Here is a 115,876-nt window from a genome sequence, read left to right on the forward strand (position 1 = left end):
TTGACAGTAATCATTTGACTGAGGTCATCAAACAACGTGAACACCACAGAAGATGAAACTTTTTTTAATTGATGTAATGCTGCCACCTAGTGGCATGATTTTGTAAACCCCCCCACTTTTTATTTCTATTTTATATATGAATTTGCATCTCTAAAACAAATGCTATATGTTAGGGTTGTATGTTATGGGGTGATGGTCAGCATCAAATTTCGTGAGCAGTGAGTAAATTAAATACACATTTTAAAACAATACAATGTTCTACAAGTTGTTCAATTGGTCCAATAATTAAAACATGTTTTTGATTTTAAGAACGTGAAACAATAATTAAATGTAGCAAACATTTTGTTTGAGGACGTTTTGGTTCTTGAAACCTTCCATAGACTCAACAGGAGTCAAAACAAAAGACAAGAGAAACCAGTCCTTCAAAATAAAGGCTGAATGATATGATGCATCAAAAAAGTCAGACACAAATGCTGACTCAGCACCCCTATCGTCAATCATTGGTATTCCCAGCTGCCTTTGATACTTTTTTGAAATGTTTAAAGCATTTCTCTCTCACATAGGTAGTTAGAAATCAGCTCAAAGGCAGACAAAGTAAATGGAACACATATCAAAGGCAACAGCACAGACTAGTGAATAAAAGGACAGTTCAGTTGTCACAAACTTCTTATCCTGTCATTTATTAACTGTTACGTGTTTTATTTTGGAATCTTTTAGCCGGAACTCTTTTTGTAAACGGCGCCTCCAATCACAGTGGAGTGAAGCTCATAGCTTCGTTAGCTTCGTGAGTGTTTGTAGGATAGTTAACAGTAGTTGTTTGCACATTCGGCTGTTCCCGCCATGGCGTACCAGCTGTACAGGAACACCACTCTGGGAAACAGTCTGCAGGAGAGTCTGGACGAGCTCATACAGGTGACACTCGCCTCAAAAACACCGCGACTGTTGGTCCACAGCTAGTCCACAACAGCGCGCTGCTAACAGCTAGCCACAGCAGGCACTCGGCTAACTCTTGTTAGCTCGCGGCGGGCTAACTGGAGCTCGGTGTCTATGTGGTTTACTTTAGTGCCGTGTTCTTCTACAGATGAATTAAAGTATTTGTATGAACAAGTGGGCAGTGTTGGTGTCGTGACCAATTTCAGTTTTTACGTTTTTGTCCTGTAGGTGAACAGCAACACATCTATGCTGTTATGATTCGCGATCATCCGAATGTGTTCTTGCTGGTTTCTTTATTATCATCACACTCAAACACACTGGGTTTACTGTACCAGTGGGAAATTTATGTTTGACTCAAAAAAGCCAAGATTATAGTCACACAAAGTACATATTCCTTACGTAAATACTATATATATATATATATATATATATATATATAGCCAGAAACCTTATATAAACAAAGTTGCTTATGTTTGGCTATTGTTTAGAATTAGGATTGATGTGGCAATATATTAGGTTTCTTTAGCAAATTATTAGTGTGACCCATTTTATTTAGACGTTTATTGAGCAGAACGGATGTCATGCATAGTTTCTAGCCAAGGCCAATTTGCATCCTCTGTCCCTCCCGGTTAGGTCTTTACTAATGAAACAAACGTTGAAGAGCAAAGTCAAAAACGGTACAAAACGATGAAATACTAAACCGATGAGGTCAGGAAACGGAAATTGTACAATAGTATGTAAAAGTCAGTGTTCACAGGCTTGTTTCAGCCATTGTTTTGCTTGTGTGTTTAAAACCTTAATCTCCGTCAATGTTTTGATTTCCGGTGGTAATGTCTTCCAGAGTTTGGTACCTATTACCGTTCGTTTCGCTGTTCTACAATAACTGTACCAATTCCACCATTTTGTTTGTTTACCAATTGGCAGAGCATTTCTGGAGCAAGGTTGTTCGCACACTTAAAATAAGTTTTAGAAATGAGAAGCCTATTAAACTGTCAAAATATAGTATATTTTTCTTGATAATTTGGCAATAGTGCCACCTAACAGGTTTCTGATCCATTACTTTAGTGCCTGTTTATATAATGACCAAGTGTGTGCAAGTGTTGTTTGGGTTAGCTTGGCCCCAAATGATTATACAATATGATCCATGGGGAAAATACTATGGTATTTATGCACATAGCACTGCGTTGTAATAAGGGCCAACTGAACTGCACTTGCACGTCACCTGCATGTCCTCTGTGTGTGGAACTAGCACAAGACAGTGAGGCAGGACTCTCTCTGTGTTTTTGAGTATAGCAGTGTTGTGTTTGTTTTTTTATCTTGTGTTTCCCTGTGACATTCCCCTGCTGCACACAGGAGGTTATTGACTTTATGTCAAAACAGATGGAGGCAACATCAACATCACCCTAGTCATGTGAGATGGCTGGAAAAAAGCTACAGTATGACCACAAAGAATCCCCCTGGAAATGTTTCACATATACAGTATAGTAAGAATATAGTTGATAGCAAATGGAAGCTGTTGCTTTGTAAACTGCTCAGTATGTGTGTGTGAGACACAAATGGTCGTAGATAGTAGTTGGATAAAGCCTTCTTGAGATAGTGTAGACTTAAGCAGGTGTAGATTTTATCATGCAAACATTTTATGAAGTGGCCACAATCACAATTTCTGGAGTCCTTGCCGGCAGCCATGTTTCCAGTGAGATGATACTTTTCTCATATGGGTTCTGGTCTAGTCAGCAGCATAGACTATGTGTCAGTATCTCGCAAAACCGAACTATTCTTAACCAGAACTATTCTTGTTAGAAAAAAACATTATTATTATTATTATTAATAATAATAATAATAATAATAATAATAATAATAAATATATTCCATTATTGTTTGATAATTAACTCTGTATGAAAACATTTCTGAACTGAAAATGAGCATCTCATACCTGCTGAGTAAAATAATGAAGTCAGACATCTTTGGTGTTTTTAATTAACATGTCTAATAAACAAAAAAAACAGTTCCAACAGAAATCTACTTTTGAAATAACTGCGATGTCATGTGTTGATTAATGAACTTAGGTTTTTGCTGGTTAGATGAACCATTGTGTGTGTGTGAGGATGTTAAACTTGGTCATGCATGTGTGTGCGTGCAGACTCAGCAGATCACCCCTCAGCTGGCTCTTCAGGTTCTCCTCCAGTTCGACAAAGCCATCAACACAGCGCTCGCCAACAGAGTCCGCAACCGAGTCAATTTCAGGGTGAGTTTTTTTTTTCGCCTCTTCTCTCTTATTTGGCTACAGTCATGACTGCACAGCTGGCAGGAAAGGAGACATTTGACATTTTGTATGCATGAAGTTACTTTTGAGTCCACAGGAAGAAAGGAATGGAAGTAAAACTGCTTTGAACCACTTTCTGTCACTACAGACCAGTTTGTTACTCACTGTTTCTGAGCTTGTGTGAAGTCATAGTCATGTGCAGGACATTTTGAACTCTTTCAGAAAACACAGAGTGTTCACATTTTAGCCTTTACACAGGCAAATGGGGTGCAGTAAGGACTCAAATCAGGATTCATTTGGAGAGGTTTATGTTTATATTCAACAGGAAGCTGTGACATGTTTATGTTGTGTCCCACCTCCCCAGGGTTCTCTGAACACCTACAGGTTCTGTGACAACGTGTGGACATTTGTCTTGAACGATGTGGAGTTCAGAGAGGTGACTGACCTTGTAAAGGTTGACAAAGTCAAGATTGTCGCCTGTGACGGAAAGAGTGAGTCAGTCCAGAACAAATCTGACAAATGGTAAGTGTAAAACTAAAATACTTTCACAGTTCACACCCACACACCAGTGTTTTGTTTTTTTTCATTGTTTAACTGAAGAAATATTTATTTGCTTGTTCTCTCTTTTCTTTCTTTTGTTTTGTGCATTTAACACTTTGGTTTTTTTCGCTCTCTTTCTCATTAGACTCTGGCTGACAACTGTCAGTGTTGATGACGGCTGGAGCCACAGATGGACCTGGATTGTACATATAATTTATTACAGCAGAGTGACAGCTGAGTGTATGTGTGTGTGTCTGTTTGTATGTGTGTGTATGTGTGTGTATGTGTGTGTGTCTCAGAGTGGATCAGTCACTGTTTGGTTTTATAATCAATTGCAGGCATTTTTGTTCAGTTTGCTGTTATAATTGAGCTGGATCATCTTTAATAAAAACTTAATTTAAAACACACAGCGTCTCGTTCTGTATGTCGTATGTACAGGCTGACAAAAAAAGAAATTCTGAATGAAATCTTTCACCAAAGCTGGAGTTCAGAAAATATGAAAGTGGTTGTTAATGTGAGTTTCTGTGCTTTGTGCTCTTCCTGTCCCAAGAACCAGCATGAGACAGAGAAAACATAAGGCTCACCTAATTAAATCCATGCCAGCTTAAGTCTATGCTATGCTTATCTGTCTACTGGTTTATCTTTTCCAACTGCAAATGACTTGTGTCGCTTTGTATACTGCTCTCTCACTGCACCCCTACTGTCAAATAAGTTGACATGTGACTTTATCTAAAAGTCTTCTTTGCATTTACACAAGTAGTAAGCTTACACCAACGTCACTTTTCGTAACCGGGAGGAAATTTAAAATTTAATAATGCTAACAGTTTTAGCATTTATAAGTTGCTGGTTTACGGCTGAAACGGTTGTCAACTGTAGTTAAAAGTTGTTCAAAGTTTATTCATGTGAAAATCGTACAGAATCAATCGTCTCGTAAGTGAAGACAAACCCAAACGTTTTCAGCTCATTCCAGTTTATTATAACATCGCGATTTCACATGTATAAAAGAGTGCATCTTAGAAATGATTTGATTACAATGATCAACGTTGAACTTTTGTTGCTCTTAAACGAACATATAAAAAAATTACGTACAGAATTCAATGCAAACAAACGTCTTTCTGCGGCAACAATGACTGATAAAAATCTTCAGGAATCATCACAATTTGATATATGGACCCAGTGTATGTATATATCTGTATGTATACCCCAGGAGCAAGTACATATTATGACGTATATACTCATATTGGTGTGCATTGTGTTAGTTGTGATAAAACTTGACTGTGTGATCAATACTGCATGTGGTTTCATCAGGAGTGGAAATGGCTTTTGCTTCCTAACTATGCAAGTGAAGGGAAATTAATAGATGAAGAGTGATGGATACATGTATGTACAATGTGGGAGACGACTGTTATTGCAAAGTAGGGCTGTAATGAATTGATGAAGGAATCAATTACTAATCAACTGTTTTTTTTTTTTGTGGTTTTAGCATGTTCGTTGCTCCTCTTTTACAGTAAACTTAATATTTTTGGTTTGCGGACAAAACAAGACTTGAGGGAATTTTTTTTTGGGAGTATTTGGAAACAATTGACATTTTTCTTCATTTCATGTTTTATAGAAGCACCAACATGGACATGATGTTTGTGAGACTTAAGCCCACATGCTGACAGGCAAACTCCACTGATATCAACCAAACATACAAAATCAACAAAACGGTTCAACTTGCTGAGTCACTGGTTTGGTGTTCGTCAGGTGCAAAACATCAGAAAGGCCACACCATCATGTGTTCAGTGACAGCTTTGGTGTGAGAGGAGCTGAAGCTGATCCTGAATCAGTTCTTTCCTGATCTAACCGCGCATTACACCACGGCCTCTGTAGCACCAGACGGACACATTAGCACCGAGTTTCTGACCACAACGTTTATTCTACAATCAAACAATATAGACTTGGGCCAGTCCACATTTCTAAGTGGAAATGGACAGCTTGCATTAGCTCTGAGCTCAAATGCTATGGCCTGAAATATTCACACGTTGAGGCAATAAGAATTATTATTTTTGTCTGCGCCATAATTGCTAGAAATGATTCACCAATTGAATTGAATAGGTTATACTAACATCTTCGTGCTAATGGTTAGAATCCTCTTATAGAGCTAGAAGCTCCACTTTTTTCCACATTTCCTCGAAACAAAGTGTAACTAAACCCCAATCTGTCAAGTAGTGAGCTGAGACCTGAGTTAGGGAGAAGAGGAGGGAGGAAGAGTGAGAAATAGAGCAGGAGACGTCGTCTGATAGCGAAATCTGACGTCAAACAAAAAGGGGAGGAGTCTGGGACAGCGAGCCTCACGCTGATTAGACAAGAGGGTGATGGAAGAGTGAACTAGGAAAGCCAATGGCAAAAATTTGAATGCAGTAGCTGGTGTTTGACCAGACAGAGGCAGTATAATTTCAATTTTTCCTACTAAACTGTGAAGATTTGCACCTGGATCTCAAAATAACATTACATTATATATCCAAAGAAAGTGGTTTAGGGGTTTGGTTACACTTATTACACTTATTGGTTATCAGTTGTATGAACTAAGTCACGGTTGCGGCCAAGCGGCTCTCCCTATTAATCCTCTGGCGAATTTATGTTTATGTACAAAAAGAGATATACGCTTATTTCAAGCAAAAGCGGCCACATTGTTGTTGAGTTCATTATCAACACGCACAGTCTCATAAAGTTACGCCACTGTTGAATTTCAAAGGGAGTTGTCACACAAACTGTTGGCTACACTGTACCCCTCAATTTATGGTGGTACTGCTTTAGTTCCTTTGTGCAAGTCAACTGAAATCTCACGGATACAAATAATGTAATAATAATAATACTACAGATATGGACAAGGGGCTCCATCTGTTTGCATATGTATCTAACGTTCTAACATTGAGCATAAATGACACTTATGGCCTTGTGTTAACTAATATACTGAATATCACAAATGTTTATTTTATGGACCATGGTAGCAAAGCAATTCTTCTTCCTCTGATTGAGGCGATTTAACTCCGACCTTCACCCTAAAGGCAATGTAGCCTAGGCTGTATTGGCAAGTGTGGCCATCAATTACCTGTATGCAATAAGAAATTAGCAAACTTGTGTGCTTAGATCTCTGTCAGGACGGTTCGATAAAACAGGCTTTATTTTAATCCTGTAAAATAAAGTAAATTATCAAGTCACATTGATTCAACTGAGAAATATTGACTTTGCTGCAAAATATTAGTAAAACTGGGCCTTTAAAGCCTAAAGTTAAGCAGCTACTCTGCTTAACTTAATTGACGCAGAGGCTGTTTGTAATTTAAGAACACACGAGGAGCGTTGGCCACTCAGCTGCCTCAGGTCAACAGGTGACCAGGTCAAAGGTCACATCATAGCTGCCCCAGATCACTTCATCACAAAAAAGAGCACCGACGGGACAAACGGTTCTGTTAGACGACAGCAGCAGCTATAAACTACACATTCAAAAATGAAAGAGACTTAAAGCAAATGTACAAGTATAAAAACTAATCTAGAGGCAAATTTAGGTATAAAACATCCACCAGGCGAAGCCAAGCTCCTCGCTGACAGTCCCTCTCTGTCCAACTCCACAGTACGACTCCACTTCGTCCATAGTCTGAAGATGGACTGTCCGTCCTCTGTACATTCCCCCCTCAGTGACCAACTCCTCTGCTTGTCCATTTATGTTCATCCTTCCCGTTCAGTCAAGGAAGCGCTGGCAGGCTTTCTTCCAACGACAGGCCGTGCACCACTGATCTCTGTGCTCGATGCCGTAAACCTTCCGACACTTCTTAGCCTCTCCGCGGATCCTCCTGACAAACACACAACACAGAGGACGTTTGAACACGTACAAAACACTTTCTGCGTGCCCTATTTCATTTAGTGATTATTTATGTATATATATATATATATATATATATATATATATACATATATGAATATTGAGTTTGTTTTTTTGGAAGTTCGCTACGTTTAAATCGTATTCCGTTACTGAGAATTTAAAAAATAACATTCTGGCAGTGAACGACTAGGGCAGGTGAATTGGTGCTAATTAAGGTCCCTGAGTGAGTGACCTTTGACCCATTTTGACTGATGCGTTATGTGTTTACATATTTTATTTTGTCAGCACATTAATGTGTAAAGTTTTGCCTTTAATTAAAAACAATTAATGTTAGATTTGTGTCACATTGTCCTTTTTTTGCACAAGAAAAAAACCTTGTTAAAAAAAGTAACTTTTACTCTTATCAAAATAGTGGTAATTTACTTGAGTACATTTCAGTATTCTTTAGAAGTTAGATAATGTTTTATTCATCATAAAACATCATAATACAATGTCATTTTTATGTGGGTGTTGGTGTGAGTACTAACCTGCAGGGGGTGCTGTGGTTCTGCAGCCACTGTTCCCCAACACTGACTGAACGCACTCTGAACGGCAAAGCCTGTGAGGCGAGAGGGAGGGAGAGAGAGAGAGAGAGAGAGAGAGAGAGAGAGAGGGAGGGGGAGAGAGAGAGAGAGAGGCGTGTGAGAGAGTGAGCATGTGTTTAAACCACGGATTTTACGATGTGAAAAACATGCTGTAGTTCTCCCAGGAAGCGTGCAGGTGGCAGCAGAGCACCGTGGGGAAAACTGGTGGAAAATATGACCACAAACCAACTGAGAGGATTTTCCCTTTGAATGAAAACCATCAGGGAGGAGCGCGCACGCGCACACATGTATAAAACCAGTTTGAACAGGCTCCTCTGGCCTCGAGGAGAAGATAAACAATAGGGAGCTGAACAAGCCTCAGACTGGAGAAAACAAGTGAGTGGGAGATTATTTCCCATGAGTCTTTGCTGCAGAAGTTTAAGCTGAGAAATATAAATGTATTTATTGAGTTAGTTAAATGTAGTGCAGGTCCTCATTACTGACTGAGTGGATGAATAATGATCTAGTCAATCGATTGCTTTTTTTAAAGTAGAATTAGTAAAAAAAAACATGTTTTTGTTTTGTCTCTAATAGCCTGGAATGACTGTTTACCTGTTTGTTGAAGCAGGTGGAAGGTGGGGCTGTCCAACGACTGGACGCCGCGATGGAAGCTGCCTCTGTGATGACTTGGCTGGGAGGCGGAGCCTAATGACACAACGCAAACGTTTTGTTAGCGAGCCGCGACATTGTCTTCATTTTACACTAAATGTCAACCGCTGTTGATAAGCTCCTCCCCTACCTGGTAGGAGTGCTCTGACTTGACCTGCCAGAAGCTGCCGGAAGGCGCAGAGGAACTCAGAGTGCTGCAGGTTGGGAACGGGGGAGATGGAGAGGAGGGTGATGAAGGGCTCGCTGGTGAGGCGGGGCAGTTGGACGGCGAGGAGGGGGCAGGGCTACAGGGGGGAGGGTGTGGAGGAGACTGATGCTGGGTGACCTCGGTGTAGTAAAAATCCTCTTCGCTGCGAGAACAGCGCTCATGTTCTCCACCACGGCTGCGAGAGAGTTCAAAAATAAAGGATAAGGAATAAGGACGTGCTCGTATTAGGACAGTTACAGCACGTGTTGGCATCAGAGGACACTTACCACAGGTGTGTTGTTCTGATGTGACGTTTGATTCCCACCACCGTGGTCAGCACCTTTCCACAGGCGGGCCACAGACACCTGTACGCCACCTTCACCGAGTTCTGCGGGGCGAAAAACCCACCGTGTCAGCTCTCACCCTCTGCTTTTATGCGTGCTACTGAGCTGTGAAACTGTGAAACACCAACTCACTCTGCGCTTCCTCGGCGCCGGCTCGTCAGAGATCTCCTGTTCCATCTCCATGTCCAGCCCCTCGTCGGGGACTGCAGTCAGGTTGACGTCATTCTCTAGGATTGGTGGAGACGGGGCCGGGCTTCCGTTGGCCTGGCCGATGCTCCAGTAGCCGCTGCCGCTGCTGCTGCTGTCAGAGAGCTCGCCGCCTACACAGTCCATCACCGGAGCTGAAAGAAGAGGACACCATTTGTTGCCACCTACTGTCTGTTTACTGTTAGATTTTTACTCTTTAAACACCGTTTGTCAGGGGTGGGACAAAAGTTTGACTCTTGAGATCTAAAATATGACTCATTCCTTTGACTAATTTCTTATTGCTTGGCACAATGACTGTCACATGACAAGTTATCTGGCTGAGGGAGAAGCTGACAGGTTTGGTCCTCCATAGAAACCACAGGATCATGTGACGGACAGAGTTACTGATCTTCTGTTGTCTGTGTTCTTGACTGTTGTTTTTATTTAAACCTTGAGTGTCAGTGACTTTTGACCTTGTTGGTCAGGTTTCTCTGTCCGCCTGGGTGAGACATGATCACCTGACGCTGTTACAGTTTAGTTGCTGTTGTCGTACCTGGTGGTTCAGGATTGGTGGGACTGTGCATCAGAGGGCTACAGGACAAACTGCTGAGGACCATCGCCGCCATCAATTCGTCCATGTCCACGTCCCCTGGACTCCTCCGTCTGCAGAAGGAGGGGAAACTCAGAGTTAGTCTGTTTGCTGGTCAGTGTAAAAACGCCGCGCCAAAACAGACATCAGAGATGACATCTGACCTGCTGGGGACGTCGATGCAAGAGGACACGCATCTGCTGTTGGATGGAAGCACTGACGAGGAGGAGGAAGAATGAGATGAAGGCCAAACAGCAGAGATGTCACTCTCCGTGAGATCCAGCTGATCCGCCATTCCTGGAGATTCACCTTTTCCTGCACACTGAAAATACACCTGCAAAAGAGAAACACCACTTTGAAGAACTATGACCTGGATGAATGAGAATCTAAACACACATCTGTGGTTCATTGTGACTGACTGAGTCAATCAAGGGAGACTTATCATAGAAGATCCAATCATTTTAGGAAGACTGATTAATGCTTCCTCCTCACCTTCAGTCCAAGGTGACCCCTGACTCTGGTGATGGCCTGAGGTCCCGCTGCCGTTGCCATGGTGACACCAGTCTTGGCTGTCTCTGGGTTTGCTCCCGCCGTACACGCGGAGCTCACCAGCGCACCGAGTGGTGAACGCTTCCCGAGGCGCGTCTTTGGTAGCATGTCTGTGTTCTGTGTGAGAGATTCAGAGAAGCAAGAAAATAGAGCGTCACCTTCTGCCGATCCTTGTAACTTATGTTAAGCAGAACTTGGAGTTGAATGTGAACGTGCTCATGTTTCAGTGGTTGTGTATGTTCTTGAGGACCTTTAAGTTGGTCTTGGGGATGTTTAGAAGATATAAGGCCATGCACATACATAAGCCAGATTTTGCAAAGGCAGTAAACTGAGACTAGGTCATTTGATTTACATTATGCTGAATATAGTTATTGATCAAGAGCACAATAATTCTACCGATTGTACCTTTAAAGCCAAAGTTATGCTATGTCATTTTATTAGCTTTATGTTCTACATTTCCCTTTAACGACAGCCCTAAATTGGTGGACAACAAGCAGTTGCCAACAGCTGTGTATGAACTCTTCAGAATCACAAATCAACAGGTTAGCAGACATGCCGCAGACTCTATCCAGAGTTGCCAACTCCTGCCGATCAGGATGACATACAATAACGTTCTCTGAGTAATTGTCTAATGAAAAAAATGATTCAGTCATGTGGTCATGCCTTTAATACCAGTCAGTTCAGAGACACGAATCAAATGCCTCTTCAGAGTTTGTTGCAGAAACGTGATTCATCGGACTGAACGCTGCCTCTCCAGACTTTTGCTGCAAACTAAGTCCCAAGAGCCCTCCAATAACATGTAATCTGAGCAGTGGCTGCTGGGAAGTCTTAAACTCTAGATTATGTTTAACTGTCAGATGTGTCCTGTGTTTCACAGATCTGAGAGAAATCAGACTGACTCACAGGCTACAGTGTCATTTACAGTCAGGATGCTATGTGTGTGTGTGTGTGTGTGTGTGTACTTGGATTTGCAAGCCTCCTGGGAATCTCATTTCTGAGGAATTGTCTACGTTGATGGTTAAGGTTAGGGTTAGTCATGAATTGGTTATGGTTACGGTTAAGGACAATGCTTTCTTAAGGCCCTTCAAGTGAATGGAAGCAATGCAGTGTCTGAAGTAGCATAGCTGTGCAAAGTTGTGAGTGTGTGCTCAAGTGTTTGGCCAAAAAGGCAGCGCAGCAGTGATGGACAAGACCTCTGTTGGCTGTGGTATTATCGGTGATGTGTCATGTTCGATAAATGAAATGTATAAAATATTACAACTCTCTATGTATGTGTGTGTGTGTGTGCTCATGGGCAGAGAATTACAAGAACTTTCTCCTGACAATGACTGAAAGGTCTAAATTGATGAACTCTGTGGCTGTGGCAACGTGATGACACACACATGCACAGTTTCACACAGTTTCCAGTTAATCAGTGAGTCAGAATCATGCTTTGCAACACGTACAGTATAACACACGACTGACCTCACTGTGCTAATGCAGCTGAGTCCATCACTGGTGCTTTTTTGTGTGTATGAACCGTGTTGTGTGTCCTTGTTGGGTTTTTCCAGATGTTTGTGCTCCATTATCAGCCGAGCGTCTTCAGAATAAAACACCAGTGAATCCCCCCGAAGTCACTTGACTGCACAGGGAAGTACCGGTACTTTTACTATGGTACAGTCACTGCATGAAGTGTGTTACTGTAAGTGAAAGAAGTACTTTTACAGTAACTACATTAAGTGCTTTTAGCATCGTACTGTAACCAGGTTAACTCAGGTTCTGTAGCTGCATGAAGTAATTTCAGAAGGGGGTGCCGCCAGGGGGAGGGAGGGGTATGTTAAAATGTTGGTAATATTTGACCTGGATGTGCGAAATTATACCAATAATACAGTTGTTCACAAAAAAAAGTGCAGCTTCATTCAGTACATGCTGTACGTGCAACACAATGAACACATACTGTACTGCACATACACAAACACACCCCCTCTGTCTGTGTGCGGCTCTGAGCTTTGGGCCAATCAGATTCCTCCTTTGCAGGGCTCACACCCTCCACAATAAGAGTCGCTCAATGAACACGAAAACAGGCCACAAACAGGACTTTAATTTTCTCCACTACAGTCAGAGTCTGAAACCACTTTACTCGATCTGCACAGTCTGTGGACAAAAAAATAGATAAAAAGACAAAACTCCAGAGTGACTTTCACAGTGTCCACACTGGGTGTCCACACTGTCTTATCAGCCCAACAACATTGGACTCAAAGACAAGCAGCAGGCCCACAGCGGTGATTTGAAATGACCAAATGTGGTGCCATGAAGGTCCTGACAACAGTAGTGAAAAAACAACAACAGTGGATTGATAGAGACACCAAAGACAAAGTTACTAAAGGTCTTTGTGAACTTCAGCATGAGACACAATTATCACTCCACAGTCCACACTTGTCCTTACTTTCCCTGTATCACATTTCACAGTTTGAACCAAGCAGCAGCAGACACATGCAAAAAGTACATCTCTGGACTCTGAAGTCAGAAAAAACAGCCAACAAATAGTGAATAAAAAGAATGAGTGAAATGAAAGCAAAGTGTGTGTATGTGTGTGTGTGTCGTTACATACCTGCACAGTCTGCAGCAGAAGAAAAACCACACTTCAAAAATAGGTTTGGATGTATCCACCACACTACTGTTCCATTTGAGCTCAGTATGTAAGTGTGAGAGTGTTTGAGTGAGCTGCTGCTGCAAGCTGCAGCCAGCGTCGCATAAAACCCGGAACGGATCCGGATGGGCAAACGTGAAAGGACACAAAACGAGAGGCACATTGTGTCACATTGTGTCACATTGTTGCGTGTTGCTGGGGAACTTTTACAGCTCATACGTTTTTATGACGTGTAGCTTCTTGTTTCTTGCAAGTGACAGACCTGTGCATTGTGGGTAAATCTGTCACCACCAACGTTTAAGCTGCGGTAGGCAACATATTGCACTTACCGATCCATAATTCCATATACCAAAAACATTCTTACAGTACCAGTCATAGGCGTCCTTCTGAATGTGGATCAATAAGTACATATGTACAATATGAGACCGTCACAGTCTTTGTATCATATGGAGCAGACTAAGCAGCTGCTTGGGGGGGGGGTTGTCCAATAGTGTGTAAAGAAAAAAGGCCTGGGCTGGCTTTGATATATAGAACCGCTCAAAAACTTCTTCTTTTCTGGCCCGTGTCTGGAGATTTTGATCAATCACAGGTCAGTCTAGAAAGAGACTGAGTAGATTTTAGTTTTAACGTTTAGAGCTTTGCATGGCCAAGCCCCACCTCATATTTCCAATCTCCTTATGCCGTACTCCCACAGCACGCTCCCTGAGGTCATCAGATCAAAGACTCATGACCCCCCCAGTACCTGTTTTAAGACATGCAGAGACTGTTCTTTCCAGGCAGCAGCCCCCTGGTTATGGAACGCACACCCTTTGCACCTACGCTGTATCGACTTTGTATCGACTCTGTTGAAAACTTCACTTTTTAGACAGGTTGGTTGATTTTACTTTGGGTATGATGGTTGTGTGTAGTATGTGCCCTCATTTGTCCTTGCTGTAGTAGTTTATTTATGATTGCACAGCACATAGTATCTGTAAATAATGCTATATAAATAACCTTTACTTACTTACTTAATCTACTGAGCAGCTGTACATTTACATCCCTATAGTGTCAAGGTCTCTATTCCAGCATTTGCAAAGACAACACTGCAGAGAAACCTAAAACAAAGGAGAGTCTAAAAAGAGAATCCGACCATAAATGCAATAAAGCACGTATGTCAACATGGGCGGAGCCTTTCAGAGATGGAGAGGTGGTCTTGGCTCATCTGTCACGTATGAAACAGGTGCTGCAGTCTACCGAAAATCAATACTTCAAATAAAAGTACAAGCATCTCACCAGAAAATGACTTAGTTAAATGTTGAAGTCACTTTTTATAACATTACTTTAGAAAAAGTCATTAAGTATATGATGTAATTAATCATCAAAAGTCATTTTCTGATATAAATTATACTTAAGTTTTAAAAGTAAAAGTATTAAAAAAAAAGTGAGGAGTTAGGATTGAGCCATGGTAGCTCAGTGGTAGGGCAAGTTGTCTTTCAACGGGAAGGTTGTGGGTTCAATTCCTGGCTCTGCTAGTCTATGTCCTTGAGCAACACACTTGAAAAGCTCTAGTTAAGGGAAATGTAATGGAGTAAAAGTTCCAAGACATATAAATAATAAAGTACAGATAGTATTTGTACTTTTTTACATAGCAACACTGTAACACTGTTACAGTTTAGTAATGAGAGCCTCCAAAATGTCCAAATTTATCCCACACCCATAATTATTTAGACCTGACCCTTGACCTTCAGAAGCCTGACGAAATCCAGCAAATGGAGCGACCTGCTGAGAGGTCAGAGGTCAACTCACAGAAGCGTCTTCACTTTGCAGAGTCAACAAACGCTGCCTGCTCCGGGTTTTCCCAGCAGCCTCCACTGTAGCTCCTCAAGTCTGTAGTAAACAAGGGAACCACGTGAGCTGGAGGTGGATGGCGATTGGTGGAAATCAACTGAGCAGGAACACACCCCACAGAGGTCTGTTGTTTACTGACTTGCTGCTGGAACCTCACTCATGTATATATATCATGTCACACATGCACGCACGCACGCACATTCACGCGCTGCTTCCATCTGTAATAATCCGCTCCCAAAATGAGTGTGAGCTGCGCAGGGAAGTTAAAGTACACACACACACATACAGAACATACATGAACACATGATTAACAAACGGAAGCAGCTGTTGCCACTTGACGACTTTTTCTTTTAGATTATTGACAGATTAAAGTTAATCTGAAGTGTGGTTACATTATGGTTAGAAATTAACTGGTTATAATTAAGGACGTACAGGCTTGTGTGTGCGTGTGTAGTTGCAGATTAAACATTAATTTAACAAGTAGCAATGAAAAGGAGAGAGTACCGAGTCAGTACACAGTGTTGTCGTGTGTACTGTGTGTAGTAGTACTGCACTGGCGCGTGCAGGTCTTCTCCGTGCAGTGATAACAAAGAGCAGCCTGTAGTGGGTGGAGAAGAGCCATAAATGATTATGTAACACTTAACTCCTAAAGAGGTAACGCGCGCGCGCGCACACACACACACACACAAATATCTGGTTGGGCGCGTGTGTGCGTGCTCTCGCCGTTCTCTCTCTGTGCTTGTGTGTGTGTGTGTTGGCACGTACCGCACGTATCGTGTGCTACGTGCTAACACTGCCGCGCTGCTGCTGACGAGGGGAACATTTAAAGGAGCAGTCCACATTTTCACTGAGAGAACAACACTCTGATGTGGAATCTGCTGCAAATATTCTGACAGTGACAACGTAACAAAACACTTCCGGATTGAGGATTATAATAATGTCGTTATTCATTCATTCATTCATTCATTTCTGTGTATCAGTTGAGTTACACAGAGGAGACAGGAACTAAATATGACCCAGAACGAATTAGGCCTATAGAAACTATAACTCGATTAATCGATTATTAATCTATTACTAAATTAACCGTCAAATATTTGGATGATTTAGGAATCAGTTTGGGCATTTTTTTCTCACTATTTTCTGCTTTCTTCGCTCCTTATGACAAAGAAACCATTAACACTGAATCAGACAAAACAAGACATTTGATAACATCATCATTTTCAGGTTTAAAAAATCACTGAGCAATATCTTTTCAACATTTTAAGGACCAAGCGACTAAATAATCGACAGATTATTTGATTATTATAAGAATCATTAGTTGCAGCCCTGGAATGAATTACCATTAAGATGTTTTTTTTCAAACATTGAAATAGAGTCTTTGTAGGTGGATGTTGTCTTAAAACAAAATCATAATGATACAGTATAGATGCGGAACTTCAGCTGTCCATTTTCAGCTGCTGTCCTGTCATCCGAGTTTCACCAGCCATCCAAAAAACTTGTGACTCAGTTCATTGCAACAGGATGTTACCAGCACACACACACACACACACACACACACATACACACACACTCTCTCTCTTGTATTTATATCCATTTTAAGACTTTCATTCCCCTCCAGTCATTTGGACAGCCTTCCCAAGGCCATATACCTAATTTTAACCATAACTAGTCAATGCCTAAATCTAACCTTAACCTAACCACAATTCAAATGTTAGCTCTAAATTCAACCACGTCCTCAGAAATAAGGTTTTGGTCAGGACAACTGGTCCTGAAAAGGTCAGTGATTATGCCAGAAAAAGTCCTAAAAAGGTAACAAACACACACACACGCACACACACACACAGTGTGTCTAATGTCACACCAGCAGAATCTCACTGACTCACACTCTGAGAATCATCTGCAGTTCATCTTCACTGTAAGACAAGTCACCTCAGATTAAAACAGTATTCCAGTATTCACAATAAACAACAAGCAAAAGTTCCATCTTGTTAGGAAACAAGGTTTGACCACATGTGCAAATAAAGCAGCAGTCTTGTATAAAGTACCTTAAAGGTCACTTTTTTATATAATATTACTTCAGTAAAAGACTTAAAGTATATGACATTTACTGTACTTAAGTATCAAAAGTGATTTTCTGATATAAAATTTACTAGTGAGGAGTTAGGAGGGAGCAATGGTAGCTCAGTGGTAGGGCGAGTTGTCTTTCAACTGGAAGTTTGTGGGTTCATTTCCTGGCTCTGCTAGTCTACATGTGTCCTTGAGCAAGACACTTAACCCCATGTTGCAGTGTGTGAATGGGTGAATGACAAAAGTATATATAGTGTAAAGCAGCTCATCAAGACTAGAAAATGCTATACAAATACAGCCCAACTCTTCTTCTTCTGATTTGATTTGGTAGTAAAGAGTAACAAACATAGTTAGGGGAAATGTAGTGGAGTAAAAGTAAAAGTAAAAGTTACGTGAATGTTGTACTTACAGTAACAAAGTATTTATTCTAGAGCTGAAACAAATAATTGATCAATCGGTTTTAAGTGTTTTTCATGATTAGAACAAGATTTCCGATTGTTTAAGCTTCTTAAATGTGAGTGTTTTCTTCATTTATTTGCTCTGGATAACAAAGAAATCCTTAAAAGTTAATCATTTTGGTTTGTGGACAAAACAAGACATTTGAGAACATCATCATTTCCAGGTTTCGACGAACACCGATCGACATTTTTTAGGTTTTCTGATATTTTATGGACCAAACGATCAATCGATCAATCAGAGAAAATAATCAACAGATGAATCTATTGTGAAAATAATCGTTAGTTGCAGCTTTAATATGTACTTTGTTACATAACAACACTGTAAAGCAGCATATTCCCCCATTTTTACACATTCAGATCACCCTGAGCCCGTGAAACCACTGTGCAGAAGCATTATGAAAAATACCTTTTTTATTTATTAATTTACAGATGCTTTGGATGATTGTTGTTGTTTTTGATGTCATTTAAACTATTTGTGTTCTTTCTCTTTTTCTTTTATCTCCATGTTGGAATGTGTAGCAATATGTTTTCACTCCACACATTTTAGACGTTATTCCTTCACAATGAGCACCTGAAAATTAGGCATTGGGTAAGTACGAACTGACTGCACATGCTGAAAACTGCTGACTGATAAAATGGATAAACAATTAATCAGGATAACAAATAATGATAATAACAATAATCATAATAATGCTTGCTCATGGCTTCCTTTCAGTGCTGGGCCCCTTGAAACTGTCCACACAATCCATCCCCTTACAGCCACCCTGGATTCTGTATGTGCCTATAATGTATGCTTTGCAGTGAATATGTTTCCTCATTTCAGAAGGAGGTGTAAACCAGCTGCACGTTTGATTGCATTATGGGAAACTTGTGGAGGAAACGTCAGCAGTCATCTCAGCTGCTTTCTTATTCTGAATTTAAGATGGCAGATCAGCGATGGATCTTCCTCTGTATTCCTTTCTTCCAGTTTCATCCCTTTTCCGCTCATTGTTTGTCTTTAATCTCTTTCATCATCCTTTCTCAGTTTGTTGTCCATCTTTTTGCATATTTTGTCTTCCGCGTTGAATCCTTTCACCTCTCGTCTTCTCGTCCTTGTGTTTTTCCCTTCGTTCTCCACCTTCCTTGAGTCTTTCACAGTTCATCCTTTGTCTTTCGTCCATCATCCGTCTATCTCCATCTCCCTGTTGGGCAGTGGTGGTGAAAGCTCCTCCTCTGCCACTTCCTCCACCTGTAGCACCTCAGGCGCATAGGCGGGGGGTGCGGCCTTTCTCTCCTTCCTGCTGATTTGAGCATAAACAGGTTTACTGTCACTGATATCCTCCTCCGCTGTTGCCGCCTCAAACTGAGTGATGCTCTCTCTGCCGTTCCGCTCCGGCTCGTGATTGTTGGTTGTTGGTGTCAGTGCGTTGGTTTGACTCGGCTCATCAATGGTTTGGTAGATGGGATCTGTGCACAGGGAGATACAGGCACGTTTAAAGTGGGTAAGCACCCCATTACGCACTGACACAGGAGAGCTTTTTCCCGTAATAAAAAAAAAAGAAGACTGAAATTGTTCATGTTTATTTCCACAAACAGATAATTAGTGACCTTGTTGCCATCGTGGCCCCAGGTGGCTCCTCCACGCCATGTATGGAACCGGTGTTTCCTCCTCAGTACTTGACTCTAAACACATAAACACACACACACACACAAGGAATGAGGTTTCATCTCCAGTGGCTAAAAGCAATTGAAAGAAATTAAATCTCAAACATGACGCACCACCGGTGGTATTAGAGTGAGCAGGAGTCCTCTCCATCACTGCTGCACTGCCGTTGGGCCAAACACCTGAACACACACACACACACACACACACACACACACACACACACACAAGCAAAAGAGTGAGGTATTTTGTGGCTTTCATTATTTCCTTATTCTGTTCTAGTCATCATCTTTAAAGGAAGTGTTTCATAAACCCTTTTATGGACAAACCATTGTCACCCAAATTTCTGATGCAACTTGTGGCAAGAGCAAATTAACTCCCATTTCGTAACATTTTTTAAAAGGTAAAAACCAGCCACCCTTTCCGAGGTGTAATACAGCAGATATGAGTCTTTTAAAAGTGTGATGGTTCGGTAATGTTTGGGTTTTGGCAGCCTTATGCTTTATGGAGGCCTCACTGTCTTGTGCTGCCACGTTTCTACAGTTAGCCTACATTGACATATGTTTGATGCAAACCTAAGCCCACATGAACCTGAAGTATGAACTAAATAAGAAGAAATGAGGAAACAGAGAAACAGAAAGTTGTGAAAGTGGGTTTACATAGTTTGTTCTGGTGAAAGTCACTGTAGTTTACTCGGGAAAGGGAGGGGCGAGCGAGAGGAGGAGTCCTCCATTTGTTGCATTCTTCAGTTTCACCACTAGATGTCATTCCTATATACATTACATTTAAAGTTTTCAACCTTTTAAAAGGTTTGGGGCAAAAGAAATCTGACATTTTCTGTGACTGCAAAGAACTCTCCAGCGACCCATCTGTGAGTCACAATCCAGGGAAGGGCTGCTCTAAAGTAGGATTCTGATTAGTCAGATGTAATAACTGTGGAACCATGTGAGTTCAACATGCACAGGCAGACCTTGGTTGTGCTGTGGTGCCCTCAGGTGGCTCCTCCAGGGAGTGAGCGCAACTGGGTTCTCCTCCGTTGGAACAAAATCTGCAGACAGAGAACCAACACAAGTCCATATATTATTTTTCTTTCTGCTTAAGAACAGCACTTTAAACTCAAATTAGAAATTTTCTTTTTTTTATTCTACACTTTTCAGTCAGAAAACCCAATAATGAGGGCAGGAGGTGAACGGAAGACACCCACTTACCCTTTTCATCATTTTGGATCTCACCAATCATTGGATTCTCTCTCGCCACCACAGTTTCCTCCAGTTTCACCTTTGAATAAACACAACACTCATCATTCATTCATTCATTCATAAGTCAAAGGCAGAGGTGGAAAGTAATGAATTACATGCTTAACCTTGCATTACTGTAATTGAGTAGCTTTTTGTGTACTTGTACTTTTTAAAATAATTGTTTTTTAATTTGTAAATGTACTTATTATTATTGACTTAGTATGTTTTAGTTTGTGTTTACATCTTTTATTTTGTCAGCAATCTGTAAAGGTTTCCCTTTAATTAAAAACAATGTTAGATTTGTGTCCTCTTTGACACAAGAAACCTTGTTATTAAAGTAACTAAGTAACTTTTACTTTAACTTGAGTACATTTTTGGACTAGTAAGTACTTTTACTTAAGTAAAATCTTATCAAAAATAGTGGTCCTTTTACTTGAGTAGAATATTTTAGTACTCTTTCCACCTCTGGTAAAGGCCTAAACGTAATCCGAGAGGTTAAAGGTCACTTACCACACTGATGAGTGTGGAATGGTTTTTTCCCACATTAGCATCTTGCAGATCAAATGAGCGTCTATAAAAAACCAGAGAGGAAAACAAATAGGACAAATGAGATTATGGTTCAGAAATCAGTATTGATTTTCTTTTGTTTGTTTGTTTTGTCGTTGACACAAACAAAAACCCACAAATGAGAATCCGGTGACCTGTTGCAGTCGCTGCAGAGAGCAGTGAGGAGGACAGAGAGCAGGAGGAGGAGGATGATTGACATGATGACTCCTGATGACAGCAACCATGACCCAGCAACCCCGCTAACTCCGGCGAGTCCGCTGACCCCTGCTCCAACTGCAGCCATGATCACTGAGCGAGAACCCTGAGAGAAAGAAATCACACATCAAGGCGTGTTTTTGCGAGAGCAGGTACAGGGAGTCAGCGGATGGTCAACTTCTGGAATGTACTGTATATTCAGGAATGTATAATGACTGTTGGTGTGGCCAAATCTCCTAAGACACATGTGCACAGAGACACCACACTGACTTTGTTTGCCTGATGCAGCGATGTGTCAGTGCCTCCGGCAAATCCACCCCATAAACAAATACAAGTTAGTCACAGAGAGTGTGCTTTTTTTTTCTCCGTATCATTTAACTGATTTTTTTAATGAATAGTTTTTATGTTAAATAATTTATATTCATGACATACTCCAGGACAAACTTGTAATCACGCACTACTACTATTATGTATTGAAAATGCCTTGAAACTAGTGATTGAGACCAAAAACCCCCACACAAAACTGTTTACTGATGTTATAATTCAAGTGATATCCTTCAAGTCAGTTCATTTTCTCATAAATAGATCATTACCTCGGCCAAAAAGTCAAGTAAAAACAAAGAAAGTTGCTTAAAAACAGTGGGAAAACACTTCAAACGCTTCCACATAAGCTCGTTTCACTATACACTTAACATTCTCTGTGTTATTTAGTGCCATACAGTTATAGTGCATGTATTTAATGCTTTCATGACATCGCGAGATGTGTGGACTGCAGCTTGTGCAGCTGCTGTTTTCAGATGTGGATCCTGCCGAGGATGTTCAACCTGTTTGACAGTGAATGGAAATGAGCTAGAGGCTAATTTCAGTTAATAAATTCAAACTGACGATGAGAAGAAGAAGAAGAATCACTTGATCACTTGATTTTCAGTTAATTGTACTTTCTGTTTTGATTCATTTTATTTTTAACTTTAGGTGATCAATGTTCGTTCTAGTTTAATTTTCTAGTTTATTTCCTCGTGGATCCTGTTTACCTTTGCTTTGTAGTGTTTCTTCCTTGTATGTTACCTGTAGATTACCTGTCTTTTGTATTTATTTATCTTTACCTTTTTTTTCCCTTTGTATAGGATCTTCCACTATTGTAATTTTTTGTGCCTCTTGCCTGACATGCACCTGTGTTTTGACTCCTGTGTACTGTACTGTACTGTACACTGTTTTACTGTTTTTTTTTTATGGCACTTTTTACCAATTATGGTATAACGACCTTTGCACTGAAGAGATGTGTACGTGAAGCAGCCCTGTGATCACACAAAGTGTCATCATATGCCGTGTTTTTCGTTGATAATGGATTCCTTGATCATGCCTAATGATTCCAGGAGGCTAAAGTTCAACGTACACCTCCTCCTGCAGTTGAACTTAACATACTGTACGTACAACTAGGTCAATAACGTTATCACAGTAAAAATGAGCCGATATCGATAATTCTTGCTCCTGAAAGAATGTTAGTTAACTGTAGTTTTAACTTGAACTTCTAACGAGACAGAAAACAAGCACTGTGTCACGAGGCGTCAGATCTGTTAGTGTTTTGTCCTGTTTAGTCAGTTCTTGTGTTAGTTTATGTTGGTGTTGGGTTTGATTTTCACTTCCCCTTTTATTTTGGTAAACGTCCATGTCTTCCTGTCGCGTTGTTTCTCTTGACACATCTTCCCTAATCCCCTCATGCACTTCACCTGGTGATCCTTAAGTAATCACTCGCACCTGCCCTTGATTCCCTCTCCCCCATATAGTGTCCCCAGTTCCTCTGTCATGTGCCAGTGCATCGTTTATGCTTCCAAGAGAACACGTCCAAGTCCAAGCCTGTTTCACCTTTTGTTTAGTAGCTCTATTCCCAAGTATAGTCACGTTTATTTTCTCCTTTTCTCCTTTCTCCTTCTATCTCCTTCTTGTTTTGTCCTTCAAGAGAAAACAATAAATACTCTTGAATCTTGCATCGTGCCTCCTGTCTCGTGCACTTGGATCCAAGCAGTGTATTCACCCTCCTTAACACACTGGGTAAACGCAGCAACATTTCACAATTCAGAGGCAAAACATTCATGGCAAATGTGTGCTATTGCACAGTGTATATCATCATATGTTTTATTAAATTGGGTTGGGGATTTTTTTGGTTTGGTTGGTGGATGTTACATCATTTTGACTATTACAATAATGATTCAGTTTATATCAGTAAAGATTTAGATGTGTGATTTAAGTGTTCCATTGATTCCTTAAATTCTAGTTGAGCAGTGTATACTGAACCTATTTGACACTGACGAAAGTTAGATCTCAAGATATACTGTTGATTTATTGCCCGGCCCCATATACTAAACTAAACTCAAAGGACAAAGTTCAGTGAAATAAGAAAAATCTGAATCAAACTTGGTGACACGTGACCTTTAATGTCAGTTCCCGTTTGTTAGAGAGTGATTTGCATTCTTACCTCGTTGTTTCAGTTCCCACTTAATGAGTCTTGAAGCAGCACTGCAACCATCGTGGCCGAGACCTGTCAGACAAACAGCAATGTTATATCAAACTGCTCCATTTGTATACAAATCTCTCCATGTAAAGGAACAGTTTTCCTTATATGTGTCTTTTTAAAGCTTACAGATACAGACAAAGTAGAGCGTTGCCCCTGGAAATGGTGAACTCAATGAAAAACAACCTCAACCACAACGTCCTTAAGTGTCTCCGCCTTTGATGTCCTCAGTAAGTCGCACCTCTGCCCTCAGGTGAATGTATTACTTAATAACTATGTAAGGACATGTGGAAGGATCTGTTTTTGTTTGTAATGGAAAAATAACAGGCTGACATCGAAACATTAAAATTAGATATTGCTAAGTGAAAGTAAGTAGTTATATTTGTCCTGCACACAGGAAGTCACTTCATCACAACATAGTTTCAGTTCACACATTTTCCCTTGACAGTTGAAACTTTTTAAAAAGGACTTAAAAATAATAATATTTTGTATTATTATTATAATTTACTATTATAATAATGTCATTTAAATCACATGTTAAACATTTGAAACTGCTTAAATACTCATTATTTTACACATATACTGTATGTACCTATACTGAATAGCTACATTTGATTAAAAACATTAATAACAATGATAATGACTATTCACCACTGCTGTTGTTAGTATATTGTGTTCCCTTTCATGAGATATGAGTCATACCACAAATGTTATAAAAACTATAAATCTATATCTAATAAAAATCTATTTAAGCAATTAACTGTTCAAACATATTTCCAGTAGAATTGTATATATTTTAATGCTCCAGTAATCTCCAGATACACGTGTGTATGAACAATACAGTACAGTACTCTGTGTTTGCAGTACAGTTACCGCTTCTATTAACTTGAACTCAATGCGATATTCAAAACTGAAAATTATAATTAAATGAAAGGTCTCAAAGTTTACATTTTTACATGAATGGAAGATTGACTGATATGAGCTATTGATTAATGTCGTACATAGTTAAAATAGAAAATAATAAGTTTGTTGCTGTTACGTACCTGTGTGGAGACAGCTGTGAGTTCAGTTTCACATCTAGGGAGTTGGTCCTGCTGTTTACTCATTGACAGACTGAACAAATACTGAGTTGCTCTGCTGTTTGAGCTGTTTAAAGACACACACACACACACACAGGTTTGCACAGCTATTCTCTTTAGGACACTGCAATGTCTGAATTTTGGCAGCCAAAACAAAGTATTATTTCTAACTTTCTAATCTATTTATAACCCTATAACCTTCAGTTAACCACGATTAAAATTTAACTGTAAAATTCAGTTTCTTAAAAATTAAGTCTTGCCCTATTAGGATCAGGTTTTGGCCCCCTTGAGGACCATTTTTCATAAAAAGGGCTTTGTTTACGCCAGCAAATATCCTACAGGGGTAACATATCCAAGTACACTCGTATACTGTTAAAAAACACAATACACACTCTTTGTTTAAACCTGTAGAGTCAATAAAAAGGTCTTATTTTTCTCCACTTCATTTTGTTGTATTTGCACTTCCTGTTGAAAAGGTGTGTGAGTAAACGCAACCCCTTTATATTTGCCTGATTTCGCAACATTGTGTCAATATTTCAAAACGTATGTGTGAAGTGAATAAAGCACATTTTTGATTTATGTTGCATCAATCACACATTTTTACAAGCTTATGAACATTGTTCAAAGATAATGTGTAGAAAACAGATCAATAAACAACACAACACAACTTATTTTGTGATGTGTATTTTGCAGAGCCTCATATATATATATATAAACACATATATAGTGAGCAAGTGAGCTATACATATATGTGTGTATATATATATATATATATATAGCTCACTTGCTACCTTGTAAAACCTAGCATACTCACTTGCTAACTGGCTAGGTTGCTTGCTAACAGCAGTGTAAGAGGTTTTGTTTTAGAAGTGGTTTAATTTCTGAGTTTGAAAAGATTTGAAAAATGAATGCCCTGTTATAAATTTTGTTTTACTTTTATAGTTAGTTTGTTTCTGTCTTTTAAACATGGCAAAGGGCAGGAGAAGTGTATAGAATGTTCACTTCAAACTGGTGAGTCTGTTTGTTTGTGAAATGTGTTGCGCTAACAGTGTATTTAAATTGATATTGTTGTATGACTACTGTCGCTTGCTATCGAGAGGTTAAATTACAAAGACAAACTGTACGACTTAAATTAAAAACAGGCCTAAATATGTGAGGCATATAAAACATTTTGTGCTCGTTAGCCTCACTGCTAGCTTTGCCAGCACATCAAAATGAACTGATTTGACTGCTGTGTACTGTTAGCTTCTATCAGCTCCTTCATCATTCACTGTGACACTGTGTGTGTTATCTATAATTGCTTTACTGCGTGATTTTATATTTTGTGGTGCCATTTATAAAGGACTTTGAACTTCTTTAACTTTATGAAACATTTCTATGGTATAAAACAGCATGATTAACTAAAACCTTCCTGACAATCCTAGCTCTGTAGAGAATCAACCCTGGGACTTGTCCTTGTGTTAGATTATAGAAAACGGACTCATCCATTTTTCTATAAAATAACATTTAGGGTCCCACAATGGCAACAGTAATAATGACTGTAAAACTGAAACTTTATCTGTGGCTCCACCCAAACTCTGCAACTGACGATTACTTACTGCTTGACTGGTAGAGCGAGGTGTGTAGAGAACTGGGAAAGAGAGATAACAACAACTATGTTTGTTTGTTCTTTTTCCTTGACTGTGCAGTACTGTTAGATACACTTTACTCTTTTCTGATATTTTACATACCAAGTTAATCAATAAGTGAAGAAAAATAGCTGTCAAATGTATTAATAACTAGAAAAAGCACATAGGTATACATCACTACTAAATGTCATCAAATTCCATCCATTACCTTTTGCGTTATGGCACTCACAGACAGACAAATACGGCTAAAAACAGAACCCCCTCTGTAGACGTCATGAATATCTTGTAATCTGCTGCTATTCTGAGGTTTCATATGCAACATTTAGTTTTACAAGATGAAGATGAATATACAGTATGAATCAGAATCAGAATCCTTTTATTGTCATTGCACATGTACAACGAAATTTGTAGCAGCAACCGAGTGTCAAAGTACGTAAAAAAGGTAATTAAAAAAAGGAAGAAGGTGTTCAGTGGAAAAGTAGATAAATAGATAGTATGTACAGTGTTTGTTACAATATATGCACATTGTCCTTGGGTGGTGTGTGTGTGTGTGTGTCAGTCAGTGTGAGTGTGTGTGTGTGTGTGTGTCAGTGTGTGTGTAGAAATGGCTTGTGGGTAAAAACCATCACTTTTTACATACATTGGAAAAAAGTTTAAGGACATTATGACGACCTTTGGATCGGATGAGACATTCACAAGTGTCTTTTTGTAACTATATTATGTTTGTGTTCATAGAGTCTCATGTTCCTCTACTTCCATCTTTGCTCTTTCTGCAGCTGCGCCTTAGCTCGCCACCTCATGGCGATTGCCATCATCACACAGCAAAGCATTAGGCAGAGGAAGGAGGCACAGACCACCAGGAGGTGCTCCTCTCCAAACTCCCTGATCAGCGCCGGCCGCCGCCACAGGAAGTCCTTGAACAGCGCCTCCTGTTGGATGAACATGCTGAAAGACAACATGACGTGGACGATCTGGTGGCTGTGAGCGACAATGTCGCAGTGGCCGGGGTAAAAGAGCTCAGGTACGGGGAAGGAGAAGAAGAAGGCTGACGGAAGAAACAACACCATCTAGCGGAGAGAGGAAAGTTAGTAAAATTATTCGGAACTTGGTTTTTGAACCAGCTGTTTTAAATTTAAACAAGTAGAATGAAAAGTAGAATGTGTTGTGAAACTGTTTGATTTTCATTTTATGGCGAGCGTTTACTCATGCAAAACATGTGGCTCTTTACGGTACTAAGAGAACAATGATTGGGAAGGTTGTGGTTGTCGACTATTGTTATACGACATTATTGCTCTGTGTCCACTGCTTACACAAGGTTCACAATGGATGTGTGTGCTCAACAAAGGAGAGGATAAGAGTTCTTTTGAAAGGCTCTCAAACATTAACGGAACCAAAGGGTCCAACTGGGAATCCCATCTCTAACCTGCAGGAAGTGCAGAGGCAGTGCAGAGTTGCTCTTCCAGCTGTAGGAGATGAGGCGGTGGGCAACAGGGTTGAAGACCACCATGAAGGCCACACCCATTGGGACCACCTGGCAGAGCTTCCTGTGCAGTGGACGGCAGAAATGAAGCGTTGCGTAGCAGCAGGTGGCGCAGGAGAGCCAGGAGAGGACGGCAGAGGCTGGGAGGAAGATCTGCAAACACCCACATCATCAGTACGTCGGAATGCAGTGTGTTCGAGACTGAGGATGGACGTAAAGCGCATTCACAGACCTGTGCTAGCATGCTTTGCTTCCAAGCATCGTCTGAGGTGTACAGATACAGAGCCATGGCACAGCTGTACTGGTAGACAGCCATGCACGCATAGTCCAGGAAGCAGAGTGAGTGATGTTCCATCTCTGAATGGGCCTGCAGGAGGTGAGCTGCAGCGCTGCAACGAGCAACCAATGGCAATTTTCCACTACACAGTTGCAGCACGACTCGACTTGGCACAGCTCAATTCTACTTGTTTTTTTTTTTTGCTTTTCCATTAATGATAGTACCTGGTACCTAGTTCTTTTTCAGTACCTGCTCTGGCAAGGTTCCAAGCGAGAGTGTCGGCATTGGAAGAGTCATGAGCGTGATGTGACGTTCACGTGCTGAAAGCTGGCGATCTTATTTCAGTTCAGTGACTGTGTCAGGCGGAGCCTGTGCTCAGGAAGTACTGAATTTATCTTTTGACTGATTCTGATTCTAATGATTCAGTACATGCTCGTCACTAGTTTGTGTGTTTGTGTCGTATAAAAACAACGCCATGGCAGTTTTGTGCAGCCATGCTATATGACAACCCTGCCCACATTCAGGAGGTACTATGGTAATGGGAAATTACAGGCCTGGTACCCAAACCCCCGAGTAGTGCTAGAGTGGAAAAGTGCCATAAGTAGTGAGTGAGCTGTAGTTTGTGTAGCAGCAGAGTCTGCAAATATCAACACAGACTCAGAAATCCCACAAAACCATAAAAAGCAAAAGAAGGTTTTATCAAGCGAAGTCCATCGGGCCAAACAGGAAAGTGACTGACTGCAAGTGAAGACTAGAGTGTTGCTACAGTCACTTCAAATTCTCCATTCACTGTTCAGAATATTCACGTGCAGTGCATCACGATGAGCCTGCAGTTCTACAAACTACACTTACGTTAACTCCTTTAAACACTGAAACATGGAGATTCTTTGCTGACTCACCTGCAGCTCAGGTATGTGATGGCAGAGAGTACGTAGAGGACCAGAGGCAGCGAGGATGCGTCCACAGAGAAGCCCTGACCTTCAGGACCCTGCAGGCGAAAACCCAGGATCCCCTGAGAGATCAGAGGTCAAAGAGGTCAGACACCTGGCAGTCAATCCGCAGGAGGTTAAGCAAACTGTACAGGACTGCACCAGTACCCCTCCCTGTAGAACGGCGAACACCAGGAACCTCATGGACATGCAGACAGCGGCCAGCAGGTGGCTCCACACATTCAGTGTCTCGTTGTGGATCTGGAAGAGACTGAGGATGTAACAGCGCCTCGAGAGGCCAACAGGCCGATACCCGGACAGGACGAACCGCTTCCGGTAGAGAGGGGGGACGTCCACATCCCGGACCGTCGGGGGGAGTGAGGGAAGGAGGTGCTTCAACGGACGGAGGAGGCTAAGGCATAGTGAGGGAGGGGCGCACGTCACCCGCGGCATGATGGGAGAAGTTTCAGGTGTGTGGGTTACTAGACAGGTGTGTGGTGGGTTACACAGGGGACACAAGAAAGACACCAATAAAGATACAAATTAAGATTAAAAAAGCTCGAAACTATTGCAGCAATGGAAGTTTTGATGACAATAATATAATAACCATAAGTATTATACAGTAAAGAGAAGATGCTTTTTTTTAATCATTCTTTTGCCTCTCCAGGGGTCACCCATGGTGTTTCCTGGTGCAGCACCCCCATTTGTCCCGGTTTGGGACTGACCGGCACTAGCACTGTACACAGGATGATGTGATTAACAGTTTACAATATAAACGCAAATTGAATCTATTAATAAAAAAACACAGAAAAAAATCATAATAACTTGATATTAAGTGGCGAGCCGCATAAAAATGGATTAGGCGCGGCATGTGCCCAACGGCCCACGAGTTTAAGACCTCTGCACTAGGCTATGGGCTGCCCAAGCTTATGAATCACTAAATATTTCCATCCAGCATCAGCTGGTGCCAATCCTAGCTGTATTGTGGGGGTTCCATTGAAAAAAAAAAAAAAAGGAAAGATTTAGAAATGCAACAGGTCACTGCCACCAACAAACTTACCTGAATGTTCTCTCAGCTCGAGGATGTGAACACAGACTCTCAACACTGCAGGAGACGGATGATATTATAATCCAGTCTATTTTCGGTGAAGTGGTGGAAGCTGTTGTGTCCGTCGTAGTTTTGTCCTGTCAGTGACTTGTATGTGGCGCAGTCCTGCAGCAGACCTCGGTCACTGTCACATGCAACCTGACAGACACACACACACACACACTTTTGTTTCCAGCTAATCAAGGCTGTTTTTTAGTCTGAATGAGTATTTTTTACTGCTGAGGATTGCAGATGTCATGGGACTCCACACACACACACACACACACACAGTGCAGCTATTCTTCTTAGGACACTGCATTGACTTCCATTCATTTGGACAGCCTATATAAAGCGTTATCCCAAACTTTAACAATAACCAGTTAATACCTAAAGCCAAGCTTGACCACAGTTCAAATATCATACCTAAATTCATGCCAGAAAAGAGGAAACAAATACACACATTTTCTGACCTATGCTAGTGTTTATCATTTAAAACTTTATTAAAATAACAGTCAAACTTGTATAAAATCACTTCCTTTTTTTTTTATAAATTTAACACAACCATGTTCCATCAGCAGATATGAATTACTGTTTTGGTTCAGTTCTGGCTGGTTTTGGCCAAGACACAGGTACAGCCCACAGACACAGACTGGAACGATGCGGTGTAGCAGCTGCCGCCCCGCTGTCGATGCAGGACCAGGACACTCTGGTAGATGGGAAGTGAGTTCAAGCTGGGCTTGTTTGGACTGGAGCACAAGCTGCTGCTGCACTCGGCCTCCCACAGTGTGGATGGGATCCGGTTCTTCACCGTGGACGACCTGAACGGAAAACAAAAAACACTACTGTCAATTCACAGTAAAAACATGAGTGTTGCTCAGGTGTTTGCGCCCTACACAGGTACGGAGGACCAGAGCAGTCAAAGCATCAGAGCTGCTGACTTTTTGTGTGTATGTTTATTATCTGACCTCCATTTCCACGTACACAGAGACCTGCGGTGAATGTTCCCCCCTCCTTCAGATACGGGGGAGATGTCTGAGGAGAACGCCAACATGGAGTCACATTCAGCTGTTACATTAGAGGAGGTGGAGGACACGACTACCCACAATACACTGCAACACACCTGGAGACAGGAAAGGATGGATGATAACTGTGTGAGCTTGTCTATCTCACCTTGATGACGCCAAAGTGGAGGTGAGTTTAGAAAAGATGTGACATCAGAACCAGAGTACAGTCACTGTGTATAATCAAAGTTTGCAAATCAACCTAAGTTTTGCTTAAAATTTCTTTTAAATCTGCACTTGTAAAAAACACCGACTTCACAGTTTAATTAATTAAATGATAAATGGCTTGTATTTCTATAGCACGTTTCTAGTCTTTATGAGCACACCCATTCAAGATCAACATAGGGTTTAGTGTCTTGCCCAATGACGCATGGGCATGTGGACTAGCTGAGCCAGAATCGAACCCACAAACTTCAAGTTGAAAGACAATTAGCTCTACCACTGCCACTGAGCTACTGAGTCATTAAAGAAGAACTTAGAATATAATAAAGGCATAGTTTATAAAAAGGGGACTCAGCAGTCAGGGTCAGGTGGATGTGAGCTCAGTGAAAACATGGCAACAGGAAAAAAACGATTTGAGCCGCTAAACATAAACGCTCACCAAATAAAATGTATGTCAGGTTAAGCAATCAGTATCTTTATGAATGTTTTCACTGATTTACCTGTGCTGTGAATCAGACATTTCCAACAAGGAACAACGACGCAAAGCAGCACAAATATTCTCAACATGTCAACGTCTTAAACTGACATCAGGTTAAACTATATCAGGTGAGCCTTTTTCTTAAGACGGCTAAATTGAGCATTGATGGAGAAGACGATACTCACCAGCAGTTTGCCGACATGGTGTCTCAGCTTCATGTTGTCAGCGTGGTCCTGTCTGGCTCCTGTGTGTGTGCGTGACTCTCAAATCGGGTTAATTTATGTTCATTTGTGAGATCTAATCATATACTTCGGAGCTGATAACTTAAGGGAGGGACCACAGGGGAGATTCCTGTTATCTCTCATGTCCATCTACTGTTTCACTACAGATTCAGGGGAGAGTCAAATCTGTATATTGTCTGATAACATCTGCTGAAAAAAGAAAAGACTCGGGGCACAAGACTGTTTCCCACACATAGCTTTTTATTTCTAGAGATGCTAAGTCTGCGTTCTAAATGTTAACCTCTCAAAATTCCCTGTCTATCTAAATGTATTGGAGTAGATTTGATGTTTTAATCAGTCAGCAGTTCACTTTCCCAAGCCTCACAAGATTACAGCCCATTTTAAATTCTAAGAATCTTCGGCCACCCACCAAATCACACATTATATATTATCTATTTTATAAACAGGCAGAAAGTTTTTTGTTAATTAAGTGAATTAAAAAAAAGATGATGACAAATGATATGTAATTTAAATCAATCTAACATTTCATTTGCTCAGGATTTACTTTACATTTTACTCTTTTTTTTAAGTGTTGTGTACAAAACAAAGCACTCTATCAATTATCATATATTTTCCAAATAATTTCATACAAATGGAACATAATTTGTTGTGGAACTTTAAAAAAAAACAAAAAGTCAATCCTAGATATCTTATGATTATTTGAAGCTGAATGACACTTAAAAAAAAGTATGGATGCAAACTGCCATTAAACTGTTAGAGCTTCTTCCTTTTCTATCATTATTATTATTATTAGAAACTACGCTATTGAAACTGTACTGTGACTATAATTATGATCAATATTATTCAGTAATTAATAGCAAAATAAGAATTATTTTGATTCCATTTGACAACAGAACAAAAAAACTGTCTTAAGTTAAAATATTTCAGAATAACATGAATGAATGCCAAATATCCTTTTTTTAAAAAGCTGAAGTATGTAACTTTTAAATCTAAATATACGTCTGTTATATCCAAACTATTGCCAAATGAGTTCACACAATGCCAGTTCAGCTCCACGAGATAATCACTTTTGTTCTGTTTTCATGCTACACATAGTGAGCAGCACTTTGTTTGAAAACAAAAAGCTAATGCTAAAAATATACCCAGCAGATCGCGATCATACGGTAATATTTCCTCCCACAGTCCAAACTCACTCAAACTAGATTAAGAGATTGACCCTAGATTTAAATGTGAGAGAGAGTGGTTGTTTGTGTGTACGTTAGCCCTGTAATGGACTGGTTACCCGTCCAGGTGTGCAATCGCTGTCAATCACAGTTGCTGCTGTTTCCTTCACTGTGCAGCTCCAATTAAGTTTCCCAGACACAGTCTGGACAAGTAACGCTGCATTCAAAGACACATTTACGACACATTACCACAGAAACACACATCACAAGACACCACTTTTTTTTCTTCTCTTTTTCATTGTGTGTGTGTTTACATGCAATGTAAATGTAAACACATACATGTGTTTACATTTAGTTAAGATGTGAATGTTTTTCATTCATATTATGCTCTATATTGTTTTTGTAGGAAAAAAGATGATACTACTGTGGAGCAGTAATAATAACATTTCAAAATAAAAAGAGGTTTATTATGAATTAAAGCAGAAGCACAAATGCTAGCAATAGCTGACATAATATGACATTATATCATTATATCATAAAATAAACATATTTTATTTTATGTTTTTTCCCCAATGTATTGTTTTATGTATTCAGTTTGATCATTTTGAGGTTCTTTGAATATCCTTGAATATCACAAATGTCCAGCTTCCAAATTTATTTTATTAATTACTAAACTCTATTTTCTAATTTAAATTGCAGTTAAATTAATGATATCATTTCAAAGGGGTTTTTACAGGATTTACAGAATTCAAGTTCAAGTTTCAGTTCGGCAAACTGATATTTACACTTTGGTTTTTACTGCAACAGTACGTTCATTTGTACACTTTTAGAAAAATGCTTTCTATCATTGCAAACAAATTCTCAGCTTTGCTGCTCCCTTGTGGTCGTTACAGAATCTGTGATTAACAGTTTTTTTTACAGAGACTAATTCAGTTAAATTTAACAAAAATGTAAAAACTAAATAAAAATAATAAATGTAATAGTTTCAGGCTGTCAGTCATCATCTACCGCTTTATCCTCCGCCAGAGGGTCGCGGGGGGTGCTGTGCCAATCTCAGCTACATCGGGCGATAGGCGGGGTACACCCTGGACAGTTCGCCAGTCCATCGCAGGGCTAGTTTCAGGCTGAAAAATATTTATTCACAACACAAGTGATTTGCTCTATGAAAAATCATTTTTCAACTAAATCAAAGTATCATACAAACAGTAGCTTGTGTCTGTGTTGAGTTTCCTGTTGCCATACATGGTTCTCAAAGAGGTTCCTGTGCTGTGACATCACAGTGACCTGCGGTTTGTCTGTGATGTGGTCGACTGAAGTCTGAAATGGAGCCGTCAGCATCTTTCTCTGACCTGCTTTAACTGACAGAGGAAACAAGAGGGAATAGGGACAATGCTGATTAATCAGCAGATTTTAATCTGGTTACCGTCAGTCGCCAACAGAGCGGGAAATGCTGTTGAGTCTCTTGTAAGCATTAGAGATACCCGTGCTCTTCATACTGTTACTGCAACAAGTCATATGTGTTTTGACCTGCAGATGGCACCAGAGAACATGCAACTTTTAGACCTGGGTGTAACTTTTTTTTCACTAGCAAATTTTTGAAATATATCAAGATAGACTGGATATGAAAATTGATTTTGTTGACATTCTGAAAACCAGAAATTTGTGGATATTACCTGCAGCAAAGCTCCCATTAGACCAGCCTTTCTCAAAGTGTGGTCCATAAGGGGACAAGCAAGTAACATATCATGTCTTAAAATTGAAAATGTTTTAATTTCAGTGTTTCTCAAACTGCCTGTGACATACAGTATATGTGTTGTTTTCAATATCAAATCAACTAGTTCATTTTAGTTGAAGTTATTTAGGGGCTATTTTGAGTTAAGTGGTCCGTGACTGTTTCTTTTTATGGGTTAAGTCAGGGTTGTCAAACGTACGGCCCGCGGGCCAGAACCGGCCCACAAGAGGGTCCAATCCGGCCCGCAGGATGAATTTGTGAAAGTTTTTATATACAATACTACATTTTTCAGTTCCAGATACATGTGACTAAATGTTGTGTGCCTTTATAAATCCACTGTGATCTGTGATTTGTAATTAACATGTGTAAATGGCATAATATTGCTGAAATTGCAATTATTTATCTCAAGAAATGTCAGGTCTTTCAAAATATGTTTTGTAAAACAAAAGGAAAAAATTAGGGGTTCTTGTTAATAGGTTATTATGCTATTATTTTACTGCTCCGGCCCACTTGAGATCAAATAGTGCTGTATGTGGCCCCTGAACTAAAATAAGTTTGACACCCCTGGGTTAAGTGGTCCTTGGTCTGAAAAAGTTTGAGAAACACTGGATTACACTGTCAATGACACTGGTCCGATCAAATTAAGTAACCCCCCCCCCCCTCACTAGAGGATAATTGGCCAGATTTGAGCTCTGGCCCTTTCAACAATCTAGGGTGCCTTCAGATTTAAAAAAAAAATTAAAAAAAAATCCTTAACTATTAAAATGTTATGTATTAGGCAACATAAGACGCAAAATTTTAATTTTGATCGTGAAACACGTTTTTTTTTTATCTCATCAATTTACAGTTTGATGAGATACAACAACTTCCAGTGTAATTTCTCTCTTTTACACACACACACCCACTACTTTCAGAAGTGTGCTGATTCCAGTCACCGGGTTTCAGTCTTAGAAAGTTGAAAACCTCCCTTATCAAACAGACCTCACTGTGGAGGGACTGATTTTCAAAGGTGATGGTGAAAACAGAAAACCGCAGTGAGTGGCCTCCACTGAGCTGTAGGTAGGTGGGGGCGTATCCGGCATCACTGTGGTTCAGGGATTACCAAAGATTACCACCAGTATGTACATTTCTCTGTGTAATAGAGGATTAGAACAAAGCTTAAATGTAACATTAGACAACAAAAACACGTTTTCTTTGAAATCTAAGCGTTATAATTACGGAGCCCCAGACATGACATGGTAAAAACAATAAATAAATTGTGCCCTCGAAGTAGGTATAATGTGCGCTATTTTGTGGGCGCAATTTATTTAATTTTTTTACCATGTCATGCTCCGTAGATAATGCACAGACCTGCATTTCAACTGCATATCATCACTGTTGTGCCTCATTTTATTAAAACTAAATGTATTCTATTCATATTTTAAGGTGTCTGTGAGGACAACTAGCAGCGATCCATCCATCCATCCATTGTCGACTGCTTCATCCTCCACATGCGAGTCGCGAGGCAATCGGTGCGAATCCCAGCGGACTGCAAAAGGCGAGTCAAACTATAAATTATAGACTTCATATACAGTCACAGTAACAATGGTGACCGCACACCACATATACACTGAAGTTACATTACGAATTTAATCAAATCACATCAACTTTATTTGTATTGTATGACATTATTAACATATGAGTGAAACACACACATATACACATCCAGTTTTATGGTGTGTGTGTGTTGAACAATGTTTATTTACGATAAAGAAACTGAGTATGAATTAAAGTAATTTAAACGATGTTGGACTTTCATTTATCTCACACACATTTCTTTTACTAAAGTAAGGTAAAGGCTACACGGTCGTGCAGGGGTTAGCATCGGTGCCTCACAGCAAGAAAATACATGAATGAAATCACTTCCATTCTTTTGCACGGCCTAAACAAAGCATTGTCCCTGATCTTAACCATAACGAGTTTATGTCTCACCCTCATCTTAAACTAACCATTATATAAATCTTAGCCCAAAAACTTAACTGGTTCTGCAGAAATGTGATTCTGCCTCATTAGGATAAGGCTGGTCTGCATGCGGACTACTGGTCCTGAGTTGGTCAGGGTTTATGCAAGAAAAGTCACGCACTAGAAACACAGATGTAAATATGATAAATGTAATCTGTGGCTCTGGGTAGATTAACTGACAGTGCTTTTCCTTTTCATACGCTTTCTGTAAGCGCCTTGGAAACAAGGGGACGACAAAAGAAGTAGCGTCTGTGAACTGATACAGAAAGTCATATCAGTTGAGAGATAAACATCAACTCATCAACCAAACCAGGTCAGAGGCGAGCTGACAGCGTGGGCTAAAGCAACAAAATACACATATACACACACACCATAGTGATGATGCTGCAATCTAAACCAGATACTCTGACTCACACCGCAACAGAAAACCAGGTCAGACTTTGCAGCATGCTAACATCCTGCTCTACACGACAACAGAGACAAGTCGGCAGGTAAGAAAGAGGGGACGAGCCCCCCCGTGTGAGTCAGGGGGCGCCTCGGTCTGGGGTCAAGAGAGGGAACCATGCTGTCACACCACTGTGTCAGACTGCCCAGAAGTTTCTCCTGTTGCAACATCAAAGCTGCCCGTGATGCAGATTCTGACATGTCGAAGAGGCGTTTTCACTGATTCACCTGCAGAACTGACGAGCGCAACAAAATCACTAAATACCAAAGAGAAAAAGTGTAATATTTCTTCAAAACCACGCTCTCAGATGAAAAAGTAGTCATTTAAATATAAACACAATTCAAACCTGTGTCAAATGAGTTCACACAGTGCTGATTAAGACTCTCTCTTTGTTTCAAACAATATTTTTTAATCTTTCGAGAATAAAGTTGTAATCTTTCAATAATCAAGTTGTAATATTAGGAGAATAAAGTCGTAATCTTTTAATAATCAAGTTGTAATATTAGGAGAATAAAGTCGTAATCTTTCAATAATCAAGTCATAAAATTAGGAGAATAAAGTCGTTATCGTTCAGGAATTAAGTCCTGATATTAAGAGATAAAGTCGTAATCTTCCAGTAATAAAGTTGTAATATTAGGAAAATAAAGTCGTAATCTTTTGAAAATAAAATCACAATCTTTGTAGAATAAAGTCGTTATGTTTTGAGAAAAAAGATGTAATCTTTCAAAAATAAAGTCATAATATTAGGATAATAAAGTCATAATATTATGAGAATAAAATTCTGATATTAGGAGAATAAAATCATAATTATTATTCAAGCAAAATCTCAGATGATCAGCTGCAACCTGTGTCAAGATGAGGAACACGGAGCATTTTGTGAAGTTATATTTTGGTTTGGGCTTCACAAATAAAAAAAAAAAACTTAATCTGTTGTCACATCAGCACCACATTATCTTTAGCATCAGGACTTGAAAGAATGTGAAACTGAGTCTGTTTCGAAGAGAGAATCACAAACGCAGACTTGGCGGAAATCAATCTCTTTTGTGGCGAAGGAAAGGACTGGTACTTGTCGACTGCAAGGCTACCGCTGATTATATCTGCATTCTGTTGCTATTTAATAATAATAATATTACGACTTTTTTTTAATATTATGACTTTATTCTCATTTGGCCATAATACTCCGTCGTACATTCCCGCGCTGCACACAGGAAGTGATTTGTTACGTGTCAGAACAGAACAGACAGAGGCAACCGTAACATTGTGCTAGTAAAGCAAGACGACCGCACAAAGGTCCTCTCTTGCAGGAGCGTGGCTGAAAACAAAGAAGCACCCACTAAAAGTTTCACTAGTGAATTGTTCTCCTCAAAAGGTCGCTTAGCAGTTCTTCACTATCGTCTACTTTTTGGAAGAAGAATGCAGCTTACAAACAACGTGACATTGTTTCTGTTCACAAAGACGAAAGAAGAGGCAGAATTATAATAAGTCATAAGTAATAATTATGACTTATTATTAAGTCGTGTTTTGCAATCCAAAGTGTCTCCAATTCCTGAACATGTCCAGATCATAATCTGTGCATTTACACTACAACTGTCATGGGATTAAACTCTCTGTGGCTGTAATTCAATTACCAATGACACATTTTAATATCAGGTGATAGATAGATAGATAGATAGATAGATAGATAGATAGATAGATAGATAGATAGATAGATAGATAGATAAATAGATAGATAGATAGATAAATAGATAGATTGTATATTCTTTTAAACTGATTAATTTTTTTACTCTGCTTTAATTCATCTGTTTGACTGTTCCATAATTTAACCCACGAGATTGAAACACACATGCTTGCCATCTAAAAGGTTTACTAAAACAGATTAGAGTGCCAAAATGGAGAAGCATCACTGGAAATCAACAATCATAGGACACAGAGAAATAATTTCAACAACGGCGGAACATTTTGAGTTGCTGTAAGCGGCCGTTGATGACTCTTTGATCTGGGGTAATTAGCTGTAACTTGCAAACGCGTGACACACTAGAGTTGAGTTTGAGAGTCGCCTCGTGGCGTTTGAAACTGAGTTTTACACCTACAAAGCACGAAGGTGTCGAAAGGTGAAGATTCTGCGACGACAAGGTGACCCATTTAAAACTTGCTGCAAGTTTTTGCTGCAGAATAATTCAATGTGAAAGTGGGTCAACCATTGGGCATGATCAAGAAAGAAAGAAAGAAAGAAAGAAAGAAAGAAAGAATGAAAGAAGTGACATCACCGGCGGAAGTGTGACGAAGTGCTCATCAGATAAAACGCTTAAATCTGCATGAACTTGTGAGAGAGACAACAGCTTTATAAGCAGCAGCAGATGACAAGACAGAGTAAACCTGAACCTCCATCTGAACCCGAGGAGCCTCCGAAGGAAGCAAAGAACTGCATAAAACAGACAAACAACGAATCTGAGAAGTAGAGCGACGTGTGAAGTTCAAAGAGAGAAGAATTCATGATGTTTTCAACAACAAACTCCACAGTGAAGGTAAGAGGAGCTTCATCACCTTTAACTTCTGTTGTTCTACACAAATCTGTGCAACTGAGGTTTGATGCTGTAAAAGTTGCAAATATGAATGTTACTCAAAATTTTCTTAGATTAGCTATAAATCTCATCTTTTGTTGAAATGTTAAAAATGAACAGAATTATGGATTTGTTGAGGCAAACTTGACCCAGGTTCGGGTCAAGTTTTGGAGAATAAAGTGGATTAAACTCAGATTAATTTAATGACACTGAGTTATATTAAACTTTAACATTAAAACACAGTTTTCCATCAAAAGGTGTGTCCTTCATAAAACCTGAATGTATAAACACCTACATATGAAGAGAATTTCAGTTTTCTACCTTTTAAGAAACCATAAATAATTCATTTGATGTATTTATTAAATAAAATGTAAAGTGTATCTATCTGTCAATCTTATATTCATAGCATGCAGATTAAATGTCGTGTGTGTCACATGTGATACACTAACAAGTTTATCCATAGTAGTTTATAATTTCGGCATTTTTTTTTTTAATCATTATCTTCTGATGAAAAATATCCCAATTTTATTTTCCCACGTTTTCCTCAGGCGACTTGTGTTGTGACAATGATGATGATGATGATGATGATGATGATGGTGATGGAGGCAGCAGCCATGCCGAAAGCGGGCAGCCATTCCAAACACCCGGGGAGGACACACAAGCGCACTGACGGTGATCACATAGAAACAGTCCCCTTGCAACTTGACCCCAGCTTTTTGGCTCCTAAAAACATCCGATCACTTCAGAACTCCTCCATCTCCCCATGGACGTACAGGTATGAACACATGCTTTTGTTTTGATCTAAACTAAAACAACCTTTAATTAACGATACAATTCAATAAACTTTTATTGTTCCTTCGTCCTCAGCGTCTCCCAAGACGAATCTCTGATCCCTCGGCTGTCGGAGGCGCGCTGTTTGCTGCGGGGCTGTCTGGATTCTGAGGGCCTCGAGGACCTGAGTCTGGAGTCCAAACCCATCATGCACCAGGTCCTGTTGCTGCGGCGGGTCAGGACGCAGGAGGCGGGGCGCGGCTACATCTACCAGCTGGAGTCCCACCTCATTGCAGTGGGCTGCACCTGCATCCGGCCCGTAGTCACCCTCCAACAGTGAAGACGAATCCAGAGCAGATCCTGGGTCAGCTGGACCCAAAAGAAGAATAAAAAAAAAATTTGATTTACAGTTAAGTTTAAAGATAGTAATCAGCAAAGTAGAGAAAGCACTGACAAACCCAGCATAAAAACTACTGATGGGAGGATAACACTTTTTTGTATCCGATACCGATATCACAAACTCGAGTATCTACCGATATTACAGCCCAAACATGACTCAGCTAAAAATGCTTTTGCTGATTTATTTTTATCTGACCAATATCCGATCCAATGATATTGTCCGGTATCAGACTGATACCGATACTGATCGCTAATTATTCTCATCTCCAACAAAACTATCAGTATCAGTGTGTCTCGTGCACCGTGTTTTATTTATGTCTTAATTTAATATGAATTGCATCTTATTTAAGTGATTTTGATATTTGATCAGTACATATTTATTGGTGATGTTATATTAATGTTATTTAATTTATGGCTCGACGGCGGAAAATACTTTGACTCAATAAAGAAACTACACAAAGTAAAGTGACATTGTTTTATTCTTGGATTTAAAATATAATGTGATTTCTGTACATCGTCAATATCATCGTCGTCATCATTATCATCATCACGCACTGACTCCTTTACACTGATGTTGCCAGGGACACACACACACACACACACTGTAAACAATGCACACAAGCGATTATCAGTTATTGGTCAATGAAAATCATCCATACATCGGCTACGGGTTGATATTGTGATTATTAGACAGGTAAGCAACAGGTTTCTGTATGTTGTTGTTTTTCATCTTAAAGGTCAAGTGTGTAAACATTTGAAGGGGTTCATTGGCAGAAATTGAATACAATAGCGATAAGTATGTTTGTTTAAGTGTATAAGTGCTTTAAAATAAAAAGATTACTAGCCAGAGAGCGTTTTTTTTTCGCAGTTTGAAGCGAAAGCTTACTACATAAACAAAGATAACGTCCTTTCTAGTATGTGAAGGACATAATCCTGGGACGGGCTTGGGTAAGAGACAATCTGCAGTGTTAGACGTCACTAAATTTACACACTGGACCTTTAATATATGAGACAAATCCAAATAAGAAATCAGAAAAATAGAAACGTGGGGGCCATGGCTGGTATAGTCTGATCTCAAAGTTGAACTTGTCTCAACTTTCGTTCATTTAGGCGATTTGTGGGTTTTAAGGCTCAAATTTCTGTTCTCTGAAACTGTCTCAGCATCCTCTTTTCTTTAAAAAGAAATATTTACCACTTGTGTTTTGAATATGACTCATCTTAATCTTGTCATTGCATTGACTCAGGCTTGTCTCTGGGTTTTTGTGATGCTCTGCCTCGGCTTCTTCTCCGACTGGCAGATCTTTTCCAGCCTTGTGTGGATTTTGACTCATCTTAGTCTTGACCTACATGTCTCAGGGGTGTTTGAGTATTTCTGTCTGAAGTCCTGATTCCTTTTGTTTTACTTCTCCTACAGACTCCTAAAAAAGGACACTTCAGCGACACCACGTTTCACACAGCTTTCATGATTTAAAGTGTCCAGCAGATGGGGTTGTTTCACTCCAATTAGCTGGTCATCCAGGGAGCAGAGACTCCACACATGAGTGAGCTCTGCACTGTTAAATTAAACGTTCCTGTGAGTCATTCGGGTTTGAGTCCAGGTTTCTGTCAGGTGGGTGTGTCGGTCGGTTGGTTGGTTGGTTGGATATAACTTTACAGGAACTCATGAAGACAATGGAATCTTTGATGCTCAATCATTCACGTGAACACATTGGCACTGTTGGCATGGCAACAAAGCACAGAAAACCCCCCTGCAAACTATCAAGTGATGACTGAATCTGCAGCGTCAGTTCATAAAGTTTCACAAGTTTATCTTGTTGGAAGGAGACGTGGACGATCCGGCGAATGTCGAGAGTTTGGATGTTTCGTCCCAAATCCACCTCTCAGTTTCTACTACTTCTTCTTCTTGTCTCACATTTTTCGGAGCAGCGTCGAGCTGCCGGCGTATTAATCTTCAGGTCCTCCACCTTCCAAAAATGGCTTCCAAAGAAAGTTCAGCTTGTGTTGTGATCAGGCCATCAAGACACCTGGAAGTAGAAAAACAAACGGGTGATGTTAGTGCAAAGACTCTGAAACTCACATTTTATAAAAAACAGGTCTGGATAATATACTATGAAATTCCATTATGTTTCGCCTTTGGTCCAATAGTACATCAGTTTTGGTCCATCTGTAAACTGCAAGCGAGGGGGGTCAAGTTGTCCAAATCACACAGAACCAGTGTTTGGGTCACATAAGAGACCGTGTCTAAAATGTCAGTGGTTAGGGTCACGTAGTTTGGCGTCCTGTTTTTCCACGGTGTGTGTTTTCTTCAGTGGCTGCAGACAGAAGCTTCTTTGTGATATGGACAACTTGTAGTTCTGCCCCTGTCTTGTACTCTGTAGACAGAGCCCTCTCTTTCGTAAGCAATGTTTGTTCATGATTTTGGGGGGTGTGGCTAAAATCCTGTTAAGGTTAGTAGCTAGTAGAGACCCAGTAGTGAGTTCCTCATTGCAGTTTCTACACAGCCCAGTTCTTATTGTCTAGTTTTCTTCAATTGTGCGTGTTTAACTGACGTGTTAATTGCATTACTGAACAGAGCCAGTCTTTCCAGTCTCAATGCTAAGCTAACCATTAAGCCTGATTTCATTATTGTATTAATGTCTTCATTTCTTTATCTTTCTTTGTCCTCCTCCAGCTCGTCCTTACCTCCACACTGTGCTTGTCCTGAAAGACAAAAGCAAAACAACAACCATCAGTCGTCCATTTCGCTCAAACACAACTTGAATCGTCTGAGCTGTGAAAAGTGAAACGTGGCACTACATGCTGCTGCGTCCTCACCTCCTCCTGTAGCAATCCCTGTGAGGCGTTCAGGTGCATCTCCCACTGTTGCTTGTCAGCGTCAGCGCGGTGCTCCTGGCGCTCTTTGGTCAGAGCTTTCTGAGCGACTTCCCGCTCGTGCTCCCTCCTCTCGGCCAGGTGTTTCAGCAGCTCTGCTTCCTGACACTAGAGGGCGACAGAGAGTGTTCGGTGAGTTTCTATCAATGTGTGCTTTAAAAAAATAAATGTCCCAAGAGAACTTTTTTTTTTATATTATCTTAATCTCAAATCCATTAAATCCATTAAAACATTTGATTAAAAGTCATGGTGTCAGTCAAAACTTGGTAACATAACATGTGGGATACCTCAGGGATTGATTTTTAGGCCACTGCTGTTTATCAGTTGGCTCGATCCAGCAAATGCAACCTCACAATAGCCATCTGCAGTATTTGAAATTCACCCCAGTTCACCCTCAGACACACACCTTCCTTCTCTCCTGTGCAGCGTCCAGTTTCTTCTGGATCTCTTCCAACGAAGGCTTCTGTCGCGGCGGCGTTGTGGCTCTGACCTCCGGGCCGCCGTCAAACGTGGGCGGCTTCAGGATAACTTCGAAGGCCTGGCCGCTTGCCCGTTTGCTCAGCTCGATCACCTCCATGTCGCGGATGTTGCACAGGTTTAGGTCCACCACGCCTGCTGCACAAGGAACACAGAACAATGAAGGTAAAGAAAACAAAAAAGCTTTCATGGCTTCATAAAAACAAGAAAAACTAAGCAATAACACCTTTAAATCTATCAATCTACAGCTTTTACACTCTAACAACCTAACAATTTAATTGCACTTGCACTTAATTTAAAAGACTTATTGGGAGTAGTTCAGTTTATATACTTTTTCATATTAATTTTTGTAACTGAATGTAAATTAAATGCTTATTATGTCACGTGGGCCTATGAAGACTACTTAACTGCCATGGCAGCAGCTAACCCATGAGATACGCAAATAAATAAACATTTATTTATATTACATATTACAGTACACCTCCAAAATAAGAAGACTTTCACTGTGATGTGTCAGAACATCTCATATCTTTAGATTTCCATTTGAAAACATGGAACATGTTAACCAATACACAGTTCAGGGGACAATTTATGAGCCTGTGAAAAACTGCTTCATAAAAAAATGAGGATTGTTGGAAAAATATGATGTGGTGCTGATGATAGAATAGAATAGAATAGAATAGAATAGAATAGAATAGAATAGAATAGAATAAAATAGAATAGAATAGAATAGAATAGAATAGAATAGGATAGGATAGTTGCTGACCTTCCTTGTCGACTGTGGCTTCTTTGGGCTGAGGAAGGATGCAGGAGCAGAAGAGAGACACCAGGGGGAGCTCTCGCATCTTCTCTCTGTATGCTGAAGAAAATTCATGCACCACAGAGTCAGTCATAAAAAAACACACAAACAAAAGTCAACACTAACTAATAACCAGTGAGTGAGTGAATAAGCTCTTACCTGTCAGAGTCATCGTGCTGCTGTCGCTGAGGTTTCCTAGTAAAGACACTGTGGTGAGGTAGACAGGTCTGTTCCTGAGGACGGGGGACAGAGGTATGAGACATGAGAAGGCAGAAACACAAACAAACATGTGGAATAAAAACTCTGAGCTCACTCTGCATGTCAACAAATGAGTGTAGACATGTTCATTTAGTTTCAAACACATTCAGCATGTTCATTTAGTTTAAATGTGTGTGACAATAATAAATCAGATTGAGAAATATTATATGTATCACATGTATCAAATAAATGACATTAAGGAATGAATATATAAGAAACTACATAGAATCAAAAGTAAATAAATCGTGAGTCAAAATGTAAATAAAAGGACAAATAAATACATGAGAATTGAATACAAAGTCAGGCTCTGTCTTGCTCTCAGGTTTTTAAAAGCTACAGAACAAAAAGGGAAAACTAAACAGAGAGGAGAGAAAATACAGGTTTTGCAATATCTAATATTTTATCTGCAGTGTCCTGTACTTCTGCCTTCATGATTGAAAATTGTATTTCAAAATACCCCCATCATATTTATATATTTTATTATTGTGGGAAAAGACGTGAACGTTCATGCAGAACTTGAGAGACTAAGACTGTGAATATGAATGAGTGTTTATTTAAAGGTCAGATTTTGCTCATGTGCTTTTCGAGAACGTGATGACTCATTTGCATAAATGTGAGCACCAGGCGTTATGGATTCAGCAGCAGCAGCAGCAGGGAGGTTAAAATAGTTCCTCTCAAAGCTGTGAAGTCTCTGAATCAGCAACACAGTCAGGAACCCAACGCCATGCAGGAGACTGCCTAACAGGGCCAAACTGCACCCACAGAAAAAACATGATAAACCCACTGCAACAAAACCTCATTTAATTCATGTAAATCCCCACAAATGTGTGTGTGTGAACAGACGTTTATGTCCAAATATCAAAAACAAGACTTTAAACACAAACTGAGAAATACCATACTAAATATTTGAAACCTGGATCTCTCTCTCCCCTCTCTATCTCTCTCTCGCTCGCTCTCTCTCTCTCTCTCTCTCTGTGTGTGAGTGAGAGAGAGAGAGAGAGAGCCTAAGCAATGATGTCATCGTTGCCAGTAAGCATCACCTTCTGCAGAACCAAGCAAGCACCAACAACAACCACCCCATCATGAAGATGAAGGGAAGAAGAGAAAGAGAAGAAAAGAAGAGTGATACGATGCAGTAAAGAATAAATTAAAAATAATGAACAGAAGAGAAGAAGAAGAAGATGAAGAAAGACTTTCATCTGTTTCTCACTCGTGCAGCATCGAAATGGCTGCAACCACAAACATGCAAACTAAAAAAACACATAATAACATGTAGTAATAATAATAGTGTGTGTGTGTGTGTTCACTCACCCTGCAGTGATGCTCGTCTCTGTTCACTCTGTTCCCACCGAAGATCTGCAGCTCAGCAACATCAGCACCAAACGGCAGCCTGCTGCATGACATCACCCACGAGCACTCTGATTGGCCAGCAGGGATACTGGGCTGTGATTCGTTGAGCAGGGCAGAGGAGGGGCAGAGGAGGAGGAGGAGGTGTAGTGTAGGTTCTGAGGAATCCTGGAGTTTACTGTTCTCACACACACACACTCTGTATTGATTTCCATTCATGTGGACAGCCTATAAAGCTTTATCGCTAACTTAAGCCATAACCAGTTAATCCCTAACCTTAACTTAATCTTCCCACAACTGAAATCTTAGCTCTAAACTGCAAGCAGTTCTTCAGAAATGAGGTTCTTCCTCATTAGGACCAGGTGTTGGTCTCCATGTGTTAATGCCAGAAAAGGCCCTATTTGAAAGGTTCAATTTGAATCTCACTCACTCATCTCCTACTGCTTTATCCACCACATGAGGGCTGCAGGTGCCAAACTCAGCTGACACAGGGCAAAAGGCAGGGTTCACCTTGGACAAGTCGCCAGTCCATCACAGGGCCACATAGAGACAAACAACCCACTCACACACAGCTAAGGTCAATTTAGAGTGTCCAATTTACCTAATTCCCTAATCTGCATGTTTTTGGACTGTGGGAAGAAACCAGAGGACTCGCACACATGGGGAGAACATGCAAACTCCATGCAGCAAGACCGTTGTTTTGACCGGGTCTTCTTCTTGCTGCAAAAGCAACAGTGCTAAACACTTTACATCCTAGAAGCTCTTCACACTCTCTGAAGAAATCACTGTGTGGCCCAGCATAGTCTGGCTTTAGATCCAATTTTAAATACACATGTATGTATGTGTATGTATATATACATATATATATAGATATGCATTTATGGCATTTATTCTTGCCATAAATGCACCATTTACAATAACTTGACCACAAACACATGTTTATTTAGATCAGCAAATACCAATAAAAGCCTCTTTGTCTTAGACTTCAATCACATTGCTGTTAAATACACTTTAACACTGTATTACCATAATACTTGTGTGCTGATTTTTTTTTTATCTAGTCTGATCTGGTCTGTTGGTTCAGTGTGGATTAATAGAAATGTCAGCACTAAATTTAAAGGATGACTAGGGCTGTTACTCATCCTACACAGAGAGAGAGTGTGAGAGAGAGAGAGAGAGAGAGAGGGGGAGAGAGAATCTGTAGGAGAGGTGATTTTTTTGTTTGTTTTGTGATTGTGATTAATTTTATGTCATACTTGTATCACAGGTTTATTTTTATTTTATGCAGATATTTACCTAATCCACCATCAACACTCCCGCGTGCCTGGCTGTGACAAATATAACAAATATGATTGACTACACCTCCCATCATGCACCTGAGAAAAAACATAGTGTTCTCACACCACACTCCCCCCTGCTGCTCTGCTCACACACAAGTACATGATGTAAAGCAAGTCATCTTTCTCTCTTTGTGAGGACCACTCAGTTTAACAGCTCAGCGTGTGTGCATGCGTGCGTGTGTGTGTGTATGTGCGTGCGTGCGTGCATGTGTGTGCGCGTGTGTGTCTTTGTACGTGCTTGCACGCACGTGAAGGTTAAAGAGAAGCTGCAGCAGAGAGGAGCAAAGAGAAATCTCCACATCCCAACTGATGATGTCACCTGCAGCCAATCAGTGGAGAGCTCAGAGCCACACCAGTGTGTGTGCGCGTGTGTGTGTGTGTGTGTGCGCGCGCGTGTGTGTGTGTGTACAAATTCTGATTAAGGATTCAGCAATAAGAACAGGTCTGCACCACAGTGATGCAGAATAGAATAGAATGGAATAGAATGGGGGTGCAACATATAAACAGAGGGGGTGGGGCTTGTTTCCTAGGGTAAACAGCAGCAGCAGCAGACTAACGGGAAGCAATGACATCATCTCTAAGTCCAAGCAATGATGTCACTGAGAATGAAATCATTGCACTCGCCTCACCACAGTGATGTCACCAGCATGTGAGTGAAAGAGAGAAAGAATCAATCATCTCTATTCAATCAAACATTCTTTACACATGTGTTGAAGCACATTCAGAGGGATTCATTAAGTTTGTTAAATCTAAGTTAAATTTTGAGTATGTATTAATTGAATCATGAGATAATCGCATGTGTTAATAAGGGAGGGGAATCATTATCGGTCCGATACCGGTCAAAATCACTGGATCGGATATCGGACAGATAAAAAAGTAAAATCTTATACAATCCTATAAATATCATGCTTCACATGCACAGTCTGCAAAAATGTAAATGTTTATTTCTTCTTTTTTGCGGGAGAACAGGCTGAATGTAAGTCGTCATATTAATGGGGAATATTACTCGTTGGCATTGCCGATGAAAGAGATGCATGCCGAGGCATTTTCAGTATTTCTGTATGTTTTCGATATTTCTTTTGCCAATATGGCTCACCGGATAAAAACCCTTGAATAAAAACCTGTAAATACTTTGCAAGAACAGAGAAATTATGACATATTTGTCTTGCAGCCCTCGTTTGGGAGTGTCATGCAGCTTGTTTTTGACACACAAGTGGGCGTGGTTAATGTGGAAATGTTGTCATTCCCTATGAGGACTTCCCAGGAGTTCTGCACGTGAGTATCACATTTGTACAGGCCTTGAAACAACAGCGTGTGCCAGTGAGTGAAGCCGAGCACTGCAGGGATAAACCAGTGAGCTGTGGCAGCATGTCTTACAGTTGTTTCCCTTGCTTTTTTCTTTGTTTTCCTGACTGATTTGACGATTGACTCTATACTGCCCCTACGATTTCTGGTGGTATTGCTCCGTTTCGTCCGTCAACATAAGCTTAATGACAAACGAAATTAAGGCAAAGCACGGACAAAAGGCCTTATCCATCGATGTCATAAGTATAAATGGCCCTTAACAGTCAGTAACAGATGTTTTTTTCCTGCTAAATCATGTCAAAATGCCCACTGCGATCAGATGATTATGTAATGGAACAAGAGTATTCACACTCACATTCACACCACTAACAATTAAGGGTGCATTCACACTGACCCTTAATCAAATCCTAGTTCATCTGTCAGGAGGACCAGTTGGGGTAGGTGTGAATGCGCAACCGAAAACATAGGTCTCGGTTTTGACTACAATGCAGGGCATTGTGGGTAAACACAACCATGCGTAGAATGATAGCCGGGGAAAATGGATGAGTCCATTGTTGCAGTGTATGTGTGTAATATGTTCACGTACAACAAAATAGGATTTGATGCAGCTCCATGTTTTTGCTCTTATGCGGCGGAAACAGACGTTGCCCTGCTTTAACCAACAGATGAGCGAGTTTCTCTCGTCTTCTCTTTCAGTAATTTCCCGATGCAGGGCCGCCTCAGGCGAGGAGGGGAATACGTTATTCAAAAGGTGCAAAAGTGTGAAAGCAAACTCAGACCGGCTGAATGTTGCAACCCCAATTGCAATGCAATTAGCCCCAAGTCTGTTTTAGTTCCGAGGAGACAAGTGAGAGTTCTGACCACCAGCATGTCGTCCGGAGCAGCTTTGGTGATGAATCTGTCACTGTGTGAATGAGGCCTTACTTTTCCAGAGAATCTATTAGCCAATTATATCTGTGCCAGTTTAAACCAGTTGGGCCCTGTTCATAAATTAGTGTGTGTGTGTGTGTGTTTGTGTGTGTGGTTGGACTCTGAGCCAGCACCCGTGTGTTTTATTTGTGTCGGCGATGCATCGTGACTCACAGCCTTTCTGTTCCTGGTTCGTGTCTGTACTGCTGTAGCCCACTGTGGAGGAGGAGAGACGGAGAGAAAGCCAGAGTGAAGAGAGGAGGGGGGGGATGAGTGAGGGGTGAGCGAGCCACATGCAGAGGAGGAGAGAGAACAGACAGCAGCGTGGGCTGAATGTCAGCGGAGGAGAGTTTTAATGCTGTGGCAGGCAGAAGCTTCTGGAAACTCACCTGAAGGACAAACAGGCAGAGAGACAGACAGGTAGACAGACGTATCATATGTCCCATCAGCATCTAGTCCCTCGATGTGAGCAAGTGTTAAAAAAAAGGGCAACAACAGTGAACCCTTGAGGCTTTATTAGATACAGAATGTGCTGTTTAAATATAAAGTTCATTGTTTTTGAAGTGTGGTTGTATAAGGTACTGACACATGATCAGCTGTACTGCACTGTGTGTGCCTCTTGCACCATGCTAAGCAACAGTATTAGGGCTCCAGCAGCTTTGTTGATTTTATGTCAAATTCTGTGATCTTTGGCATTTGGATTGAAATGACGAGAAAGAACGTTGAACAATGTGTGCCTGTAAAATGGTCAAGTATGTCTTGAATAGACATTTTTCACACTGGCCATTTTCAACAGGGAAAAAAAAGAGGACAAACACAGGTGTTACCAATGACATTAATTAGGCCTCCACCTCAGGTAGAGCCAGGGTTGTGCTACTGTTAAAGGAATACTTCAGCGATTTGCAGTAAGCTTTGTAATACTAGAATAGGGGTAGTATTTTTTTTTAAAAAGTGTGCTTTCCAACCTTAGTTTCCCGGTCGAGAAATATCTTCATTCTTTTCTTTGTTACGTGCCCACCAGTGAGACTTAGTCCTGTTAGCGTAACTGTTAGCAAAGATGGCCGACACTGTTTACATTCTGGGAATGAGGTCCCGCCCCCAACGAGTGGGTCTAAAAAGTGTGGAATTAGCGTTGCAGTTTCAAGCCTCGGACCAAGTAAGTGAATCACTGCAAATTGGTGAAGTATTCCTTTATGTGTAAGGGTAGTTCACACTAAATAGTGGACATGTTTGCCTGTAGAAGCTGTTTTTGATATTTTAATGCTGTAAACATGCTTCCTCTATTTTCTGGATGTGTTCTTATTAAGGGATTGAGAAATAATTAAACTACTAAGTCATTATGTCATTACTAAAACAACACATCCAATGGCAGCCTAAGACTTTTGTGCGCCGTATTTTACGCCTGCAGTTGACAATAGCCTACTCTCTGTAATTTCACTTCAGTATCTGTTTACTGTGTTGTCCTGTTGTCTGTTTCTTTTTCTTTGTAAAGTGTCCTTGAGTGTTGGAAAGGCGCTTAAAAAGAAAATGCATTATTATTATTTTTAATATCTTGAGAATATTTGAATATCACATCTATGTTAGACGGCCTTTCCTGACTGGAAACTGAAGTTTGTGTCACTCTGTAAACGGCTCACTTTCTGCACCAAATCTGAGACATTGCATCCTGGGAAAAAAACTAGGAGTTGTTGGTCCACAGCTGCCATCATCACCAAATGTGTTATTTGGTTATTTTAGTGTTCGATAAATTGCAGCAAATCCTTGGTTCAGCTTTACCTACGTGATGTAAACTTGAGACTCGGATAATGGAAACTTCTCAGTTAACAAACTTTGGTTTTGCATCTTATATTGAGATGAAGTGGCGATTGTATCCTTCACATATCGTAAACATAGATTTTGCTAAGTAGCTAAAATGATGTTTGAAACTACTATTCCAGCAGAAATGTAGCCATACACAGACGCAAGCAGTGCAACAAATATTGCATTATTTAATGTACTGTGAATGAAATGAAGGGTTTTACATAAGGACCATGTCATGATGCTCCGGTGACATACAGTATACTTCAATTGGTGCATGTTACATTTGTGACAAAGTTTTCAGCACTTCATGAATTTATTGTTGTCTTTGGGCAAATTGAAAGAAGCGAGGAGAAAAATGACTCAGCCGCTCTTCTTTCGACCACGCTGCCGGATTTCAGTGAGCGCGTAGGCGACAGAACAGAGCAGAGTGTTGGCAGATGGTTGGCAGGCCGAGAATCACAGTCCATTCACACAGCTCCAACATGAATGAAGATAAAACCCAAGAGCTGCTCAAATGCCAACTGCAGTCTTTTTTGAGTAAAGCCTCTTCTGTCACGCAGTTTATGTCCACGCTGATCAATGTCACGACGACAGACAGCAGGGAATGAAGGAAACCTGTTGTGTTTGCATCTCCATGGCAGTTTGTTCTCCATTCAATCTTTTTTCATCTGTTGAACACAATTTATTTTTTTTCTCATCATCTTTGTTTTAAGCTGAAAACTGTCATTGTGTTCCCACTGTAGCAGTGGTGATGATCCGGCTTTTCCTCAACGGTCATCTTAACATTCTTTAGTGACCACGGTGCCTCTTTCTTGTGAGGCTGATGTCAGATGGTAATGATATATACTGAGAGCCAAAATACTGATGCAGCTACAGTACATATTGTCAATCGGTCTCATGAAATAAGTTTATTGAGATCCTGTTGCCAAATGTTGATTTTTTAATTTTAACAAATACAGTGCTCTAGACAGATTTATTATCAAAATCAAACTGAATATAACCAGCGATTCCACTTCATGACTCCTTATACTGCGCTGCCCATGGACAAGAGGAAAGGGTTGCTGGTTAAAATCCTAGGACTGGTCAAGGGCTGTGGTGCCCCGTGAGCAAGGCATCCAATCCCCCATTGCTCCCCTGGTGCAGACACGTGCTGCCAACTGCTCCTTGCATGTGTGTGCTCACCACTGGTGTGTAATAAGGATGGGTTAAATGCAGAGGTCTAATTCTCTATCGCTTATTGGTGTGTGTGTGTGTTAACAGATTTATTAGAGTATCGGTCAGAAAGCTGTTCATCAAACCAGTTCTGAGGCAAAAACTCAGTTTTATTTCAGTATTTTAGTGCATTTACAAACAAACATCAAAGAAAAACACAAAAGAGGACGACATGATTCTGCTCCGATATAAAAATACAACTTATTTTATATGCAAGATTTGACACTGAAGAGCAATCAATCACAGGGTCAGAGGTCACCTGATCAAAGTGCAAGCTTTCGCCCATCGAGCTCACCAGGTATCTACTGTATGTCCACAGTATTACAGTGAAAAGTCTGTTCCTTACTGATGGGAACCATTCACTCCTCGCTCAGTAGTGAGGCTGTGGGGGTCAGGTGTCAGGGTCCCTCAGGAATTGCAGACTTCCTGTTTCTGACCTGAATCACTTCCTTTCTCTCCTTCAGGAAGTTTCCAAAGGCATCTGTCTCTTTGCTCTCCTCTGTGGCTAGAAAAAAAGAAAAGAAACTTTACAGAATCAACAAAGAGATTATTCTAATCTGAGTCCTAAAATAAGGTTTGGTCTTGTTTTAATGGCAAACACTGCCCTCTGCAGGCAGAGAGCAAGAACAACAGATGAAGCCAAGCTGAGGAAAAGGAAGGTTTAAAGCTTTCAGGCCAAAAAACTAAGTGTAGAACAGATTTTATTTGTTTATTTGCATTTAATGTGACATCACAAACATGCAAATGTTTTTTTCTAGTTTTAGTTTTGGTTTCTCACCACTGTGGTCAATGTCATCCGTGTCACTGTCCTCCTCCTCCTCGACATCATCAGGAGTACCGCGTGTCATGATGAGGTCACTGGGTCCGGCGATGTCGGCTTCCTCTGTGGACAGGAAGCCAATTATTTAAAGTGTGGCAAACTTTAAACAGATAGGTGGTAGTGGTTATGAAGCATGTGAAAATAATAATGGCTAATCAATTAAATTCATCAAAAAGATTAAATTAAATTCAGGTAACTGTGTCATGATTATGAAAAGTCTCACTTTCTGCCAGACTGAAACACAGCCATGGAGTTTTCAAACTTCTCTGTTGTTAAGAGGCTTAACAACAGAGAACCCTGATGTACTGTAGTGTGGGTGTAGCTAAGTAAGTAAGAAACTGATGTGGGAGCTCAAAGAAAAAAGGTAACACTTCCTTTTACCATGTAATTATCTGCAAGAGTCAGCTTCTACCTGTAGCAGGTGTGTTTGTGATGTTGACAGCTCCCAGGTCCTTCCTAAGACGCTCCAGCTGCTGCTGCTGCTTCTTATTCTGAGCCTCGGCCTGAAGGACAGGAGGTCAAGTAAAAAACACATTGTAGGTAAGGCCAGAAAGAAAAGGCAGAAAACACAAAAACAAAACCACTCACCAGCTGGCTGCGGAGTCTTTCATATTCTGGCCGATAGTCTCTAAAGACAAAAGGATGAAAACACGTCAAACAAAGGCTTACGAGTCTGCAATAATAAACGGGAGCCTCAGCACCACCCACTCACCTCTCATACTCTTTGGCGGCATCCTCTACTTGTTCAAACAGCTTGTCCAATCCACTTCCTGTCACTGCGGACACACCCACCACCTGCAGAAGCAGCAGCAATAGTGTCAGGACAGATCAGTCTATTAAGGCTCAGTTGTGTTGCCTTTTTCAATGAAAGGATGTTGTCATTTCAAACAATGTAACCACTGCTGCAGAAATAGCGTTATAAATACCAGATTCAACTAACTAGTGAATCTGGTCTTGATACAGGCCTCTGATCTGTGTTGTCCTCTTACCCTCAGGTTGACATAGAACTCATCCAGCACCAGACTCATGGAGCGCGTCAGGTTGCTCACATATGAGGTTTCCTGGTTAAGAGCATCCTGGAAAACCTCAAAGTCCTGCATCCACTCCACCGCAAAGCTGTGGTCAATGATGTCCGTCTGTCAATGTGATGAAGAAGAGCCAAACGTCACAAAATATGAAATGTCAAACAATTCACCAACAAGTCACAACAAAAGGAAATGATCTCACCTTGTTCATGACGACGATGAAGGGCAGCTTGGTCTTGTAAAGGATACTAAGGGGGAAGAAACATAAGGTAGAGAGTGACCGGATCAACAAGTTGTTATGAAGAAACAGTGGAATGACTTATCAAGATCCACAAGCAAATGACCAAAGCAGAGGTCTACACCGTTGCCTGCAGTCTGGTACCTGCAGGCGTAGAGCATGTTGGACATGAATGTGACGGGGCTGACACTACGGGACGTGTCCATCACATAGATGACGACACAGGGAAAGGAAGACGCCTGAAACACACAGAGACACAAAGAGAGAGAGAGAGAAAATAAACGGAGTGTAAAATGACTGGTAAAGAAAAACAAGCAAGTGCTAGCATTCACACCCACCAGAGCCTCTGTGATGATGGTTCCAGACGCAGACCAGGTGAAGACTTCAATCTGACCCGGGGTGTCAATCAGCACGTACCTGCAGAGGTTGAAGGTCACCAGACACAACACACACTTTATGGGATGTTGGCTAATGAGATACTATTATCAATATACCCTGGTATCAAATGTCTGTATTTTGAACTGATATAAAGAATTGGCTACTTAACATATTTCTGTCAATTTGACTAAACAGCATCAGTATTTCATGATTCCTGGCTATGGCACTTGTCACAGGAATAACTAACCCACAGGAATGTTTCGATCTGTAACTCTTCTCACATTGTGAAAGTTAAAGGTCTCTTATCTCTGTGAATATTATTTTTTGACACAGAAAAAGCAGGTTAAACCTAATGTGGATTCTAACATCCCAGTTTGAAATTACAAAGCCTCAGTTGCACCTCGCAGCCAGTTTGTTTTGTTGAGGGAAGTTAAGACTTATCAGCGGCTGCTCCTAAACATGTCTGTGTAATGAATGAATCTGTCCACACTGTTGGTCACTGATGGTGTTGGTGACAGAGTTCAGTCTTGTTAAACAGAGGCTCATACTGACCTGTGATTGTGCTGCTTGTTCTCAATGAACTGCATCACCTGAAATAAAATCACATATATGTAATATTGGCTTACTGATATTATATATGCATGTCACCCACATGCACAGCTTGTGCATATCTTCAATGAAGGAAAGCATTTGGGCACATTTTGGATTTTACAACTTTGAGGGAAGGAGGCTCTCGATAAAACATGTTACATGTTAGTTTCTCCTCACTCATTTATTGACGTCAAGTAAATAATAAACCAATTTTATATTGAATTCATTATCAGGACAGGAATTGTCTTATGTCACATTGAGACTAGATGTCTATCTGTGGGGGACGGGTGTTGATTTCAATGCGTTCACCTGGTCAAAGCGTGTAGCAAAAAGATTGAGTGACGTCACAATGCCTCCGTTTGGTCCAAGGCCATACTGTTTCATCACCTCCTTGTAGTTCACAGTGTCTCTGATGTCTGGAGGAAAGAGGACACAAGGGATGATGGTTACAGAAACCAGGGGGGGACAGAAACATGTGATCTACTCTTACTGTTAGCCACCATTCATTTTGTACTGTATGTGTTCACTGTGTCCAGGACAGAGACTATTCCTCACCAATGTTTGCAGGGAAGGGAACTTCATGGACAGCAGGGTCCAGGTTGATGACGTATGGAGGAGCTTTCAGGGAGTGAAGGTGAGCCGTCAGCCTCTGGAGCAAAGAATACAACCGAGATCATGACACATTTGCTTGTAGGTACATTTGTGCATGTACTACATTCATTCTCATAGTTTTAACATGTAAATAATAGGGCAAAACGCAAGTGAATATTTTGTGTTTTAACCTTTGCGGCCACCATACATAGCAGTTGGAACGGTGTTGCGTTCAAACGTGTGTATGTGCGTATGTATGGGTGTTTTCATTTGGACCCAGGGGTCAGGTCCGGGTTACATTCCAGTGAAAACTTCAGGTGAGTAAATAAAAAAATAAAAAATTAGGAGGAAACTTATTGGGGAACGTAAAGGTCAAACTAGTCTGTAACATTAAATGACACATGAAATGTCCCGTCTATGTTTTCGCCTCTTCGTAACTTCATGAACTAGCATGACAGGTGTAAGCATATACATCATATGAGAGTGGATAATTGTGTCATGTCTGATCCATTTCTAGCCATTATCGCCCAATAGTAAAACTGTTTCAACATCTAAAACAAAAACATCAATCTTTCTCTCTGTATTATGTGTTTCCTGCCTCACGTAGCCCAGTGCATGCGGCTAGCCGCCGTTAGCCCCACACGCTAACTGACCTGAACAAAGGTGGTTTTTCCGGACCCCGCCATCCCCAGTACGATTAGACACACGGGTTTGTCACTCGCGGCTGCTCCCTGTGGCTCAGCATCTCCCCCTGCTGCGGAACACTCTTGGTTTTCCATGATTGTCTCATCAGGACCGGGGGCTGCGGAGCATGGGTCCGCCATGTTGCTAGAAAGATGTTGTTGGCAACCGGTTGCCGTACAGACACTGGTACTGTCGTAAAGCGTGCCGCTCGGGGCTGAACGGACCACTAGAGGGTAGTAATGAGCTTTTAAAAAGCTTACAATGGTGTACTGTTTTGTTAGGCGCTGGAGAAGCTCAGGTGAAGTTCACCTTCTGCTGCCTGTACATGTGATGGTGATGTAGCACTGATACAGAAATACACCAAAACTGCAGAAGATGTTGAGCATGCACTTTTGTCTTTCCTTGAAAAAAAGAGAAAAGCACAGTAGCACAGATAAGCAATTAAACAACCTTTTAGTACCAATCAGGGTGATGCTATGTAAAGACCTGCCTGAAAGTGAGTAGTTACACTAAGCCATCTGGAAGCATAGGCTGGAGCATAAATAATTAGAGTATAGATCCGATTTTAATGATCCAATGGGCTGTGTGCTTTAATAAAAACTTTTAATAAGGCTTTATTCAAGTATATATTTATATATATTACAGTAAATACAATCAGAGAAACCGAGACAGAATGAACCAAAACCAGGGGGACTAAGGGAAGAAAATACAAGTTATTATTGTGCAAACACACCAAATAATCTCCAAACACAAGAAGAGACAAAGATAGCAACAGCGAATGCAAGCGAAGAACTTCACACACTGCCACTTCAAATAGATAAAAACATAAAAACCGACTTTCCCTTTAATATCTGCTCTGATCTGAGAGCAGTCAGAAGCAGTTGGACAGGTTCATTACACATTAACATGACACTGATGTGTTTTCCTGAGACTTTCACTGCAGGCTTTTGAAGACTGGCAACCACTTCGGCTCCTAATAATCGTCATCATATCCAGCTCTGAAGTGATGAAATTTGGAGCAACATCCTTCCTTTAAAATGTTCCAGCACATCCATGTGAGATGCGATGCAATGGTGTTTAAATAGCTTGTATCACTTTTGGCAATTTGACGAGGCGAGGGTGCTGATAACCACCTCTCGGTTTTGAATGTAGTTGGTTTTAGTTTTCCTTGTAGCGTCAACATTCTTTAAAACTGCATTGCAGGTTCAAAACACACCAGGATGTAGTGAATCGTGACGATTGATCTGGACCTGATCTTTATCTGTGGTCTGTTTCATTGACCTCAATAACATCTTTATTTTATTAAATATAAAAACAAGTGGGAGTGGAAAAAGCAGGCTTGATGCTCGTCCACTGCGTGTCCACCTACACCTGCAATCATGCACTAATTGGACAACATGTATATGACAGTACTGTCCAATAGAACAGCACTGTCCTATTATAACTGTCCAAACACCAATAAATCATCAGCTTTGTGGCCTATTTTTGGGGATGCACGATATTGGACCTTTTGCCGTTATCCTATATATTGTGAGTGCTTAGGCTGATAACAGATATGTTTTTCCCCCAGTGTCCAAATACAGAGGGCATTTAGTCTCCTCTTTAGTGACATTAACATTCAATTTTCACAGCAGATGTAGATATACATTGTCTTGGCTGAAGGTGACACTAAGCCAACTGGAAACCTAGGCTGGGGCATGGAGTATAAATCAGATTGTAATGGTCCAAAAGTTTCCAAAACAGACATGCTGCACTAAGACATACCATAAACTAGTGACAGAGACCATAAATTATTCAGTAAATGTTTACTGATATTATTAATCAAATAAGATGTAGGGTCATACTTGGGGTCAGACTTATAGACTTGCACCAATCGCGGGTTGCCATTCACGTAATTTCTGAGGTCAACGTATTTTGGCATTTTGTCGTGGCAAATTATTGCTGGTAGCAGTTCTCATTCATACGTATCGCTAACATTTGTCGACGATGGTTCCTTCCTCTGCAGACACTTCCAAAAGAGAGAGTGCAAAAAGCCCACCAACAATTATGTTACTCCTCCATTATTTGCAGGGTCTGGCAAGTACGGGACGTCATCCGGAGAATCTCAGCGCTGTGTGGCTACTGTCAAAGTTCAAACTCCAGCGATGGCGCATCTATCCTGCCGTGCGAGAAATGTGCGTTTCGTCCTGTGTGAACACAGCATTACATCGCTCCCTGGTGGCCATCTAGGAGAATACAGGTTTCAGACACTTTCACATTTGCTTTAATCCCCTAAATCTGTTTTTATACTCATTCTGTGGTTGCAACCCTCCTTAGCCCAGAGCCATGAAACTGAAAATCAGTTTGAAAAAGATTTATTTTCACCACATTTCATCTGCAACATTTAAGTCAACGTGTCAACATCAGGTATTATAATATTTTGAAGTGAGAGACTTTCAGGAGATGCAGCACAAGTTTATTTCTGACGTTTGGATGATACACTTGACAAATCTCTCTCTTTGTGTGTCTAGCTTGTATTTCTCTGAAATAATGAGACTTTCGAAGCTGTATTCATTTTAGAACTTTTGGTTGAAACCGCTGTTCGCTGTGCGTCTCAGCGTCCAGGGAGGGGAACCTTGCTCTCCACAGCGCCGCCCTCCCTCTCTCTCAGCCCGGCGTCGTCTTCTCTAAATGGCGCTCCCAGCAGCCTCCTGACAGCCGCCGATCAGACGCGCGTTCTCCCGCTGCTCAAACTCGCTGCTCCACCGGCCCCAGACTCGGTTTTTGTCGATACCAGTTGTTGTTCCTTAAACATCCACGGACCCCTGAGCAGTATTTGTTGATTTTGGAGTTTCTTTGATTTCCCTCGGTGCGTGAATGGAGTCGTCCCCGCAGGTTTCAGTTAGCGATCCGGGCAGGAGCGGCTCTGAGCTCGCGACGCCGCTCACAGAGACGCCGGCGAGCCTGGAGACTCTGCGGGACGGAGAACACCTGACAGCGGCCAGGACTAACATCGGCTCCGGTAAAGGTAAGGTCGTTGAGTTCGACTCCCAGCCTTGTGACAGTTCTCGCTTGTGGAGCAGTTTAATGTGTTGAAGTGCAGACTCTGCTACTACTCTTTTACGGACAGACACACCTTCACACGGACCGGGACTTCAGGGTTTATCAAGCTGTGGCTGGTGACTCGAAGTTCGGGCATCAGTTGAGTGGCTCTGGAGAAGCTGTGTTTTTAGGGTTGGTTTCTGGCTTCAAGTGAAGTGGCGCCTTTTCAGTTTCTGCTCCACAAAGAAGAAACTGTTTTAACATGAATTTACCCAAATGAACTACATCCATCATCCACGGCCTTAACTCAGGGGCGTTAAAAGGGTATGTGGTGGCCTCAAGGAGAAATAAGCCCTACATTAAACCAAAATGAATCAAGTTCAGAGAACTTACATTCTCATTTGAAAATACCAACGTTCAGCATCTGGATGAGTATTTCAGCTTCTTGTCTTAAGTTATCTTCATCCACTAAAATACACCTGAAACATGCGGTATATCATGTGACTATTCACGTAAACTGGGCATGAGCGGGCTGGTGTAAACGGATTTAGGTTTAGAAATGCATACAAATGTGAATTAATAAAGGTGAAAATTGAGTGCAGGGATCTTTTTATTATTATTTATCATCAACAAGGTGAAACTGGATGTAAGTTCACGACTGATGGGAGTGTCGGGTTATTATTATTATTTTGTTAATAAGCTGAACAAATTAATCGGTTCCAGTTTCCATTGTTCTTGGTTGTTTTGTTGGTTAGTTAGTTAGTTAGGCTTTTGGTTAGTTAGTTGGTGTGTTGGTTGATGTGCTCGTGGGGGTGATTTGTTTATTGCCTTAGGGTTAGTCGATTCACTGGTCAGTTGGTTGGTTTGTATGTTTATCATGTTGCTGTGGCTGACTGTGTTAATTCAGCTTTTAGTGGACTTTTAAATTCTGACTGCGCAGGTGTCTCCTGTCTAATGATCCACATCACCCTCCAATATTAATATATATTGCATCAAAATTAAATTTTGAAATTAGAATCAGACTTCACTCTAATAAAGTTCTGAACTTAGTTGAGTTGTGGGATATTTGACCGACAGTTGGCGCTCTGTGTGCTCTGTGTGCAGCTCTGAGGCCTGGCAGCACATTTTCCTGCAGCGCATAATTGGTATGCAGAGGAGAAGGAGTGAGTGAAAGAGTGAGAGTGAGTGAAAGAGAGAGAGAGAGAGAGAAAGGGGAAGGGTTTCATTAAGCTCCTCAGAGCAGTCGATTACATAACAGCAGTTTTAGGAGTAAAATCACAGTGAGTTGTGAAATCGATGAGCAGATGATGTGACCATGAGAAGTTCAGTAAATACACTGCATGTACTGCGTATACACTGGATTTTTTTTTTGATAAATCAAAGGTATCAGAATCAGAAAAAAAACTTTATCGTGACAGGAAATCATCTTAGAACTCAAACTCTAATCTACCCATTTGTTAAAAAGTAAAATACACTAAGTGTTTAGTGGCTAATGAAATGATATTGTCCGATTGTGAACGCAAAACTGAATCTACAAACATGGAAATTGTGTGTCAGGACAATCCATTTAATTGTGTTATCTAAGATGAGACTAAGATTTACATTTTCATACATTTGTGTCATTTGGCCTTGTTCCGTAGTTTAATCTCAGAGTTGTAAAATAACAGAACAGTTTGTGTCTTTGCTCATGGTGTCTGTTCTGCTGCTGATAGCAGAGTTAGGTGACCTCCCTCCACAGCAAGGTGAAAGGTCAGACTTTAAAACTGATAGGAGGAATCAGAGATGAACGTTTTTTTGCATCGTTTTCCTGTCCACCACATTTTTGTGAACATCTCTAGAATGCCTTGAGGCAGAAATTTAAAATTCACTTCTAATTTAGCAATAAGTTTTCATGGAAACCCAGCAACCGAAAGAGTAACACTGCAGTTTCGCGCCATCCGAGTCTCTCATCAGCTGAGAGCGGAGAAGTGCCTGACAGATGCTTTCAGGTGGTGTCGGAATCCTCAAGAAACGTTTTCCGCCTTCTGCTGGCACCTATAAAAGTAGGCTAAAAAATATATATCACATTATGTCTTCTTTTTAATAATTTAGGGCCTTCCATGTTTCCTGGTTAATGCTTTAATCTTATTATTATCACAAGTAGAACAACAGATTTAATCATTTTCACAAACTTGATCTGTGTGATCTGTGCTCTCGACCGTGTCCGCTCACCCGTGCTCTCAGTTGGCAGGCGTGCTATTTCTGACACACTCAAATGCAGCAGACGCGTGTTATGTAAGAGGTGACGGGTTAGGACACAAAGCCGGAGCCGCCGCTTTGTGACGGTGACTGTTGTAACGGCAGACCTGAGAACAGCTTTTGGACAACAGGATCTGCATTTCTGACGAGAAACATCTTGACTAAAATGTGTCTGTCCGTCTCATCTCTTCATGTCTTTGTCTCTTTGTCACTCATTTTGTCTCTTCACTCTCTTTGTATCTCCGCTCTTCTTGTTTTGTCTCTTCTTTTCCTCATTGTCGTCATGTCTCCTCTTGTCTTTTTGTCTCAGGGAACAGTGCAGTCTCCCGACATGTCCATCAGACAACGTTTTTACAATATATTTGTGATTCTGTTGTTAATTTTTGTCAGCATGTGACACGCATGCTGATACTGGATTCCCAGAAAAGCATGACTGAATTAAGACTATCCTTTCCTTTCAGTCTCCTTCATTTCACTCCTTAATAATCTACGTCATTCCGACAGATTATAAATATACTTCTAATTTGTGGCAGTTTGATTGATTTGGGCGTCTTTTCCTTCTTACTTGTTGAAAACAAAACATCTTCCTCCTTGGGATTGAATTGTTGGTCTCTGATATTAATTTCCCAAAGTGCCTTTTACTCTGGTCTAAAGTCAGCTAATAATTAGCATGTTGACGACTCCGTCGTGCAGCAGTGGCACACCTGTTTGGACAAACATACCTCGTTGCCCTCTAATAAAGCCAGAAGAGAGTTGTTGTGATAATTATTCATCTTCGGGGGAACTGGTTCCAGCTGCAGAATTAGATGAAGACACGCTATGATCAGATGTTCAGATGCAGAGTGAGAAAATAGATGCTACAGAGTAGACACCAGACCTCAGTGGGGTAAAATAACAGCGCTCACCCAAATTATTTAAAGCTTTGATAGTTGCCATGGTAATTGTCTTTTTTATTTTCTTCTTTTTTTTTTCCACTTACACCTGCACTACTACATAACCCACTTTAAAATACTGTACAGGTCTTTGGTCGCCTGTGTGACACAAGTTCCATCTCATCTGTCACCAAGAACGAGATCACTCTAATGACGAAATGATGAGGATGATCCGTCTTGAGTGACAGGCAGCTGACAGCTGATAGGACCATCAAACAGACTTCAGACTCACGCTGTTCATTATCTGACTTTTTCCCAGCTTCACAATTTCCTCAGATACAACTTTAACTGACTCATTAAATTAAGTTCAAGTAAAATGTCTGGTTTCTCCTTCACGGTTAATAGTGTCACAGTCATTCTGAGCCTTTGTTTTCTTGAACACAGAATTATCTACAGGATTGTTCGTGACAGCTTGCAGCAAAAAGACTCCAGTTTGCGACACAGTACGAATTAGGGCCTTTCTGCATGGAGTTTAGCACGTACTCCCCGTGTGTGTGTGTGTGGTGGGGGGTTCTCTGGTTTCCTCTAACAGTAAACATTCAGAGCTTGGTCTTGTGAAGGGCTGGCGACCTGTCCAGGGTGCACCCCGCCTTTTTGCCTTGTGTCAGCGGGGACTTGCTTCAGCGACATGCGACCTTCATGTGGCGGATAAAGTAGGAGACGATGAATAAATTAATGTTCTGAGCTAAGGAAACAAAACAACCTTGACGTGTCGGCAAGGTGTGATGCTGCGTTGCTGATCTGCTGCACACCTCTGTTGATCACACAGTCTGTTACATAAATTGTTCCTTTAAACGTTAAACTCACCATTAGAAATATTGTTTTAAATCAGTCTCGTACTCATAGTATGTATATAGTATGCCACGACTCTTGAAAACGCTTGTGTGCATGCTTGCAGGATTAAACTGCGGTGAATCATAATCTTGCTCCGCGCTGCTGCCTTGTCAGACACTGCCTTTGATGTCAGGACTTTTTTTTTTTTCTGGCTTCGATGGAGGTGCATGGAATGTGGGGGTTGATTTGCATACAAAGCTATTCTCGTCTCCTCTTTGTTCCTCCTTGCGGTGTGTAAAGGCTAATAGACTTCATCAGTCAGAAATGTTTATGTTGTTGGTTCACTGCAGACATGGCGTGATGCCGAGCGGCTAGTGTAAGAAAAAAACCTCTTGTTTTTGATGAATGCTGAAGATGCTCATTATGTCCAATCACGGCTGAAGGTTGAACATACAGTTGGTTGGTTAGAACTCCCTGTGCTCCCTGTGCTCAGTTTGCTGGGTCTCCCTCTGCCTTCCTCCCTGTGTCAAAGGGTGTGCCCCAAGGTTTCATTATGGGACCACTGCTGTTTTCGAAACAATCAATTTATCAAATACTGCCATTTTTTTTTCATGAAACAGAACTCTGGAATACCTGCAATCTGCCTCTGAAGTTGTTCAGGCCCACCTAACTGAACTTAAAATGGTATTAAATGCAGAAAAATCTAAATTAATGTTATTTTTTAACTGCCAAAGAACTACCATACAACTACTCAAGAGTTACCTTACCTAGGTATCATCATTAATCAGAACCTGTCTTTTAGAGCACACATCGGAAACCTTGTCTCCAAGCTGAAGGTAAAATTGTAGTTCTTTTTAGTAACAAATCAAATTTCTCCCTCAATCCCTGCTGGGTTATGGCAATTTGTTGTTTATGAATGCCCTTGAATAGTATCTTTTACTACTGGATGTGGAGATCGCTCACGTCATTGTATTCTGTATGCCACTGCTAACTGGCCATCCCTGTATGTACGCAGGCTCTGGCATTAGTTGATCTTTGTGTAAAAAAACAACTATTTTTGGCCTAGTTCATCTCTTTCTGTCTACCTACACGTGTAGAAACCAAAATCAATATGCCCTTCGCTCTCATTCTGTTCTGAAGATGGCAGTCCCGAGAGTGAGAGCAGAACTTGGGAGGGGAAAAAAGGCTTTTAAATATGCTGCTCCTTTAATATGGAATAACTTACAGACTGATCTGAAATTGTCGGAACGGATCTCTGTGGGGGAGTCCAAGTCCATTTTGAGGGAGCGAGAGGAAAACTAAATTCTTTGCTAGATCATCTTATGTGTGATAGTTATTAGTTTGTGTTGTTGTAACCTGTGGCCATGTTGTGTTGTTGCCTTCTGGGCCAGATCTGTTTAAAAATGATATATATATAATGGTATGTTAGCAGTTCTAACACAATAAGCTGCTCCTATCCCTAAGGAAAGAAGTTCACACTTTGTCTTTTTCTCTGGAAAACTAATTTACAAGTCCAGGAGAGCGATTTTCTCTGGAAGCAAAGCCAGAAAGTCACCTTCAGCTGTTTGCTTTAAACTACGCTCTTGCTTCCACTGAGTGCTACTCGCTGTCTATTGCTGCCGTGTTGAAATGGAACTCGTAATTATGGCACGAGTCGTGCACAGTAAACAGGACATCCTGAACTTGGTGCTTTCAGAAAAAAGTTGACTTGATTGTGAATATGATTGGGGAGTGTTCAGATGCACTTGCACTTGAACTCATGAATAAGGTAAACATTTAAATGCATCACATTATGTAGAGGACTCATTATGCAGTTCAGCCGCTATTCTAATGTGACAGGCAGACTGGCTACCAAAACAGAGGCTTCATAACAACACATAGAGAAGGGAGTTTGACATCACATGACTAATCTACCATACTGTATATTTACAGAGATAATATTTGTTCCCTGATATCTTGAAAAGCTGGATGTTTTTGTGTATATCAATTTATTATTATTTATAATAATATTGTACATTTAATGGGAATTTTGTTGTAAAAATGCATAAATCTTATATGTCAAAGAGTAGGCTGAATATTTTTTTAATGGGTGCAGTAGAGACCCACCGTCAGATATGTGTGTGTGTGTGTGTGTGTGTGTGTCCCTGAGGACTCTGAAACCAAAGAAAAATGAAAGAAGTGCTTCTGATTATTTTCCTTCATGTGAATCCACTCGGGAGTCACACATGATGCAAAGATGTTTGTTTTTCTCTCTGAGATGAAAACATAGTGTGTGTGTGTGTGTGTGTGTGTGTGTGTGTGTGTGTGTGTGTGTGTGTGCGAAATAGAGAGAGAGTGTGATATACAAAATTAGTCTGGCTCATCCTTAGGTTCATCATCTGTAATAAAAAAAATAAAGAGCATAGAGCTCAAAGAGGCAAACTGTTATCATCTCTGTTTCTGCTGCACGCACACACGCGCAGAACTACACTCTCTGTATGAATGATTTAATTTCTCTGTGTTTAGCAGAAGGGCCGGGAAACAAAAACAGTGATAAAGTTTTTGATAATTAATTTAGTACCTCTCCACATGAGCCAATGTGCAAAAACTGATTGTGGTTCTGCTAATCATTTATTAAAAGATATCGTATTTATTTTTTGCAAACAAACTCTTTAAGTGTCTGCAAGGACAGGTCGTTGCGACTTGCCAGAATGTTTTTTTTTTTTAATATTTATTTATCTGTCAGGACCTGTCTTGTCGCCATCACACATCCACGTAACGGCTCCTGTGTTTTGTCATGAGCTGTAGTCTGTAGCGTGTTGCAAACTCCAAATGAAAAACGACCGTGGTAAACTGTCACGAGTTGTAAAGTGAAAAGACAAAGTGTCGTGAATGTGGGGCAAAAATATAAGGGGCGCTGAGCGCTGCACAGTGTTTGATATCTTGTTGTAACCAAACTGTTTGACCCCTTTGTACAAAATGGACTCTTAATCAGAGTTAGTAAGAACTGGAAATGATGGTGTGGAAACATCAAAATTGTGGTTTTGTCAAATCAAAGTAGACGTCAATGTGTGTATAGGAGTTGAGAAGACGCCTGCAGGTGGCGCAGCGGTCATCACACAGAGGAGCCTCCTGTTTGCTCTCTGAGCTTCGAGAGAGAGGGAGAGATTACAAGAAAACCTAAACGACATCATTTTATTAACTGAGCATGTGAACACACACTTTAAGTGACAGGAAATAGACCAAAAGTCAGGTGAACAGTTTGGCTGCGGAATCTCACGGCTCTCTCATCTCATGTTTCAGCTCAGTTGTGTGAAGCACATGATGATAAGTTCAAATGCTTCGTGTTCCCCAGTGAATGATGATATAAATTCACACTCCCGTCTTTGCATCGACTTTTTCTTTATTTACTTTTGGCAAAACATTTGCTTCACTTGGATTTGCTGCTGGTGCTTGGGTCGTCTCACAGGCAGAACAATTTTGGGAACTCGTAATTGCAGTTTGTCTGACTGATATTGCATTTGTGGATTGATTTGAAGGATATATATATATATATATATAAATATACATATATACATATGTGTGTATATATATATATATATTTTTTTTTTACAGTCAAGCTTCAGTTCAATATTTGCTGTAATAAAGTATAAATGTGATGACACATCACCACAGGACACCACAAATACTAATGAATCCATATTCTAATGCAAGATTTAGAACCGAACAAATTTTTAAATTTGATTTAACAAGTGTGTATTTATTTTTTCAATTTGCATAAATAGAGCAATCAAACACAAAAAGAATGTAATGCCACTGTCATCACTGTGAGCCAATCACATAGAGAAAGGACAGTAGATTTAGGTTAAAAAAATGGAATGGAACAAGCTCAGACATGATTTTGAACCAATCATAAAATGTGGGATTGACTCCAGTGACCTGTGATCCTCATGTGGAGGATAAAGCAGTAGATGAAGGATGGATGGATCGTAAAGGTAGCAGTAGGAGGCTACATGAGGGTTGGTTAGTGACAGACAGGTATAGGCCTCAATGAAATGATAGGTGATGGTTTGTTGATGGCTGTCAGGATGTGAATAGAATTTCAACAAATGAGATTAAAAAAAAAAAAATTGTTGCAGACCCAGAATGTGTAGTCCAGGTACTTTTTCCACAGAGCATGGAAAGTTTCCGTACTCCTGCTTGTCACATCCTCGGCAGCGACTTCACCCAGGTGCACTCACCTTGATCAATGTTTCTCTCAGAGAGTCTCCATGAAGGAGGACGAGGAGGAGCCACACATCTCTCGTCAACCTGAAAGTGGGACAGTGTTTGAGCTGCTGATGATTGATGAGCTGGTTCTTCCATCTTTTACAGTGGTGGGTTCGTTCTGAGCTGGTATTCTTAGACTGACCACGCTCGCGCACACACACACACACACACACACACACACACACTGCTCCCTCTGTATAACAATTTTTCTGAAGGAGGTTATCGTGTCTTTCTGTTTTATAACGTAGTGATGTATCAACATTTGATGGCACATTTATCGTCAGTAACTTTGGGCAAAGTGTACCAAAGTTAAAGTGAAGTTCTCTCTCTCTCTCACGCTCTCTCGCTCTCTTTCCCCCCCTCCTTTGTTCCTCTTACTTGGTCGCCCTCAGGGCTCAGCAGTTTCTCTGAATATTGACTCATTTTGAGATATTTAGAAAGAAAACCTGACTGTGGAGACAGTGATTGATGGCAGTGAAAGTGAAGACAAGCTGTGAAGGACAACAGGGAGTTTTGTCCTCAAGTGCCAGACGTTTACAGGTGAGATATTCTGCATTCATTAGGCTATACATCTGTATAATGTGAAAGTGTGGCTATAAGAGGTGCCGACACATAGTCAGCATTGAGTGTGCATTAGCGCTTGTGTTTGTTTAGTAAGTGTACTTAGAACTCAGTAACTCCCTGAACACTATATCTCACAGATACCTCGAGGAAGCTCTTTTAAATCTGGTACGAATGTTGAGATAAACCGAGCAGAATTTGGCGGTTCAAAGATCAGAGTCACTGTGACTTCACAAAACTTTGTTTTCCCATGTGAATGTGTTATCAGAAGAAGAACTGCAGATAATCCAGAAAAGTGTTTAGCTCTGGGTGGTCAAAGGTCACTGTGACATGCCTTTAAGTCTTTTTAAATCAGTAAACATGGAAAGAAAATGTAGCCTCAGAAAAATCCATCCATCTTCTAGCGCTTTATCCCAGCTGACCCATGATGTTTTTCAAACCAGTATCAAGTCGTTGTGGCTTTAATGTCAGTGATGGAGTTTCCTGGTGGCTTTTATTTTTTCAGGCCAAGGTTGGATTTTTTTCTTCAGTTTCACTTCCGACCAGTTGGCAAGGATGGATTAGTGAACGGGGCCTACACTGGGCCCAGGTGCCCAAGGGCTCAGGGGGCCCTGAACGCCTGAACTGTGCTTTCATTTTGCATGGTATTGTGTGTGTCGTAGCAGATCTTATGATGATGGATGAAACAGTGCAGTACCACCGGAAAATGGTGGGATCAGTATAGAGCGATGAGTCTGATCGGTTCGGAAAACAATGAACGGGCTTTTAAAAAATGGCAGAAAGTTTCAAAGAGCGTCTCTGTGCGACGGTGCAGAATTACATCCCTCTACTGTATATCATGGTAATGAGAGGACTTACCTGCAGTGTTTTGACGTTGCACCGCAACAAAATCCAAGCACAATAAAATAGAGGAAGTATGGTGTAATAGGAGGAGGAGAATCTGTAAGATACTTTACATGACGACCAAAATATTTTGAACTTAATTTATTTTTTTCTTTTGTGCAACCTTTGTGAGGGCAGGTGGAAACACTTTCCCAGTTGTTGGTGATGTGATATTTTAAAATCTAAATCAAGTGGGACAAACAAATGGGACTTCCCTCAAATCTAAGAAATCCTTAAATCCGTCCTAACGTGATTAAATGACTTAAGTTTAAGCTTCAATTCCATGGTAGTTCTCCTCTTCAGTGTTGGGTGTACACAGGTATTTCTTTTGCTTTTTGTTGAGTAAAAGTACACTACACCAAACAATAACGCAATTACTAAATTAATTGTCAACTATTTTGATAATTGATGAAATGGATTGAAGCTTTTTTTCATGATTACTACAAGATTCTCAAATGGGAATATTTTCTTCGTTCTTTGCTCCGTATAACAAAGAAATCATTCAAACTGAATCATTTTGGTTTGTGGACAAAACAACACATTTGAGAACGTCATCATTTCCAGGTTTGACAAACATTTTCTAACGTTTTCTCACACTTGATGGACCAAACGATTAGTCGAGAAAATAAACGGCAGATTCATCGATTACTAAATAATTGTTAGTTGCAGCTCTACACTACACATCATGACTTGATGCTGACGTCACTTGTTTCCTCCTGTGACATGACTTTTGTTCCCCTGTTGCTTTAGTCACGTCGCACAACAGATGCAAATAGTGAGGATGCACTGAAATTCATCTCCAAGTTATTTGCAGTTACGTGCCTTTGTCACGGTTGATGTGCAAAGGCCTAAGAATTAGTGAAGGAAGCTTCCCGGTAAGATCATTTCTCCTAATCTGAGGAGCAGATGTGGAAATGAAGGAAGAAGAAAACGTCCTCTAGTTTCTACAGCAAGAACAGGATGAAAGATCAACAGACCAAAATCAGAATCTCTGCATCTCTGAACACAAACGTATCATCAGCCTGTCAGCGGTCAGATACCAGAGCTTGATCATTTATCCTGAAGCGGGAACATTACTGCTGATGTCTCACACACACACACACACACACACAGAGTCCAGAGAAGGTGTTATCTCTCAGCCACATGTGTGAGTAGGAGGCTTCGTTTTAATTTAAATTATAAAATCTGTCATTACCGCTCATCATTCACACCACTCATTGAAAACTATTCTGTACGATTAGTTATGGAAACTGTAATTAGACCAAATTTGACAGAAAAAACAAAGTGTGTCATCACACTTTTGGGGGTCTGGATTATATTTAATTTAAAAATGAGATGTTTTGTAAAAGCGGGGCTGACGTGCTCTTCCATGTTAATATTCCGTGTGTCACCTCCACACTGTCGCCAGACGACTTTTTATTAAGTCTTGAATTATTTTCTGTCCGATTAGGAGGTGATGGAGAAGATTGAGGTCGGCAGGAGTTAAATGAAGTCTTCGGCGTTAGTTTTACCTGCTCGCTGGAGTCTGTTTTCCACTCCTGGAAATATTTTCCTCTTTTTTTTTTTTTTTCATGCATTGACATTGACTTGAAGAAACCGCTAGTTTTTCCAATTGCCTTACCTTCTTTCTAAACTGTTACTGAAATGCACGAACAGCAAATATGCTACTGCTTTCAATTAAGGGATGGAGGGTTTTTGATTGGGTGTGATGCAAATACTTAAGAGAAATCCTTAAAATTGTACAAATTCACTTAATTACTCCCTGCCACTGCTTCCTGCTGCCTTGCATCCTAACTAAGGAGCTTCCCCTCTCCCTGAACCCGAGCTGGAACAAATTAAATTGACACCTTTTATTTCTCTCCTCCAAATCTCTTCCCCCTTTTGCCTAAAATGAACGCTCCCTCTGCTGAGCTCTCTCTCACACACGAGACACTTCAGTCTTGGCGTAGAAAGATTCCTCCACCTGTGCTCTTAAAGAGAAAACCCTTCTAAAACACTGTAAAAACACTGTAAAACACTGTAAAACACTGTATTACACAGACAACACATGTCCAGCTGGTGTCTGAACAGACACTGACAACATGTTGCGTAACAACCTCCTGGGTTACATCACGCTGTGTTTTTTTTTTACTGAATAAATTCATAATTTACATCACCGTCTGTGTTCAGTCGACCTCTGCGCACAGAGGTCACACGAAAGGAGCCGCTTAGCCTGGCGGTGAAAATGTTGACGAGTGTGTCTCAGTTCAACAGTTTTACAAAAAAAAAAACAGACATTAAACATCATAATAGAATTAAAAATATAATGAATAAATACATAAATTAAATTAAACCCAACTCCAAGAGTAAAGGAGTCTGAAATGTAAATAGAAATGAAATTAAAAACCGACAAAGATCTTGAGTCTTTCCTTTAAAAATCTAAGGGCTCTGTTTAGCCCTGTGGTTTAAAGGCTGCTCCACACATTTGTGACATTGAAGGCCTCACTGTGGGTCTCTGTTTTGACTTTGGAATCATTTAAAATACGACTTCAACTTGACATAAAGCATCAAAGCAAGAACAAACAAACTGTGTACAGTTTTATTCTTTTATTCTTGTTTTTTCTTTTTATCTACTATATACTTCACATTTTATTTTATTTACCTTTCTTTCTATCTTTATTTAAATTAAAATACAGCCCAATAAGAGCGTAGAGCAATTTTAATTTCACCAAAATGCACCTTGTACAATCTTGTGTGACCAATAAACACATCTTGAATCTTGAATTTAAATTGCTAAAAATCCATAATCTTTGATTTAATCCCAAATTTACATGTGTTTTCGTTGTTTTACTGAGGCCGCCTTCAAACTAACAGGTGTTTGTTCATTGTTTCCAAACATTTCTCCGCCTCCATGTCGGCTGTGACTGTCGTCGATGTCACGAGGCGACATCTTGCATTCAAACGCGTTCAGAGTGGATGATAGATGATGACAGAATTGAAAGGTTGTGACGAGGTTGTGTAAGCCAAGCGACGATTTTATTCATCGCCTCATGGCAGCGAGGTGGGCGGAGTTGTCACCTCTCACCTGCTCAGTCTGCTGGGAGCAGATGGACGAGGAGACTCTCTCTCGTCACCTCTTCGTCATCTTTTTCGTGCACATACATTACACTTCTGGCTTCTTATTGTAGAGACATTTAGAATGTGTTTCATTGTTGACATGCTGCAGATTATCTGATTTGTTTTTAGGTGTTAATAAGCTTTAGCTTTAGCCGACTCCCTTTTTTGATGACTATTTGTAAAAAAAAAAAAAAAAAAAGTTTATTTTTACCTGCATTATTTTTTGTTTTTTGTCTGTTGAATATGAACAGAAATAAATTCATTCAATCATTCAATTTCAGATATTGAAAGTGAACGTTCTCCTGGAGAAAGGGGAACATTTTTTTTACAATTCTACAGCCATAACATCAAAATAAATCCAGATTATCATGATGGTCATAAGAGGGTTAAACCTTCGGTGTGTCTGAACCGAACCACGTCCTGGAAACGGACATCATCACCTTCATTTCTTCATTTCTGCCCTAAGCGCCCCAACGCTATGACGTATGTAGACACAAAAAAATAAACATGAATTTGTTCTAGAAAACACATGCCTTACTCGATGTAATCGAGAAACAGTTTAGTTGTGTGGGAGCCAAAGATGGGGTTGTTCTTTGGCTACAGACTCCGATGCCTCTGGTGCGATTTAGCTGCATTTGATTTGTCTCACTGGATTTATCTATTCATTTATTTATTTATTTTCTTTATTATTGGCTGCTGTTGAACTAAAAAATGTTTTTGCCTTTGATTTTTCCTCTAACGGTACCAAACGCTGCTGATGGAGCTTTGTTTGTACTGTTGCTCTTTGATATCAGGCTGATGAAATCTTAATGAAACCGTAGACAGGGCAGCTCTGCCGCGTCTACTTGTTTCCGTGAGACAAAAACCGAGGATGAGGATGAGACGTCGACAACGCAGTTTGAATGGAAGAAACAGGAAATGAGGCTCCTTTTCAACTTTGAACTGGGGGAGAGGGGGGTGACTTTTTTCACTCACCAATTTTTGCAGCATCAGGACCAGTCTGGCTTCAGGGTCTTGTCTGAGCATACCAATCACAGGATAACTATGGACAAATAACATTTTTTAGGACCTTTCAGCTACAAATCAGTTTAGGTTTCACTGGGGATTGAACCCAGGACCTTCTGCGTGTAAAGCAGACGTGATAACCACTTCGCTACGAAACCGGTTATGGTCTCAAGAAAACAATTCACTCAATCTCCTCCACACTGAAATTGTGAGGCGTACTCATGATTTTTAAACTCAGGTGTTTTTTGTTTTTTTTTGTGATGTCACAGACGTGGCAGAAACTAAATGAGTCTCACGGCCCTCAGTGATAATGTTGCTTTGGTTACTGTTTAGCATCTTTTGCTTCAGTCTCTCTTTAAATCGATTGTTAAGATGATTATGATTGATGGGGTTTTGTGGTTTTAGCAGTAGGGGAATTATGTGTGTTGTGGCGTTGAGCTGGAAATGGTGCATCGCTGGCAAAAACAGAGCAAATGAGGAAGAAATGTGTGTGTTAGTCGTGGAACTGGAGCTGATAAAAACCTGTCATTGGACCACTTTCACTCTGTGAAAACCTCATTTAAACCAGGGATTTAACAGGCTTTTGGCACGTAGGGATGAGGTATACTTTAGATTACTGTAGCAGCTGAAAGAAGACCTGCTATTAATGTAGCAGCAGGAATGTTGCGTTGCTGTACCACGCACACACTCGTATGACATCTGATGTTTGTTGACTTCTAAGTGTTTTTAATACGGATACACGATAATGGACTTTTTGCCGATATCCAATATAGCGTGAGTGCTTTGGTCGATAGTTGATAGTTACCCTACTTTTTAAACCTCACTCTTGCGCTCGCTGGGCTGTGTTCACTTGGCATCTTTACTTCCCAATATGTCCACTGGGCGTCATCTACTGTATCAAGACCAGGTCTTACTTGTGGACTCTGCACTAACCTATTCTATTGCCTCAAAGCCTCATGGGAGTTTGTTTTGTTTTTTAAGTGGAGGGCCACAGCATTTTGTGTGTTTACTCCACTGCTGCCTTCAACCTTTAAAGAAATGTACGTTTGACTGGGGATTGAACCCAGGGCGTTCTAAAGCAGACGTGATTATGAACTCACTGCTTGTTTGTTTAATGATTATTTGAAAAAAAAAATAATAATAATCTGAGTTTACAGTCACTGTAATCCCCACTGTATAAAAATCTGATTGGTTGTATCTTAAAATGATGATAATCTTGCATGCGGATTCAGAGATGTGGAAATGAAGCTTATGGAATTAGAAGCAGTGAGGCTGCGTGTGTGTGTGTGTGTGTGTGTAGAGAGCAACAGAGCTGTGCGAAAAGACAAAGACAGAACATATTACGTGTGTGTGTGTGTGTGTGTGTGTGTGTGCGTGTGTGTGTACATGTGTGATGGATGCAGTGCAGAGCCTCAGGTAATAATAGCCATGATGGATTCTCACCTGGCCTGGAGTGCCGTGGCTCGGTCAATGAAGATAAAGATGTGTTGGAGCTTCTGCACTGGATGCGGCCCAAAGCCTGTGGAGATATTAATGACAACCCCCCCCACACACACACACACACACACACACACACCAACCCTCTCCACCACATACCATCTCACCATTGGCTAAAAATGACTGCTTTTTAGGGCAAAAGCATCAATCTGTGTTCCGTCCCGTGTTCACAGAGAATTCAGCAGGGGAAACAATGCAGTGGTGTAATTAATGAGGGAAAAACAACAAGAAGAGGGTGAGACTGTAACAGAATCATATTTGATTCTTCTACTCTTTACACAAATACTTTTGGATTAGTCCTCAACAAATTAACAAAGAACTTAATTTCCCCTTTTAAAAAAAGCAAAGTAAATATGATAAGATGATAGTTTTTCTGTAGTTGGTCACTATATAAGACTGAATGTGGACCACGTGTTTAACAGAGGTTCCTTCATCAAACCTTTCAGAACCCCCATCCCAACCCCAAACCGAAAGCTAGTAATAGCCAGAAGCTACCGAGTGGATTTTTCTGCTTCAAATGGAATCGTTGCCAAAACTAAATAACACTTTTTAATTTTTTTATTTCTGGTTCTGTCTCCGTTGGGTTTGTGACCTGTTTTTCAAACACTTTTTTTTTTTTAAATCGTATTTATTGCAGTGATAGCCAATAATGACTAATAAGAGTCCAAAAGCATGCACATCCAAATGAAATACTGGGTGCAGGATGATGATGAAAACAGAGATGAAAACAAACTAGTTACTGCTCCAAAAGAAAACTGTTTTATTTCCGACCACATAACGTTTCATGCCCAGGCCTTTCTTTAGACAGCCAATAATAAGTAAAACTGCCCGGGGGGTGCTTAAGTAAGTGAGTGGAGATTTCCTGTGTTTTGCGGTGGATAACTGACAAGCGTGCTGGCCCTAGTTTTAATGTGCTGCCTTAAAACACAGTTGTGTTCACCAAGTGCTTATAACTGACTGAGGTCAGTGAAAATGTCATGACGAACATTTGAGGGGAACAACCTCGTTGGAACGAACCTTCAAGGCAAAGTGATGAAGCGAGAAAAAGTTATTTCCCCGCGTTTGCTCTCACTTTGAGTCATTTGTTGCAGCCGTGGTGAAAACTTGGGATCTCTATTTTCTCTCTATTTACCTGGGAGTGCTGGTGCCCGCGGCCCTTTCGGGGCAGCTGGGATATTTTAGAAATCTCAGGAACGTCCTCAGGGAGGAGGAGTCGGCCTCTCTTCGCCTGCCTCTGCTGTCCTGTTTTTAGCTCCCGTGTCTGGAGACACAGCTGTGATTTATTCATCCTCCGCCGCTGCTGCTCAGGTGAGAGTCGGCTGCGCCGGCAACGATGGATGAATGGCTGTCACATCTGCTCACTCACACACGGATTTATTTTAGGACGCAGACAGAACAGACAGTACAGTGTGCTTTTAAACGGGCCTGAGAGCTGGGTCACATTCACGCGTTGTATAAAGATGGTGGCGTCGTCCAGGTGTCCGAGTGGTGCTCAAAGGCACAATACTTAGGTGAAGGAGGAAGAAGAGGCCAAGTGTCAGTTTAAGCTGACTTTACTGCACATAACACACCCCCACATCATGAAATCTGAGGAAGAAGAAGAGGAAAACATGCTAGAGTGAATGCAGCAGGAGGCTTTTCGCAGAAACCTGCAGGAATGCTGTTCTTCTCTCGAGTTTCACTTGAAGCATTTGCAAAACCCTTGTTGGAGCGGTTGGATATTTACAGAAGGAGTTAGAGAAAGAGGGTGCATGGGAAACATGGCAGGAACATGACTTGCTCTGTGAGGTGAAAGCTTTCCTCCATCATTCTTAGACTGCTTTGTAGTTTTCCCGGTATATTCAACCCCCACACTCTTACCAGTGTCACTGCGACATCGCCCGTTTCTCTCAATCTAGTGTTTTGCCGTTGTACTTTTCCTCCAACCACAATTTCACGTGAGCGCACAGTTCTGAAGCAAAATGACCTTTTACGTGTCTGAAGAAGTGCATATAAGTGTGTTTTAACTGGTTTTGTTTCTGGTAATCAGGGTGATGATGAACATTTCCTGGTTATGGTCCATGGTTAGGTTTATACGCGCCTGGCTAGGGCTTTTTTTCTGGCATCAATATCTGTGCGTGATGAGGAGGGTGGGTTGTGTGGGTTATGTCTTTATATCGTCTCTTAACTGCAGCTTAATTCTTGCATTTCATTTTGCTTGTCTGAATATAAACAATATTCAACAAAAAAGAAGAAGAAGAAGAACATGGAAGTCTTGGGCTAGTGACACAGTGTCTTGAGAGATCTCTCTTTATTTACCAAATGCGATAAGATCATTTCGTCTAATGTTGTTGCAGTCCAGGAAATCCACATACTGCCTAGGTGGTTCCACTGGGGATTGAACCCAGGACCTTCTGCGTGTAAAGCAGACGTGATGACCACTACACCATGAAACCTCTAGAAGCCGTTCCGCATTATGACTTCATAATCATTTTTTAAAGGGGGCATAAAAACTTTATGATGAAGCAGCAGCAGCAGCAGCAGCCAAATCAGCTGTACCTATTGTTTTTGAAAACTGCTTCCAATAAACTGAAAGATAAACTTAGTCCAATGCGGGATTCGTACCAAGATACAGAGGTGGTCAGTGCAGTGAGTGGAAACCGACAAGAAAGCAACGCTGACTAAATGTTTTGCTCTGACCAACAAAACATGTGACTAAAGGACGAGGGAAAGTGTTGAGCGATTTGTTCTCGACACATTTAAAAGTATCCTGCTCTGGAGTTTTAACTGATTAAAACTCCAGAGCAGGATACTTTTAAATTTTAAGCTTTAGTCGGTCCTTTACAGCGTTTACAGAGTCGTTCATATATTAAATATGTACCGTACTGTATCTACATGAGCAGATCTGTCTCCTCCTGTCTGTGCAAGCAGCTTTGAACGGGCTCATCCGTCGGGTCCATATGGGGGCCCTGAGGGCAAGGAGGGGATTGTGTGTGTGTGTGTGTGTTTGGCACAGAAGGCTGAGCAGCATGATTTCTCTCAGCATGAAGTCCAACTCAGACCATCTATTAGATTTAATAATCATGGGAGGCAATTGTGTGTGTGTGTGTGTGTGTTATTATATCTCCATTGTTGTTCAGACGCTATTAAAAAAAATACATTGTTCCTTCACCACGGTGAACACACACACACACACACACAGAGGCGTACGTCCCGCTGCCAAATATAAACCCTCATTTTTTACATCTGGTTTCAAAAAAATAAAAATAAAACCCAAGATAGCACAAGCAAAAAATACTAACCTCAAAATGGGGAGTTCACAAACCAGTGGGTGTCGTGATGATGGGTGGATACTTGGGAAGAAACAGCTGCTCGCCCTGTAACAACATCCACTTTATTATTAGTGAGTATATTTGTCATTTTCTCTGTTTTAGCTGTAGAAAAAGTAAAGTTTGTGGTTTTATCAGTGGGCTGTAATCAACAGGAACTCCTTTATTTTCCTCTTCCTGTCTTATTTGAATTGCTGATGTCCAGAGCGTTGGCGGCAGCGCCAGTGTTACCCGTGTCTTCTTGCCACTGAAAGTTCACTCACGTTTCTTCGCCATTAATCCTTTAATCTCCCCTTATCTCCACCGTCTTAAACCCTCAGCTTATTAGATGCAGCGTTTCTTTTCTTTTTGTGTCGTGCTCCCCGATGAGCGGCGGTGAGATGACTTTGGCGGCGGCTGCTAATACACTATAATTGCTGCGAGGAGCCGCTGACTCTGAACAATTATAAGATGCAGGAGCTGTAATCTCAGCTGAGGCTTGCAGGGAGACTGAGGCAGATTCCCTCTGTCTCTTTTGTCAGCCCTCTGAGTTCCGTGCTCTTCGGAGTCTTGAAACAGACGTCGGAGACTGTGAGGCAGCAGCAGGAGGGAGTACCTGCCGCTGCCTGTAAGATGAAACTCTTTCGACTGTCAGATAGTGGCATACACCTGTCAAAGTCTGCGTCTCTGTGTTACCAAGCGAAGCGTCAACGTAACACACACATTTGTGCCTCCTTCTGTCGGAACCGAGAAGGTGCATTTATTTGGGATCCTCCAATCAGGCTTTTTTCCTCCTCGCTGCCAATTCTTATGACCAATATCTGCCAATAAACTGCTGGTATAGATGTGATTTTGTTTGTATTATTATAATAGCAGCATAGAGTCTATAGCTGTCATTGTTTCATGGGCTATTTCCACTGCTAGATTAGCAGCAAAACCTAGGCCATGGAATACGATATTTAAAATGGGATTTCATTGATTTTTTTATCACCTGAAAATGAAGAACGGTTAAGTTTTTGTTAGCCAAGTACTAAGCTGTACCGCCACTTTTGTTTGCTAAAGGAAAAGCAGTTGGTTGCAATACGCATTTTCACCTGTAGATGCCACTAAATCCTGAACACTGGTCTTTTTATCACTTTACAGTTACCGAGTGCATCGCAGACGTCACCGTAGTTACGCGGCGGTTTGTGCTGTCGAAAAAAAAACGTCCAACGGTTTCTGAAAGCTGAGAAGTTGCACATCAAAGCCAACATGTAGTTATTACGGTACTTTCACTCGCGCTGTAGATTCCTTCCATATTTTTGGCCTGTTTCTGGACATTGAGACAGAAAACTCAAACATTTTTATTTTAAATTACGTTTGATACTGTTCAAATTTCAAATTGAACACGCAAAATCTGGTTGTTCATGTACAACTGGTGTTTTTATTTTTAAAACAGTGTTTTAACATGCAGTAAATTGTAAGTAACTGCCAGATATTGAAAGTTATTCTGGAAAAATTGGCAAAAGCACTCACTCACAGAATATTTTCAGGCCCCTTTATGGTTAAAATAAGTAAAACAAATTTGAGTGTTAGGTGTTAAAGGGTTAAAATGAAATCACAGCACAATGGCCCTTATGCAAGAACTAATCATAGAAACAGATCTGTTCTGATTCATATTTTCCACGTTCGTGAGTCCATGTAATGTAAATGTCGTCGTCCATTTATCTCAACAACACCTTGCACAGACTAAATGCGGTCATTCGCGTACATGCCTTACATCTGTGACCGAGCAGACCTTACGTATCCTCCATGCATGCTCCATGTTAGATTTTGAAAGGAGTCAGGATCGGGTACACGTGCGTGTGACATGAGACCAATGAGGCCTCTCGTCAGCAGAGCTGCAGGTTCTGGGTCAGTGTGTCTGAGACAGAGGAGCAGGGCAGAATCAGACTGAAGGAGAGGAGAAGACACCAGCAACTGTTGCTCACAAAGTAGTTTGAACCTGGATAATCTCACAGATTGAGTCCGTCATTTGTTTCTGAACAATGTATTTGTTGAAAATTCTCTTTTTTTGTTCCCGATAGTGGTCAATAAATCACTGTTGCTATGGATACAGCTGTGTCCACACCATGTCCAGAAACAGCCTCTTAAACACAAACCTTTTTGGATGAAAAGAAATGACAGACATTTTGTTCTTCTCAGTCAGAACTCTTTATTCCGGCAGTCTTGATGCTGACACTGCACCTTATCCGGTGCAACTTTGTGCATACGTTTAGGGCATAGTGCACTGTACTTAGGTGAGACACAATCAGGGAAGAAAGTGACGGGAGAGAGCTTTATGTCTGTTTTAAGGCTCTATATCAACATTGGCTTCAGGTGCATCTTTCTCCATCTTCTAAGCGCCTTGAGAAAACATGTGTAGCAATTTGGGGCTGTACAAATCAAATTTGACTTGAATGAGGTGAATGAGGTGAAACATCGCCCTGATGATTCACCTCATTTTCAGCCTTAGATATTGTGTTGGAGCAGCAGCAGCAGCAGCAGCAGCAGCAGCAGCAGCAGCAGCCGCCGCCTCCCCTCCTCCTTCAGCCTGAGGTTGAAAAGGGCAGCGCTAATGAATATTCTAATCTGGCCTAGATTCCATGATAAAGCCCTGTAAAATTCTGGAAGATGGCGCCGCCTGTTTTTAGAATCTACCAACTCCGAAGCATGTACTTGTGTGTTTGTGCGCAGGCAGGATTCATTTTCAGAGGCAAAGGTCAGCGCAGATAAACGACGACGCCTGCTGGACCTGGAATCCGCTGAGGAGGGTTTTTGCAGCCACATTAAATACATTTTTCCAGGTCAGCCTTTGATGATCAATGAAATCAAGTGGATCATTTGTTTTTTGCAGGCCCCACGCTTGCCTGCGTACATTTCACAGGTGTTCTCAGCGATACCACGGACGGCTTAGTTTAATCTGATTGAGGTATTGTATATATAAAGCCTATGTGACTCCTTAACAGGTAAACTGTCAAAGATAGTTTTCTTTGGTTCCACTGGGGCTTGAACCCAGGACCTTCTGTGTGTAAAGCAGACGTGATTACCACTACACCATGAAACCACAGGGCTCTTTACTTTGAGATTCTGAGCATGACCTACATGGACTTGCGCCCTGGATATTTGTTTTAACCTGTCAGGAATCGGCTTGGGACAAATATGTTGGTGCATTTGTGATTTACGCTGCATGACATGTGTCTGTGAACCAGGAAAATAAACTCCAACAATGGTGACATTTGTGTGTCAAGGACAGCGTGACAAACTCACCGCAGTGTGGGTGAGTTTGTGGGCTAGGTTATTGCTCTGTGTGTCTTTTAGGCTCAAGCATTGACGAAAGGCGGGAGCCTATTTAAAGACGCTGCGGCTTAGTTGTAGGTGCTGCAGTTGAGTTGGAGAACAAAAGCAGATTACGGCTCTTTTAATATACTGAAGTAATAATCACCTGAGATTAAACCGAGGACCTTCTGTGTGTGTGTGAAGCGGCATGACGACCTCTACACTATTAAACTGCTTGATAAATGTCATTTAACCTACAGGAAAGGTTTGGTCTTTTTTGTGTAACAAAAGGTTTTGTTTATAAATGATTGCTACTTTTTTTATTAAAATAAAAATGTGAGATTTTTCTTCTCTATGACAGTGAACACAATATATTTGGTTTGTGGACAAAACACGACATTTTAGGACATTGATTATCTGTTGAAATTAAAATTAATTAATTAATTAGTGAAAATAATCATTAGTTTGCAGATCTAATTGTGACTATTTCAGGGTCGAGTTGTACAAACTGATTCAAGTTTCATCAATCAGTAAAACCTTCTTATTTAACTCTGTGAGTTAGCTCACCTGCATCAGTACTTCATGACTCCTGGTGGTTCTGCGTGTTGCCTCGCCACAGCACGACATGGTTTAGGTTGGTTTTCCGCTACAAAAACAGTACCTACTGAACGTGGGCGGAGTCACCACTAACACGCCACTAACACGCAAGTAGAGCGTCACTGGCTAAATCCACACCTCATTGCAGAATAATGATGTGAGGCCCACTGCCAACATGCCCCTGAACCTTAAGCTATGAACTGGCATGGTAGAGCAGTGGTTCGCACTGTTGCCTCACAGCAAGAAGGTCCTGGGTTCAGTTCCTGGTCTGGGTTTCCCCTGGGCTCTCCAGTTTCCTCCCACCATCAAAACATGTTAGTTACGTCAGGTCAGGTTGGTCCCTTGTTGCAGCGGCTCTGATCAACCCTCCATCTGACCTTGATGTTTTGTTGTGCAATACCAGTTGTTGTATAATGACAATAAAGATCCTTTCCTTCAATGATGACATCATAGTTGTCGGCAAGGCCTTGGAATTTTATGAATGTGACTTTATGTGGCATATTACATTACCCTGATGATATCTTTAACTTGTGGCTCAAAGCACCTTAACCTTATCCCTCTGTGTCCGTGTTCAGGCTCAGACACGTTCAGTTGGTTAGTGGTCGTCGTTGTTGTTGTTGTTGTTGCAGACTCGGGTCTCTGTGGTGCACTGAAGGTTTTCCCCCCCCCCCCCACACACTGGAGCCAGTTTTCACTGTGAAACATATTGGGGCTGAGAGTGTGCAGTGTAGACAAGAATGAATGCGTGACGGGGGAACCGCTGCCACACTCCACTCTCCCTCATTAGAGCTGATAGGGACAGATAATGAATGTGAGATCCTCCTGCAGTCACATGATCAGAGGGAGAAACACAGATCCTCTGGGAGCTGTGGAGGCATTTTCCAATCCACTCAGAACACGCCGCTTGGAATCTATAGACGGCGTCTGACGGCCACCCCCAGACGTCAAGCCTCCCGAGGCGTAAATCATCCCCCTTTTCTGCCAATTTAGAGGAAGAATGAAGCCGCGGCTGCTGCTCGGTTTCCACTTTCTGCTGGCAGGAGTCGTTCTCGCCTGAAGCATGAATGGCTTGATGTTTACTCATCGCCACTGCTTCACAAAGCTTAATTGTTTTCACTGATGTTCCACGGCTCAGCTGGGATTTATTTTATGAAGCTGTTTGGGAGGTTGAGGGGTGAAGTGTCCTGTTAGCTCAAGTTGCACTCCAGTTGATTCAGTTAATGTTGGAAAATCACTGTTATAGCTTCAGGTTCTGCACAAAAACAACATTATTATACTACATACTAAATCCATTTAGGGGTGCGCGTCTCTCCCTTCTGGGGGAAATGAGTCGATTCGTATCTAGATTCAGTAAAAGTACTTTGATAATGACACAATTCATTATAGGATTATATGAAATTCAAATCACATTGTATTTGTTTAGCGCCTAATTACAACATACATTATTTTAAAGCACTTTACATAGGAAGGCAGAAACCCTACAATATTATATAGAGGGAAGAGGAAACCCAACACAGTGAGTAAGCACTTCATGTGAGTGGAGAGAAGAAATCAGAAAGAAATCTCTGGAAGAATCACACACACAAAGATGTGCGGCCGAAAAAATGGACGAGAGGTGGGGGAGGGAACAAAAAGGGGGGAGAGAAAAGGAAGAAGGGAGGTGAGGTATAGGAGATATATATCAGTTGCATTAAGTTCTGACTTAGTTATGATGTTTTTATAGTATTATAATGTCAACTAAACAAGCAGTAGAATAGAATAGAATAGTATAGAACTTAATTGTCCACCAGGAAACTCACCAAAAACATACACAAAGTCATAAAAAAGTTCAAATAAGATAAGAGATGGTCATAAAAACAGGAGATAGATCTTTATTTTGTGACCATATAGCATGCATTGATGTGGTCGAGTGAGAGCAGAGCTTGTAGCAACAGCGGGGATGAGTTGCCTCAGGGTCTTCATCAGGTGGGATGTCGGCGTCACCGGCCTGTAGCTGCTGAGGTCTTTGCGGTGCGGTGTCTTTGGCGCCGGTGCACGGCTGTGGTTCAGACTCATGTTAGAGATGATCCCCTGGTCAGCAGCACACAGCGTTTGAAGAGTTCTGCAGCCGTGCACTTGTGCTGAGACAGCTGTGTCGTCCTGTGTTTCTTTCTTCTCTGGTGACTCTTTGTGGTTTGTTTTCTCTCGTTGTACACTCGCTTCTGTGCTCTCTCTCTCTCTCCTCACATCCTCTTAGTTCCTTTGAACTGTCGAGCAGACTGCAGCGAGGGGCGGCTGAACGCACGCCATGTGGTTTGCTACTTTGTTTTGGTGTGTTTGTCGTGATGTCGACATTTTAGTCGTGGTAGGAATAGTCGGTGTGCAAAAAACAGACCACTTTATGAGCTTCTTTCTTACACATTAATGCTACCATGTCCACAAGAAGTCGGGCTTTTGGTCACAAATTAATGATTCCACAAAACACAGAAGCTGCTGGTTTAAACTTCCTCTTTCATTTGATGATAAACAAGCAAAATGTGTCATGTTACTACCTGAATAGAACGTATATAGATTTGTGTTGTGTGATTTAGGTTTATTCAGACAAACCTGGATAAATCTGTAGTTTTAAACAAGGCAAAGTGTTTCACTTCTTTTTTAGGATTTAACAATCATTAAACAACCTCCTTTAAATACTACTGTACTGTAAGAGACTGTATTTCAAAACACACATTTTGAGGAACTCTCTGGTTTTAATGTTCAGGACATGTTCGAATGCTGCTGTGAACCCAGAAAATCTCCTGCTGTGTTCTTCATGTGTGGATAATGTCCAGATCCATTCTTCTGGAATGTGTCCAGAGTTCATCTCTGAAAACACATTGTGTGAAGTCTACGAGAAAATCAGTCTAATTCTCTATTGATTTCTTACGTCAGTAAACATTTTCCTGAGGATTTCTGGTCTCAGTCCCGAGTTTCAGATCAAGCTTCAGTACAGCACGACGTCTTTTAAATGAATGTCCCATAGACAGACCATAAGAATTGACATAGAATAGCTACAGAGTGATTGACAGAGGGTGTTTGGTGTAGGTATCTGCCGGTCTCTTCTGGTTTCAGAAAGTCTAGATGGTGCTAGATAACCTGCAAAACTAAAGTGTCTAAAGTGCAGCTCACAAAACCAGAGTTGATACAAAGTATTCTGTTTCCTCTGCGGACATTATTTCCATTTTCCTCCAGAGTCATGTCACAGTTCTGTTTTGGTAGCTGGTCTGCCCTCGGAATCGCAAGACCACCGTCATATTCCCTCTTCTTCTTCTTCTTCTTCTTCTTCTCACTTGGTGTTTTATTGAACTTCAAAGGGTTCTGAGCAGCAGCAGCGGTCGATGTCACTAAGGTCATGTTTCTTCTGCAAATACATTTCCATTCACAGTACCTCCAGGGTTTTAGATCTGTAGACATTGTTGTCTTTTAGTCAGCATCAGGGACGGGATGAATGAAAAGCACTCACAACAAGTTGCCTCTGGTGAATTTCCACTATCACAATAGTCATAAAAAGTGAGGAAAACTGTGACTAAAACTATTTATAATTCATGTGAAGGAAAGAAGAGGCGGTCTATCTCAACATACACTCCATAATAAATGATAGTCTTACTTAAGACTGTTTTAAAATGTTCAAAATCTAAGGCAAAGTGATGTTGAGCATTTCTACAAGTATTACAATATCACTGCAATTACAGTTCATAGAATCTAATGAGTTTTCAGAGCTGCTTCCTCTCATTGGCTGAGAGACTTGTCCATCGGGGGGAGGGGGCTAGGAAAGGGGGGCGGGTCATAGTGATGATGTCACAGTCACGTTGATTCTCATGCTGTGCAGCAGAGACAACAGCTCAGGATGTCAGAGCAGAGAGGGCGCTGCTGCTGCTGAACACACACACACACACACACACACACACACACACACACAGAGAGGAGCCGCTGTCACTGACTGCACACAAATATGTATTTTGTCATTTCCACCATGAAAGGTAAGTGTGTGTGTGTGTGTGTGTGTGTGTGCTCGTCTTTGTGACCTCTTTAGGACCTCTTTCCTGCATAAACACTGACTTTGTCTGACTGAGTTTAGGGCTCTGATGTGTAATGTGGTTAGTTTTGGGTTAGGTATTAACTGTTTGTGGTTAAGTTAAGGGATAACTTATTGTTTAGGCTGTGCAAATGAATTGAAGTCTCTGTCCTAAGAGGAATAGTTGTGCTTTATTGTTTATTTAAGTGTGTCTTTATTTATTTATTCCCACGCACTTGTACTTACACACAGACTGAAGTTGTCCCTGTGAGCTGTGAGCTCAATCAAAGATGTTCTGTTGTCTGGGAGGATGCGCTCCTCCTCTGCGTTGATGTTTGCTCGCTCGCTGGTTTTCAGAGGCGTCTTTTTCTTCGTCCCTCCGGCTCCTTTGCTCTCATCAGGCGCTGTGCTGTAACTGTGTGTGGCGATGAAGCTGGTTTCGGTGTTTAAGTTGAGCACATATTTTCTCAGATTGTTGACTGTAGAGACTGGAGACATGAGACTCTCTCTCTCTCTCATCCTATAAATGTCATGTAGAGAATTGCCCTTGCAAATGCACCGTACTGTGCGCACAGCGTGATTTAGACTGAAATACCTCAAGCAGAGTTGGATAAATTGACATGTGGTTTGTGGGATAATGAGCTGTAAATATCTCCCAAAGGTCCTGTATGCAGCACTTGACCTCGTGTTGTGTTGTCTTGAGCAGAGAGTCACAATATGTTCTGCCTGTTGCATTTGAAGACCAGTCATAATCACTGAACCCCTGTTTGCAGTTGGCATCCATAGTGTTTCGTTTCTGCCTCTTTCTTATTCATTTCCCGTTCTTTAGTTCTTACCGTCCATTCACACGACATTCCATGTCATAATTACAAGTTGATGACTTTTGTATTAAGGCACTAAGCGAGTACAGTAGCATCAGAGAGTAGCTAGAAAGTGCTTCTCCACTTGGACTGTGAAGTAACTTCATACGTAGAGAATGTAAATTGTATGTTTTCATGCCATGGTGTGTTTGTGATTACAACAGTGTTTGTTTTGCTGTGACATGTTGGCACTCAGTTTAGCATTTTTCAACTTTTCCTTTGTCATGTTTTATTGCCGTTTTTGGAGAATAATTTTTTTTAAATGAACTTATGTTACATTGCGGAGTTACTGCAATTTAAAAAGCCGTCACCGTCTCAAGTGATGAAATAATTAGCATCTTTTCACTGACTTTTTACAGATCATCACGCTTCAAATGTGACTCCTGACTATTAAACATGCCAAACCAATGTTGGTTGGTCTGTAAAATCCCCGCAGAAGTGATATGACAGAAGTGATTAGATCACCTGCACTCCAAGGTTTATACTGACCAGTGTTGGGCCATCACAGAAACCATCTGATGTAGCATCCTAGATAATACAATACATCGATATTTATTGAATTTGAACTGAATCATCTTGGTTTGTCGACAAAATAAGACATTTGACATCATCATTTTGAGATTTGGAAAATACCAGTTTAAAATGTTTCTATATTTTATGGCCCAAACGATTCATTGAAGACATAATTGACAGATTCATTGATTAGGAAAATAATAAGACAATGTAAGTGGGACATATTTTGTTTATTTCTGGGTTGCAACTAAAACAACCAAAGTTGACAGAAACAGATATAATTTCACACTTTCTTGAATGAGAAATCATCAGAAATATGTGAAAATGTCGGATGCAAAACCAGTCATTTATTCTGAAACAATTTCTCTGTTTCCGTCCCTACTGAAACTACCATGTCATCGCCACTGTAACACTAACCCTCGTAGTAAAGCCTGAGGACATGTCCTATTTCAGTCAGATGTGAACATATCACATTTACACTTTAGTGAAGTACTATAAAAAAAAATGGGCACAATACTGGAGTTATAGGTCTGTTTGTTCTTTACTCAGTTAAAAAATAACCTCTCATGAGTGAGTGTTTGACAGTTGATGAGTTTGAGTAGATGAGTTTAAATACCTGGGGTCAACCATCCAAAGCAATGGACAGTGCACAGGAGAAGTGAAGAAGAGAGTGCAGCCAGGGTGGCGTGGGTGGAGATGAGTGTCGGGGGTGATGTGTGACAGAAGGAAAGCAGCAAAAGTGAAAGGGAAGGTCTGCGAGACAGTCGTGAGGCCTGCTATGATGTATGGGTTGGCGACAGTGGCACCGTCTAATGGCGTGTTCTTCCGAACAGTTTGATACAGTACGCATTTTTTTTGCATTGCCATTAGGAATAGTACCAAAATAACCGGCCCCAACCTTTCCATTTTTTCGGCACCCTTCCCTTGGGGTACCAGAGTAATGATACGGTGCGGTATGGGTGGAGCTAGACCCATGAGAGTCAGGTGATTAAGCGACAGAAAAGCCTCACTCCCCTGAGGCCGGTGCGTCTTCAACGCCCGCAGTCTATTTTCATATTTACGTCGTGTTGAGACAAACGGCCACACACCAGCAGAAAAATGTCATCTGTTGTTGCCTGTTGTGTTGCGTTCAATGTCGTCGCTTGTTGTCAGTACAACATCGCTTTATGTATCTTGCTGACACCGGCCATCGGGCACAGAGCACACCCCGCCTACCAAGTGAAGGTGCTGTTCTCAGTCGAAACGCAGGCCTGACCCAGGGCTTTACCGTTCCAAACCGTACCAGACTGTACCAAACCAGTACCCAGATGCTGAGCTTTGACCAGGATGCAACAGATTAGAAATGAGCACATTTGGTTTGGAAAATAAAGTAAGAGAGGCAAAGTTGAGATGGTTTGGTCACGTGCAGAGGATGGATAGTGACTATATTGGACAAAGGATGTTGATGATGGATCTGCCGGGCAAGAGGAAACGGGGAAGACCACAGAGAAGGTTCATGGATATTGAGGACAGGAGGGATGGAGCAAGATGGAGGCCGATGATCCGCTGTGGCGACCCCTAAAGGGAGAAGACGAAAGACAAAGAAGAAAAAGAAGAAGAAGAAGTGACATGAGTGTGTGTATATTTGTGGGTTTACACACATTTGTCTGCATGGCTTCATGTCTTAAAGACACCCTGTGTGTGTGTGTGTGTGTGTGTACATTTGTTAAGCTGATTCATTCAGATTCCGTGAGAAAACATTGCATTAATCATTTACTGAGCCGCCTATGCTTCAGGATTACAACAGCCTGGAGATTATCTAACAGTTCTCTATGGGGCGGGGTGGGGGGTGGAAGTATGTGTTGGAGGCTGGGGGGGTGGGGGAGGGGTTGGTTTGATGTCCTGCCAGTGACATCACGTCTACATCAACAACTACCACACATTAAGCGCCTGTACCTTACATAAGCAAATAAATAAATAAGCGCCACATCTGCTCGGGCTCTCGATGTACGTTTCTGTTTGTGGCCGTCACTCTTGAAACCAGGGGCAGTGATGAAGTAATGACATAGAAACAAAGTGCAGACAAAAGGAGGTGCAGTTTGGTTGGGGGGGTGCGGGCGGAGGTCCTGACCCGAGCAGGAAGAGACAGGGTGGTCAGTCCAGGATTAAGAGCTGAGGGTTGGGGAGAGCAGGATGCCTGCTGTTCTCCTGCCAATGTCGATGCCTCACACATCACAGCACACACACTGTGTAACATTTAACAACCTGTTGTGGTGAAGCTGCGTGTCAGAGCTCACCTCATCGTTCCCTTTCAAGTGTGTAGGAGGATCGATGTCGCCTTCAGTGAGCATCAAATCTCAAAAGATGTTTAGTTTGTTCGTCGTGGGCATGGTGTTCCAAAATGGTGGCCTCTGTAGAGCTGTCCCTGCTCCTGATATACATATAAATTCCGAAGGTTTACACACTGGAAAAGGACCTCATTAAAGAAAGTAAATGATAACCTGGGAACCGTGGTGTCGATAATGCAGTAGAGGAGCAGAAACTAAAATCACAGCTGAGCTCAATTTCAGAAATGACACAGAAGTTTGGGAGGATTGTGGGGAGTTTGTATTTCCACAGTAAACCTTGACATATTTCACGGCACAGTTACTTCTTCGCCGCCCTCGTTCTCCTCCTCCTCCTCCTCCTTTGATCCAGTCTCTGAAAAACATACTGTTTTTGTGTGTGTGTGTGTGTGTGTGTGTGTGTGTCAGATAATTTATACATCAGGGACTTGTTTTGCCCAAGCTGTAGCGTTTGTGTGTAAACAGTGGTGGCTTCTCATAAAATACTTCCAGCTCATTAGCCTTCACTTTCGCGCTGCTGTTACAGTTACACAGTGTACGGTGGTATCTGCACACGAGCATCTGCCTCCACGGGGAAAACTGGAGGTTCAAGTGTTCATCGGAGGCTCTGAAAAGTAATATTTTAGTTTGTGACGGTGGAGGCCGGAGGATCTCGGAGCCGCAGCCACAGCTTCAAACGGCTCCTTCACTGCAAAGAGGATAAGATTCATGGTGCATTCACACTGAATGCTGCACAATTCATTTTTGTGTTGCAAAGTCAATACAATACTCAAGAACAAGCAAACGATAGGGGTGGAATGGTTCACAAAAAACATAGTTTGGTTCATATCACAGTTTTGGGGTCACGATTTTTGGTTTTGGTTATTTTTTTTACACACTAGAAATAAGAATGGAACCGCTTGGTTAGGTGCGAAAATCTAAAAAAAAAAAGGGTTAAGAACTGTTTGCCTTCTAGGTGAGAAAATAAACTGTCTGTTCTGTCAAGTCTGAAAAGAACAGGTTTTCTTGTCCCAGAAAAACAGACAGACTAACAGGAGACGCTGAACAGACTGAAGGATAAACACCCCCATAGCTTTAGTTTTGGCTCTTGCCCTGTCTGACTTCTCGCTGAGTGGCTGTTTAAATGCTGTGGTGAGTCGAAGTTGCCCTGTCCTTACCCGACTCCCTCCTCCTCGTGCTGTCAATTGTCACACCGGGGGAAACGTCGCCAAAATGCTTCCACACAGGAGAAGGAAACGAACTCAGGCCCTCACTGGGTGACTGGCACAAGGCGTACGCCCATTTATACTAAATTTACATCCGTCCATGTGTCCCAAACACCTGTAGTCAATGAAACTTCACACCTGGGGATGGTGATGGCTCAATAGAAACTCAGTCGTCAAAACAGCAACAATAACAACTTCATCCTTAACTTAGAAGACAAGATAGCAACAACAAGTAAAAAGTCAAAGAACCCGGCTAGATACAATATTGTTGATTGTTGTTTGTTGTGCTAGCTAGATTGTTGTTTGTTGTGCTAGCTGGATTGTTGTTTGCTGTGCTAGCTAGATTGTTGTTTGCTGTGCTAGCTAGATTGTTGTTTGTTGTGCTAGCTGGATTGTTGTTTGCTGTGCTAGCTAGATTGTTGTTTGCTGTGCTAGCTAGATTGTTGTTTGTTGTGCTAGCTGGATTGTTGTTTGCTGTGCTAGCTAGATTGTTGTTTGCTGTGCTAGCTAGATTGTTGTTTGCTGTGCTAGCTAGATTGTTGTTTGCTGTGCTAGCTAGATTGTTGTTTGCTGTGCTAGCTAGATTGTTGTTTGCTTTGGTCGCACAAAGGTTTCAAACTTCCTGTTAGGAATTGGTAATACCTGTTTATTGCACTAACCTGTAGTTAACCTGGGTAACATGAGTGATTTATCCAGTGACAGCAGACGCATGAGGAATGTGACATAGAGTTAGAATATGGCTTCACATTTAGTGTAAAGACACCATTTCCAGTGTGCTGAGAAACAACATGCGGACCTTCTCGGAGGTGTTTCATAACACGCTACATTTCTGCCACGTGTTCCTTCCCGAGTCAGCGTGTCGAGTGCAGCTATCTGCAATGAACACTAAACACTTTGGTATCTAGGGAGGGAACCTCGAATGGCGCCTAGCTTGTTCAACTTAACGTTGGCTGAAGGTTAGAATTTATTTCTCACAACATAGTCGGGCAAAAGATGGGGGTACACCGTGGTCCAACTGGTCCAGAGGAATAACAATTTGTGACTGTATTCACACACAGAAATCAGCATTACTCTATTGATCATGAGGATATTGTGCCTGTGGGGAATATTTGGGCATTGTAAACAGTTTGGAGTTTACTGTGGCAACCTGCTGGAGAGGTGACGAGCTGAACCACCAACTGTGGCTGAGGAACAATCTGCCACTTCATCTGTTAACAGGCTCTGAATGAGGGTGTTTTCGGTCCGTGTGTGCCGCCATATGGCCGCCGTTATTACATCTACAGTGAGATTATCTGGAGGCTCGCCAAGGAGATTAAAGAACATAGACTGATAGCAACGTCTGAGGCAGAGGATGGATCTCATGGCTCGGCCCACGGCGAAGACATTTCGTCCTCTCGTTTGCAGAGGACGCTGCAGCTCATGTACATACACCTCCTGTATCGTGAACTCCATGTTTACATTTTAATCTCAACTTTACTCTTAATTATTAAATCCAAATTTACAAGCTTCACCAATATAATCCGCTTCGTGTAGGCTATTTTAACTGTAGTCAGTAACAGATTAAGTTTTTGTATCCTGTGACTTTGAGTTTGTTATGGTGACAGTGTAAATGGACAGTCAAATCACAGAATTATGGTTTTTGTGGACACTTACGTAGTTGGAAATGAGTCTTCAGCCACCCAAAATCCAAAGAGTGCACATTAGGTCTTTCTTCTTTTAAGGAAAAAGCTGATTGAAGAAAACAATCACAGTATTTTTGAACTATTTTGAAAAATTGTGCTTCTCAACCTCGAGAGATATCTTCATTCTTCTGTTTGTTATGTGCCCACCAGTGACACTTGATCCTGTAAGCGTAACTTTTAGCAAAGCACTGTTCACATTTTGTTCATGAACAGTGGGAATTTTTAGACCCCTAAGAGTGGGTCTAAAAAGTGCGGAATTGGCGTTGCAGTTTCAAGCCTCGGACCAAGTGTCACTGGTGGCCATGTAACAAAAAAAGAATGAAGATATTTCTCGACTCGGGGAACGGAGGTTGGGAAGCAGAATTTTTCAAAAATACTACCCCTATTCTCATAATACAAAGATAAATGCAAATCGGTGAAGTATTCCTCTAAGTACGTGAAGTTTGCAAACATTAACCATGATTATTTTTAGTTAAACTAAACCATGTGAGCAAAATAACTCAATATTAATGCCTAAAAGCACTAGATGGTGAATATATCTTGAATGCGTTTGACAGTGCATCAAAGATAGCCTGCCAGTTGTCGATGTCAAGATAACCACCACCAGCAGACATTAGAGACATGTCATCAGTTGTGTACTTTTGCCAAGACACAGCCACCACAGGCTAATTGGACCTGTGTGTCCTTTCCTAACACTTATGGACCCATTTTTTCCCCCCCAAGCCCGAGCCATAGGCTACAACATTCTGTCTCCAGCAGGAGCTGTGAGATGTCCCGGTAAATGTCCTCTAGTGATGTCACCTGAGTCAGCATTAGTCGGTCTGAAGGCGATAATACATTTCCCGAGATACTTCCAAGACCCCAAAAAAAAAGAGGCAGGAAGTGGATCCGCAGCGAAAAAGCCAACCGTCACATTTGACTCTTAGTTTGATGAAAACATGCTGACGAAGAAGAAAGAGAATAAGCACTGTTTTATCTGAGGGAGAAGTGGAGATGACAGCCGGGAGACATCTCTAAGGGAGTGTCATACACTGGTCCAACACTCCTCTGATACTCAGCAGCCTCGTTGCACACACTTGCCGAATGTTTGTGCCGCAGACAGACGAAACATGAAAGCTCTGTGCGAGCGTCTGACGGCTGCTGCTCTGACAGCTGATGAGTCATTAGAACAATTTCCTCCTGGATTTGCTGATGTAAAGACTCGCTGAGCACAAGAGGGGAAAAGGGAAGGTGATATGTTGTCACATCTGACTCATCACACCAAAGGTCAGTCTGAGCTGGAGGACGACAACATGGACAAAAAAAAAAAAATGTTGTCAAAATCACGATGGCCACTGCAGAATCTCAATCTGTTTTCACCGGAAGTGCAACTTTGATTAAAGATAGATTAAACACTGAGGATTTTGGATTAAACACATCCAAGAAAGTGCAGAGACATCTGAGGCTTTAGATGAAACAATTACTGTATACCTCAATAAAGAACTTAAAGAATACACATCGTTACAATAGTTTTTGGTCTAACATTGGAAAACTTACGTTGGTATTTTCCTCCATTATTTCCAAAGAGGTATAAATGCATTCAGGTTCTGGGGAAACGTGGCCGCATTCCTTTAGGGGACATCAAAGTCCACGTCCTCAGCAGACGCCCTCTGACCTGCCACAGTGTCACAATCAACTGAAAGTACCCGTAAGTTTGTTATTTTGTTACGACAACCAAAAACATCAGTGGTCAACAAAGATTTCTTATCGAATGGTTCAAATATTGCATCGTGCTAAAGCAGCGTGATTCGGTGAGAGAGATTATTCAGAGATTATTATTGATTTCAGAGAAAGACAGTGTACAGTCACCTTACCTGTGGTTCTGTCAGGTGAAAATGTTGACGTTGCGAAATGGTATAAATACCTGGGACCTGTGCTTGATGACAGGCTGACTGATCCTGGCAGATCCAGACCACCCACTGCACACCAAGAGTTCAGGAAGCTTCCTTTCCCGATATCTGCTGCAGAGATGCAGGACGAACAGACTAAAAGATTTATTTTGTCCCTGCCGCGATTAGACTTTTAAATATTGTTGTGTTTGTTGTCTTCTACTGGCTGTGAAACGAATTGCCCCCCATGGGGGGAAATAAAGGTCCTCGAACTTGGATGCAGTCAAATGCATAAACAAAAATGATATCAAATGTCAGTATGAATAGAAAAAACAAGACAGGGGGAAAAAGATCATATCAAGGAGTGGAGTAGGTAGATAGAGTAAAGTAAATGTAAAAACAATGAACATTGAAAAATACAGTACACAAAAAATGAAAACTAATTAACCAAGATACAAATTAAAATAGATTGTTATGTGCTGTATGTAAATGAAAAGCATTTTGACAATCATTCCTTCACTCAGACTCCATACTACCTTGTTTTCTGTGTGTGTGTGTGTGTGTGTGTGTGTGTGTGTGTGTGTTGATGGGGCTGCACTCTTACATAACTTCCCTCGGCTAAATATAGCAGCTCCAAGCAGAGCTGTCGCTCTGTGTGTATAAATACACTCACTCAGTCAGTGAGGGTGTGTTTGCACACTGAAACACAAGCAGCTGCAGTTCTGTCTCTGCTGAACTGCAGCTGTTAAAAAGCACAAGCGATGAACCTGGTTCTTGTCGGGTTGAACCGGGTTTATTCGCCTCCACTCAAAACATACAACGGGGCGTCGCCATAGTACCTCGTCGTGGCCCTGCCGTTACCATGGCTACACCACAGCTTCTTCAAGGAGTGAGTGACGGTGCAGTCCAGAGAGTCCCATGACCTTACTATTTGCATTATGGAATTATCAATATTTGCTACAATAAGATCTCTGATGGAACCGTTGGAGCTGTGTCAGATGGCAGTGATGATGATGATGATGCTACAGAGGTTTTATGTGTTGGGTTTTCCATCCGTTCATCTTCTACCGCTTTATAGCTGGTGCCAATCCTAGCTGACATAGGTAGAAAGGCAAGGTACACCCTGGACAGGTCGCCAGTCCCATCACAGGGCCACATGGAGACAAGCAACCAATCCACTCTTACACATACGGTCAATTTAGAGGGTCCAATTTTGTCTAATCCCCATATCTGCATGTTTTTGGACAGTGGGAGGAAACTGGAGAACCCGGAGAAAACCCACGCACACGCGGGGAGAACATGCAAACCCCATGCGTGCTAAGTTTTCGCCACACGTAAAAAAAAGATTTCCAGTCTACACACATTGTACTTTTTGTGTTTTTATATCTTTTATAACTGTGTGACATCTGTGAAATCACAGTCTGTAGTCTGTCAGCCGCTTCAGTAACGCACTTTTTTTTGTGCTGATACCAAACACGTCAGCCGTCTCCCTGAGACACACGACCACGTGATAGTCCGTGTTGCAGCTGCTGAAGGTTGTTATAATGTTGTTGTTGTTGTTGTTGTGCGTCACTGACTCACTGTTATTTTTCTCTCCGCAGCTCAGATTGAAATCATTCCATGTAAAATCTGTGGAGACAAATCTTCGGGCATTCACTACGGGGTGATCACCTGCGAGGGCTGTAAGGTAAGCCCTGCTCTCTCCTCTATATTGACTCACTTCCTGTCAGGTTTCCACAGAGACGAGGCTTTACCTTTGTCTGTTATACTATCATACTGTTAAAGTTGCTTTTGTCCACATTCATTTTTTGTGAAAATATTTGTGTTTTGGTTTCAAATGATGTGTATTGTTCAAAATCTCATTTGTTTATTTGTTTCATAATTGGTGGCATTTATTGTGACATTACTTTTTTTAAATAGTTTAAAATAGTTAAAATAAAAGATTGTGTGTTGTTGTGTGAAAAATGTTCTGTTGTACCAGAAGACCAAACCCAACCCTTGTAGGTGAGGTGTTATTATTGTATGTACATAGAAATAATGGCTTATTTATAATCGTCACCACTTTGATCTCAAGTCTACTTTAGCAGCTTCTCGTTCCTGCTTTTTCTGTCTCCGGTCCATCTGTGGTCTGAGTCCCATTAACGTTGCGAGAGGAAACGTTTGATGTTCAGTCATGAAGCCTCATCCCAATTCGACGCTTCCCAGACAAGCTGCTGTGTCCAGCTGCTTCTGTGGCAGCTGGAGGCTCATTTCACAGCCAATGAGCAGCTGATGGAGATTCATCTCTGTGCTAACGCAGGAGAGAGAGAGAGAGAGAAGGAGAGAGAAGGAGGCTGATGGGATGATTGAGGCACGGGATATGCCGGAACTGTGATTCCTGTTAAATGTGCTGTTAGGAGGTTAAGTTCAAGCCTGACTGTGGCGTCACAGACTGTAACTGAGATGTGGGAAAATAAAGTTTGTGCTGTTCAAACATCACGTCACATCACGTCCCATTTCCATCTGGTCGCAGGGTTTCTTCAGAAGGAGTCAGCAGAGTAATGCCGCCTACTCATGTCCACGCCAGAAAAACTGTCAGATCGACCGAACGAGCCGCAACCGCTGCCAGCACTGCCGTCTGCAGAAGTGTCTGGCTGTGGGCATGTCCCGAGACGGTAAGAAACGAACAAAAGACACACGCTCCCACCTGCAGGAACATCTGGTGCTCAGCGCTTTGCAGCACAAACAAAAAGCATTGTGACCATCAGCATACTTTTTTTTTTAAGTGGATAAAATCACCTGGTGGCAGTGAACGCACACACCTGTCTCTCCTGGTGCAGTGTAGACTCAAAAAAACCCTTTACAGCAGGGGTCAGTTCATGTCGAATGCAGTCTATTTACTTATGAAGAAGGAAAGAAATACCTGAGTGAAACGGACTTTTTCATCAGACATGCGTCCTTCACATGTGCGTGGTTGTTAAGCAACACATTCACTAAAGGGCAAGGCAGTGTCGAGTGTTTGTGACAGTGACAAACATGACGGTGACGGGCTTCTAATTATGTAAATGTGAGTTTTTACCAACTAATTCTCTTTGTATTGTTGACAACGTTGATTTGCTACAACGTCCCCCTGTTCAAAATCTTGTAGAAAGATTGGATGACGTGAGGGCAGAGTACAAAGAGAAGGCTCAACACTTTACATGTCTAATCTGTGTCTGATGTTGTCAGACTTAGTCTTCCTGCTTCCTGTCTCTCAACACAGCGGTGAAGTTCGGTCGCATGTCCAAGAAGCAGCGTGACAGTTTGTATGCCGAGGTTCAGAAACACCGTCTCCAGCAGCAGCAGCAGCAGCAGCAGCAGCAGCAGCTTCAGCAGGGTCCCCTCCTCCTGTCCCACCCCAGTGTCAGCAGCCCGAGCCCAGGAGACGCTGAGGCTCTGTCCCCTCACCACGGCCTGTCGTCCAACAACAGCCTCGCAGAGTTTCCTGATGAGCTGGGCGCATACATGGAGCAGAGCTCCCCCGAGGGGAGATCGGTGTCCTCTAAGGTATGTGAGTCTTTCATGACGACAGCCTAAAATGAATTGACTAAGATATATAAATATTGATCGTCCTCTTCCACAAACAGGAAGACTCTGGAGGAGGAGGAGGTCCATTCCTCCTTGCCATCCAGCCGTCCCCAGACCAATCGGGACTAGATATAAATGGCATCAAACTGGAGCCGCTGTGTGACTACGGGTCCAGCAATGGTTTCCTCCCATACTGCTCCTTCAGCAACAGAGACATGACGCCCACCGTGTCCATGGCCGAACTGGGTGAGAGGAAGCAGCCGGTAATGAGGAATGTAGAGTCATACCTGCGTCTACTCACCTCTATAATACTCGTCATCGTTAGCTGTGAACGCACTGAGATTGTTTGGGTGTCAAAAGAGACGATAAATTCTTCTCATCCGTTCACGGCGACCTTGCAGATCGAGGATCCCTCAATAAAGCTCCTCACGTACAGTTTGTGACATGTATTGAAGTCATTAATGTTCAATGTATGTGTGGTAAACTGTGAGAGAGGGAGGTGGTTTAATAATAGCAGGAGGTTGGAGACTCATTAAATCTCTGTGTGATAATTAGCTGCCTGTTAATTAGAGCCAAGTGGGACATGGTGGGTGTTCGTTGGGGTGAAATCGTCCTTTCTTGCTCCCTACAGATTTTTTGATTTTTTTAACACATTTATGTTAATTGCCCGCCGCACCCCAAATCCTGATCCACAACTAGAATCATTTTTATTCGCTTTTTGTACCTTTTGTCGTGTTGTTTTTGTCTCGTTGACTGAGGAGCCAGTTACAGCCAAAGACCAGGGGCCTTGTTGTTGTTGTTGTTGTTTTCAGTTTGTACGTCCATTCCTATTCTTGTGAACATATATTAAGACTTGAAGGAACTTTGGTTTAAATGTTCACTTGAATTTGGTCGTCAAAGATGAATTTACCTCGTGACTGAAGTCATTTCAAACTTTGGTTCAAACTGTGTTCTCATAGATTAGCAAATGAAATGATTAGAATTTGATATTGGTGGTCAAAGGTCACAAAACTCTAAAATGTATTCTAAATTTGCCACAAATCTTCATACAGACTCGCACATGTTAATTCTACTTTTTCCATCACTTCCCAATGTTCCCCATCTCAGATCACCTGTGCCAGATAATCTCCAAGTCTCACCTGGAGACATGTCAGTTCCTGAGGGAGGAGCTGCAGCACATGAGCTGGCAGAACTTCCCGCAGGACGAGGTGGAGAGCTACACGAGCAAGGTGCGTTCACTGCTCTCCTTCAGGGTCACCGTCGCATTAAAGACGTATTTTCTCTCCTCGGGTGAAAGCAAACGTCCCGCTCTCTGTACGGTGTCTGAGCGTCTCTTCCGTCTCTCTTCTGTGCAGCCGCGGGAAATGATGTGGCAGCTCTGTGCCGTGAAGATCACCGAGGCTATCCAGTACGTGGTGGAGTTTGCCAAACACATCGATGGCTTCATGGATCTCTGCCAGAATGACCAGATCGTCCTGCTGAAAGCTGGTGAGAGCAGCCGTCAGGGCTCAGTTTTTCCATCAGAAAATATAATATTCCCTTTTGAAATATTGTTCCGATGTGTCAAAGATCATTTCACTCAAATCAAAGGTGCTTTAATTAGTGATGACTGATTCATCCAGTGAATCTGATAGTGAGCAGCGAGTCATTAAATAACCATTATAACCCAGACATTAATCGCGAGTGTCTTTGTGTTTCACTGCCAGGCTCTCTGGAGGTTGTCTTTGTGCGGATGTGTCGCTTATTCGACTCGCACAACAACACTGTTTACTTCGATGGGAAGTTTGCGGGCCCTGACGTTTTTAAAGCACTTGGTAAGTGAGTGGATTATGTTAATGTTCAATTTCATTTGTACTTCCTGCAGCTTGAAATGAACTTCAGCGTGTGTGTGTGTGTGTGTGTGTGTGTGTGTGTTCCCAGGTTGTGACGACTTGATCACGTCTGTATTTGACTTTGCTAAGAGCATGTGTTCGCTGCACCTGACGGAGGACGAGCTGGCTCTCTTCTCTGCATTTGTTTTGCTTTCTGCAGGTACGACGCTTTGCACGTACTTCAGTTTGCTCATAACGATCTGCAGCCATGTCAAACCTCTCTCCCTCTCTGTGTAGACCGGTCGTGGCTGCAGGAGAAGCTGCAGGTGGAGAAGCTGCAGCAGAAAACTCAGCTGGCTCTTCAGCACGTCCTGCAGAAGAACCACAGAGGTGATGGCATTCTGAACAAGGTATATACACACACACACACACACCTCATAGACGTAATGCATTCCCTAGCCACCTACCCTAACCTGAACCAACACATCTAACCCTAACTCTAAAACCAGGCTTTAAAAGCCTTTCAAAATGTCCCCAAGAATATTAGGTTTTTACGTGAAAAACACGGAGGACAGAAAAACATGGAGGTGTGCACAGCTATTCCTCTTAGGAACCACAATTCAAATCTTAGCCCTTAACGTAACCACTTCCTGAGGTTCTGCTGTTTTAGAAATGGTCCTAAAAAGAAAGATAACAAATACAAGTCGACACACACTTGTGAGAAATCCTGGAAACCTCCCATGGAGGATCACGTTAAACATTCATGCACTTAGCAGAGGTCGATATACCTGATGATTCACATGTAACAGACTGTGATTAAAGCTGATTTTAACACACTGTGATGACACACAGTGTGTGTGTGTGTCTCGATGGAAGATGTAGTGATGGCACAGAGCTCACGGTCAGAGAAACTGTCCAGCTACTCATTCATTCACAGTCTACCGTTGTTTTTGAGGGTCACAGTGCCGATCCCTGGCTGGACTGGTGCCAGCCACTCTCACAGTCAATTTAGAGTGTCCAATTTGCCTAATCCTGAAAATCTGCATGTTTTTGGATTGTGGGAGGAAACCGGAGAACCTGGAGAAAGCCCATGCACACATGCAAGGGAGAACATGCAAACGCCATGCTGAAAGGTTCTTGTCCCGACCGGGTCACAAACCCAGGTCTTCATTCTGCAAAGGCAACAGTGCTAACCGCTACACCGACCGTGTTTTAATCACACCATGACGATGAATAGAGCAGATTTCATTCATTTGTATTTTGATGTCGGAATTTGATTAAATGCAAATACGTTGTGTGGAAACACTTTCCTTCAGTAACGCTCAAGAGTCTGTAACTCGTGTGTCACTTCCTGTCTTTGTCGTCTCCACAGCTCAGGTGTAAAGTCTCAGCGTTGCGTTCGCTGTGCAGTCGACACACAGAGAAACTGTCTGCGTTCAGATCCGTCTACCCGGACGTTGTCCAGACACACTTCCCTCCTCTTTACAAAGAGCTCTTCGGTGCAGAACTCGAACTGACCCTGCAGGTCGACGACTAAGCGGCGACTCACCGCAGAACTGACCGGCACCGAGCTGTTGGATCAGCTGCAGAGGCCTGCTGAGCCAGCTGAGGCTTGGATGGAGACATGGCGACATGTCACACGGCCCTGGGTTTGGACGCAGGGAGGAGTCAAGGTGGTTTGTCTCCACCTGCATTAACACACGTCACGCAGCTGAACCGGATTCAGCTCGGATATTTTAATGGCTCTTTCAGGATTAACAGTTACATTTCCGCACGACTGCTTCGTCTAGACTTCAGCGCATCCTCTCGCGATCACGATCATTAAATGGCATCGCAATATTCGTTCACACGTCCCCTGAGAGAACAGCTGTGAAGTGACTTGTCGTGGACGGATTCCCGCTTACATGCGAGACACAACCGCAGGTCTGAACTGGAAGCAGCCAACGCCACATTCTGCTGGAACCTAAATAAATAAAGTTGCGTGTGTTTGAATCCTGTCTGGATAACATTGGTTTGTTATTATCGAGACACATTTTTGTAGTCACTTCTTTTCATGAAGTTTCCATAAAGCAAATTAGTGAAAGTCATGAATAGGGCAGTTGTGTCTCATGGTGATGTGTCTGCTACCATTTTAATATCAAATCCTGAGGGTCAGTGTGTGTGTGTGTGTGTGTGTGTGTGTGTTGGGGGGGTGGGGGGGTGTAGTTGTACAGATCTATTTATGATTAATCTTTTGACCTTTGATCCGCTGTGTTTGTTCGCAGGAGTAAGTTTTCATGAGGAATCACTTGGATTTAAGCACAGACACCAGAGACACTTATCTCTTTATTATTAATTTGGCAAAAACAACATGGTTGTAACTGTGAACCGGAGTTGATTTTCCTCTTTAGATCGTGTTTCTAGAAACACTGACCTGGGAGGGAAAGAAGAATCTGGTAGAAAGGAAAGATAAACATGTTACAGGATGTGATAAATAAAAGAACTGCTCCATATGTTCTATGATTTCATTCATAGTCCACCTCCCATCTGCACCATCACCATTAGCCTGCAGCACCATCTAGTGGTTACAATGCAAACTGCATCTATTCAGCTGTGTTATTTTGTTACCGTTTGTTTGCTTGTTGTTGACTCTACGTCCTAAATCTAAGACAAAGGAAAAGATGATTCAAGTTAATTGTGATTTTCAAACTTTCATTGCTTATTTTGATGGTTTTGTGGTGAGGATTCAGTTTAGATGAGAAAAAAAAAGAAATGCCACCTCGTAAAATCAGCACCAGGTTTGGTGTAATCTGTGGTATTTTATGATTTGGCATCTGGTTTACCTCTGGTCTGGGGTTAGGTTTACCAGGTTAGGTTACTGACAGACTCTTTTCATCCCAAAAGGCAGAATCCGACGACAAAAAAGCAGCAGATTCATAATGACAGACAGACAGACAGACAGGCGACTTTATTAATCCCTTTGGGAGGTTCCCTCTGGGAAATTAACAGCTCCAACATCCACACACAGCACTGTTTAATGTTGTTTTAAATACAGGTTTTGCTTTAAAGTTGAAAGAGGGGGGAGATTTTTGAAGAAAAAAAAGAAAGATGCAGACTTTGAGGTGATCTCAGAACCTGATTTATCATCTCAAATCTGACTCTTCGCTATATTTCCTGGGTTAATCTACAACCGAGACTTCCTGTCGTTCACTGTACAAATTCCATGCCGTCATATATTATCACCTTCACACGTGAGGAGAACCGTGCACACTGACCTTTAGCCATAACTGAATGTCAAGCAATAATGTAAATGTTGTATTTTATCTTTACTGTGTACAGTTTGGAAAATATAGCATGGCAATGCAGATTCTAACAAGATTGACTTTGAGTCCTTTGTGTTATTGGCGCAACTACCTTGTCACATGATCACATTTCCCTCCCTACACAGGTGAAGGCTACTGAGGGTGAAACTGCTTATCTATTCATCCATATGCATCCTAATTTATAATTTGAAATGCACCGCTCTCTTTTAGATTTAGTTCAGCACTTTTTTGTTTTGTTTTTAGTGTGTTTTTAATATTTTAATATGCGCGTGGTGCTTGTTAAACTTTATTGTTGGCGGGGTTTGAGAATTTGTCGACGTGCGATATGAACCTCTGCAATATCTCTGCAATTACAAGCTCTATGTAAATTATTAGATCAGAGTAAATGCAGATGGAACCCAGCATAAATTAAGGTTTTTTTTTTTCCTCGCCTAAAAAAATATTGCATTTTAAAGTGAATATCACCTTTAACAATATGCAGTGGGAGTTTAAAAGTCTGTGCAAAGTCTGATGCTGCTGAAGTGAAGCAGACTCAAATTACAGAGGTTTTAGTAAAGAGACGTCGAGGCGTTTTCTAGTTTGGCACCATTTGAGATTTCTTAGGTACCAAATTATTAAACCCATTGAATTTTATTTACATGTTTACTATAGATCTCAAAATAGCCCATATCAATACATTACCCTATTCAAATAAAACCATGTCTCTAAAGTCACGACTTGGATGTCTTTACTTGCAAACGCAGCTGAGGTTGCACGAGTAACAGGAGGCAGAATTTCCCATTGTATTTGGTTTAAAATGGAGCAAAAAAGCTTCACACTTTCCTTTTCGAATCAATATTTAACGACATGAGACCACGCGCTAAATAAATGATGCCTTACTAAGATAACTATGCTAACAGTAGCAAGCCAAGCAACTGGTGTGACCTTTATAGTTTAAATGTTTTATCCTGACTGGTAAGAAACACCAAATTTAATTATAATTATGAATATATGAGAATCTTTTCCCAGTTTCTTTGTTTGACCTGGTCAAATATGACTTGATATGAAGCAGCTGCTGTATCTGAAATGTACTGAAGAATAAAACAAAACAATAATCCTGTATCTGCCATTTAATCTGCACGGACAACAAAATCTAATGGATTATTTTCTTGGAAACATGTGTCTTCAACCAACTGTTCAGTGTAACATGTGTGAATCACTGCACACAATCAAACAAACAAAGGGAGGGAAAGGAAAGAGGTAAAGAAAAGAAAGAATAGAAAGGTAGAAGGTGGGAAAAAAGATCAATTGTTTCCCCCAATGGGGTGACATTTTCTGAATCTGTTCCTCTCTCCAGCAGATGGCAGTAGAGTCTCACTGTATCTGCAGCCCGAGAGTTTATTATTTTACAGAATCAACAAAAACAGGAAAGTGATGGCATTATTTGTCATTATTATTATTAATTTCATAAACAATACAAGGTTGACACTTCAATTCATCATGATGTGTTGACAATGAAATTAGGAACCATCACTTTAATCAAGGAGATAATGACTTTACCTGTGTTTGTGGCTTGGTTTGAAAGGAAGAACCAAGCCATTCAATTGTGGTGTGGATCTGGATAAAGTGACAGACACTGGAGTGGGCTTACATTCTATCCTTTCATCCTTTGTCTCACCTGTATGTGAAGACAATCTGGACATGTACAGACCCTAATTAATACTCATTAAGCCAATCGGCATTTGGATTGGGACAGAAATGGTATGGTCCAGTGGGTTGCAGATGACGGTGGGGCTTCATATTTGGGGTTAAGGGAAACATAATGAGAACTTTGGTATGTAGAAAACATCAGAGTGATTATTATTTAGAGCAAGAAGACTGTGCTCGTTTCTAATCGATAAACACTCTGCTGTGCTGCTCCGAGTCAGGGAGAGATGTCTTTATGTTGTGCTCAGGTTACCTAATGTAACAGCAGCCACAACACGGCTCAGTGGCATCCGTCTGTTCAATCCCCGCAATGAGACTTTGATTTACACTCTCATGTGCCTCCTCCTCTTCTACCTCTTTACTCCTTCACTGGACCCTCTGGCTCTAATTAGCAGGACACACAGGAGGACGACACTGACGACAGAATGAGGAGTGACGAGGGGAGGGGGGAGGCTGGGGGAGTAACAGGGGAGGCGTGTTTGTTAATGGGATGAATCACAGTTGGCAGGCGACACAGCCTGGCGGCAGAGTGTGGACAGAGAGAGATGGAAGTGCAAATCTGGAGCTCCTCTCACACTTGGCCAAACAAATGTGGAACAACAGAGAATACCTGAAGTGTAAATAGCCGGAGTGAGTCGGTTTCACAGCCAGGGGATTATTCGCTTTTGTCTTTCACACTCAACTTGTAAACACGATAAAAGCCCAGTGAAGCATATGTGAAGTCGGAATGGAGCGTGTTATTGGAGAGAGGACCGGAGCTTCATAACTTCTATGAAGGGTTCTCGCAGAATGACCTCCCTGTAAAAACATTTGGTTTGAGTGTCTGATAAGAATGCAGGCAGCACTGACCAGACTAAAGGCCACCGTGGCGTCATCTTGTCTCTGAATTGCAGCTCGAAACTCAGACACAAAGAGCAAGTCACGACCCTGGTGAGCGACCTGACACATGAACTCCAGCAGACGACGTGGAGTATAACTGGTCAAGCCGTTCAGACTGATTTATTCACTCACTCTCTCTTGTCTGTTTCTTTCATGTCACACGTTTCGGCATTCATTTGGACTGCATTAAACTGACTGTAGGTGTGAGTGTGAGAGTGGATGGTTGTTTGTCTCTATGTCGCCCCTGTGATGGACTGACGACCTGCCCAGGGTGTACCCCGCCTATTGTCCCTATTTCAGCTGGGATTGGCACCAGTGTCCCCGCCGTGACCCTCATGTGGAGGATAAAGCGGTAGAAAATAAATGATGTCCGGCTCTGGTTAGCATTTGCTAGGGCTCAGGTCCGATTAGACAGAAAAACGCAACCTCAGCCTCACTCTAACACAGAGAGGCAAGGCACCGAAAATTTAGTTTATTTGCAAAGAGCTCGGAGATGATAAGGGAACGAATTAGGTGGTCAGATTAAGGTCAAATTTAATTAACAAAGACTGCAGGATATGCAGCAGCAAGTTTGTTTCACAATATGAAACTGCAAAAAAATCACACCACTGTGCACTAAAATATCTAAGATTTTCTAGGCATTGTGCAGTGTTGACCTGGTCTTGGTCCTCAGACGTGGCACCATGACATCAAATAGTCTTATTTCATAAGGAAGGATGTTTGTTTCAGGGTTTCAATCATCACGCAGAAGCTCTACTGACTCCCAGAGAAGCTGAGCTTCCGTGGAAGTAACGTTTTTGTGTGGAAAAAAAATATATATATTCTGTGTCATCCCATAGAGAACAGTTGAAGCTGAGCTTCAAGTGGTTTTGTTAACGCGGAGGCTGCTACGGGAATACGAAAATCACGTAAGACGATCCATCTTACGTGATAAACAGCACGTTTTAATCACGTTCTAGTTTAGAATTGAAGCGTAAATACAACACAGTACATATTTGACTGCATTTTAGAGGAAGCATCAACATGATGACTGAAAGCAGGAGGTGGTGCTGGAGGAGAGAGACTCTCTGCGACTGTCATTCACCTCACATGCATCACATTTAGCAGCTCCACTCTCCATCCTCTCTCACACACACACACACACACAGCTCCTCTGTCCATCGTGTTCTCCTTTCAGTGAGGTCATTATCCTGTTAACGTGCCTCCTGTGTCAGAGGTTTATCACCACTTAGGGCTGCACGTGGCGGCTGATAAAAAAAAATTACATCTGTCCATTTCCTGAAGCGTCTCCAGAGCCTGAGCCATTAGCAACTTCACATTTGTTTTTCGCTCGTGTCGTCAAACGCTAAAATCTGTGCACGTACATAGACATGAAAACATACACGTTGTGGGGAAAGCTAATGAAAACACACAGAGAGATTTAAGAACAGGAAAGAGAAGAAGCCTGCCTTATGTGAATATCGGCGCACGCAGCAACGAGACAAATCGCACAAACACAAGTTTCACTTGAACTCCGCTGCATCACAAGAACCTCGTCCATAAACCACATACACAGTAACACCTGTTAAACATCGCATCACATACGAGATTCTGCTTCTCACTTTCAAGGCCATCAACACCTACGCGTTCTCTAAAGTCTAGACTTCTTCCATCCTACTCTCCCTCCCACTTCCCGCCTGTGTGACCACCCCGGGGTCGAGACCTCTTCAGACAGACTTATTCACTCTCACAGACTTGTATTTCATATACTTTATACTCATCTTCGATATTTTTGGTTTGCTGTCACGTTGTTACTTGCACTTTATTGACATTTGCATTTGGTACTGTTTTCATACATAGAGACAAACAACCTTCCACTCTCACAATCACACCTACAGTCAATTCAGAGTGTCCAATTGACCTAATCCCCACACTGCATGTTTTATGACTATGGTGGCGCACCTGGGTCTTATTGCTGCAAAGGCAAGAGTGCTAACCACTACACCAACTGTGGTCACTGTGGCCGCACATAACATTGTATTGTCTCATGAATACCTTCCCTTTTCATCATCATCTCAACCTGCATAACACAACAAAGTGCAGAATACACTACAGTGCAATACACAAGTCCTCGGTTGTTTCATGCTACACTGATAATACTCAATTTTCCTTCATATGTTCTGCTCTGGGCATCCGCTCATTTCCAGCTCCTGTAAACTCTCGCACAGATATCTCCTGCAGCTCTTCATCTCCTCCACCTGCCTCCTCTCGCTCTCTCCCATCTCCATCTCCCTCTCTCTTTCTCTCTAAGTGTTTTCTCAGCCTCCCCCGTGGCGTGTGGCGAGGCGCGCTGCACAGTGTACAGTGTGGAGCTTCTTTTCAGCCTCGTTATGGTCAGAAATAGCTTGATGTTTTCCCTGAGTGTGGAGGTGAGGCTCTAACACAGGCGGCCTCAGTCACTTCTCACCACAGTCTCACTTTCATCCTCCTGCTTTCCTCACAGTCTCACACTTTTCCTCTCACGTTTCAGACGTGTGTTTTTCCCCTCATTTTTCCACTGTGGGTCTCATCGTGTCTCTCCTGCTCGTCAACTGATGCACTGTTAATAAAGCTGCAGGTGACTAGTAACGTGATATTAGTGATATTAATCATCTTTATTGATCGAGCACTTTTGCAACAAAGCGCTTCACACGTGTCAATGAACACAGTAATGACACGAATAAAGAAAATGAATGAAAAATCGGTTAAAATTAGAGATGAACAAATCATTATAAAATAGTTTGAACTGTCATATTAAGTAATATTTAAAAAATATATATATATATAGACTTTCATATGCTCTGCCAGTTAATATCCACTCTCCCTGTTGGCCACTCCCACCTCATCAGCCAACTCCGTTCACCTGTGCACTCAGGTGCTCCTCATCAGTAATTAAGCCGACCCTTTCCAACCTGGAATGTGTGTTCCCGTCATTTAAGGGCTGACAGCCAAATTTGGATAAATAAAATAAATGTCACATTATGTGTGAACGAGCGAACACCTGCTGTTTCTTTGCTTTGGTTTTCTGTTGCTGAATCCAAATAGAAGCATCACTGCAATCTGGAGTGTGTGTGTGTGTGTGTGTGTGTGTGTGTGTGTGAGGCTGTGTTTAGAATGCACACGGGTGCCTCGTCCCACAGGCCCCGAATGAGGTGAATACAAATATTTATTAATTAAGGGGCTAATTTCCTGCTCCATTGATTCCAGCTCCCACACCGCTCCGCTGTGCTCCTCTGAGGATTAAGGAGAGTGCAGACAAACCTCCACAGCTTGTACATTCATGTGGAGTTCTCTGCAGGTCTCGCTGCCTCAGAAGAAGAAGAAGAAGAAGAAGAGGACTTCAGAGGTTTCATGGATTTTTCCGTGGAGAGTCGGTGACGTGGGAAGAGATTCTGCCTCCGGCTTTTGCTGCAGGTGAGCTTGAAAGGGTAAAAGCAAGCTGTATTATTCAGGGTTTGTCTCGAAATAAATTGTTGTTGGAAACAAATTTGTTTTTCCGACTTAAACCAAGGAAAGGTCGGAATGACAAGGTCAGGTCCTTCAGGCTGTGTGAACCATAACACAACTACAAGGGCGCTAAAAGAGGCGGAGTTATCTTAATCTTAATGTTTAATCATTCCATTTTAAGGGTCTGTAATCTAAGAACTTTATTGTGTTAAGCCACTGTACAGAATGTCCAAGCAGACATGCCAGGCAGATCACGGCCTTGATTCATCTGCTGCACCTATGTGAGTCTTGTGCTTGGATTTTATCTCTAACAGTCATTTATCCCTGCTGGGACTCATCATGTTAAATATTTGATAGACTAATTAGCAACATGGAACCTGTTTGCGTGTTTGTGCTGTGTAATTACAGATATCTACAGCTGCACACTCCCCCTCTGGGTTTGGTTTGTCTGCGCGTGGAGCAGATTTCCCTCCTCTGAGGGTGTAAACAGTGTTCAAGTCACTTTTCGCTCACGTCTGCTTTCTTGTGTTCCTCGGTGATCAGAGCAGAACACAGGATTCTGCTGCGGGAAGCCTGCCAAAGCTTATCAACACACACTTAAACCACCTTCTGATGTGTTCCTGTGGTCTTTAAAGAAGCTTTGTGCTTCTCACATTATTCAAAAAATAAAGGTTTCTTATCTGAGCTGCTGCTGCTGCTGCTAAGAATGATAGAAAATGGTAGATATTATAGCTGTGGAGATTGTCTTGCTGTAAACACCTCACACTTTTCTTCAGTGCGAGTTAAAAAGATGTAATACAAACACGGAGGATTTGAGCCGATGTTGAAATGGACTCTTCAAACGACTGATTGATCCTAATGGAAAAAAGGATGATGAACAAAGTCAGCCTCCAGTCTTCAGACAATGTGTCATGTTAGTTGTGATTTGAAAAGTTCACTCTCAACATATAGTTTCACCCAGAACATTTAGATTTAACTTTTACTATTTTATATAATGTATAACAAATATTGGTGTACATTTGGAAAATAAAATCACACCCTTTTTTTAACGCTTTAAAAACCCTTTTCTGGGCACCAAAAATTGTTAGCTGCGTATCCAAGAGTTTAAAAACTCGTATCTCCCGACCTCGTAATACGTCTACAGCCAAAACTAACATCAACAACACCACCTGTAGAAAAGTGCAGAACAAACTTAAAATAACATGTGAGTGAAGAGGAAACAGAAATCAAAAGTTCTCCTCCTGACATGTTTGTACAGAACAGATTGTGAAACCAGAGGAACAGGCTGATAAAACTGCCGAGGTGATGATGTGACGGTCTGATACTGACGAGGGGACAAGGTGATACACACACTCTGTCCTTCCTCCTGGGCTGGTTTGAATTAGATCTCTGCTCTCTTGATAACAGCGTCGCACGGCCCGGCGCCATCGACCGGCGCCTCCACGATGCTCCACCGCTCCACCTGAAACCCCCACCACCGAGTTAAAACAGCCAGTAATTACATCCTCCAATGCTGCAGCCTTTAAACAACAATGAAGACCAAAAGAGGGGTAAAAGCAGAGAGGCAGAGAGGCAGAGAGGCAGAGAGGCAGAGAGGCAGAGAGGCAGAGCATTTGGTTTTTATTTAGCTGTTAATGGTGAGCATTCCATGAAGCGGAATAATGAGGCAGATCGATATCCATCGACCCGCTGCCCGGCTCGCCACCCTTCCCATTACACCGAGGCCTCGGGGCAGCCTAATCTGCTCCATGAGTGAGAGGGTGACTGGAAATAACATTCAAGAAAGTTGGACTATTGATCCATGCCATAAATGATAAGATTATTGATTGTTTTCAGGTTACGGGGCTTTATTCAGACGTGGCGAGATGGCACGGCACCTCAGGAGATGTTTGTTTCTGGTGGAATCAGTCAAATTTAGCTCTTCTCCAGTGGCTTATCTATCATATATTTAGTGAGTAAATCGTGGACAAACCGCAAAGACAGTGCAGCCAAACTTTGCAGTTCCACTACAGACGGTGACTTCCAGTGTTCCGGGGGGGTGGAGATCTCATGACGGAGCCCACAGGAGTGGAGTGGGATGTATCGGTTGCTTTTTGTCAAAGTGTGGAGACCTCTGTGAACGATAGATCTTCTCGGCTGAAGTGATGCACAAATATAAATGTGGCAAAGCTGAAGTGGAATTGTGCAACAGAGGAAATCGCCCACACACACACACACACACACACACACACACACACACACACACACACACACTTACTTACTTACTCACACTGTGGCAGGATTAAATAAAGGGGTAACACACACACACACACACACACACACACAGGATGACATAGTGGACTCTTCACTGACTCATATTGACTTGAACCGCCCAAACATAACCATAACTAGGTAAACTCAAACCCACAATTTAAATCTCAGCCCTAATCTGAACCAGTTCCTCAGAATCGAGGTTCTACCTACCAAGATTTTTAATTCTCTAGAACACACACGTTTGAGCTCCATTCATAATAAGGATTAGGGGTGCAAAACTGAATTATAATTATTATTTCGGCACATTAGAGGTTTTTCTTCTCCTTAATGTGCAAAAAATAAAAACCATACCGAACCCAAAACCGCAATGCAACCCGAACCGTGGGCTTGTTGAACCGTTGCACCCCTAGTAAGGACCCTCGCAGACGTTATGCATTCCCCAGCATCATAACTAAATGCCTAACCCTAATCTTTAGCCTAACCCTAACCTAAACCCATTTCTAACCCTGTAAAGAAGTGAGGACCAGCCAAAATGTCGTCACTCTGTGCGGTTCATAACATTTACACACACACACACACACACACACACACTAGAAGATAAACTAAAATGATCATGCAGCACCTTAAATCAACTCGTCCTGGTCATTATCTGGGCTTTATCTGCTCTTGAGAGTGTTCACCACATTAGATGATGCTCATTTGATGATTTGATGCTCAATTAACTTTGCTCATAATGTTCTGCGGTATGGGCACCGCCTCTCTCTCTCTCTCTCTCTCTCTCTCTCTCTACCTCAGACAAGAGTGATACTGTAAATAATAGGGTCAGACCAGTTTCCCGGGTTCTCCTAGGTCCACATCAGGTGTTGGGGGACAAACCATTTGTGGATTATGACGGGGGAGCATCAAACAGCTGGAATGTATTTGTGTAAAAATGCATATGCTTTTTCTTTTTTTTACAATCCAGTTAATTTTATCAATATTTAAATATCATTGTAACAACCATGATAAAACACTGTATGTATATACATATATATATATAAATATGTGTATGTATATATATGTGTATATATATATAAATATGTGTGTATACATATATATGTATATATATATATATATATATATATATATATATATATATATATATATATATATATATATATAAATAAGGGCTTGACAGGAGTGACAACATTTACTGGAGCTGATGCAATTCCACAATAATTCCCTGTCAAACAATGCTATCAGATCACCGATGTCCAGGCTTGGATTAGTGCTAAGAAGCATAATAAGATTTCTTGTCAAGTCAAGTCAAGTCAAGAGATCTTTATTGTCCCCGGAGGGCAATTTGTAGTGCAGCCAGCAGCGTAAGACAACAGTAAAAACCAAGTACAACAATGACACAACATACGCTAATAATAGAAATAGCAATAAAATACATACACAGGACAACAATTAACAATAGTTATTAAAATAGATAAAACAACCAATAAAGTGCAACCATGCCATCCTGGAAGAAACAGGATTTAAAGTGACCACAGTGCTGTCAATTGTTAAGAAGGCCAATGGCCACTGGAACCCAGGTATTTTTAAATCTGTTGGTCCTGCATCTTGGCACATGAAATCTGCGTCTGGATGGGAGCAGTTTAAATTCAGGTGCCAAGGGATGGCTAGGGTCGGTCAGGACGAGTCTGGCTTTATTCAGGGCCCTAGTTTTGTACAGCAAGGAAATGTCTTTCAGAGGAGCACCAACAATTTTACTGCACACTCTGACTATGCCCTGAAGTCTGTTGCGGTTCTTCAGGTTAATTGACCCAAACCAGCAAATAAAAGCAAAAGTCAGGACAGATTCGATAAAACAAGAATAAAACATTTCCATGAATTTAGAGTCCATGTTTATGTTCCTGAGCTTGCGGAGAAAGTACATGCGCTGGTTGGCCTTTTTACACACTGCATCAATCTGATGCTCAAAGGACAGCCTGTCATCAATCCTTGTACTGTTAATTGATTTTTTTTTTATGAATGTGTGTCTAATGTTTGTTTCGGTGTAAATGCACATATCTCAAGTCATGTCTGCTTTATTTCATTGGCAGTAGATTTGATTGACCTGCCAGATCCACTTTTATTAAAACCACATTTATGTAGATAAAACTGTGGCAATTCTCTCTGGTTGTCATGTTTTCTGCATATATCTGCATACATCACACACAGCACTCACACATTTCTCCTTCTTGTTCACTTTATGTAAAATAAGTCATTCCCCTTCAATTCAATTTTTGCACTACAAAAAAACTCACGTAAATCACAACGATTGGTTGAGAACATGAGGTTTTCAGGCCTCAGTGTTTCTCAGAGTGCAATATCAGTTGTTTCTACTGTGTAATAAGTCAACTTAGGCATCATGTGCCTTCATGTTCATGATGTCTACAGTGTGCCAACAGAATAAGAGCGGCATCACTCAACTGCTGTATGAAGCTGCAGATGAGGACGATATCTACGGAGACAAATGTTTCTCTTGAATGGGAGAAAATGGCAGGGGGTCATCGAGTATGACTGACACTGACACTGACACTGACACAAACATACACTCCATTAGTCATGTCGTTTACACCGTCTCTGTGTCAAGTCTGTGTTTGTGATTTGTCTCAAAAAACACTTTTTATGACATTTGCTGAAATCCTCTTTGCACCTCGATAGCCGTCAAAAAATAAAAGTTGCACATACCTGCTTTTCTGGTCTTTGGGGGGGGGGATTTCACTGGTTTACGTTAAGCCCCAAAATATAAACCTATAAACCGCCGTAAAATGCTGATTTGAAATGACATTAAAATCCCCAAAGTTGTAATGGCCTAATGTGACATGCAGTAAACACGGTGGAGATAAGTCAAATTTCAATTAAAATACAACGTGTGCGTGCGTGTGCGTGCGTGTTCGTGGAGCCGCGGGCGACGGCGGCGTTAAAGCCTGTCACACGTCTCTGGGATTACAACTCATTCCTGGAGATTTGCGTGTCAGCGCAGCTGAAGATAAGGACGACGGTATGGATGTTGATGAAAATGTGTTC

At 41.5% G+C, this 115,876-nt stretch overlaps 9 protein-coding genes and 3 non-coding genes across 18 annotated transcripts; 3 read left to right on the forward strand and 9 right to left on the reverse strand.

The window, feature by feature from the left end:
* The first annotated feature begins 661 nt into the window (after positions 1–661).
* gtf2a2 (general transcription factor IIA, 2) lies at positions 662–3,752 on the forward strand. The gene is made up of 3 exons (XM_058628634.1): positions 662–912; positions 3,074–3,178; positions 3,561–3,752. The coding sequence occupies exons 1-3, from the start codon at positions 841–843 to the stop codon at positions 3,720–3,722; spliced, it is 339 nt and encodes a 112-aa protein (XP_058484617.1). The 5' UTR covers positions 662–840; the 3' UTR covers positions 3,723–3,752.
* Positions 3,753–4,689: 937 nt separating this feature from the next.
* On the reverse strand, positions 4,690–13,956 carry znf395a (zinc finger protein 395a). 3 transcript variants are annotated; one of them, XM_058629168.1, is made up of 10 exons: positions 13,276–13,956; positions 10,629–10,802; positions 10,301–10,470; positions 10,101–10,210; positions 9,494–9,702; positions 9,305–9,405; positions 8,961–9,213; positions 8,774–8,866; positions 8,126–8,196; positions 4,690–7,569 (listed from the first exon to the last, which is right to left on the reverse strand). In XM_058629168.1, exons 2-10 carry the CDS (start codon positions 10,791–10,793, stop codon positions 7,458–7,460), a joined length of 1,284 nt encoding a protein of 427 aa, XP_058485151.1. In that variant the 5' UTR covers positions 10,794–10,802; positions 13,276–13,956; the 3' UTR covers positions 4,690–7,457. The 3 variants fall into 3 exon arrangements, with proteins under 3 accessions (XP_058485151.1, XP_058485152.1, XP_058485153.1); XM_058629169.1 differs by lacking the exon at positions 13,276–13,956 and adding an exon at positions 12,646–13,171; XM_058629170.1 differs by lacking the exon at positions 13,276–13,956 and adding an exon at positions 12,150–12,208.
* Positions 13,957–17,930: 3,974 nt separating this feature from the next.
* On the reverse strand, positions 17,931–24,949 carry LOC131459391 (uncharacterized). Of its 3 annotated transcripts, none has more exons than XM_058629172.1 (9): positions 24,861–24,949; positions 23,782–23,844; positions 21,230–21,414; positions 21,057–21,117; positions 20,517–20,586; positions 20,279–20,356; positions 19,425–19,490; positions 19,254–19,328; positions 17,931–19,112 (listed from the first exon to the last, which is right to left on the reverse strand). In XM_058629172.1, exons 3-9 carry the CDS (start codon positions 21,394–21,396, stop codon positions 18,826–18,828), a joined length of 804 nt encoding a protein of 267 aa, XP_058485155.1. In that variant the 5' UTR covers positions 21,397–21,414; positions 23,782–23,844; positions 24,861–24,949; the 3' UTR covers positions 17,931–18,825. The 3 variants fall into 3 exon arrangements, with proteins under 3 accessions (XP_058485155.1, XP_058485157.1, XP_058485156.1); XM_058629174.1 differs by having other exon boundaries at positions 21,248–21,414; positions 24,861–24,948; XM_058629173.1 differs by lacking the exon at positions 24,861–24,949 and adding an exon at positions 23,947–24,183.
* A 2,159-nt stretch (positions 24,950–27,108) lies between these two features.
* Positions 27,109–29,663, reverse strand: LOC131459838 (membrane progestin receptor beta-like). The gene is made up of 5 exons (XM_058629959.1): positions 29,379–29,663; positions 29,181–29,293; positions 28,237–28,393; positions 27,948–28,157; positions 27,109–27,591 (listed from the first exon to the last, which is right to left on the reverse strand). Exons 1-5 carry the CDS (start codon positions 29,661–29,663, stop codon positions 27,274–27,276), a joined length of 1,083 nt encoding a protein of 360 aa, XP_058485942.1. The 3' UTR covers positions 27,109–27,273.
* Positions 29,664–30,895: 1,232 nt separating this feature from the next.
* On the reverse strand, positions 30,896–32,200 carry il17a/f2 (interleukin 17a/f2). The gene is made up of 4 exons (XM_058630014.1): positions 32,184–32,200; positions 32,021–32,025; positions 31,263–31,467; positions 30,896–31,115 (listed from the first exon to the last, which is right to left on the reverse strand). The coding sequence occupies exons 1-4, from the start codon at positions 32,198–32,200 to the stop codon at positions 30,896–30,898; spliced, it is 447 nt and encodes a 148-aa protein (XP_058485997.1).
* A 7,792-nt stretch (positions 32,201–39,992) lies between these two features.
* Positions 39,993–41,686, forward strand: il17a/f1 (interleukin 17a/f1). The gene is made up of 3 exons (XM_058630045.1): positions 39,993–40,106; positions 40,691–40,917; positions 41,010–41,686. Exons 1-3 carry the CDS (start codon positions 40,074–40,076, stop codon positions 41,251–41,253), a joined length of 504 nt encoding a protein of 167 aa, XP_058486028.1. The 5' UTR covers positions 39,993–40,073; the 3' UTR covers positions 41,254–41,686.
* Positions 41,687–41,773: 87 nt separating this feature from the next.
* LOC131459109 (stathmin-4-like) lies at positions 41,774–47,119 on the reverse strand. Of its 2 annotated transcripts, none has more exons than XM_058628557.1 (7): positions 47,029–47,119; positions 45,619–45,692; positions 45,427–45,519; positions 44,590–44,795; positions 44,127–44,291; positions 43,995–44,012; positions 41,774–43,336 (listed from the first exon to the last, which is right to left on the reverse strand). In XM_058628557.1, exons 2-7 carry the CDS (start codon positions 45,629–45,631, stop codon positions 43,328–43,330), a joined length of 504 nt encoding a protein of 167 aa, XP_058484540.1. In that variant the 5' UTR covers positions 45,632–45,692; positions 47,029–47,119; the 3' UTR covers positions 41,774–43,327. The 2 variants fall into 2 exon arrangements, with proteins under 2 accessions (XP_058484540.1, XP_058484539.1); XM_058628556.1 differs by having other exon boundaries at positions 44,590–44,798.
* Positions 47,120–53,719: 6,600 nt separating this feature from the next.
* On the reverse strand, positions 53,720–58,131 carry gpn1 (GPN-loop GTPase 1). Its single transcript, XM_058629546.1, has 13 exons — positions 57,927–58,131; positions 57,238–57,331; positions 56,992–57,098; positions 56,644–56,681; positions 56,052–56,130; positions 55,858–55,952; positions 55,678–55,723; positions 55,440–55,586; positions 55,163–55,245; positions 55,039–55,078; positions 54,863–54,953; positions 54,409–54,513; positions 53,720–54,135 (listed from the first exon to the last, which is right to left on the reverse strand). Exons 1-13 carry the CDS (start codon positions 58,095–58,097, stop codon positions 54,029–54,031), a joined length of 1,203 nt encoding a protein of 400 aa, XP_058485529.1. The 5' UTR covers positions 58,098–58,131; the 3' UTR covers positions 53,720–54,028.
* Positions 57,539–104,589, forward strand: LOC131459568 (nuclear receptor ROR-alpha A-like). Of its 2 annotated transcripts, XM_058629544.1 has the most exons (12): positions 57,539–57,590; positions 60,028–60,964; positions 97,479–97,564; positions 98,390–98,531; positions 99,119–99,402; positions 99,483–99,669; positions 100,531–100,652; positions 100,779–100,911; positions 101,130–101,237; positions 101,344–101,454; positions 101,532–101,644; positions 102,607–104,589. In XM_058629544.1, exons 2-12 carry the CDS (start codon positions 60,814–60,816, stop codon positions 102,769–102,771), a joined length of 1,602 nt encoding a protein of 533 aa, XP_058485527.1. In that variant the 5' UTR covers positions 57,539–57,590; positions 60,028–60,813; the 3' UTR covers positions 102,772–104,589. The 2 variants fall into 2 exon arrangements, with proteins under 2 accessions (XP_058485527.1, XP_058485528.1); XM_058629545.1 differs by lacking the exons at positions 57,539–57,590; positions 60,028–60,964 and adding an exon at positions 87,362–87,390.
* On the reverse strand, positions 74,800–74,872 carry trnav-uac (transfer RNA valine (anticodon UAC)). Its single transcript has one exon. It is a non-coding gene; the product is annotated as a tRNA-Val (tRNA).
* On the reverse strand, positions 78,574–78,646 carry trnav-uac (transfer RNA valine (anticodon UAC)). Its single transcript has one exon. It is a non-coding gene; the product is annotated as a tRNA-Val (tRNA).
* Positions 82,511–82,583, reverse strand: trnav-uac (transfer RNA valine (anticodon UAC)). Its single transcript has one exon. It is a non-coding gene; the product is annotated as a tRNA-Val (tRNA).
* Positions 104,590–115,876: the final 11,287 nt, after the last annotated feature.

The sequence above is a fragment of the Solea solea genome, chromosome 5 (assembly GCF_958295425.1).
Source record: "Solea solea chromosome 5, fSolSol10.1, whole genome shotgun sequence".
In the NCBI taxonomy this organism is placed as follows: Eukaryota; Metazoa; Chordata; class Actinopteri; order Pleuronectiformes; family Soleidae; genus Solea; species Solea solea.

What these genes read in the sequence shown, in the direction of transcription:
- gtf2a2 (XM_058628634.1), top strand. Translation starts at nt 841, where the DNA reads ATGGCGTACCAGCTGTACAGGAACACCACTCTGGGAAACAGTCTGCAG. An exon ending in GTCTGGACGAGCTCATACAG is followed by an intron (nt 913 to 3,073) that starts GTGACACTCGCC and finishes GTGTGCGTGCAG; the next exon opens with ACTCAGCAGATCACCCCTCA. An exon ending in GCAACCGAGTCAATTTCAGG is followed by an intron (nt 3,179 to 3,560) that starts GTGAGTTTTTTT and finishes CCACCTCCCCAG; the next exon opens with GGTTCTCTGAACACCTACAG.
- znf395a (XM_058629168.1), bottom strand. Translation starts at nt 10,793, where the DNA reads ATGCTACCAAAGACGCGCCTCGGGAAGCGTTCACCACTCGGTGCGCTG. An exon ending in CACCAATCCTGAACCACCAG is followed by an intron (nt 9,703 to 10,100) that starts GTACGACAACAG and finishes CTCTTCTTTCAG; the next exon opens with CTCCGGTGATGGACTGTGTA. An exon ending in CCACCTGCTTCAACAAACAG is followed by an intron (nt 8,197 to 8,773) that starts GTAAACAGTCAT and finishes CTCGCCTCACAG; the next exon opens with GCTTTGCCGTTCAGAGTGCG.
- LOC131459391 (XM_058629172.1), bottom strand. Translation starts at nt 21,396, where the DNA reads ATGGCTGCAGTTGGAGCAGGGGTCAGCGGACTCGCCGGAGTTAGCGGG. An exon ending in AGGTCACCGGATTCTCATTT is followed by an intron (nt 21,118 to 21,229) that starts GTGGGTTTTTGT and finishes GGTTTTTTATAG; the next exon opens with ACGCTCATTTGATCTGCAAG. An exon ending in ATTCCACACTCATCAGTGTG is followed by an intron (nt 20,587 to 21,056) that starts GTAAGTGACCTT and finishes GTTTATTCAAAG; the next exon opens with GTGAAACTGGAGGAAACTGT.
- LOC131459838 (XM_058629959.1), bottom strand. Translation starts at nt 29,663, where the DNA reads ATGCCGCGGGTGACGTGCGCCCCTCCCTCACTATGCCTTAGCCTCCTC. An exon ending in ATCACATACCTGAGCTGCAG is followed by an intron (nt 28,394 to 29,180) that starts GTGAGTCAGCAA and finishes TGCTCGTTGCAG; the next exon opens with CGCTGCAGCTCACCTCCTGC. An exon ending in TGCCTCTGCACTTCCTGCAG is followed by an intron (nt 27,592 to 27,947) that starts GTTAGAGATGGG and finishes TCTCTCCGCTAG; the next exon opens with ATGGTGTTGTTTCTTCCGTC.
- il17a/f2 (XM_058630014.1), bottom strand. An exon ending in CTGTGTACGTGGAAATGGAG is followed by an intron (nt 31,116 to 31,262) that starts GTCAGATAATAA and finishes TTTTCCGTTCAG; the next exon opens with GTCGTCCACGGTGAAGAACC.
- il17a/f1 (XM_058630045.1), top strand. Translation starts at nt 40,074, where the DNA reads ATGATGTTTTCAACAACAAACTCCACAGTGAAG. An exon ending in CAACAAACTCCACAGTGAAG is followed by an intron (nt 40,107 to 40,690) that starts GTAAGAGGAGCT and finishes CGTTTTCCTCAG; the next exon opens with GCGACTTGTGTTGTGACAAT. An exon ending in ATCTCCCCATGGACGTACAG is followed by an intron (nt 40,918 to 41,009) that starts GTATGAACACAT and finishes CTTCGTCCTCAG; the next exon opens with CGTCTCCCAAGACGAATCTC.
- LOC131459109 (XM_058628556.1), bottom strand. An exon ending in AGCCACAGTCGACAAGGAAG is followed by an intron (nt 44,799 to 45,426) that starts GTCAGCAACTAT and finishes TTCCTTGTGCAG; the next exon opens with CAGGCGTGGTGGACCTAAAC. An exon ending in CTGCACAGGAGAGAAGGAAG is followed by an intron (nt 44,292 to 44,589) that starts GTGTGTGTCTGA and finishes GTCGCCCTCTAG; the next exon opens with TGTCAGGAAGCAGAGCTGCT.
- gpn1 (XM_058629546.1), bottom strand. Translation starts at nt 58,097, where the DNA reads ATGGCGGACCCATGCTCCGCAGCCCCCGGTCCTGATGAGACAATCATG. An exon ending in TTGCTACACGCTTTGACCAG is followed by an intron (nt 56,682 to 56,991) that starts GTGAACGCATTG and finishes ATTTTATTTCAG; the next exon opens with GTGATGCAGTTCATTGAGAA. An exon ending in GGATGACATTGACCACAGTG is followed by an intron (nt 54,136 to 54,408) that starts GTGAGAAACCAA and finishes CTTTTTTTCTAG; the next exon opens with CCACAGAGGAGAGCAAAGAG.
- LOC131459568 (XM_058629544.1), top strand. Translation starts at nt 60,814, where the DNA reads ATGGAGTCGTCCCCGCAGGTTTCAGTTAGCGATCCGGGCAGGAGCGGC. An exon ending in TGGAGAGCTACACGAGCAAG is followed by an intron (nt 100,653 to 100,778) that starts GTGCGTTCACTG and finishes TCTTCTGTGCAG; the next exon opens with CCGCGGGAAATGATGTGGCA. An exon ending in TGACGTTTTTAAAGCACTTG is followed by an intron (nt 101,238 to 101,343) that starts GTAAGTGAGTGG and finishes GTGTGTTCCCAG; the next exon opens with GTTGTGACGACTTGATCACG.